Raw genomic sequence first — 112,119 nt, 5'->3', positions numbered from 1 at the left:
CAGCCAAAGGGATTTTTCACAACCTGGTAACCAAAAAGATGTTTTTATTAATGGGTTATAAAGCAGTAGTAGTAACTACTAATTTATTAACCATTAATAAATATAAATACACAAATAACAAATGCACCTTGCTTTATATTACTTATACCACTATATAACAATGCTATATTACTACCACTTATTATTATTGTATTTTTATTTTATTTTTATTTATTATTATTTTTTATGCTTTAGAGGTGCACAACACCATTGGGAGGCCTCTGGTCCTGACGGAATCCCTGCTGAAGCTCTCAGCCATATTCATGCCCTACTCCTCAAAATCAAGGTTCATTTATTTATCATTATCTTACAACACAGCGTTGTACAACAAAATGCAAGCTGCATGCAACAAACTTAAAACTGTTCACCTGCTCACCCTTAGCTCCACTGATGTAGACAGGGGTGTATATCTCCATCTCCATTTTTTCTAAAATCCACGATCAGCTCCTTGGTTCTGTTGATGTTGAGCAGTAGGTTGTTCTCTTGCACCAATCTGCAAGATTGTTGATTTCCTCCCAATATGAATTCTCATTGTTGTTTGTAATCCAGCCGATGATGGTAGTGTCATCTGCAAACTTCACAACAGAGTTCTCTCCATGTCAGGGATTGCACTTGTGTGTGTACAGCGTGAAGAGGAGGGGGCTGAGCACACAGCCCTGGGGGGTCAGGTGTTGAGCACTAGAGTGGAGGAGGTGTGACCGCCAATCCGAACTGTCTGTGGTCTGTTTGTGAGGAAGTCCAATATCCAGTTACATCAGTTGCTTCAGGGCAAGAAGCAAGACAAGCACTACATCCATCATGGAGCTGCAGTACGCAGACGACAACGCCTTGTTGTCCCTCTCTTAAGGGGACTTGCAACTGATCCTATATGCCTTTGCTAAGACATACAAACACCTAGGTCTGGCCCTAAACATCAAAAAGACCCAGGTCCTCCATCAGCCACCACCCAAGATGAACACTCCTGCCTCGCCCCCCACCATCTCTGTTGATGACACCAGTCTCAAAAATGTGGACCAATTCCCATATCATATTATGGGAGCCTACTCTCCTCAAAAGCCAACATCAATGAGGAAATTCACGACTGTCTCGGGTGTGCCAGCAGGGCTTTCGCATGGCTGAGAAAAAGGGTTTTTGAGACCTACGACCAAAACCAAAATTCTGGCCTACAAGGCGATAGTGCTGCCCACCCTACTGTATGGTTCAGAAACATGGATGACATACAGCAGGCTAAGTTCAGTTTGTCCATGAGGAGGCCAATCTACCCACCATCACTGCCACTACAGCACAACACCAGAAATGAGATTTTGAATGAGAAAGACGTGATCCGCCTGCCAAAGCATATTCTCTACTCCCAGCTTCAGACAGGTCGCTGTGTCCCAGGTAGTCAAAAGAAAAGATATAAAAGACAACATCAAGGTAAACATCAAAAACTGCCACACTGACCTCAACACCTGGGAGCACGTGGCATCCAACAAGGTGACCTGGAGAAAGCTAGTCCGTGAGGGTGCTGTGCTCTACAACAATATCCTCCACCATGCTGTGGAAGCCAAGTGCAGCCTCCAAATGTAGAAAACATCAACAAAAAAGGCCCAAACCACACCAACAACCTCTACCTCACACCTGTGCCCACACTGCCCCAAAATATGCGGGTCTAGGATTGGCCTCCTGGCCCACCTGAAGACCCACAAGGATCCAGTTGGAGGACAGTTATACTTGTCTATGAGTGACCACCAATGAGTATACTGCTCATACATTATTATATATATAAAACTGTATATACTTATGCATGTATGTATATTATACTAACTACTCATACCTATAGTAGAATTAATATACACATCATGGCTGCTGGAGTTTCTCAATTTCTTTTTCACAAATATTTGCACAATTCTATTATACACTAAGGTATTATAATGTATATATTATATGTAGCTTTTTAATGTCACCCCTCTGATTTCCTTAATTTCTTATTTTTATTTATTGCATTATTCAAATAGTTATCTGTTTTCCTTATTTCTTTGTCTCTTGTGCTGCTGTAACATGTGAGGACAGTGAGGAAGAAAGGCATGAGCAAGTTCAGAGGGAAAGACCTGAGAAATGTATTGTCATAATAAGGTTTAACAAAAAGGCTCAAGAAAACATGAAGAAAGTCAACCCATTAGTGCTAACAACAACTCTAGCTAAGTAAGATAGGGGAGATACTATATGCGAAGGTCCTTAATGATGGTAATCTATGGGTGAGAGGTGCGAATGAAGAACAACTTAAGAAAGCACTCAAATTAAAAGAGATAGGAAAAGATAAGGTGACAAGCTCAGGGAGGGTGGGAGCATGAAATGTGGGTGGATGTAAAGGAGTAATCACAAGGGTGCCAATGAGTGTAAGTATGGAGGAACTAAAGAGCAGTTTCAAAGGGGAAAGGAAAAATAGTGACTACACAAAGTGAAAACAACAAAAGGAGTGAAAAAGGATAGTGAAACAGTATTGCTTGAATTTCAAGAAGAGAGTGTGCCAAACACTGGGTTTTATGAGTTACCCGGAGTGTATGTGCCAGAGCCACATCATTTGAGGTGCTTTAACTGTCAAAGGTTTGGACACAGCCAAAAACTGTAAAGAGAAGAGGAGATGTGCTAGATGTGGGGGCCACCAAGAGTATGGAAAGTGTGAAACAAGGGTGCAACTAAAATGCTGGAACTGTGGAGGAGCGCATGTAGCTTATGGTAGGTGTGAGGTGATGAGACGGGAGAATAAAATCCAAAAAGTAAGAGTGGAAAGAAGGATCACTTATGCAGAAGCTGTAAGAGTGTCAGAGAACAGAACAATGCTACTAATGAACAAGGAGCAATGGGGGTACAAGAGCTACAACAAAGAACAAATAACAGGATTTACAGTATGTGGACAAAAGGGCTTTAGTAACATTCATTGCAGGAGTGATTAACAGTATGGCTAAAGTAAAATCTAAAAATGATCAAATTCAGCTGGTTGTCAAAGCAGCAGTAAATCATTTAGGACTGACATTGGAAGAGGTGAGGGAGAACCTCATGAATCAGTCAAGCCAGGAAGCACCATGGGTTGGTTAATACTAATTATGTTTGTTTGTGAGGTAATTAAGTAGGGCTAGCTCATCTAGGTTTTTTGCAGTAAACAGGATGGTGTATCGGTCAGGACACAGGAATGAAGATGAGGAGACGTAATTTCTTCTCTGAACTGTATTGTGTTCCAACAGTATTTATTATTGCAGGTCACACTCAATGTTGTCATCAGTCTGAAATAACAAATATATCACTATTATGCACTGGCATCTTGACAGCAACAGGACATAAACTACTGTGAAGCATGAATAAAGAAATATATACTGTATATACTGTCTATATATACTGTATATAGTAAAAAATTAAACCACTAAGACTAATTTCAAACATAAATATATCAATAAGCACTACAATGATGCAATGATAACAGAAACCGTAACCTCAAGTTACATACAAATGAGAATATTACTCTTCAGAGAAATAAACAAACTTCACATGCTGCATTCATCATTGACCACATGGAGCTGTTACTAACTTAGCTCTTCACAACAGCATGAACAGTACTAAACTTGAACATATCATGGATTGCAATAACTAGCTTAATACTTCCTCCAGTCAACTACAGCATATACTTATGAGATATAAACATAACGAAGCAACAGGCGCTTACTTTCCTATAATGTGGTGCACGCTAAACTTGAGCACTCACTCTTTCTGCACACTCTGGCAAAACACACTAGCGAGGTACATCATCTCCAATAGATGAGAGCAGGCATACGTCATTTTCCTGTCTTCAGAACGACCACGACCCTTTTTGGGTGAAAACAAGCGCTATAAAAATGCCAGCGCCAAATTGAAAAAACTAGTGGCACCATGCCTAAAACCTGCTGCTTCGCATTTTGCACATCAGACAAAAAAACAACAACCCAGTTTACAATTTCTTTTTTCCCCCTAAAGAGCGTAAAAGAAGAGCTCAGGCCATCCACAGAGAAGATGAAACTGGTAAACTGTAAGACCCGGCCATTCAATGGTGTACCTCTGTGGCAAACACTTCATCACAGGTTAGTTAATGATGTTACTGAGTAAATGGCATTGTGTGCCGGTTGTGCCTGTAAATTGAAGCGAATCAGAAAAGAGTCTTAGTGATGGTGTGAAAAAATATGGCCCTACCATAAAACTCATGCTTTTAGAATGGAGTTTGGTTCAACAGTCTGTCCACTCAGTAACTTCACATTGGGCAGACTACCAATAGCAAAAAATAAACTTAACAACATAAAAAGTGACAGATGTCAGAAACACATTACCTGGAGATCCAATACGGTATGTCAGGTTGGTCCACTTGGTTTGTTTCACTGAAAGGACACTCATCAACCCCTATCTCTTTATTTTTGTCTATATAACAACGTCGATCATTGATCTGCAATGACATAATTGCTTGCCTGACTGGCCATAGGATTTGGGCTCCTAATAGCTAAAAAGCAATATAGTATTCTTATTTTATGCTATTAAATTGGCCTTGAGAATATGCATTTACTGCCAGTCAAATTAGAGGGGCTGCTTTCACCCAAAAGGGGACAGGGGCTTGATGCAGGGTCAAAGTACCACGATGCGCTGTTCGCTCATCCATACCTAGAGAGTGTGAGTTTTTTAAAAGTTATAAGCACCCAGCAATGTCAGAGACTTTTATACAATGGTAATTCTCTTACAATGGAATGCCAGGAGCATACTGGCCAATGGCCAGCAATTGAAGCATTTCATTAAAGAAATGGCTGTAAAACCGGATGTAGTATGTGCTCTGGAAACCTGGTTAAAACCGACTTTAGATTTTGTGGTGCATAAATATACAGTGATAAGTAAAGATAGAAATCGTGGGGGAGGAGGTTGTGTTACATTCAACCACCAAGATATTCCATATAGGGTACTGGAAAAGGGAATTGATCAGGAATGCATAGTGGTGGAAGTGTGGGAAAGAGGGGAGGAGATGGTTAAAATTAACTACTACAATCCATGCAAAAGGTACACACAAAGTAATATGGTGTGCAGATTTTAATGGTGGTGGTGGGGTGTGGTTCGCATACAGACTCAAATGGAAAGGTAATTGAGGATTTGATGGATGACAGGGATTTGGTCTGTATGAATGATGGTAGAGTAACAAGGGTAAACATAACAGGTACTGAATCAGCATTTGATGTAACATTAGTGGCTAATCCCTTAGCTGGAGTTAATAATTGGTAAGTTTGGACAGCTACAACAGTAGTTAGCGATCACTACCCAGTCTCATGCCCGGTGGGAGAAAGAGTGGAAGTGAGACCAAGTGGTGGAATCCCAAAAGTGGGCCTTTTGGGAAAAGCAGATTGGGATAAATTCCAGAAGTTAAGTGAGGAAACAATGACAAGGATTGACATCTCTGGTGATATTGAAGAAATAAACAGCCAAGTACCTCAGCAATTATTATGACAGCAGATGGCTCTAGGAACAAAGGCCAGGACCATTGGCAAGAAGGCACTGACAAACTGACAAAGAGACAAGCGAAGCACACAGACTAAATACATTCAGGTGAGGAAAGATAACAAGACACAGGTGAAACTAATCAGGGCAGGGCCAACCATATAAACTGGCGGGAAAAAGCGAACAAAGACAGGAAGTAAAACTACAAGACACATGAGGGAAGGAGAGTCTTACAAAATAAAATGAAATAACACACATAAACCCTCAAACCAGGACAGTCAGGCTGTAAGAAACGGGAACAGAGCATTCAGAAAAGGTTAAACAACCCATGACATGCGACATTTGGTTCAGTATAAGAAGGCACAGCCAGTGGTGAGAAGAACAGTGCGCCAAGTGAAGTTGCACAAATTTGGAGAAATTTGTGCAACAAAATAGGAAGTACAACACCTGTGGGAGATGTATGGGGAATGATAAAGAGGATGGGAGGAGACAGAAGGGAATGGAAACATCCAGTTAATGACATCTGAGGAGGAAACGGCAGTCTCCAATAGGGATAAGGCAGAGATCATGGCCAAGTCATTTGCAAAGATACATAGTTCGGAAAATGTATCAGGAGAAGGAAGAGGAAGGGAAAGAACAATGATTCAGCACCCAGGTGTGTTAGACAGGAGGGAAGAAACAGATGATATAATTGATGAACCATTTTATTTGGCAGAGATGGTGAGACTAATCAATTAAGACCAACCTCTCCAGGGGAAGATCAGGTATGCTATGTTATGCTAAAGCATCTAGGGGAAGGAGCGCTCTCGAATTTGCTGCAACTTTAGAACAGAGTGTGGGAGGAGGGAAAATTACCAAGTGCATGGAAGGAAGAAGCAGTGATTCTGATAAGCAAACCTGGCAAGAATCCATCTAAACCCAGTAGTTATAGGCCAGTAGCACTAATATCAAATATATGCAAGATAATAGAAAGGATGATAACAGAAAGGTTATCATGAGCTTGAGAAGAGAGGAATGCTGGCAAGTTATCAGAGTGGTTTTAGGAAAGGAAGGAATACCATGGACTCAGTGATAAGGCTAAAGACTGAAATAAGAAAGGCCCAGGCAAATAAAGTCAGTAATTGCAGTGTTTTTTGACATAGAAAAAGCCTATGGCATGATGTGGAAGGAAGGCTTGTTAATTAAGCTGCACAAGATGGGTGTTGGTGGGAGAGTTTTTAACTGGATAAAGAATTTTCCCTTTGGAAGAAAAATCAAGGTACGGATTGGGTCAGTCAAAGCAGTACACAGAAATGGTACACCTGAAGGCAGTGTGATAAATAACTTTTTATCATTATGATCAACAACGTCTTCTCAAAAGGTACCTGTAGATATAGAAGGTCACTGTTTGTGGATGATAGGGCCTTGTGGAAAAGAGAAAGGAACATGGAGCATGCAATCAGGAAAGTGCAAGGAGCGATTGACGAGGAGAGAATATATACAACCCCTTCTGCCAAAATGATGGATGGTGACCTTTGACCCTGACTATCCCCTAATTATTTGTTGTAAAAGTTTCTTTAAATAGTCAGATTTTGGGATATTCTTCCTGTATCTCTGTGTTTTGTAATACTTATTCTGCACTTCTTAAATCCTACAAATAACCCCCAAACTAATACTGAAACTATTAAAAACCAACCATTTTAAACAATCCCTAAAGCTGAGCTGGTAAAAGGTCATGAGGTCAACCCCCAGATATTTTTGACCAACAAGTTTCCTGTAAAAGCTGGCAGGCCAAGCTTCATCAGCATCATGCAGGAAAGGAAGCTCATCTATGGACCAACACCACAGTACAGTTTTCTACAGCTGTTGACTATTTTCAAAAAACTTATGGCTAATCTCTCTGTTTCTTTCCAGGGAACAGGACCCGATCCAGTAGGCGACAATGGTGCAAAATGTGTTGTCGAAGGGCACAGATCCACCTTGGTTTAATGAGTGATCATGAGTAAGATCTTAGGTGTATGTAGCGGTCATGATTTTGTAATGCGTTGATGTTTTATCGTTTAAGATAGAAGTTGTTGATTTCTACGGCTGTATCATTCATTGTAATTTGTAATGTGTTGATGTTATGGGTTAGGGTATATATCATTGTGACGTGTTGACTTTTAATGGGATCATGGATGAAAACAAACCGTTAGGCCTTAGACTGTTACAGGCTTTATCAGACGAAGTAGACCAAAATCTTCAGTTTGAGTTAAACCAAAACCCTGTGTAGATGAGTTATTACAAAAAGCCTTCTCACAGGCAAGACGTCAAGATGTGATACAACTGGAGTTGAGGGGTGAGCATCTCCGTAGTAACATCTAAGTCATCTTACAGGCCGATGATGTCACAAATCTGTCTGGTTTTGAAAAACTCCTGCTTCGCGTCGTACAATCCAACTTGACCGTTATGTGAGACGGTGAACTAGTGATTGCACATGTGGTCCGTAAGCCTTGTGGTGCTGGTGAAAGAATGTTGGAAAAAATGTTAAACAACAAAATTATTAAAAAGAAAAAGCACTTTCTGTATGTCGTACAAAACCCTGACAATAAACTATGCTTCTGTAGTGTTTCACGATGTAAGGACCCAAAAGCAGAACACAGCGAGGTGGAGAACTGGATAGTAGTTTTAACAGCTTTTATTGTAAGTACTGGTCGCTGAGCGCTCTTCCAGAGCGAGCGGGTCAGGTGTAGTTCCGCTGAGGACAAGAGAGCAGTCTGCTGAGACAGACAGGGTTATTATTATTAGATATGACAACAACGAGTAACAATAAACTTAACTGCTTCAAGAAGACAGCCGTAGCGACGGTGTCGTATGGGAGTACGGAGACGCGCTGGTTGTTAGGTAGAGCCATGTAGATATACTGTGGAGACTGATTGGATGATGAACTTCAGGTGTGTCGGTGATCCGCAGCAGGAGGGAAAACCAGGGAGCCCCGCCCAGGCTGGTACACACACACACACACACACACACACACACACACACACACGCAACGAACAGAGGACTGACAAGGAACACAAGGATAGGGAGAGAGATGCGGCTAACTATGACAGTTTCGCCATCTGTTGGTTTATCTGATGCATCCCATTCTCACCGATACAGAAGCCGTTGAGCGTGGTAGAGAGATACAGAATGGTGTGGGTTTGACTGACCAGACCGCAGTGACCTTTAATGATATCCCAAAATTTGAACGGGCTTTCGACTGTAAAATTGTAGTATTTTATAGAAGCGACGACGATCAAAGCCTCTCTAAATTCCAGACCGATTACCCGAGACGAGATATGACGCTAATTTTGTTTCTATTCCAAAATCACTACTACAGCTCAAAGCCTTTTTAGGAACGCTGTACATGTGTGAGTACTGTTACACGGGCTACACCTACATGCTGAGTCACCGATGCAGAGCTCTTTGCTCCGTTTGCTTTGACCGACTGTAACCGAACATGTCGTTCACCTTTCTGTTTGCGCAAACACAAAGAGCCTACAGAGAGTCCTGGGGCTCAAAAACACGTAAGTAATTGCGAGCATTATAAAAAATGTAAAAAATGCATGAGGCTGTACTACACAGCAATGAACGGCGGCGGTAAACGACACAAATGCCAACTGATGAAATGTAAAATCTGTGGGGAGAAATGGTCCTCTGACTCTACAGACGAGACTGAGGTGCACCAATGTTACATACAAACGTTACCGCCCCGAAACAAAACATACAGACAAATTGGTGTTCTGTGATTTTGAAACATTCGTACAAAAACGTTGAATGGCATAATGCCGTTAAATTTCTCCTGCATTTCAGGAGACCTTTGTACAAAAACACGGTGTTTATCACACACAATGCCAAAGCATTTGACAGCTACCTCCTTCTTAACGCCGTGATCGAGCAGGGTTTAAAACTTTCCGTCATTTTACAGGTAAGTAAAATCATTTTATTTTCGGATGAACATTTCCAACAAAAATAGCCAACATGCCGAAAGCACTCGGTTTTGTCCGTTGAAGATTTTTCTCAAGCGTTACAACATTTCTCAACCTCTTTCACCCCGCAATGCTTTGTACAGCCGTAGGACGTGTGCTGTGAGGTTAAGGTACATGGCAGCATTGAATGAAACTGTACAGTACGTAGATGTGACATCCCTGTATCCCTACGTCAACTGCCGCTTTCCATTCCCTCTAGGACACCCCGAAATTATCTACAAAGATTTCAAAGAACTCAGTTTGGATAGTCTCACCAGCTTTCCCTCCTTGAAATTCATGTTTATCACGTCTTTGCCGCGAATGGGAAATGTACCATACAGGTTTTCAAATACTTACCTGCATCTGCATCATTTTTATACTTTTATGATAGCCATTATTGTATCCGTCTAGCAAATCCTGTAAGACTTCTATTTACCTACGGGTGTTTTTAGCTGTAAAATACCTCCACATTTGAGTTTTCAGCATACAATTAAATCTTTCAACCACAGACGCTTTTAGGTCACTGGCTGTTGCAAAATGATCAATACCTCGTTTCTTCATCAAAGCCTTAAAAGGTCTTGCTAAAGACCTCCACTGCTCTGCAGAGTCGATCAACTCCTCCAAAACTACCCGGATGAGATGGGTCGTAACACACTCATGAAACGTTTCTCTTTTTAAAAAAACAGCGAGACACAAATTTCTTTATACCAGTTTATTGTGATTAGTTTTCATCAAAATAGTACTAATTTGCGGGGACACAATGATTCTCAACCGACAAATGTGTTGCAGGAGTGCTGGGAGAATTGGAGGAATCAGAGAGAGAACATTGGTCGGGTAGGGAATGATATGCAAAAGAACTTTGAGTGTTTGATCTGAGGTGGTGGCTCCATGGATGCTTATTTGGCCTGAAATAGACTGGTATTTGTTTGAGGTAAAAAGGAAAGAAAAAGATGATTTGGTAAGGGACTGTTCGTTATTTATCGGTGGGGTGCGACTGTTTTTTTATCTTGAACCTCCCTGGAGCTACAAATGTTTTTCCTTGAGCATGAGTGACTGGGGGAAAATGCATGACCCTCCCACCACCATAAATAATCATATTTTATTATATTCACCACCAAATGTAGGTAGTATTGAAGAAAATAAAAAGCAAAGGCTGACTACCAGCCCAACTTTGTCCTCTCCTATAGTAGATACTCAAAAGTTAGGCTACCTATGACAATTCCAGCTCTGAAACAAAAAGACGCTAACTTAGTCCAGCCAATGCAACAAGCAAACAGCACAGAGGGAGTGAGAGTTTTCACAAAAACAAATTTATTTCTTAAACAAAATGCAAATCCTAATGTATCATAGAACCTGTGGTACTATACCATAGATTTATCACAAACTGCATTGTCTGAGGTGTATTAGCACAGATTTTATAATCACAATCTGAACATGAGGTTCACAAGCAGTAAAGCAATATACCGAGCAGTGTTTTTCATATATCTTTTATTCTACATAGTAAAAAACAAATCAAAGCTGTTTACATAGAAGCCTTAATGTGCTGTGCCAAAATTTTAAATGTACTCTTTGTCACAATTTCATCCTACATACAGCAACAAAGACGTGAAAAAACTACACAAACAAATGCTCACACATAATTTCCTCACTGCACTTCAACAGAGCAAGTTAAAAGACTGGATTACAGTCTTCCCCAGAGAAGAAGTGTAAACTTAGTGCTATGTACAATATATACACAGGAGAATAAATGTTAAAAAAGTATTTATGAAAATCCTGTTGAAAGGCATAAACTGTCCTGTGTGCAAAACAATGGACACCAGAGTTGGACAGTATGATAATTGGCTCTGTGCATAACTGTAGTCCACTGACTTCTGGTTTCTACGTTGGCTATATGAAGGAACACAAATTAAACTACATTTCACAACATAATAAATTAAGTTACTTATATTCTTACTTTGAAGTGACATAAGAATTTTGGATGAATCTGAAAATTCATTTAGAAAAAGCGATACTAAGGGAAGTGCACTGAAAGGGTATTGAACAATCCCTGTGTCATTTAAGATTTCTCCTAGAGAAGGTACAGTTGAGCAGAGTAACCTTTATAGAGGTTATAGGCTAAGATATCTGCCCTGGAATGGACTCAACTCAGGCATTTACTTTTAGCATCGGAGCTACACTTGTTACTTCACAATTATCTGGTCCTGTCAGATGAGCATCTGCATGAGCAGCTATCAGAAGTTAATTTGATCATATGTCGAAAGGAACCTCTATATTGTGTGAAAACTCAGTACCTTATGTAAGCTAAAGATATTGAAACCTGGAGGTCTATTATATTGATTAACCTCCAACGTGATTATATCCAGTATTTCTCTCCGTGAGTCTGGGAGGGGAGATGAGGTGTGACCTGGAAAATAACCTTTATTAGTTTTATCAAACGAGCAACCCAAATCATACCAGTCAAACATTTCCCAATCTGCTTTAGTGAATGGAATTGGATTTAGCATTGGTGAATGAGATGAGAATGGCAATTGTTAACATACTCAGACCAATTTCTACTACTGGCATCTACAATCTAGTGCATCTACTATCATTTGCATATCTAAGCAGTATCATAAAAACTACATTTTCTAAGTATGATGCTATCTTCTGATGTCCAGTGATAAGCTTTGTCTTCTTGCATGAAGTTTGTTTTGTGTTTAAGTGGTGCTATAGTTCAAGCACTCCGATTCATGTGTATGAATGCATCAACTGAGACCTTGCGCTCACTTTGTCATTCCTGTGGATAAGGGCACCTCTGCTGGTCAAAGAGGAGGAACATGGCTGCATGTTGGCACTGTCTAAGCCCTCTTTTGGATCTTTCCTGGACCCCGTGGCATAGATCCATTCTGGCTTTCCTTCCACCTTTAAGGCAGTTCTGTGTTTAGCAGCACTTGGTATGGACCATTCCATCTAGGAGATAAATAGAAGCAGAAAAAAACAAACAAAATCTCTTGGCTTTAAAAGGATGGACAGCTTCTTTTCCAGGTTCTAGTAGGTCTGTTTGTCAAAACGTTGGTTAGGGCTAGCACATAGTCATTCCTCTATCCATATCAGGGTAAATGTGGTGTCAGCAATGGGCTTGCACCTGTGGACATAGATATACCACTTCATGTGGACCTAGCCCAGTAATTTTGTTAGGTGTACTTCTGATAGAATGTAGCACTAAAGGCATAGCATCTGGCCATCTTAAACCTGATGTCTGCATAATTTTAGTCAACTTTTCCTTAATTGTGTCTCTTTCCACCTATCCTGAGCTCTGGGGATGATAAGGAACATACAACTTCCAATATATCCCTAACACGTTGCTCAGCTGCTGGCTGATTTTAGAAGTGAAAGGAGTTTCCCTATCACTATTAATTCCCTGTACAAGGCCGAATCTAAGAATTCTTTCAGACATTTCACCACTGTTGCGGCGTCTTATTTTCTTGTAGGTAGATCAGGAAATGGGAGAAAGGACAGAGGGAGATGGAGTGAGATGATTAATGGGGTAGGAAAGATGTAGCAGAATCTGAGACACACGCAAAGACGCTTGTAGGTAACGTGCTTTATTGTTTCCTTTTACACACAAGTTTTCACTCAGCATCAGCAGTTCCTCCTGACCGCCTCTGCTTGCCCAGCTACGGCGCTGGTTCAGCTGCTTCCTCGTCTGTGAGTCTGTGCATAGAAAGACCAGCATCCCTGGCTGGCTGTCATGGCTTGGGTGTGTGTCCCAGGGCCAGCATGCTACTGTGTATTTAGGGAGAGCATAATTAATTAACCAGTTTCAGCTGTGACAATTATCTCTCCCTGATGCTGCTCATCCGAGCCACTCCCCCACCTCTCCCTGTGCAGGTGACAGCTACCCATGCTCACCTCCACATACCCCCACCACCCGACTTAGGTCAGGGAGCCATCCAGCCTAACCTACTATGACGCAGCACTCGGCCCATGAGGCATTGGAAAAAACAAGCAGTGCCTAGCCGATCCAGGAGCTTGTCGACCCGAGGCATCGGATAGACATCAAATCATGACACATCATTCACTTTGCAGTAGTCCACACAGTACCGTATGGTCCCATCCTTCTTGCCTACAAGAACGATGGAGCTACACCAGGCACTGTTGGACTACCCCCATCTTCAGCATGGCCTTTAATTCTTCCTGAACCACTTTTCGTTTGTGCTTAGGCAACCGGTAGGGCCGTGAACGCACCGTCACTCCCAGGTGAGTCTCAATGTGATGCTCTATGAGGTTGGTGCGAACCAGCAGGGGGGAGAACACATCGCCAAGACGGCGTTACAACTTGGCAATGTCTGTTCTCTGGGACAGTGTGAGATGGTCGTCACAAGGGAGCGAGGCAGGATTGGTCGATTTTAAAACCTCAGGCCCCAATTCATCTCTCTCTTTCACTGTTGTCGCCAGAGAAACAGACTCTGCCTCTCTCCATGCTTTGAGGAGGTTGAGGTGGTAAATTTGCGTTACCCCTCCCCTGTCCGACCACACAATAGTAAACTCGCCGTGTGACCACAAAGGGTCCTTGCCACCTTGCGAGTAATTTGGTGCTGGAAGAAGGAAGCAATACAAGGACTTTATCTTCTGGTGTGAACTGTCCTAACCTAGTCCCTCTGTTGTACAGGCGTTGTTGATGTTCATGGGACTGGAGCAAATTCTCCCGTGACAACTGCCCCAAGTGTGTGGAGTTTTGCTCTCAGGTCTAGAATGTATTGAACCTCGTTCATGCTTGGGCTCGGACCCTCCTCCCAGTTTTCTCTAACTAGGTCCAGAAGCCCTTGTGGTTTTCTGCTGAACAGCGGGAGGAAATCCTGTGAGGCCTGGGGTACCTTCCACACTACAAACAACAGAGGATCTAGCCACCTATCCCAATTGCGCTCATCCTCGTGCACAAATTTATGGATCATGGACTTCAAGATTTTGTTCAGACGCTCAACAAGATTGTCGGTCTGAGGATGGTACACGCTGGTCCGAATTGACTTGATGCCCAATAATCTATAAAGTTTACTCAGTGTGCGTGACATAAACGAGGTGCCTTGGTCAGTCAGGATCTCTTTTGGGATCCTGACTCGGAAGATGACCTGAAACAGTGCCTGTGCCACGCTCTTTGCAGAGATGGTGCGCAGAGGCACTACCTCAGAATATCGCGTTGTGTAATCCACCAGAACTAACACAAAGCGATATCCCCATGTGCTCCGGTGAAATGGCTTGATGAGGTCCATACCAATACGTTCAATGGGACCTCCATTAGCGGCAAAGGGTGCAAAGGCGCTCTCGGGATGGCTGGCTGGTTAACCATCTGGCATTCAGGGCACCATTGGTGAACGTTTCCCTGAATCCCAAGGCAAGAGAATCGGGCCATTATCTGGTCTAGTGTTTTATTAAACCCCATATGCCCAGCCATCGGGTTATAATGCTCCGCCTGGAAAACAGCGGCTTTTCGGGATGAGCAACTGCGCAATCTCTTCCCCTGTCTGAGTGTCACGACTCACTTTGTATAGCCTGTCCTTAGTCAAAGCAAAGTGTGGATATGACTGTGCTGCATTAGGGTGCACCAAATGACCATCAATCTTTTTCACTTGGTCGAAGGCAAAGCGTAGAGTGTCGTCACAAGACTGCTCCAGTGGAAAATCTCCGTGGAGGGCAACACAGGAGCCTGCGGGGTCTCTCGCGAAGCTGCCACCGGTTCCCCCTCCCCATCTGCAGCGTCGAACGACCTCGTGTCACCGCTGAGCACAGCACACATATCCCATGTCCCTGTCGGCCATGATCGCACCCCCGGAGCTGATGTCTAATTTACACTGGCTTCACAGGGTATCTGTGAACATCCCCATGTACACACATAATATCAACCAACAAAGCCTCCACCAAAGTGAATAATGGACTGCGTACAGCCCGGATCCACCATTGCCTGGTGTATACCCCCTTGGATTCTTACCGGAACACTGTATGTCCCTCCTGTACCGGGGGAGGGTGTCAGCGTGCTGGCAACTCGAATCACCTGTTCGACCTCCATGAGTGGGCAGTCGCGGTGGCAGTGTCCGGGCTGCCCACACCTCCAGCACTCCTGACCCGGTGTCCGAGGATCCCCCTGCGAATCATGGGCAGCACCCGTAACAGTTGGACCCTGAGGTGGAGAGAGAGCAGAGAGAGGGTTAGAGCGCGGCAAGGGGGTAGAGCGAGAAGGTGTTAGTTGCTGCAACCTGATGCTCCTTCTCCACGGTGCCGGGGTTGGACGAGTGGCCGCCAGGAGTCGGTCCTCGGGCGTTTGGTCTTGGGGATGTACCACAAGGTAATCCTCTGCCAGAGTAACTGCAGCTGCCAGATCCGTGGGGTGGTGGCATTTTACCTCCAGTTGTCGCCTGTTCACCGCTGCTTGCTCCCGTTGCATCGCTATGATCTCCCCCAGCATTTGGGCCAGAACCGCCACCAGCTGCACTTGCTGTGGATCTGTCTTCTGCCAGGCCACGTTGGGCGGCAGTTGTAGCCGACTCGGCTACAGGGAGTTCCTTGGCAGAATACAGATGCCAACACACAGTCCCCAGGTAACAACTTTTTAGCCATTCTCCCACCTCTCCCTCTGCAGCTGACAACTAACCATGCCCACCCTCACAGGGGGATAAAAAGAAAGAAAAATGGAAGAAAAAAATGGAAGGATCAGGTTTGAATCCAGTCGCAGACTTCATTGAATTTTGTCAAATGTCATTCAATAATTGTCTTGGTGCTCTGTGTCACGGACACGAGTACTAACCACTCACCCACACCTACTCCCCATCAGCACCTCATCACCACTAGTATAAAGGCACACTACTCATCTCAGCCAGTTATCCGGTCTCGTTAATAATAAGGACTCTTCCCATAGATGAAAGACGCCTTTTGCATTACTTCCCTGTCCTACGCCAGTGTGCACCACTCCAGTGTTCCTTCGTCCAGTCGTGAGTTTTCCTGTCTCCAGGATGTGTTGCTCTGGTTCCCAATCTCCAACCCCATTCTACAAGGGACGGTATCAGTACTCCACTCGTTCTTCTATATTGCTCCATCACCCACCACTTACCTGCATACTGTGTGCTCATTGCTGTGTCCAATAAAACTACATCTGTCTCCACCTCGGTGTCTCCTGCGCTTCTGTCCGTAACACTATGAAATGGTATCAATGTGCTGAAACTCAATTCTAATTAATCTGTAATGTAATATGATTGTGATGTTTTTGATCAACTTTTAATGAACATCACATTACTTGTAAAATGGAAGTGACAGTTTCCAATCCCACCTCAAGCATGTTAGTAAATATGCAAAGGTCTTAAAAAGGGCTCCTTATAATTGTAATGAGGAAATATAGAGGGACTATGTACTTTAAAAACAATTTTTTAACAATGTATACTGCAGTGGTCATTTTCGCATGACATTTCTTGTGGCACACAGACACACACACAATTTTCGATATCGGTACCGGTACCGATACCTTGACTTCGATACCGGTTCCTGAACGATACTTTTTTCGATACCAACTTTATAAATCCATTTTAACAAAAGAAAATTACATTACACATTACGGTACAATTACTCACTTCAAAGGAGGAAGCTGATCAAAGACCTGTAAGCAGCTGGTAAAACTGTTTTTACACTGCACACTTTACCCAACCTGGATAAATGGACTAAAATTGAAAAAAATTAAGGAACATCTGTGTATTATTGGATTATATCAAATATAAATATATGTCAAAAGGAATATTAATAACAAACAGTATGGCAGCAATACACGATTGTAGTGTCTAGTCTGCCTAATCCAAAGAAGAAGAAGGGAATGACTGTGTGGGTGACGTTTGTGGTACTGGGAAATAGTGACCTCTTACTTTGTGATAAAGAGAAACTAGCCCAGGTCTGACAGCAATCCACAGTGTCAACTTCAGGAGTATTTCATGAGTAACGAATGAGGCCGATTTTTTAATATAAAAATGTACACATGATGCACAAGTCGATATGTCATGACTTTTTAAATGTAATATTAGTATCTCCTAGAAGTTTCCCTTTATACCGCTTTGTCTATGGCTACTAAAATTAGAACACAACAGGTAAGTTTCATTCATTCTTTATTTTTTTTCTTGTATTAATCACTCATACTCCAGCAATTATTTTGCAATATTTACACTTTGCTTTTCTTATCACGTTTTGATGCTCACTCTCCCATACCAGCACTTATGATCACCTCTTTCCCATCCCCTCAAAATAAAAGAAGACAATGTCACAGAAGGCCCATATCCACAGACATATGGAGGAGATATCACCTTCATTAGGGATGATAACTGGTGATGAGAAAGAAATCCACATTTAATGAACATACAAAACTGAAATGGTGAGTTACAGCTACTGTCCACTACATTGCTTATATGGAATATTTCAACACTTTTGAACCCTGCAATAACAAAATCATGGCCAAGTCAGACTCGAATTATAGCAATAGTAATACAACTAGCAATGCCATTTATTTAAATTTCTTGTTCATTGTTTAGAAATCAAAGCCATTCTTTTAATGACAAAAAGAAAAATTTAAATCAACATAAGTGACTTACTGATCATACAAAATCAGTGTTTTCCCAAGTCATTGTGCAGTGTTTGAGCCAAAAGAGCAAGAAAACTGCTACAACACAAGAGGAACTTGTGATTTTATAACATTTTACAATGTTTAAAATAATCATTTTCATCATGCCATCTGCACTTGAACAATTCTGCTGCTAAAAGATGGGTGGACATGAGACTAAGACCAAACTGTCCATCAACAAATCTGCTACGAAACCATCCAGGGTCACAAATGTTGAGAGCTCCAGCAGGCAGATAAAGGCTTAGTACAGAACAGTAGCAGGACAGATGATATGTAGAAAATGAACATATTCTTTACCTCACAGAAGAGCAAGTGTACAAGGGTTTGACTTGCTATTAAAATTCATTACATTTCACACTCAGATAAAAGTCTACGATCAAATTCCTTTTCCAAAGAAAAGATGACGCAAATCAGCTTAACTTCTGTACACAATGAAAAAAATACTGTCTTTGTAAACCAATTGTAACAAAATGACAAAGGGCATAATTAATACAACAGAAATGTACAAAATGAAAAAAGGCAATTTACTCTATATCAAGAAAAATTCTATTAAAAAGCAAACATGTAACTATATTTCATATTTAAAAAAGCATAATAAAGAAGTACAGGGAGTACCATCATCAATCATCATCAGTTAAAGGATGATGTGATTCCCATGGAGTACCTAAATAATACCCTAAACCGGGAGCATGTTGGTAGTATACATAGTACACAGATTCTCTCTCACGCACACACACACACACACACACAGACAGGGCCACAACATTGTAATAAAGGGTCATTTACAGACCCACCTCAGAGACTGGCCAGTGTGTTGATCAGTCAGGAAAGGTTGAGATAAGAAGAGGAGAGTTGTTATCAGTGTTGTTGTGATAAGAATGATGCTACTGATCTCCTACTGAGTCTTTACAAATCCCAGTGTCCTTGACTAGTTGTCAAGATTGACCCATACGTATTTGAATATTTGGGTTTTCCCCCCCTTCTCCTCAGTAGTACTGTGTGTTTGTGCAGACCAGGCCATGACCTCTGCTTCAGGTCTACCTCTTGTCCTCTCCATCCTCCCCCAACCTTCCAATCCTCTGCCCAATCTCCTTCTGGCTGTGAGACCAGTCCCAGGCTCTTGGTTCATTTGTCTTGGGTTTAAGCACTGACAGTAAAACTCATTCAACTAGAACTAAACACTTGAAGCAAATCCTCAGCACTTAATTCTAGGCAAAACCCAAAATGCTCATCTTCATCAGGTTTTTATGCACATCCTCACTTTTTGTCACTGTTGCCCCAGTGTTGACAGGATGCAACACATTTACATCCACTTAAACCATGTGAACCATCAAAAGGGACAAAAATAAGTAAATACTGGTACCTGTGTATCTAAGGTTAACTTGTACCACAGTGGCTCAATATTAAGACTCCAAATAGGCCCAAATGACTAGGCCTTAGTTTGGTCTTTTGTCATTTCACACACAATCATAAACATACAGAGCCTAGGTCATATAACAACTCATCAAGTCAAAGGTAAGAGGTAACGTATGGAATGACGTTAAATGGGTAAAAGTAACACAGGTGGATAACTCATAGTAACATTTTGATTTGTTCCGGTAGCTTGCAGGCTGAGGTATAGTTCATCAGTATCACCACAAGAGGGAGCAACAGCACTAAACTTCAACTACAAACAAGCAGGTGGTTTGAACAAAGCAGGCACACAGTCTGTCTCTCTTTCCCTTTTCTCTTCATCACTCTTGGTTTCTTGGTGGTTTTAGTGATAGCTTACCTATTAAGTACAATATAAGTTAATTTTACTATACTCCTATCCTACGCTACATTCAGACACCATCTTTCTCTCTTTCTGCTACATTATTCCTGCTCACCTCCCCCATCCCCTCCCCCACTGCTCAACTTCTTTCTCTCTTTGTCCTTTTTCTCCCAGTTTTCATTTAACTGCTCTAACATTTTACCATATTTTCCTGGTTACTTTTAGTACTCTTTCTCTCAGTAAAGTAAACGTGTTGTTGTCCTAAATATTTGTACCGATTCATTCTCACTTGTTGACATTTAGTACCTAGCTGTCTAGCAGCTAAAACCATGAGTGCCATCGTTCTTTCTGCTGGTTTCTTAGCCTCCTCCTCCTCTGCGTTGCTTATCTTTCTGTGCTGCAGCTTCCTCTAACTCCCTCCCCCTGCACCCCTTTCAAGTGCTGGCAGAGTGAGTGTGTCTCAGTCCAGGATCTCATCTTTTCCTCCTCTTGCTTGTGTTATATTCACAGTTCTCCCTTCCACCCTTCACTGCTCTCATACGGTTGTTTCCTCCGTCTCTGCTGCCCCAATGGCTTGTCCTTTCACTTTTCCATCAGTCCATCATCCTCTGTGATGCCCTGAGCTCGGAGCTCTTCCAGGACGTTGTCGAGGTGTCCGGGGTCAGGGAAGCCATGGCCCGTCAGGTTGGAGCCAAACTCTGTCTTATGGTGGACCTTGAAGATAGGGCAAAAATGTCTTCTTTTTCAGTGACAACAAATCTGATGTGCATATATCATAAACTACAGTCAATCAAATTACAGTAATTCTTGAGTTACAGTCTAATGGTATTGTGTATGTACCTCGTTCCAGATGACAGTGTCAGACTCTCCTGTAGTGCTTGAAGTACCAACTGAGAAGATCAACCTTCGGTCCCATGCTACCAGGAGCAGTCTCAGTACCTGACGGCAGGTTTGGGTAAAGGTAAGGACAGGTTTATTTGAAAAAAAAAGTACAAGCATCAAAATACAATTTGGACAGCACACAATAACAGTAATATGAACATTAACACAACATTAAGCTTGATATATATTAATTATACATTAACACAACATTAAGCTTGATATATATTAATTATATATAAATATACAGTATATCCTATACTATTATATGCATATAGACAGTTATAGACACATGCTATCCTATCCTATTAAAAATGTATCTGTATTAAGAGCAGATCTACATAAATTTATGGGTGTCTGTAACAGGACGGTGGATTGTGTTTACCTTGCGTCCTTTCTCACTGTCTGGGAGGTAGCAGTGTCGGGGAAAGCCTCTGGCAGTGAAGGGCTTCCCTGGGTTCGGATGCTCTGGTCCCTGAAAGGAGAGGGAGAGGATTAATATTAGTAGGCACTCAGGCTGATCAACCTAACTCTGACCGAGTAATACCTCATATGAGAATAAAACAGGCAGTACTGTCAGCCCAGTGCTTTTCGAGTACCTGAATGCCTGGTGCTATGTTGTAGATGATGCGTATGGTTTTGCAGTCAGGATGCCCTGGTAGAGAGTGAGGGATGACATGGTATTCCATCTTCCCTGCTGGCTGGTTGCCTGTCTTTACACCGTAGATGGTTTTACAGGTGGGACACTGAAGACTGCGAGGAGATGATTGCTTGATTATAGAGCTTATCTGCTAAAAAGTTGAGAGACAATGAACAGTAATGATCCCTCTGTCTCTAACCTACCTGCCGTCCTTGTTGCCATTATTATACATGGCCACCAGACACTGGAAATGGTACTGGTGTCCACACTGTGCTAGTCGCCCGACTGACTCCGCCCGAGACACAGGCCCCACTCCTGGACCCTTATATCCAGACGGACCCCCCAGCGGCTCCATACAGATGGTACAGTCCTAGGAAAGACAAGGAAGTGGAAAGAAAAAGAAAACCCATTATGAAAACCTTATCCCTCTGTATTGTTTAATGTGAAACCAACATTATGTGTCAGTTAGCACTATGAAAGTTGTAGAAATATAGATACAAATACTGCCCATACCTCCTCTGGTGGATTTTTTACTTTCTGCAGATACTTCTTTACAACCTCCTCTGGAGTTTTACCTGCAAACAGAAAGGAGAGGGAACAGAAGGAAGGGGGAGGAAAGGATGAAGGGCAAGAAAAGTCCAAGCTGTTAACCTGTGTGACACCTGTTATATATATATAATAATTTCTAAAACTGACAGCATGAATGTATCTCATTCAGTAGAAAAACTGATGATAGACAGAGAGACCCGCACTTTTATCAGGCACATGATGATGTACATGATTTAAAAATAGAGACATTTCAAGGGCAGATACCACAAAACTAATGCATTTGTGGAAATATAATTGTTTTTTCTGCGTTTCTGTGGTTGGTCTTGAGTGCTTACCCTTGCGAGCCTGTTTCTTGGTGGTCTTCCTGCAGCAGTGACCAAAGCCTGGCACAGGTTTGATGTCGCTCTTGCTGACAGGCGGAGGGTGCAGCACGAGTTTAGGAGGCCTGGTCAGACACACAGGCAGAGCAGCAGCACTCATCAGGATACCTGTGATCCCTGAAATACAGCAGAGAGAAATTGAGTCTGGTTAGAAGAGAAAGACCTTCTTCTCTGGTTTCTTGTGGAATTCCCCAAAGAAACTAATTTAATTTTCAACCTTTTCTATCTGTGACCAGTAGCAGCCTGTGGTTGGTGAGTGTGTGTGATTTACCGGCCAGTGCAGGGTGAACAGGACTGGATCCATTGAGGTTCTTCACTGGGACGGTAGGCACACTGCAAGAGAAGACACAAACTATTTTGTTCAGTGTATTTCCACACTTCCTCATAAGCCTACAGTGACTGTCAAATCCCATCAGGCACAAGAGGCTGGCAAATACATTGAGGTAACCTGGAGACTCCACCTAATAGATACTCACTTTGAAAAACAGATGACTGTCATTTTCACACTCAGAGGTCACAGTTACGAAAACCAAAAGACAAAAAAAGACAACATGCAAATGATACCGGCTAAATAAATAAGTGTCCTGTCAAATAATATCTGTTTCTTACAGATACAAAAGGGAAGAAAAAAAATTGTCAAGACACAAAAAGTGACTCAGTTCTTCCTGTGTTTCGTTTCCTCTTCCTGTTATGTATCTGTTCTTCTATGTCTACTTTTCCTCTGTATCTCCTTGTCTCAGTGTGTACTACTTCGTTCGGTTGCTAGAGAGTGTATGAATGACTACCCCGACTCTGTGTGAGTGTTTATAAGAGCTAATCCATGGAGTTTCCATCTGCTTAGTGAGCTCAAAGAGATGGACATCATACAGCTGCTTGCTGGGGATTACCTGCTTCGTCACAAAGCACCTCATCATCATTTCACACGTATCACACACACAGACTCAGATCATTCATTTTAATGGAATTGCATAGAGTCCAGTATATTTGATGGTTGTGATCTGCACATCTATTTAGAAATTTGAACTTTACTCTCAGAAATAAACTTGTGCAAAGTCTACTTCAGCTGACAGCTGTATGTGCCAACACAGCCATTCAGATGGGGTCAGTGACAGGTTAGTCCATTATAGACTACACTTATAGACCTGGAGGCTACTCAGGCCATAGAACAAAACACACACACACACACACACACACACACACACACACACACACACACTGTGGGCCGAGAGCGTGGCATTACAGTCTTCATGGCATAGGACTGTACTTTGTCTTCCAGTCGTAAAATGACTGCTGGAGGGGAGGAAATAAACACATGCTGAGGATGTCTGAAGGCTGTGTTCAAGCTCAAAGTGTCTGATCGATAGACTGTATACAAAAATGGATGACATAACAGCACATAATTTAGGTGAACCCAATAATATATTTATATATTTACTTCGGTTTGCTGCTGTTACGGACAGACTGGCAAGGGACACTCAGATGGAGATAGTTCTTTATTGGATTACAGCCAGATAGTATAGGTGTACAGGAATGGAGATGGGGAAGTCTGTAGGAGGGAAGACTCTCTGGTGTGGAGATCGCTGGAGAAGGAGATCGCTGGAGAAGGAGATCGCTGGAGAGGGAGATTGCTGGAGAGGGAGATTGCTGAAGAAGGGAATCGCTGGAGAAGGGAATAGGCGTAATGCCGAGTAGCATGGAGAGTCCTAGTTACAAACGAGGTCGAACCCTGACTGAGGTGAGTGCAGGGCTTTTATGCAGGCTGTGATTGGGAGCTAATGGGGAGCAGGAGTGTGATAGGCAGCAGGTGTGGATGATTTGCAGACTGTGGAGCCTGGCTTATCCGTGACAGTATCCCCCCCTCCACGGCCAGCTCCCGAGGGCCGAAAAACCCCGCCGACGTGGTGGTTGTCCTCCACCATGGGGAGCGGGTTGATCCGGGTGGATGACCCGGAACCTGGACAGGTGTGGAGCTAGGTGCCTCGGACGGACGACCTGGAGCCTGGACAGGTGTGGAGCTGGGTGCCTCTAACGGACGACCCGGAGCCTGAACAGGTGTGGAGCTGGGTGCCTCGGGGACTGGCCTGGCGCGGGGCTGAGGACCTCAGGTGGAGGACCCGGGGACTGGCCAGGCGCGGAGCTGAAGACCTCAGGTGGACGACCCGGGGATTGGCCTGGTGTGGAGCTGAGGACCTCAGGTGGACGACCCGGTGACTGGTCTGGCGCAGAGCTGAGGACCTCAGGTCAGGTGGACGACCCGGGGACTGGCCTTGTGTGGATTTCAACACATGAGGTTTGTGACAAAGATCAACGTCATCTCGAGGCCAGACGGAAAGTCGGCGGTGAAGGCTGTGAGCCCTTGGAGGCCTGAGGTGAAAGCGTGGAACCTCTGGAGGCCTGCGGTAAAAGCAGGGAACTTCTGGTGGCTTGAGGCGGAAGCGAAGGTGGGAACCCTCTGGATGCCTGAGGCGAAGGCGGGGACCCTCTGGAGGCCTGAGGTGAAGGTGAAGGCAGGAACCCTCTGGATGCCAGCGGTGAAGGCGGGAACCCTCTGGATGCCGGCGGTGAGGGCGGGAACCCCCTGGAGGCTGGCGGCGAAGGCAGGAGCCATATGGAGGCCGGCGAACCAGATCAGGGGAAGGCGACAGGGCTGCAGGACAGGAAGCCAGCGTCGGGACAGCAGGCAATGGGACAGCAGGACAGGGAGCCGGCGACGGGATGATTGGTAGAGGAGTGGGCTGGACCAGTGGTGTCTGGAAGTTCGGAACCTGCCGAGAAGGAAGGTACGGCTGCTGCTGTGACCCAGCCGCCGGTTCAGTGGCTTGCTGTGACCCAGCAATAGGTCCTGCGGCGTGCTGCGATCCAACCGGAAGAGGAGGTGGTTGCGATCCAGCATCGGCTAGGTATCGGTGCTCCCTGGACTCCCTGCTGGATCGCAGCCGGGAAAGGAAGCGACTGCGATCCAGCAGGAAGTCCGGGGGAGAGGAGCTGCTGCGGTCCGGCGGAGAGTCCGGGGATGAGGAGCTGCTGCGATTCAGCAGGGAGTGATGGCTGCTGCGCTGGAACTGGGGACGGCCGTGGTGCTGGAGTTGGGGACGGCCACGGCGCTGGAACTGGAGACAGCAGTGGAGCAGGTGAGCAGCTGGGCGGCGGAGCAGGGGAGCAGCTGGGCAGCGGAGCTCCGATGCAGGCAAATCGTGGGTTTGTAGACTGAAGACTGGCCAGTAGAGATGCAGGCTGACGAATTAATGACTGGAGTGCTGAACTCTTTCCTGAGGAGTGTTAAGAGACTGTGAAAAGATAGGGTGATGGCCCCAAGTCGCGACCATCTGGATGCTGCCCAGCTGAGCGCCGGTTCGTCGAGCAAGGAGACCAAAAAAGCCACTTTGGATCGCTCGTTGGGATACAGGTGTGGATGCATCTCGATGACCACGGAATACAGCAACAAAAATTCATCGCAGTCCTCTGCCGAGCCAGAGAAGGTCGTTAGTTGGGCAATCACGTGAGAATATATCGATGGTGAAGGAGTGACTGAGGAAGTGCCGAAAGTGAAGGTTGGAATGACTGGTGGTGGATGGGTGGAGAGAGTTTGTCAAAGAACCTCCAACCGGTCCTGGAAGGGGTCAGAGGGGCTCATGGCTGTAATCCCCTCGGTAGGTCCGACCTTCTGTTACGGACAGACTGGCAGGGGACACCGAGATGGAGATAGATAGTTCTTTATTGGATTACAGCCAGATAGTATAGGTGTACAGGTTTGGAGATGGGGAAGTCTGTAGGAGGGAAGACTCTCTGGTGTGGAGATCGCTGGAGAGGGAGATCGCTGGAGAAGGAGATCGCTGGAGAAGGGAATAGGCGTAATGCCGAGTAGCACGGGGAGTCCTAGTTACAAACGAGGTCGGACCCTGATTGAGGAGAGTGCAGGGCTTTTATGCAGGCTGTGATTGGGAGCTAATGGGGAGCAGGAGTGTGATAGGGAGCAGGTGTGGATGATTAGCAGACTGTGGAGCCTGGTGTATCCGTGACAGCTGCTGCCTGGTGCTAAAACGCTGTGGTAAGGGGGGCTACTCACGCACCTGTCATGGCACAGGACATGTTTATTGGAGCCATTGTTCTTTTTTAACGTTTCAGTTTGGAATGTCGATGCTCCAACAGCAAAAGCACTATTCCCAGTAGTGATGCGCGGATCGCAGTTATATCTGCGGGGCCTGCGGATAATCCGCGAATCGGGCAGGCCGGGTCATAAAAATGAAAATTCTGATTAATAGCAGATTGCTGCTTAAATGTCTGATATTTGCTGTAACTGCATTTTACTTCGTGCATGGAAATGTTTAAAAATGACTGACAGCAGCCTCCCTAATTATTAAAGTAAATCGTTAAAGAAAACACTTATACATCAATACAACACACAATAAAGAAATCACCAGGAAAGCTTGTGCTGCTTGACATCATTTCAATGGCAATATAGCCTACAGGGACTGGTAGAGGTGGAGACAAATGTACGTGCCAGTGCGGGAGAAAATAATTAGTTTGGGTTGGTGGCGGGTGGATGATTTATGTGTACATGCGGATTCAGATCATGTCAGTGCCGATCAGCACATCACCAATGCACACCCAGTTGGTGTTTGTTAAAAAATGTTTTTATATATTATTTTTTTAATCAAACCTGCTAAATTTCAGGCGCACCAGTGCAACCAATGAAAATGTTTAGTCGCACTTGACAGATTTTTGGTCGCACGTGCAACCCTGTAGCCCTGGCACATATAGTTTCTGTCATTTTTTTGTTATTTCATGCTATAAAAAGTGGGTGTGGCGTCATGATTGACAACTGTGATTGACAGCTGCTCTGTGTGACGTAGTCGCAGAGGCACCTGCAAACTTCTTTTTGGGTATTGTACGTGGAGTAGGAGCATTGAGAGGAGATGTAACTTTTCATAACTGTGATTGTCTGTTTCAAAACGACAAAATTTGTTGTTCTGCAGTAAACTGACCGACCTGAGAAATCTTTGCAGTTTTTTCAGTAAGATAAATTAGTGTTTTGTAAGCTAATCAGTAAGGTAATGTTATTAGCTATCTAGTTAAGCTGGGATATTTTGGCTTCATTTTTGTACAGTGGGAGTAAGTGGAGACATGTCGTCCATCTTTACAGTCTATGGTCTGACCACAGATCTGCTGTTAACTAAAATATGAGACATAGGAAACTGAAACATAGGACATAGAAATAGGAATGTGTCAGTGTTGCCATGTAAGTAAATGTAAAGATCAGCTATTTATCTATGGTGCAATGGAAGCTGTGATTCAAGAAGGAACACAATCACTCATACTAACAGACTAGTGTAGGCACTTTCCGAAGGGACTAGGAACCTTTGGAGGAACTCAGTGCGTTTCCACCGCAGGGACCAGGGTCAAAATTAAGTACCGGGGACATTTTTAACCCCCCAAAAGGTCCCTGCTTGGGGGGTAGTACTTTTCAGAAGTACCGGGACTTTCAGGGTACGGCTTGCTGTTCTGAACATGTCTTATTGGTCGGTGGAGCAGCTGTGGTTTGACCATCTGGATCGATGCGTTGCTGGGTCACAGGCCAGTCTTCTCTGGTGCAGCAGCTCAGCTACTGTGCTGTTGGAAGGCGATGACCAGTTGGTTGAAGGTAAATCACATACGGCCCACATGCTGCTTGTTAAATGCCATAACAGCTATCTGTTGTCATGCTATTGCTACCCTAACCAAAAACTAACGTTAGCTACATGCTAACACCAACTGCTAACATTAATGGTGTAGTGTTCCTTAAGACAAGAGTTGGCTAAATTGGTCGCACAAAATGATATCTTGTTAATGTTGTCGCAGTGAGACACAATGTTTTTCTGATGAAACGGACTGGTAAAGTGAACTGCAGGCTGCAGACCACTGTGTTTACTCTTGCAACCAACAGCAGCCCTCGTCCCATGCCTCCTGCTGAAGCACAAAAACGCTGTATTTTGCACATTTATATTTCTGCGGATAAATAAATACTTGTGGAACCAAATGTATAATGTATAGTGTAATGTATAGTGGCTTGTATCTGAAGACAAGTATATACTACTATATACTAACGCTTACGCTGGTGTTACCATATTCTAATATTTACAAAGCTCTGAGGAAGTAGTGGCTCTTAATTTCACCATTATACACCGGTAGACTCAGTATTTAAAACAGATGAGAGCGCATAGGTAAAAGTAAAGGTCCTTGTGCTGAATTGCTGGTGATGAGTAAGTTAAAACAATAGAGTTATGCAGCTGTGTGATGGGTGTAACCTAATGGATGTAATTTGCCTAATCTTCCCGGGTCTTTAGACTGCGGTGGAAACGCACACAACAATGGGCTAACGAATTGGTGGACTTTTTGGGGAAGACCTGGAATGATTAGGAAAGACGGCATTCATCCCAAGTTGGATGGAGCAGCTCTCATCTCTAGAAATCTGACAGAGTTTATTAATGGACCAAAATCCCGACAGCCCAGAGTTTTTTGTTTTTGTTTAGCCTAAATGAATCCACTCCGCCCAATCATATTAAAACTCACATTCCTCGAGGCGCTGGCCAAGGAGGTAGAGTTGCAGCCATCTTCGACTCAAGCCTATTAATCAACCCTAAACCTAAACTAAATTATAACTCAATTGAAAGCCTTGTTCTTAGTCTTTCACACCCAACCTGGAAAACACAACATTATTATAGTGTACCGCGCTCCTGGTCCTTACTCTGAATTTTTATATGAATTCTCAGAATTTTTATCAAGTTTAGTCCATAAAACATAAAGTAATTATTGTAGGTGATTTTAATATTCATGTGGACGTTGAAAATGAGTTAGTACTGCGTTCATCTCATTATTAGATTTGATTGGCTTTTGTTATAGTGTACATAAACCCACTCACTGTTTTAACCATACCCTCGACCTTGTTCTGGTATATGGCATTGAAATTGAACATTTAATAGTCTTTTCACAGAATCCTTCATTTTCAAACCATTATTTAATAACTTTTCAACTCCTATTACTGGACTACGCGCCATTAGGCAAAAACTCCTACTCTAGATGTCTATCCGACAGTGCTGTAGCTAAATTTAAGGAAGCGATTCCATCTGCATTTAATTCAATGCTATGTCTCAATATAACAGAGGACTCCTATGTTAATTTTAGCCCCTAATTGACCATCTTGTTAATAGTGCTGCAGGCTCACTGCGAACGACACTCGATTCTATCCCCCCTCTAAAAAAGAAGATAATAAAACAAAGAAGGGTATAAACCGCCAAAGGAAAAGGAAATGGAGTTCCAACAACCTAGAAGAATCTCGTTTAGTCTGGCAAGATAGTCATAAAACATATAGGAAAGCTCTCCGTAATGCCAGTGCAGCTTACTACTCATCATTAATTGAAGAAAATAAAAACAACCCCAGGTTTCTTTTCAGCACTGTAGCCAGGCTAGCCAGCTCCATTGAGCCATGTATTCCTATAGCCCTCAGTAGTAACAACTTCATGAGCTTCTTTAATGATAAAATTTTAACTATTAGAGAAAAAACTCATCTTGTCCTGCCCTTAACCGGTACCGATTTATCTTCAAACACAGGAACCTTAGAAACAACTGTAAAACCTGATATATATTTTGACTGCTTTGCTCCTATCGACCTTCTTCAACTAACTTCAACGATTAATTCATCTAAGCCATCAACCCGTTTCTTAGACCTCTTTTCAACTATTCAATTAAATTTTATTTATATAGCGCCAATTCTTAACAGAAGTTATCTCATTGCACCTTTTTGAGAAATTCTCGATCTCTGAATACCTGGAGGGAAACATACAGACCGGAAGTGAAGTTGCTGAGGTGAGAATCACAAAATAAAACAGGAAACACTGAAAAACATGAAACAAAGAAGAACATGAACTAGGGAGCAGAGTGGGACGTGACATAGTTAGCATCTTTTATTTGTTTATGTTGTTTGTTAGCTTTTTAGCTTGTAACTGGCAGTGGCTGACACAGCATTAGTGGTTGTGAAACATACAATAATATCTGCTATGGTGTTACAGTGATCACATTGTTATTACGTAGCATTATTAGATAGTGGAAGGAAGCTCCAGGGATTGTTTTACATCCAAAAACTGCACACTCTACCATGTTTGCTGTTAAAACGTTCACTACGCTGGCTAAGTGCAAACTCTTGCTCTCTGTACTGATAAGTCCACTCTGCCCTGGAGGTGCTTTCAGGTTTTTTTGCTGGTGGCATTGTGATTGGCTTTCGAATTTGTGATGTCCCAAATCTAGCTTGCCCGGAGTATGTTTCAATCTTAGATTTTAGTGAAGTGTACAGACAAAAAGTAGAGGATGTGAAAACACCTCTCTAGTGGCGAACATTGCACAGATACAAGTCAGTAAAGTCAAGGTCTGACATTTTAGGGGACATAAAAACATGTTTTTCTTATGCTTATGTTTGAGTAGAGGTGTACTTTTGTGTAGAGGTGTACTGTATTTTTGAGTAGAGGTGTACTTTAAGTGTTGTCCACATGACCTCTGTGTTATGAAACAGACTCTGTTAGGACTCACGGATGGACTTCCCCTAAACACCCTGTCTTCACAGGACCTCTGGGTCACAAAATAGGCCCTGCCAGGACTCGGGAGGTCACTAATGGAAAGTTGAATGACAATCTCTCAATTTACGACAGACCTAATTGGAGCCAACTAATCTGACATCCCCACATCCCAAGATGGGAGGGAAACTCACAAGGATGAACAAAGGAATGTTGAGAGCCAATTGGAGATGAACCTAAGCCAGTTTATTAATTTATGACCTGCAAACGCCTACAGATCAGCTGAAGCCTGCACAGAATGTGCTGAAGGCCGAACATGCAGCCAACTTTGAAAGCAAGGACTTTCTGAAGGAAAGTTGCTCAATGTCTGTGTTTTAAAACAACAAAAGTTAGAACAGCAGAAACTCCTTTCTGCACACCCAGCCACATGGTGTGTGAAGATGTTATCACCTTGCCACCTGCGGAGAGAGAGAGACAGTGCGGCCCATGCAGGAGAATCAACCTGCAGCTCCCTTACAGCTCAACTTGTTCCCTGGCCATCTGAACCACCAGATGAAACTTTACTTTTTCCTGTAATATTTGGGGTTGATGCTACAAATTACTAAAAGTAATTTAGCATTAGGTCAGGAGTAGGATATCTCCCTTCAATATAGGCTTAATCATGACATGGAATCGTGAAGTATTTTACTCATGCTTCCCAATAACCTCTCAGCTGCTGAACGGTGCATTATTAATGTGATTTTACTGATTAATGTAAAGGTTCTTCCACTGTCTCCTGTTTCCACAAATTAAGACATCTTACCATCATCTACGGCTTTACCTGGTACACACTGGTTTTCATTCAATCATAATAATCAATAATTGTTTTGGCTGTATTAAAAATTTCATTCATGCATTTATTAATCATTCATCTGTGAATTCATTGCATTTGTTCACATTTATTCATAGTTATTCATGGTTGCATTTCATTGCATTCATTTGTTGTTTAGTAATTATTAGTTATGTGTGTAGTTAGTTTAGTGTTTGTGTAATTTGTCTGTCTAGTTAGTTTAATAAGCCTTTCATTGGCATTGGCTCACAGGTGAGCATAACTCTGCTCCTTCCTCTTACCAAAATTAAGGTCATTCACTATAATACAGACACACATATCCACACAACTCGCCTTCGTCTCACACTCCTTTGTTAACACAGTCGATCTATTAAGTGTCTCAGTTATCACAGTGACTTTTGATTTCTGAAAGGAATAATTATCTCAGATACCTACTTTCCAATGTTGGTGCACACTTATAGTATACCTGTACATATGATATAGTTCCTACATTAGATCACACACATTACAAACAACCAATAGATTGTGGTAGAGTATTGAAAACTGCCAAGTCAAGTATCAAAAGTTGGCATTGAATGTCTAGTCAGATTCATAACCTTACTTTTAGACTGTATTTAATTTAGTCAAAGTTTAGTTTTATGCAGCTGCTTGTTTTTAGACATTTGGACAAAAGAAAGTTTTGTAGAAAACACTGTTTAATATCATGTTTATTTCTTGAAGTAAGGTATTGACAAAAGTATGGTTTTGGTCGTCAGTACCGAAACTCAAGTATTGTATCAGCACTAGTATCAGAAAATGTCAAATGATATCCAGCACTAATTGGGCATGATATTCACCTGACTGAAACATCAGTACAAAAGATGAGCTAAAAAGCCAAAGGTATAAGCCTATGTATATAAAAACGTAAGGGGCAAAGTCAGCTACGACTCCCAAGGAGCATTTTGGAAAGTAGAATGCAATTGCCAATTTTTTAATTTTGTTGCATGCACCGCTAATAGTGAGCAGAAGCTAAAGATCATGCTTTGTAGAAACTTAATAATACATTCAGCAGTTTATATCAGTTTACTTTTGGATTTTGTGTCAATTTTAAGCGAATTTGAAAGCTATGGCGTTTCTGTATGTGTTTTGTTCCCAATTGCAGGAATGAAGCCTTTTTGAATTCGCTACAGCTCAGATTTGCGCCTCTTATTGGCTTATTCTCCATAGCAATGGCGACAGAGGCTCATGGTCGCCTTAGGAAATGACAAAACCTGATTTCTCAGAAATCAAGTTGAAATAATTAAAACCGATGGCCATAACACAAACTTATAGTTTTGTTAAATTATCCAGGAGACTCCCATGTTTCTATGTCAAGGAACATTGAAGATATTGCTAAAAGAAAACTTTGAAATGGGAATTTATGGTGGGGAAAAATAACATTCCTTTCGGAACCAGCAGCACCTTGCACAACTATTAAAAAATAAAAATAGTTTAACTAATTAATTACAAAGTTACTTCTTTACATTACCACATATCTATACAGTATATTTATTATATAAATATATTAGTATATAGTATATTTATATTTATTATATTTACCAGTCTCTTGAACCCCTGTGACCTCAAACCCACCCCCCTACCCTGGCATTCCATCCTTCCCACCAGATCACACATTCCCTCAGCTTTGTCTCACACACTCCCTTCGTCCCTATGCTCCTCCTATTCCTCCGGGCCCAGATGGACATCAGCTGGACTGATTTAGACACCAGACAATAACATACTCCAACACATTTTCACACGCACATAAAGCTGCACCCATAACCTCACACACATTCCTATGGACACACACGCTGTTACTCACACACTAATGATGTTTCAAGCAGACTTCCTCTGCTTTAGTGAAAAATTATTTGAAGTGACAGAAAGGGGTAGACAGGTTTGCTTTTGTGGACAGAATGTGTGACATTTCCTAAAATCAAGCTTTCTTTTGTCAATAATGACAACAACAATGTTGTAAAATTAATGCATGAACTGCAGTCGGCCTCTGACACCACATGACACAGATGACTGTTGGGTCTAGCTGTCTGTCTAGCCTATTCTCAGTCATTGCTCCTTCAGGTTAACTTGCCTCCATACTTACTTTTCTATTATTATTATAAAAAGAAAGAATTCAAGATTACGAAGAAAAGAACAACAGTATCTAACTTGCCGCCCGGTCAACTAAGACAAAGGGAAATGATCAAGTTTGTGTTGTCTTAAGAACAAAGAATTTTTTTTAATACATTTTTTTATACACATACCTCAACTAGGGATGTCCCGATCAAGTTTTTTGGGCCCCAATCTGACTCCTTTAATATTGGTTATCTTTGATCCCATACTTTACCATATTTACCTACATGTTGATTAAATATGTATATGACACATTGGAATAACAGCTGTAAACTTCTTAATTTGGCACAAATTATTTTTCACAAGCTAACTGATCCAAATACTGAAGGCCCTGGTTCAAAACTATAAAGTTAACAAGCTTCAATGATTGATATGATATTGAGGAAAGTTTAACTGGGAGAATGCGACTCCTAAAATGGCTGCCATAAACCCATAAACCTATTTTATCATCCACCAGCCACACAAAGCAAAGACACCAGACAGTAGAGACAATTAGGCCTACTCTGAAAACTATTTGTCAAATCTGTCTGTCAAAGCATGTGTCACAACTGATATGTGTGTGCTTTCACCTTCTACTCTCATTCTTTTCATTCTTCTCATATATTCAAGGATAGCAGTTTTGTCCAAGGTTTTATTCTGCATATATTCCCTGAATGTATGAAAAAGAAACCCAAGATGTTCTCCCTATCTGTGGTTACAGCTCCCTCTATGGGCCACACATGATTAAAGTTAAGACTCCAGAGAGCTGTAGTCTGTCAACCTGTTAGTGGACTAAACAGGTGCCAACACATTCTCACTGCCCATTTCTGCTCCTCCGTTCTTATCAATTCAATTCAATTCAATTCAAGGGCTTTATTGGCATGGTAAACAGATTTTTACATTGCCAAAGCAAGTGTGAAATAAAAACATACATAAATAGATAAACATATCTCTCTCAAAATATAAAGACAGACTTCTCTTTCTCGCACCCCTTCCTGCTTAATTTGCTTTTCCTCAGTATGCTGTCTGTGCAGCCCCCTCCCCTCAACACACTGGTTTCTCCCCCCACTCATAACCCCTTTCACACATGCAGTCTATCCCTAAAATGTTCAGGAACATTTTCAGCATGGGGTCATGTGTAAATGGGAACAGGGATCGATATTCAGGGAAATCTGTACCTCCAATTTCCCACCTCAAGACCAAGTAACATTTCAGGGAAAATTCCAGTTCCGCCATCAGCCTTCCCCCATCTTCTTCTTCTGTTGAGTTTTATGGCAGTTGGCATCCACAAGTGTTGCATTACCGTCTGCTCAACTGTCCGTTGCCCCATCTATTCCAGCATTGCCATGGCATGTGTGAAAAGGTGCAAGACTGAAATGTTCCTGAATGAAGCTACATGTGTGAATAGTGAAAATCACTAGTGGTTCCTGAAAGGTTATCCCAGTAATTTACTGGGAACTATGTGTGAAGAAGGCTTCATTCCCTTTGTCTCGTTCCTACTGGAGAGAGAGACAGCACACATTCTTCACTGCATCTCCCCTTAAGATTGTCAATATTTACTTTCACTGTGTGAGAGAAAAGGACAATGTGTGTGTGTGTGTGTGTGTGTGTGTGTGTGCATTTGTTAAATGCCTTCACAGCCGGGCATCTCTGTATATGAGTGTGTGTCACCTCCCTCTCTCTCTCTGGTGTTGGCCTGATTTCTTGCACCACTGTGTCATAAATCTTTGAGTTTGCTGACTTATTTCTTTGTCTTGTACCCTCCACCCCATTCCCATATGCCCTTGTCTTGGGCGCTGTCTGAGTCTGAGACTGTCTACACACACATAAATCTACACACCCCTCCCCTCCTCAGAATTGTGACCGTCTGGGGGTAGCAACAATGCTGACTGGACTGGAGCAGTACCATTGTCTACCTCTCCCCCAAAAATATTCCCAATATGAATCTATGTATATGATGGGTTATTCTGTCACATCCACCCACCCCCAAAAAATCCACCCACCCTTATTAATGCTATGAGGGTAAGCTTGTAAGTGAGGCATCTTTACTAACTGGGAGAATTATGTTTAAAATAACCCAAAACTCTACAGGTTGCTAAAGGGAAGCATAGTCAGAGAGATGAGAACAGTGAGAATAAAAATTTTAAACAACAACAACATGGAAATACAGAAGAGCAAATGAGATAAAAGGAAAGAAATGGTAGAAAAAGAGCATAGAAAGGACTGAGCAGAGAGAGGGGGGAGGAGATGAGAGTAGAAAGAAGAGAAAACTAGCAGAGGCTCAGCATTGTGCTGCTAATGCGGCCCAGGCTTGAGTAATCCAACAAAAGTTACTGTGGAGACCAACAATGAGGCTCTGGGGCCCAGACTGCTGGGACGCGACGGGAGAGGAGGGGGCAGGGAACAAGCGACAGGGTTGAGGGAGGGGGGTACTGCCAAAAAATCTACATCTCTAAACCATCTGACCTTGCTTTCAGTTTGAAAGTGATTATCTGCAAGAATCCCATTTTTTAGTCTCTGGTGCTAAACAAAAACTGAAAATGCATCACTTCCTGTGCAGCTGTAGGTTTCTTCACAATAAGAGAAAACACACCTGTTGTTTAAACCAACAAATGGGTAAGCTTTAAAGAAATGGCTTTAATCGCTGTTCTATGACATAATGGAATCTGTGTGTGAAATGTCAATATGAAATCTATTTCTTCTTTCCGGTTGCAGTACTGAAGAATCACTGAAAAAAGTGGAGTTGTGACTGGAAGCTGATTAAAATCAGCCTCTGTGGGTTAATGAGCAATACTTTCCCCTCCTCGGTATGACTGTGAAGTACGTCGAAGCTGGAAACAACAGCAGTCAGCACATGCTGGGTTAAATTAAAGAGCCAAAAGGACTAGGAGTCTACAGTCATGCTAGCAGTTTTGTGAGACTGTACTTAGGCACAGTGGTGTTTTGAGCTAAATGCTGACACTAGCACGACAATGTGCTTAAGTGTTTAAAATGTTCACCATCTTAGTTTAGCATGTTAGCATGCTAACACTTGCTAATTTGCACTTGCTGATGGGAATGCCATTAGCCACAAGCCAGAGTGGACCCCTCACAGAGCCGCTCTCTGCTCAGACCTTTGCACCATGCATACTGTTGTATGCATAAAATAGCTTTAAAGAGAGGGAGGTACTGCTGACCCATGGCCTACACACTCGTTCACCTGTCCTCTCCCACAATCCCTCCCTCCTTCCCCCTCTGCTCTACAGATGCCACTTCACAGATGGACAATACATAGAGGGCTCGGTTGACTTTTGGCACACACCAATTGCGCGCGCACACACATACACATTGACAAAGACACATATTCCACAGGAATTCAAATAAACAGTTACAAGGTCAGTTTAACATTTTATAACTTCAGCTTGGCCTTGTTTCCATTTTTCATGAAGATTCTTTGAATTCTCATTAATCTACATTTATTGTTACTTAACATGCATTTGAACCAGAATTCACTGCCTGCTAGTACTGCTGACACATGAATGGAGGGTAGGTACTACTGGATCTCATTTATCTTAGATCGATTAACAGGCAGGAGAATTTTAAATATTGTCACCTTCATGCAATATCACTTTCACTTCTGTTCAGTGCATTTTGCTCAACACACCAAGTATTTAGCATTTTAATGCTAAACAGGTCTGAAACCCCAATGGAAGATGATGGGAAGCATAACACGTTCTGATGGGAGTTACAAGGGTTGTATGCATGCATGTGGGTATGTGTGTACATATTAGAGCTTAACCACTCATTGGCCTATCGCAGATATATTAGCGTATATGTTTTCCGATATACGCCGATATAAAACTGTTTTATTTTCAGTATATTAAGCAGAAAGAAAGGCCTGTGTTAATACATTTGTGTCACCACTAAGTTTATCCAGCAGAGTGTGCTGAAACACAGCCACCAGGGACTGGGGCCAGTTGGGCTTGTAATTAGAGGGCTCCGCACGTACTCATAGAACTGGAGTTACATCCAGGTAACTACTATTTCTATTTTGTACGTGCTTCGCCCTCTAACGGGCTTCGCTATTGGTTAACACCTGAGGCAAAGGCCGTAGGGATAAGATTAACCCAGGAGAGGTCCCCCCAGACAATGCAGCAAGCACCGAGCGAGCCACTGACCCAGTAGTCATATCCCTGAGATACGACTGTACAAATGTCGAGGTCGGGGACCAAGAGTGAGCTAGGAAAATGTCCTCCACTGAGACACCTCTGAACAATGCCATAGACGAAGCAATACCTCTGGTGGAATGCGCCCTAAGACCCTGAGGGGGCAGGTGACCCGCCACCTCATAACACCTGCAGATTGAATCACAGATCCAGTGAGCATGCCACTGATTCAACAAGGCTGCATGCACCCACAGTCCAACCGCCATGGCAGACTAACAAGTGGTCAGATCTCCTAAAAACCGCTGTACGCTCCACATAATTCCATTGTCTGCATGAGGAGGGGAAACGAAAGCCCCCAAGTGAATAACCCTCGATCTGAACGAAGAGGTGATGACCTTAGGTCTGAAAGCCAGGTTTGGTCAGTCTAACTTACTCTCTGTCGCCACTGACAGACAGACAGGAGAGGTGCACTGATATTGCGTGCAAATCTCCTGTTCTCTTAGCTGAGGTCAGAGCTAAGAGGAGTGCCGTCTTGATGGATAAAACCTCTCGGTCTGCCAAAGGTTCAAAGGGTGGGCCTGACAGGCCATCCAGCACTGTCTGGAGATCCCACTGAGGGACCAAGCAATGAGTGGGAGGTCTCAGCCTGTGAGCCCCCGTAGGAAGCGCTTCACCAAGGGGTGAGCTGGGGGCAGAAGAACGAGGAGCCCAAGAATCCCCGCCACAGGCCTGAGCGCGATGGGAAGGCAAAGGTGGCGGCCGGGGAGGTCCCGGACGGTCCGCGGTAGCAGTCCGTTTCACGCTGAAAATCAATGTGGGGCGGCGGACTCTCTGCTGCGGGCCCTGGGGCTGGGACCATGGCTGCTGTGTCAAACAGCCGAGGCAAACATGTGTGACACCAGAGGGTGACAAAAATCTGCAGAAGATCTGTACACAAGGTGGCTGAATGAAAAAGGGTGACGAGCTGCGTGGGCGCAGGGGTTATATAGGGGGAGGGCACTGGGTGCCTACTACCCCCTGATTGGGCGGTGAGTGGAAAGCTCTTTTTTCAGGGTGCTGAGGCGGTGCCTCGGAAGGTAAACCAATAGCGAAGCCCGTTAGAGGGTGAAGCACATACGAAATAGAACAGCCACCTCACTAATGGTTAAAACTATAAACCAGCACAAAAATGACAACTACTAACATAAACCACCATGTTCTGAACAGACACATTACAAACATTAACAAAAAACAACATTTGCATTTTGGAACATAAGGCAGCTGCAATACTCTCAGCACTGTACAGCACATGTAGTAGAGTGCAATATGCACAGGTGAGCATAGTGGAGTCAAAGCGGTGTGTTTGCGGTAAGTTGCTAACTACTTTGTGAAATACATTGCTGGAAAGTTAATAAACAATGAACCCATCCTTTTCCCCTTTCACTACACCTCTAATATAACCCTGTCCCTGACAACCGTCACATCACTCTTGCTAATCACAACAGTTTGTTGTGTTAGTGAGTTAGCTAGCCAGCTATAGTTTGTCAGTCAGTAACAGATTGAAAGGTTAGCGTTAGAGCATCTCTTCGTCATTCTGCAGCTCCGCAGACGACAGTGCGATGGTGGTTTGAGTGTTGACTTTGCGCTACGTTGTTACCTAGATGGTGAGATGCAATGCTGGAAAGTAAATAAATAACGTCCCCATATTGGAATCACAGGAGTCTGTTTTTCACAGGATACCTTGAACGTTTCCCCTGAACGTTTATTGCAGATGCGCTCTTTATCGCTTGACTCTGCAGCAGTGAACAGTGAGTTAATGTTTGTGACTGTTAAATTTACAGTGAAATATTGCTACAGATTACATGTTTTGATTAGCAAGAAAAATGCGTCTGTACAGACTTAATAAATGTTTATGATTGCAATAGGACTGCATGATATGGGAAAATATCCAGTATGAGATACCCTTTGGATATTGTGATGACAATACGAGATGCAACAAATGTTCAGTTTCAGTGTCTCAAATTGTGCATGCTGCAAGTATAATCACTGAAAATGACTGCTGTGTAATTAAATTATTTTCAACTTTAACACCTAATAAAGATAATAACAATATTCAGTCAATCCAGTATGCTATTATTTGCTTATTATTACTTGTTCTGATCTGTCAAATAAAGAAGTGTGCCACTAAATACTGGTCAACATTTAGATTAGATTAGATAGACCAACTGTTGTTGACTCTAAATCTGAATTTAGAAACAACCAAGCAAAGCAGGAGTTATATGAATCTTGGCTTTTCTGATCTTGCAGCTCCTTGTGATGTTTATGGTGGAAATTCATACTGCAATAAAGATACAAATATGGTAACTTATGCAGTCCTAGAGTGCACCATCATCTCCTTCATCTTCCTCAGACCATGTAAATAACTATAAAAGGCCTTTAGTGAAGCTACTGGTATTGTGTGTGTTTTCTTCCACAGTCAGAGGTTTTGTTGTGTGTATGTTTTATTTACTCACCCTGATGCTATGAGTGCTCTGGACTGGGCCATTGCAATCCTCTGCAGCGCTGGTCTGCTCAGCCCGGCTAAGCTTGATCTCTGCGGCAACGGGGCATGGCACACTGTTGCCGTGGACGACAGCGTGCGCTGCGGCTTCATCACCACCGGCGATGGAGAGGGCACAGGAGAAGGGGGTGTGGTCATGCTGTTGGCAGGGGTAATTAATGTGGCGGTTGGCACTGATTCGTTAACTGAAGATGAGGTGTGCTTTGCCGGAATGGACGGAGGGATCAAATTTGGGTTGGATGATGGAGGCTGAGGAGGCGGGAGGGATGGCGGAGGCGGCCTGTTGGAAGACGAAGAGATACCTAGAGAGGAGGTGCCAGCGGTGAGGGCGGCCAGCGACTGAGCAAAGAGCTGGGCGTTCCTTCGCGGAGAGGCAATGTTTTTGGAGATGGCGAGGCCGTGTGGCAGCGTCTGATAGTAATTGGAGTTGGAGTTTGAGTTCTGCTGCTGTCCTCGTCCCAAAGTGACTGATTTAGACAGACTCAGAGGTTTGGAGGTGGTGGGTGCTGAGTTCTTGGGCCGCTGCATGGTTAGTGAGCGTCTACCCAGAGTCTGAATCCCTGCTCCTCCTTCCCCTGCTCCTCCTGTATTGGTCTTCACACTAAGGACCAGCATGCACTGCTGGCAGGAACAAGGCTGGCCCAGTCCAGTAGCTGGCAAGCCCCCATTAGGGTAGACAGTGCTTCCAATCCCCATGCTGGTCCCCGACACCCCAACACCCAGCAGGGCTCCTGTTAGGCCTCCACCTCCTCCTTTGGGTACTGGGAGAGGACCAGACACTAAAGGGTAGGCCATGTCAGCACGTCTCTGAATCCTCCGACACCTCTGGCTCTGTCTGTTCACCTGCAGGTGGACAGAACAAAGCATTAGTTTTTTTGACATTTTTAGTTAACCCTCATTATGGGGTCATCACATTAGGAGGATGTTACAGCGTTAAAGCTAAATATCGCCAATTTGTTAAAAAAATTAAAACGTATGGAAGAAGTTTCAAGTTGATTTTGTCATTGATGTCCATGTAAAGAATTTAAACACACCTGTGTCATGTTCTGAAAATCAATGAGGTAGCAGAAGCCAAGTGGTGTCAGGTCGAGGCAGGGTTGCTGACAGTTGTGAGCGTTCTCGATGGCGATGGCCACTTCCATGTCGTAGGGCGTCCACGTACCCGCATCGTTTTCCCACTCCCACTGCCAGCCCTGACCCGGGGCCGAGCCTGGGTCATAAAAACTCCTCCGCACCGGACGGATGGTCCCTGAAATAGAAAGAGGGAGAAAAATAAAAAATATGCGTGAGTTAATTACTTTATCCCGTCGCTTTGTCCCAAAGTAATTAACTTACAGTAAGTACGTTTCTTCATATGGTTAACCAGGAGCTTCTCTACCAGATAAAAGACATAAGGTTTTAGAAGCAAAGCAAAGCTAGTAAGGTGGGGATGCTGTAAAATTTAAAGGTCCCATATTGTAGAAAGGGAGATTTCCATGTCTTTTTTTGATTATAAAGCAGGTCTAGGTGCTATATAAATACTGTGAAAGTATCAAAATGCTCTATCCACGGAGAAATGCACACAGCCCGTAGTCAGAAACTGTACCTTAAAACGAGATGTCAGGATTTCTGTAAGGTTGTGATGTCAACTATACAGTCACCGCCCTCAGCCATGTCCCCAGTACGGCCCCCCTGGACATGACCTGGACCTGCCGTCCAACCATTTTTGTTGGTGTTTTAACTTTATTAACACCACAACACCAAGCGGTCATTCCGTCGCTGAGCTGGCAAGCTACAAGACAGAAAAATGTCGAGGAAGCGCTGCACAATCGTTGGATGTCAGGAAGCCAATATAACATTGCACAACCTTCCCAAGTTTTCTGTTTTTTCCTCTTATGTCCTTTGGCTGCTCTGCCTCAACCCTCAGTGATTTACTGATGAACAGATAGCTTCACCAAAAAATATTTTCTCCATAAAATATGATCCATATCAGAGTCCTGGTCAGGGCCAGCTGTAAATCTCCTCGGTATGACAGTTGTGAGCCGACTGTCTGTCCCTCAGAGGCCAGACGCCACCGTTGTCGCAGCAAGGTATTAAGTCGATCAACCAATAGGTGTAAAGTTAACCACATGACACACAGCCCCCTCATTTGCATAATGAAGCTGAAATGCATAAAGAAATGTAAAAAGAAAAGACAAAAAAGTTTGGGGAAATACATGGGAGGAAAATGCAAAGAGAAAATAATATATGAATAAATAAATAAATAAAAATATATAAATGAACAAATTAATAAATAAAATGGAAAATGAAATGGCAAAGTAAATAAATAGGGGAATTAATACAAATATAAATAAATACAGAAGCAAATTGAAACAGAAATATTAATTTGTGTCACATTTTATAAATTATATAATGCATACATACATTACAATAGGGTCCTCGCAGAGATTGCTGCTCTGGCCCTAACAATAATAATAATAATAATAATAATCTCAAAAACAATAGGTTCCTTGCACTTTGGTGCTCGGGCCCTAATAATTAAAGGTGCGAGCAGCGTTGAACGGCCATCACCTCCACACGTGCCTCAGGAGGAGCGACAGCAGTGGTCTTGTGACTGACAACCGATGTTGCTGTATACTGTATCAAGTGTAGACCACACAATGTAAATTTCATGCAGATCAGATGATGTTTGCCACACTGCTTGCTTCCTGTTGCCAGTGGTGCTTCCTATTGACAGTAGGCGGCGCTATAATACTGACATGTAGAAGCCCTCAGGCCCCGACTCTTATCAAACGTGAACTTTTGGGCAATGTACACTCAAGTTACAATAACTTCCTGTTTCATGGTGAATAATGAGCCATCATGGTAATGGCTTTTGATGAAAACTCAGAAGCTTCACTATTAAGTATCATCTAGTTTGAGGTGGATCTGGTTAAACTGGTAATTTTTAAGTTTAACTTTGCTGATCGCCATGGCAAGGCTGTTTGAGGAAACCTAAAAAGCTTCACAATTTAGCATTGCAAAGGGTTTTTACATTGCACTGCCCAAATTTGAAGTTGATCCGATTAATTCTCTAGGAGGAGTTCGTTAACGTACAGCGCGTGTGAATGGCGAAAAATGGCACGTTAAATTCAAAATGGCTGACTTCCTGTTGAGTTTAGGGTATGACTCCAAGAGGCTTTTTTAAAGTCTAGAGATGATACATTTGCCTCCCAAATTTCGTACACCCAAGCCCCAAACTATACCAGAAATAAAAAAACACACCCATTCTGACACATGTGCAAAGTTTCGTGATTTTTCCACTATCCTTACCGGTTTTGAAGGCTAAAAGTCATTAGGGGGCGCTATAGAGCTGACATGCTATGCCCTAGCCCAAAACTGAACAAATTGAAATATTAACCAGTTAAAGTCTGGACGCAAAGTTTTGTGACCACAAACGTGTTTAAAAAATTGAAATTGACGCAGGAACTTCAGAATGGCTGACTTCCTGTTGGGAAACCTCTCTCAAAAGAAACTGAAATGTTCTTTATGATGAGAGCAATAATCCACCCAAATCTCATGATGATCAAAGCAACTTTTCCCCAACCGTGGCGTGCGTTTTGGGGCGCTATAGAGCCCCCTGACCACGCCCGAGCCCAATCACTTTGCGATTTTCGCCAGTTGTGACATGTGTGCAAAATTTAGAGTTTATAAGCATCCTAAGCCCCTCAAAAATGCATTTGTGGAGCAGAATAATAATAACAATAATAATAATAATAATCCCTACAAAAGCAATAGGTTCCTTGCACTTTCAGTGCCAGGGACTGTTCAGTCCCTTTCGTGCTTGGGCCCTAATAAGGCGATAATATATTAATATTGTGTTTCCTGCTTGTTCCACTGTCCCCAAGTGGCCCATAAATTCAATTTATACTTTAGATCAGGTACTATTTGACCAAAGAATAGATCATTGAAAAAACACAGACATAAAAAAACATACAAATCTTATAGAGTGTCATGTAAGCACAGGTTTCACAGTAAGTTACTGCATCGCATGTAAACATGTTCTTTAATTTCCTGTCGTAACCTGAGTTGTCCTAGAAACCTGGTTTGGTGTGTGCATGTAAACGTAGTCAGTGTTAATGCTTGCACTCCCTCCCTATTTCTTGTCACCACAATCCACTCCCTCCCCTGCATCTCAGGGGAGTCCCCCATCCAATCCATGCCCCTTTACCATGACCATGGGCTGGGCGGCGATGTGGGCATGTTTATTGGTGCTTTAGAACGTAACCGCTGTAAAACAATCAGAAAATAATGTTTTATTTCTCTGATTCACCGGCTTTCTCTCTACCACCGCTCCCTCTCTTCATTCACTCTCTCTCTCGCTCAACCATCACTGCTCTCTCTTTCTCTCTCTCTCTCTCAAACAAATGGACAGCGTGATGTCAGGTTGCGTTTCTCCTAAAGTTGATTCTGTTTTTTGTCTTTTCGCTGCGATTTTTCCAGCATCCCCTGCGGTCCCCACCATCGTAGCCTAAACGCACTACCCACATCCAAATAAACGGGAGGACTGCTGTTTTCGGCACAACGCCTGATTTGGTGTGAATTCAATGCCCTGGGGCATTGTGGGGGTTTCCTTCAGCAGGAGCAGCTGGAATGAGAGGAGCAACATGCTGCAGGAGCAGGAAAAAAGATGCCCTCAAAGTTTGAAAAACGCCCCTCAAAGAAACTGATGACAAGTCAGTCTTTTAATATCCCATGAAATAAAATATATTTCTCCCATTTTTACTAATATGTCGTACAATGCATTTATGTAAGCTTATTTATTATTATTTTTGATTTAATATTTCTCCCATTTTCATTTTTTTTTAAATCACACCCTTCTCTCAGTGGTTGCAGTCCAAGTGGCTTGAATTTAGTCATTTCAAAGAGGCTGAGACATTTGCTAACAGTGTGACATTTTTCTGTTAAACATTAATTTTCAAGTCGAGCCCCTCCTAACATTAGCCAAAGTCCCTTCCCAACTCCTGTTTCATGCTAAACTAAGAAGAAAAGTCTGATCTCAAAGCCAATTCATAAGATTATTCCATCTGCTATCATAAGCAACTCAGGTAAATTGCATATGTTGCTACCAGGGCACCTTCTGGTTCACACTGAATTCAATCAGTTCAACATTCATAAGAGATGAGGCAACAATACTATGCTTAATTTTTTACCCATAATATAAATATATTACGTATAATACATACACTTTCTGTACTGACTTCTGAATTGCAAGTGAAAACAAGTATGAGCGGATCTCTAAAGCTGAAAGGAACACAAAGTTAATCTACTGTCAAATTCCAATCTCCCTCTCAATCTACAGGAAGCCCTGTTTGTTACTGTCAAACACGGCTTTCACCCATGATTCTGCTCAGAGGCCCTAGGTGAGGAGAAAACTCCTCAAACCATAACTGACAGTGCCGGGAGAACCAGCATGATGGGTGAATTCATAAGGACACTGGGAGGGGATAGATGTCAGGCACGCAAAACTTCCCTTCATATATGACAGTTAAGACAGACTAGTAAATCTTGCTGCTTGCTGTTTTAAGTGGGGTCAAAATCAGGTGTCCTTCTCATAGACTCCAATGCCCCATCAGCATGCAAAACCCAAGAAGACTGTCTGAACCTGTCTGACAGCCCTAAAGCCCTGTGTGCAATGTAATCACATCCAGCCTGTTAATTTCAAAGTGGGAGAAATGGAGTTGGTAATATGTTGCAACTACTTCTGTAAATCTGTAAATCCTTCTACTTGGTATTGCTTTGGCATCTTTGATGAGGGCTGAGGTTCAATAGCATTTTATCAAATCTTACATGAAAACATGAGCAGCGTAAGATGCAATGAAATGTGTAATATGTATCTGAAGCACTGAATAACAGGCGTAGTCTACTCACTTTTGAACGCCCAAAAGATTTATCATGAGATGCATGAGTGTCAGAGCTTAGCAAACCCTGGTATTTTCCCAACCAAGAACTGGATCCTAAGGGGAAATGGCTATCAGAACCGAACTGTATCTTTGCCTGTTCTCTTTTCCCTTCTTTCTTTCTTCCCTTCATCTTCCACTTTACTGAACTTGTAACAACCAGCGACCCCCAAACCTAACACCACCTCCCCCCCTCTGACTCCAAGGTCTGGTCTGCTTCTTAAAACTGTGTGTGTCTCACAGCCATAACAGAGTAACTCACATCTGTTCAACAAAATCCAACAATGGCAGAGAAGCGAAAGTCAGAGAGAGTCAGAGAGAGAGAATACAGGCTCCCCAATTATCGCACTCCTCCTTCAACAACCACTCCCACTCCTTCTACACCCCCCACTGCACACATTCATATCTCTCGATCTCTCCCATGTCAAAGCCAAAACCGAAAGGCCCTTGGGACTTTTGCCTATTGACGAATCTAAACAAACGGGGGCGCTACAGAGGAGGACAACTAAAGTGAACTCTCTGCTCATTAGGCCTTGAAATATTCCATTCTTTTCACAGAATTAAGGTCTCTTTCTGGTTCTTCGTGTCAGGAGTGTGCAGCTGTTGTGTGTGTGTAGTGCTAGTGGATAAGGACTAAAGAATGCAGCTAACTCAGTGGTGCCATGATCATTTGCAGCTGCTCCACACCATCATACTGTTGAATCTCAACCCAACACAGCCACCACACACACACACACATACACACAATTTCTCTCTGTGTTCCACAATACTTTTAACTTTGAAAAGGAGCTGAACCAATACAAGAGTTTATAGAGCAAATCCACAGATTAAGAGTTTATCTGGCTTAGACATTAAATGACTGCATATTAGCATTTTCACTGCATCAGAAATGTATTTTAATCCAAACAATCATTAAAAGTATTGGTGGATATGGGTAAAAACCAAAATAGCACCTGATATAGTGATACTGCTTTCTCATATTGCCATATCAGCCTGGTCTTGCGTGCAACTAGGCTCGTAATCATAGATGCCATTTCCAATCAGAGGTCATTTGACCTACTTTACACAACACATAAGGTACATTTTTTAATGCATGTTAGGTTGTAATCATATTTAACCTGGATGTATAGTATTAAAAAGGCTTTTCCTGCCCAGAGAAAACTATCCAACCTCTATGCTGTGTTACTGCTGAGCACAGATGAGGAGGAAAAACTAATGCAGGTTTCTCAGTTTAAAGAAATGCGTTCTCCATAACACATGTGCATATTTTACCAGAGTCTATTGTGGTGACTTTTCACTCAAATGTTACTTAAAGGGATAGTTCAGGATTTTTGAAGTGGGGCTATATGAGGTACTAATCCATAGTCAGCTCCAGCTAGTCACCTACAGTAGATAAACTGGGGGGTAAACTGGGGGCGTGCTGACTGCTATCTACTGTAGGTAATACACTGCTATCTACTGTAGGTAATACACTGACTATCTACTGTAGGTAATACACTGCTATCTACTGTAGGTAATACACTGACTATCTACTGTAGGTAATACACTGCTATCTACTGTAGGTAATACACTGCTATCTACTGTAGGTAATACACTGACTATCTACTGTAGGTAATACACTGCTATCTACTGTAGGTAATACACTGACTATCTACTGTAGGTAATACACTGCTATCTACTGTAGGTAATACACTGCTATCTACTGTAGGTAATACACTGCTATCTACTGTAGGTAATACACTGACTATCTACTGTAGGTAATACACTGACTATCTACTGTAGGTAATACACTGACTATCTACTGTAGGTAATACACTGACTATCTACTGTAGGTAATACACTGCTATCTACTGTAGGTAATACACTGACTATCTACTGTAGGTAATACACTGCTATCTACTGTAGGTAATACACTGCTATCTACTGTAGGTAATACACTGCTATCTACTGTAGGTAATACACTGCTATCTACTGTAGGTAATACACTGACTATCTACTGTAGGTAATACACTGACTATCTACTGTAGGTAATACACTGACTATCTACTGTAGGTAATACACTGCTATCTACTGTAGGTAATACACTGCTATCTACTGTAGGTAATACACTGACTATCTACTGTAGGTAATACACTGCTATCTACTGTAGGTAATACACTGCTATCTACTGTAGGTAATACACTGACTATCTACTGTAGGTAATACACTGACTATCTACTGTAGGTAATACACTGCTATCTACTGTAGGTAATACACTGACTATCTACTGTAGGTAATACACTGCTATCTACTGTAGGTAATACACTGACTATCTACTGTAGGTAATACACTGCTATCTACTGTAGGTAATACACTGCTATCTACTGTAGGTAATACACTGACTATCTACTGTAGGTAATACACTGCTATCTACTGTAGGTAATACACTGACTATCTACTGTAGGTAATACACTGCTATCTACTGTAGGTAATACACTGACTATCTACTGTAGGTAATACACTGCTATCTACTGTAGGTAATACACTGACTATCTACTGTAGGTAATACACTGACTATCTACTGTAGGTAATACACTGACTATCTACTGTAGGTAATACACTGACTATCTACTGTAGGTAATACACTGCTATCTACTGTAGGTAATACACTGCTATCTACTGTAGGTAATACACTGACTATCTACTGTAGGTAATACACTGACTATCTACTGTAGGTAATACACTGCTATCTACTGTAGGTAATACACTGACTATCTACTGTAGGTAATACACTGACTATCTACTGTAGGTAATACACTGCTATCTACTGTAGGTAATACACTGACTATCTACTGTAGGTAATACACTGCTATCTACTGTAGGTAATACACTGACTATCTACTGTAGGTAATACACTGCTATCTACTGTAGGTAATACACTGCTATCTACTGTAGGTAATACACTGACTATCTACTGTAGGTAATACACTGACTATCTACTGTAGGTAATACACTGACTATCTACTGTAGGTAATACACTGCTATCTACTGTAGGTAATACACTGACTATCTACTGTAGGTAATACACTGCTATCTACTGTAGGTAATACACTGACTATCTACTGTAGGTAATACACTGCTATCTACTGTAGGTAATACACTGACTATGGATTAGTACCTCATACAGCCCCACTTCAAAAAACCTGAACTATCCCTTTACAGGCTCAATGCTGTAATCCAAATGTGAGCATAAAAAGTGGCACAGACTAAAACTAAAACAACCAAGTTATGAATGTTGGTCTGGTTATGTTATGGTTTTGTTACATAAGTGATGACTGTTAGCACAGCAGGAAAACATGCCAGTAAGTGCAACTATGACAAATTGTAAGACAAACAAAATGTGATTTTTTTTTTTACCCTATAACTCAGTTAACTTTACAGTTATGCATGTTAATGTAGGTTTATTCTAATTTAAAAATCGCAGGGCAGATCAACTGAATCTCAAATAATATTCTGAATTTCTTAAATGAGGGATCCAGACAGAAGCGATTGCACCTTTATCTCCTATAGAGCCACACTGTGAATACAGAGTGGTGTGTTTTGGGGTCAACGATGATTTAAGGCATGAAGGTTGTTGGAAAACCATAATCAGTAGCAAACAACACGCAGTAATGCACACCACTTTAATGTGCCATAATCCCATTTTATAGTCAGTTATAGCTTTCTCCGATATTAGGCTACAAGGGGAGTATTATGGCCCTGAACCCTCAATAAAAAGTCCAAACATAACATCCTTGCACAGTAATGTTACATCCTTTCCTTGTATCGCTCCCAGCACCCTCCCTGTCCTACCTGTGTCCTGTCTGAACTGGTGCATGGACTGGAGATCTATGATGTACGGCGAGAGCCGGCTGTCCACCTGGCCGAGGACAACGCTCCCTCCGCGGGGGTCGCTGCTCCGGATGGCTGCCTCTATCTGGTGGGAGACGGCGGGGCTGTAGGGCCGCCACCGGCCGTGTTCGTTCAGCCATTCCCACACCACCACGGCAGAGGCCAGAAGCATGTTGTTACTGTTGGCCCTGGAGAGGACATTAATGATGAAATACCAGGAAAACACTTATTTGTTAGCTAGAAGTATCGCCCCTCGGTGATGAGTGAGGGATTTGTTTGCCAAAATAAAGCCTGCCTGCTGGAAGCAGAGGCCAACCACACAGCAAACAAGGTGGCATTTTGCACACAACCGTCTTTTTATTTCGATATCAATTTTAATCTGGTCCTTTTTTTTTTAGTGTATGGGTGTCTTTCTCCCTCGTGATAAATGAATAAAGGTCGACTGTACCCCAAAGCTAAAACAAAGCCAGTTTTTGTTTAATCTTACATGGAGCCGCGACTCAGCTAGCGCCGGAAGGTGACACATTCTTCTGCGAAGATCCGAGCTCCTCGCATGGCCGAGAGAAGAAGGAAATCACAGTTCTCGCTCGACTGCCTTTGTTATAACACCGTGATACGATGTTTAAACAACCGTAAAGTTAACAGTCAATGAAGCGGCCTGAATAGTGTGGTTTATATTTGCTAGTCCTTGCTTCAGACACACCAACAGCTCCGGCGAGTCGTTTATTTCCAGCGACGACCTTTTACATTTTGTGGGATTCTTGCCTCAGTGGGGAAAATCTCCTCGGTGTGGAGAAAACGCGTTCTTGTAAAGCGTGAGCTGGATATATCTACGTCTAAATCCCGACCGAACCAGCCTCGGCAGGGTGTAGCAACAGCTAGCGTGTGTTTTTCTCCCGTAGTTTGGGGCGTAGCATACCGAAATGCTGAGAAAGTAGTGGCGCAACCTCAGTAGTAACGACTCTCCAGCCCGGGTCATATCAGAACAGGTTAAACTGGTCTGGATCCCGGGAACACAACACTGCAGATTTATACAAACAAATGTAACTAACAAACTGTCCAATGTGCATTTGGTCCCAAAGGCAATGCTTTTCTGTGTTATTATTCAGATTTTGTAGCGACTATATACACGTTGTGTCATATTTCAAGTGTTTACTACTTGCTGAGGAAAACACTGCTGTTATTCCGGTGCAGCCTGATGGTGCTGGCACTGTGTTTGAACACTTGGTTAGTCCACATGCACCAGTTTTATTTATCTACTCGATTATTAAGACTGCACAGAAAGGGTGGGACCTGAATCCAACAATCACCTTTTGATATGAACTTCTGGATCCACTCTCCTAGTCCGAGACACTTGGAACAAAATCCAGGATCGTCACGGACCTCTTCATGAATTAAATCCCCCCTTCCGTCCTCTCGGCTCCACCATGGCTCTTTCTCTCTCTCCCTCTGCCCCAAGTGGTCGCACAAAACAAAATCCCGCTTCTTTCTCTTTATAATGAAATGCAAAATCCAAACAGAGTGGGACTAGATTCCCTCCAACGTGTTAAAGGTTGGGGAGTTGTACGTCCATGATGCGTTGAAATAACCTCTGCCGTGTTTATCGTAATGCTATCCTTTCGCGTCCATCTTTACTTTGTTGTAGGAAAACTTGGTATGAGGCCACAGGGGGGACAGCAACCCTCCGGCCCCTGACCCTCAACACGCCCAGAAACCCTCATGGTGATGGAGGGCCGACAACCAATAGAAAGCGGGGCTCACAAAACATTTCAAGCCGGGGTCCCCTCGGTTGATCCAAGCACCGCGCAACACATTCAACTAATACTTAATAAGCCTTGGTTTGAGCTATTTGATATAGGCTACTAGTGACTTTTGTATATTTTCTCTGCCATCACTGTACACTTGTGTAAGTGACATATGATTAAATGCATGTACTAAATATGGTACTTATGTTGTAATACAATGAAACCTAATTTTCCCTGAGGTCTCTTTGAAATTCACTGACAGCTTCATGTTAACTTCGTCTTCACTGGACTGTGAAGACGGAAGAGTTTGCCACAGGCACTTGTCTTTTTGAAGATGGTCACATGCTGCCACCTGGTGGATAAATGGGAAACAGGTTATGAGTGTTACATGGGGCAGTTTTCGAGGGCGCGCATGCATGTTGTCAGTTAATGCTAATATTACAGGCGTACTTCTAACTTTATTACCTATCTATTGTTTGTTCAATAGGCTCCTACGTCTTTTTTTTTTGTTACCTGCTTATTCCTGTTTAGGGAAATGTTGGCTCACTGGGACACGTATCCCAGCGTGCGCTGCGGGGCGGAGTTTGACGTTTACCTGAACAATAAAATCAAAGTCGGGTCTGATTGTAGAGCACAGGAACGCCCACTGCTGTGGTTGGCTCATGAGGTTCAAGAACGCCCACTTTTCCTTCTTCTCTACTTTGTATACTTTTTGGCCATTTTCCTCTGAAACTGCAGATGTTATTTTGTGTAAAAGGTAAATAAATTACATAAATAATGTTTTTGATTTTTAAAACTTGCCAATTATTATCTTAAAGATCATCATCAATGTGAATGTAACGAGCGCAATCAGTAAATCAACCCAGGTTTTCCCAGTCTAGCCACGAGCGCGCTCACATAAAAGGGGTTAAAACCAGTGTTACAAAATCATTTGCTTTACACATAACATACAACAATAAAATACACTGTAATGTATGAATAAACAGGCAGGCATAGGGAATAAACCTAAACACAATGGATGATTGTAGAAAAGGTTTCAGTCGTAGTCAACTGGACACTGTTTTCAGAACAGAAACTCGTTCACCCTAAGGACAAGATGCCCACACAAAAACAGAGCAATGTAGTTTATTCAATTCAGTGCAGTGAGGAAAACTGCAAAGAACGGTACACAGGTGAGACCAAACAGTCACTTCACAAAAGACTTTATCAGCACAGACGACACGCTAACTCAGGATTACAGAGCGCCGTGTATTTGCATCTAAAAGCCACAAACCGCACATTTGAAGACAGCGAGGTGAAGATTCTAAGTAGAGAGAAGAGTTGGTTTGAACGGGGTGTCAAGGAAGCCATTTTTGTGAAAAAAGAAAACCCCTCTTTGAACAGAAATGGTGGTCTGCGATTCAACTTATTAATGTATTAACACCTTTGTCAAGCCAATCAGGTTCTTAACAGTGATGAGGGAGATGCAGCCAGAAAACAATAGGCCTGATTACTGATTACTGGGCCATCTTGGAAACTATTAGGTCAGTTTCAGGTGAAACTAGGCAGGGTAAACAGAAGACACTCAGGAAGACTCCTCCCTGAGGGCAGGGCCAGCATCTAGCCAACTCTGAGAAAAAGAAACCTTTTACAAGAAACCTGCTCCAGTTTGGCTGCTCAATGCCTGCGTTTCTAACATGACAGAAGTTAGAAAAGTCAGAACTGGACAAACACTGGCGAACTCTGCCACCGCGTCTCCAGCACACCCAAGTAGGGATGTGTGAAGATGTTATAATTCTGCTGCCTGCTAAGAAAGACAGCCGACTCAACCCGAGTCGGCTGTCTTGGGACCAAGCGCACCCGAGGATGCCCGAGAGCTCCAAGGAGCTCCGCACGAGAATCGACACGGACCATCCGCTGCCCCCCCCCCTTCCAGCGCAACATCTCCCCTGGCCATCTGAACCACCAGGTGAAACTTTACTGTTTCTGTTTTATTGAGGTTGATGCTATCGACTACTAAGAGTAATTATGAAGCGATAGGTCATAAGTAGGATCTCCCATCGCTATAGAAATTATATTGAATTGCTTCAAGTATTTCACTTGTGCTTTCCAACAACCTCTCAGCTGCTGAATGGTGCATTAAGGCGATTTAACAATAAAGTTTTCACCCACTTGGAGGTCTCCCGTGTTTCCACAAATTATTACATCTTGCCAAGATATCCTTGACTGCTTATCTGGTATACACTGGTCCTCCTTCAGTTATTATTTGTTCATCTCTCTATTCATTGCATTTATTCATTCATTCATTACTTATAGGCTAATAATAAGGTTTTTTTGTTGCCATTTCAGCAAAGAGTAATTCCAAGTGCACAAAATGAAAATCCTGCAATACAAAACTATACATATTCACTATACATAGAACAGCTACAGATATAAAAATACAACAGTGCTACTCACCCTATCCTGTCTTCTGAATTTGGCCACAAATTTTCATCCACATCACACCTTATGTCCTCTCTTGTAATACAGTTGGGAAAGGATCTTCTTGCATGTCTTATCCATCCCTGGCAATCTTCTGCAGATATGTCCAGACATCCAGCATCCATTGTGGACGGTGGTCATAACCTTTCCACCTCCACGAGGAAAATAATTCCTCTATGGGGTTGAGGAAAAAGAGGTGGAAGGAAAAGTAAAACCATTCTGGGACGGGCTGTAAACCACTCTGTGACTGGAAGAGAACGGTGAAGCGCTACATTGTCCCATACAATTGCAAAATGTTCTTGATTCTGCCTCACTTGCGCCAGGTGAGGAAAAAGGGCATGTCTTTCAAGGAATGAAAAAAAGGGGATAAGTGTCTTAATTAGGAGTTTATGCATTTTTATTTTTTATGTTAGGTTTTGAATGTAAGTTTAACAGTTTTAATAGTATGTAAACATGTGCAAAATGGAGTGTACATATACAGAGTTTTGGTGGTGGTTAAGTTTGAGTGAGAAAACAGTTCATGAAATTTGAAAGATGTGGTTAGTGAACGCATTTTGTGTAAAAGTGATCCACAGTTTAGTGCACATTGACTGTGTGAAGAGTTTTTAAAAATTGAACTCATATAGAGAAATGTGACTTAGCAATTGTAAAAAAAACTGTAAGATATGCGTCATGATGCGTCACATGATTCAAACTGTTCTTCATTTAAGCTACTGATATTCAGCGAGAGCTTAATGATTTTGGGATATCTGTAGCCTTTATGGCCTTGAAAACACAGCAGAACAATAAATTAATGCCTGAAAACCAAAACATCCAAATATTTTAACTGGTTTATTTACTAAAATGCCAATTTTTCTATTCACAGAATGTGTTGTCATGCAAAGCTTATAGCATTGAACATTTGTTAATACATCCATAACACAGTCCAAACTCTTCAACACTGTTCAGTCTACAGTTTGTACACAAGCTTACATTTGGCACATACATTCTCTTCATAACATACATTGACATATTCAGGATTCAGGACATTCCCCACTCCCTTGGATCAGATTATTATTGAACAACATAGCTTGAAAAGCACAGCTGTGATTAAGATCATTAATCAAGGCTGCATTCCTTTAAATGTGGCAGTTTCAGGGCCTTCATGAACGTTATTAGTAACAGCTGTGCTTTTCCTGCTAGGACAAGTTCAAACGTCTGCTATGAAAAAGGTCTATATCATTAGCTGCTGTTAGTGTTGTTGTTGTTGTTGTTTATGTATTGTTGGAAGTGGTTTTGTCTTTTTGGGTGCTGTCAGGAGCGTGGGTCTTGTTGGTGGTCTCCTTGTTTGGCTTTCCAGTGGATGATGCAAACAGCCAGCACCATAATCAGCAGCCCAAAACCCACAACCACACAGTACCAGTGGTGAAAGAGAAACCAAGAGGAACCTGGATATGAAACACAAAGAGAGACAATGAAGCTGAGGCTAAAATTACTATTACTTGATATTTTGAGAGCTGATTGTTGAAGCTGTATTTAATAAAATCACACTGTATCCACATATAATCACACTTTTCCTGAAAACAGCCTACAGTCTATATTTCACATACTGAGGGAGACATCTCCCGGCCCCAAAAGGTGACTTTTTGATTTGTTGTTTGGACTGTGCAGCAATTTGGGAACTTCTATCCATACTTTTTCCTATAAAATACAATCTGAACTTTCCACATAAAGAGAAGAGCATGCTGGCCAAAGCCTGGGGATGCCTGCTCGCTAGATGGCTACTACCACTGTCAGGCTCATAGAAGGAAAATTGCAGAATTTGAGGGAAGGCCATTATACTTCCTACAAGCATTTGCGCATGACAGAAGAGCTAGGTCTTCCTGACAGGCTTGATTGCCTTAATCACATTATGTAAATTTGCTTTGATTGTGATTGGTATGTAAAGTTGTCTGAACAAGTTGTGTCTGGGTAAAACTGAAAATTTGAACATATGTAAAAGGGCTTTCGGTGGTTGAAAAGATCTCTTTGTGTGCTACTTAAAGTTTTGCTTTAATAAAGTGACCACGATGCAAAATATATTCTCTTACCCTGAAGCATGGTTCCCCTCCCAACCATTAAACGTGTGTTCACTTTGGCAATACAGTAGTACAGCCCCAGGTCTCTCTCCTCAACACCAGTGATCCTCAGTGCCAGAGATCGGTTCATCAGCTCCACTGAGAAACGACGGCTGAGCTGAAACTCTGAGAAAACAGTTGTAGTCCGTTGAAGGCATATCAAATAATACTCACTGTTCTGTAATTAGAATTAGAATGTTTCCATATTTGTTCAAAGCAGCATTTGAAGTAGTGTGCTACCTTGGACTGGTCGTCCCTCTCTGAGGCTGGCACAGAGGACCACAGTGGGGGTGAGGTCTGTGTTGTGCTTAAGCCATGTTGTATCATAAAGGTAGGAGATATTACAGCCCAAAGTGACTGTTGAACCAAACTGGACATGTTGGACCTCAGCAGCAGCCACAAACAGCATCCAAAAACCAGCTATAGTGATAAACCCCAGAGTGGATAAAATGGACATCAGCTTTACCAATGTATGCTGAGTTTGATCTTACAAATATGTTTGATGCAGATTTAAAAAAAACATGAAACAATTCCGTTTCAAAGCTAACAAATTTTTGGCAACATTGCATTACATGACATTACATGTATTTAGCTGATGCTTTCATCCAAAGCGACTTACAATAAATGCATTCAACCATGTGGATACAATCCAAAAATTACAAAAATCATACAAGTACATCGACTTATGCTGAACTGTTTCAAGTGCTACATTTAGAAATAATAAGAGATGGAGAAAGAGGTTTTTTTTTTATAAGCCACGGTGCAGCCTCAACAGATGAGTTTTCAGTCTGCGCTGGAAGATGTGTACAGTTTCTGCTGTCTTGATGTCGATGGGGAGCTCGTTCCACCCTTGTGGAGCCAGAACAGCAACATTACAAAGCAGGGTTGGGGATATGCCTCCTGTGTCCTTGAAATTCCATTTTACTCCTGAGTCTGCAGTCATGCTAACCCATTTTGACTAAACATTACTGGTGCCTTTAGAAAAAAAAAAAAACATTTCCCACTTGAAATCATCATCTAACTCAGTAGATGGAAAACTTCTCACCATTGGCTAACACTAACATATTATCTTAATTGTGTTTTACCCTCCGTCCTCTGGCTCATTTCCCTTAAGTTTTAATCAAGCCCTAGTGTGTTGAAGAGCTCCAATCTGCATCTTAGATCATTTTTGACCTATCCCAAAATTGTATTTTTTTCTATTTCAATTTGGGTTTCATTCATTTTATGGTACCAAAACAGCTCTTGGTAAGGTTAGCATTGATGATGCAATGATTTACTACTAGCTGCTGGCTCCCCAAATTTGAATCCTCCTTGATACATAGGCTCTGCATCTGACACAGCGGACCACTCTATTTTAAACCACTGCCTTGAAAAACATTTTGGCATCAAAGATTCTGCTCTTGGTAGGTTGATACCGCACCGACAGAAGTTTTTTTGTGGCAGTTGGTGGATCGTCCTCCTCCAGAGCCCCCTATGATGGCTGTCTGGGGTCAATCTTAGGTCCCCTTTTTTTCTCTATCTCAGACAGTACTCAATTATCTCTCAGACTTAAATCTCATGAATCTATAATGAAAACGGAACCATCCTGCTGCTACAAACAACCTGTGATTGTGTCATTGTAATCATCACTCACTGTCTCATGTCTGTCTCTCCATCTGCCTAACTCAACCTTCATCTATTATAAGTGAAAAAGGCAATTTCCTCACCTATGAACCAAGGTTACTTTCTGCCTGTCTATCCAAAATGATGGTCTATTATAGAGTACATTTATTACTCACCAACAAGAATCGCTGTAATCCAAAAAGACTTCATCGTCTTGTATCTTTAGTTTGTCCTGTCCTTGATGGTTGTGATGCTATGGTCTAACAAACCACATAGACTTCCTTTTTAACTGCCAAGACACTGTTTCCACTGAAGGCCCACTTCTCTATTTTTACCCAGTCTCTTTACCTGTAACCTCTTTCGGTTTGGCTATGAGAAACATTTTCGATTTTACCAAGCTTCAAGCAGTAATAATTTGATTTTCATCTTTTACTGTATTTTTTTATTGTCTTCATTGTCTATGTAATTGGTTTTATATTGTTTCACTTTTGTTTTAAAGTCACTTTTCTTTATCATAAAATCTTTTTGTATGCATCAATCTCAATCTCCTATTGCCTTACTGTTTTTGATATTTCTACTGTCTTAGTCTTATAGACACTGGAAAGCACTCTATACTCATGTTAGCAGTACTAACATGAGTATAAGGTGCTATACAAATGCAGATGTACTGATCAGTTGAAGTTTGAATGCTGATTGTCTGTCAATGCATCCAGTGTAGGCTGACTTCAAGGGAAGTAAAAACCACAAATAACAGGTCATCTAAAGCCACATTTTCCCTGGCGTGAGGAGTCAAAAAGGGGTTTTATTAACAAATTAAAGAAACAATTTACAGAATATGCAACAAAAGTTCTGGGCCCTTAAAAGAGATAAGCTAAACATCAAAACTATGGCTATGATAACTTAACAAAAACTGAATAGAACTGAAGAGACAAAACTGACCTAACAAACTGACGGGGAACATATATAATGGCTGATCAGACCATTTTAGCTAAGTCATTAAACTGGACATTGATCATTACATCTCTGCAATACTTGACATAATTGTACAATATTCTGTGTTAATACTCCTGTGCAGTATACTCTTTTCAGTTTAAAATTCCCTGTTTATTGATATTGATATTTATTCATACCTCTATTACTGCTGTGCAATATCCTCCGTCTCATTATAATCTTAAAAAGCTACACTTAACAGTTCATGCACTATTACCTTATACTGTATCATTATCATCAACCGATAAACCCACTTGGTACTTAATTTATTTACTGACTTGTATTATAGTGTATTGTATTTTTTGCTTAGTATTTCTTTTCCTGTGTGCACTGACGTGATAGTGAGCTGCTGTTTCCCCTCGGGGATCAATAAAATACTTGTGATTCTGATTCTGAAAAAGAATGGCAGGGATTATGGGAAAAGGAGACCAAAGGAAGGCACTATTTTTCTCAACATCCTCACATTAAAAGAAACAGTTATTTTTCGGGAACCAGAAGAGATTCTGTTAAAATTTGCAGACTGAGGTTCGGACACTGCGGGTTAAATCAATACTTGCACATTATAGGAAAACATCTTACTGGATTAAATGAGTGTGGAAGTCCTGAAACAGTCAAGCATGGAATGTAGCAAATATAATACTGAAAGGAAAAGTTTTTTGTCAAGCCTTTTTTCATTAAATCTTTCTTTGGCCAAAATGAGAATCACCAGCTGATCACAAAAGCAGTTTTACAGTTCCCGCATGATTCAGGGTTATATGTGAAATATGAAGTGATTGTGTCAGTTAAAGAAGAATTTTGTAGGAGGAAAGCTTGGAGATGTAAGCTCGGTCAGGATAACAAGACGTGGGATGATTATCATTGACTGTGTATCAAAGCGTCAGAGAGATAAAGCCCTGAAGATCTGTGCATTTAGAGATCACAGCAGTGTGAACTGCTTCCCACTTGGAGCAGAAATAAAGAAGGGAGTAGTAAGCGGAGTGCCACTGACAGTAGAGGCAGAGTCATTACGGGAGGTTGAAGATGTGTGTGAGGCAAGAAGGCTGACAAGATTCAGAAAAGGGGAGAAGGAGGACAGTAACTCTGTGTGTTTGACGTTTGAGGGGGAGTTGCCGGAAAGAGTGTATGTAGATTATGTGTGTTACAGGGTGAGGCCGTATGAGAGAGCTCCTCTCAGGTGTTTCTGCTGTCAGGAATATGGACGTGTTGCTGCAGGATGTAGAGGAGGCAGGAGATGTGGGAAGGATGACTGTAAGTGGAGAAAGAGGAAGCAAAGTGCCTGCACTGCGAGGGAAATCACCATACGGGATCAGCACAGTGCCCAAAAAGAATTTAGAAAGTAAAAATGAATACGATCAGAGCAGAAAAGGGATTGTCATACGCTGAAGTGGCTAAGAGAATGGAGAGAAACGGTGGAATGGTGGCAGTGCAAAAGGAAAAGGAGCAGAAAGGAAACGGAGATGATCAGAGCATCAGTATGGACAAGAAACGATTTCTGGCATTTATTGCCATGGTTATAAACTGTGCGGCTGAAATAAAGTGGAAGTCGGAAAGGATTAAGATGGTGCTGGATGCTACAAGAAGGCTCTTGAATGTTGTGGACATATTTGGAGAAGATCTAGATGTTACACTGAGGGAAGGAGAAGCACCAACTCAGACGATGGGGTCTGGGTTATAGAATGGACTGTGGCATGGGATCACTTTGGGTGGACACTGTAAATAGTTCACACTGTGAAGCTGTCACAATCCAGTAGGTGGCGGTAATGCGCAATTATGGATGCCAACCGCCATAAAACCCAACAGAAGAAGAAAAAAAAAAAAAAAGCAACAGCAACTACACTTACACCTACAACTTCAACTTCAACTACAACAACACGGAGCTTACATGCTGGACAGAGAAGCATGAAGGGAACCCAAGCAGCTCTGCTGGTTAGTTTACGAAAGTAACAAGAGCAATGACGGCCACAGCTGTTGGTGTACAAAAACTGCTTCGCATTTACAACTATCGGATTGCGGAGATAGGGAGACGCAGGACGAAGCGTTCACCGGTGAAACGCTAGTTAGCTAGCATTAGCATGTTTGTTGACTCGCTACCTGTCAAACCAGCTGTCAATCTCATTAGCTCACACTTGTTATGCACCAGTTTAAACCGGGGGGGTGGGGGGGAGAAAAGAAGCGCCCCAACAAGCGTACAGTCGTTGTTGGCGTAGCGTTAAAGCAGTCTAATGAAACCACAACAATTGCTGTCATCTTCACTCAGATGTTGTTTTGGTTGCCATCTGACTAACTAGCATGCTAGCGTGATAAGTCAAGCTATCTCTGAGACGTATTTAATTTGAGTAACATGAGATAACTTAAGTAATATTCCTCACTTGAAGCCACGTAATTTCGGACAAGGGCTAAGAGACGGTTGTCAAACAACAGTATGTCTGTTTTAATCTCAAAGGTGTTGTTGTGTCGTGATTTGCCAAGAGAACAGCTTGGTGGAGGCTAGGCTAACGTTAGGTTTTGGGTGAGCAAAGTGTTTTGTGTTTAGACCTACCCAAACGTTTACTAAACACTTGTTTTCAACACTCACGCCAGCTTCAGTAGGTTGGTTTGGTGTATTGTGTTTTATCTCGCACTGGGTCAGTTTGCAAACTGTGGTCAAATTGCTTTAGTGGGTCCTTGGAAAGATCTTATGAGATCTTCCAGTAAAATAGGAAATGTTTCTTCATTATTATAGGTTCCTCAGTCAGCTCCATGCTGCTATAATTTGTGTATGTACAGTCAGTGCATTTACATATCAATAAAACAACAAAAACCTTGCTGTATGGAAGAAATGTGGTATTTTTGGGATACTAAATATCAATTATCATTCAGACTATAGACTGACATAGGGTTGGGTAATATGGATAAAATCCTGTATCATGCTAAATGTAGTTTATAGAAAAATATAGAAAAATCAATATATATTGTGATATAAATGTGTGATAATATAACACATTGGAATATCTGTTTTTCGCAGAATTGATATCTGACAAATCAAGGTATGTATGACCTATTGCAGTGTTCCTGTAATATCTGCTTTCTGTTGTAACTATTCGTTGCCCATTGCTCAGGAGACAAGTATGTGTACAGCACTGCTACATTCCTCATTGGGGGAAAGTGTTAATGAACCTCTGGTTGAATGAAACACAACAGACTGTTTGCCTGCACAATCTCTGTTTCAGGATGGCAGGAGTGTTTGACATAGACTTGGAGACTGAGGACATCAGTGATACAGAGGTCTGTATCCCCCAATCTTTAATTAGACTACAGCTGATCAGTTAATACCTCTAATACACAAGAATGAGAAAACAATTACTCTGTGTCATAGTTTATATCTGGTTTATACACATTTTGACCACATAATACTTCTCTGTGGTATACTTACACAAGCTGATACAAGTCAACCTTGGATACATTGCAATGAACACTTTAATTCTTAAATGTGGAACACATCTGTTTGTGTTTTTAAGGGGCATTTGGCTAAGGTGTACAATACTTTTAACATTTTGACTTACTATTATAACTTTGTTTAACCTGACTGGCTTGCTGTTTCCCATCTGTAGGATGATGTCTGTGACTTCACTGTGACAGAACCAGAGAAGTAAGTCAAATTTATCATTCAATCTTTAAAAAAAAAAAAAAAAAAAAAAAAAAAGCATGCTGATATAGTACAAAAATGTATTTCTACCAATATTGCTACTTTTCTGTGTCATGCCCATCCCAGTGTTCAGACAGAGGAGGTAGAGTTGACCAGTGAAAGTGTCAACAGAGACAGTGAGAGAGTTGGACCTGACTGCTTTGAACTTCTTACTGTGCTGGGGAAAGGAGCCTATGGCAAGGTGTGTATGTGTGGTTGTGCATCATGGTGTGCACGCTGGTGTATACATATACCATAGACCGTATAAGAGAAAGGGACGTAGCCACCGTGACATCACCCATTGGTTTGTGGACTACTGATCCGAAGCCTCGAGTTTGGCATTTTGGCCATTGCCATCTTGGATCTTTGGAACCAGAAGTGACCATATTTGGACGAGAGGGTGGAGCTAGCTAGCTTGGTTAGCAAGGTGCATCTGTAATTCACATTCAATTCATAGTTATAATATTAACTGGGATGCTAATTTTGGCTAGCGAAAAAACAGGCTTGAAACAAAATGTAGCCTACTTACCGGAAAAAAATTAACAGCTGACTCAGAGTGTTTTGTTAGTACAACCGAACGCTGAACAAGACATTTTTATGTGACCAAAATGTTACAATTAACTTTCATGAACTGAAAACACACTGAAAGGGTCAAAGTTCTTAGACGAAAACACCGACAGCACCCAAAAACAAGTTCACGGCTAATTAAATGCACACAGTGCAGTGGATACGCATCGCTTCTATCCTGATTGGCAGGTCGCCATGGTAACGACTTGTCAGTCAAAGGTAGCCACGCCCTAAAGCATACCCTGCTTTATCACCTATTTTACTCTAAATGGGACCATAATTTACAAAATGAACATCATGCTGTATTGAAGAAGGCTTGAAACTAGCGATTGAGACCATAAACTCATTAAGAAAGTGTTTCCCGAGGTAATAAGCCCACAGGGTCATTTTCTCAGACTTCTATACAATCAGACTTCTTTTTGCAACCAGTGGAGTCGCCCCCTGCTGGTCAGTAGAAAGAATGCAGGTTTAAGGCACTTCCGCATTGGCTTCACTTTTCAGACCCGGAGGTTGCAGCTTGATACACACCTTTGACACCTTTTTAAGGTGACATCTTTAAGGTACACTCCCTTGCTTTCCACAGACATTTTTCCTTGTGTTTTTATTTATAACTACTTAGAAAAGTAATCCCAGAAGACAGCATGAAGTAATATTTTCATTGTAAATGTGCTCTAAGATGTATTGATGTTTAATGTCAATTGAACAGAAGGAAAATAATTTATCAGCAATGTGGTATTTCTAATTTGTGGAGCAGCCAATATCGATACTTCACTGAGTAGGAGTGTCCTAATCATAATTTGCTACACCCCCGATTCCGGTAACATTATGCCATGAAAATAACTGTCAGATAATGTCTGACATATAAAAACAAAATATTAAAACAAAATGTTTTTTCTCTCTTTTTCAGGTTTTCCAGGTGAGGAAGGTTCAAGGTTCTCAGATGGGGAAAATATTTGCCATGAAGGTCCTAAAAAAGGTACATCATCACAGCCCACAGCTTCCTCCTACACAAATTGTAGGATAAACAGTACATGAAGTCGTTCCTTTCTTCCATTTATTCTTCATGCTTTTCTCTCCAAACAATCCTTTATCTGCCTCTCATTTCTTCCCTTCCTTCTGTTAGTCCTCCTTTCTCTCCTACCGCCTCTCTTTTTTTTTGGTCCTCTTTCAACACTACTGTTCTCACGTCTTGTTCATTTATACTTAGGCTAAGATAGTGTGCAATGCTAAAGACACGGCCCATACACAAGCAGAACGGGAGATCCTTGAGACAGTGAGACACCCGTTCATCGTGGATCTGCTCTATGCCTTCCAGACTGGGGGAAAACTCTACCTCATACTGGAGTGTCTGAGTGGTAAGACAGAGGCACTGAAGAATGAACTGATGGAAGTGAATGATAAAATCATAGGAGGAGAAATAGATGCCATGGACCAACTTTAGTGCATATACACACACCTTATCACATCCCTTAATTTTTAGCATTTATGGGCATGAGGTTGATTGAAGGGATAGAGGGGGAAGAGGTGGAGGGAGAAAAAGATGGATGAATGGGGCGATTAATGAATGGCTGGGAGGAATATTCTCTAATGCCACTAACCTCACTAACCCATCTGTACTGTTGTTTATCACCAGGAGGGGAATTGTTCATGCAGCTGGAGAAGGAAGGCATATTTATGGAGGACACTGCTTGGTAAGGATGCTCACTCTTTGCTAAGTGTTTGTATATAAGCTGTAATTTCCAGTTTGCACAGCTTTAGCGTGGTTATGATATTGAACGGTTTCATTGGAAATTATAACTATTTTTTTAAATTTAGGTCATGGACAAAAATATTTTCTGTGTATGTGTAGTTTCTATCTAGGAGAGATCACATTGGCCCTAGGTCACCTCCATTCTAACGGGATTATTTACCGAGACCTCAAACCTGAAAACATCATGCTCAGTCACCAAGGTAACGCTTCATATGTTTGTCTACATATGTTAATAAATGTGATCAGTACCGAATATTTAGATCAAACAGTTGATATTTAAGAATGTCATAAATAAAGTTTTTACTGTCTCAAAGTGTTGAATGATCATATATATATCTGGGTGGGTTCGGGGTAAGATTTCAGAATTAATTTGCAATTGTTTTTTAGCACAAACCGATTGACCGAATCACTTGTAAAACATCCAATCAGTAATATGTGATCTTATAGCTGAATGTAGCTCTTGAAGTTACAGTGAAACGGAAGTTAGAGCGTCTTTAGCTTCAGTAATGTGACATATATCCTAGTGAAATGGAAGGTGGGGCTTAGTTACGAGAGGAATTTAAATAAAATCCTACAGTTTTGATTGGATCACTCAAAAGTGGGCGTGGGCGTGTTGTAGAGAGATAAGGAGCTGCAGAGGACTGTTTGCCTCCACACACACTTCCCTCATGCTTTGTTGTTTATCAGTAAAATAAATTAGACCTCACCCATTCTTTGGAAAATGTAAACAAAGTTTATTGCCAGCTGAAATCCAGACACACACCTGATGATATTGCTCTGCTAGCTATCCACTAGCTAACAGTCAAGTGTGGTTTCATATTTATTTATTTTATTTATATAGTGCCAATTCATAACAGACGTTATCTCATTGCACTTTTCCTATAGAGCAGGTCTAGACCGTAGTCTTTATAATATTATACTAACTATATGAACTGTCCCTTTAAGTGCCCTAATGAATGTGAGCACTGTGTGGTTTGTTTGTGTTGTTTCCTGTTCCCTGTTTTGCATCGTGGTTGAAACGTAATTTTGTGATAGTGTAATTTCCTCTTACTTTTAATTTAAATTTAGCTTTACACATTAACCATGGATAGTATTGCTTCAATGTTTTTTCTTTTTAAAGGACACATCAAGCTAACTGACTTTGGCCTCTGTAAGGAATCAATTCATGATGGAACCGTCACACACACCTTCTGTGGGACGATAGAGTACATGTGGGTAACACTCTGCTCAGTCTAACATAAACACACATCTACAGTTGACACACACACTGTCACACTCTTACTCCCTAGATTTTTAACCCCTTTGTGTCCACATGTAAAACTTGTTGCTGCAATTTTTTTCTCCATCAACCATTCTATAGGAATAAGAATGTGTTATGCTCATGTTGATCCAGGATTGTCTACTGTATTATAACATACAAGAAATTGTAACATCATTTTTAAATTTGGGAACATAAATGCAGAATTGTGTAATGCAATTTGTAAACTTTTGCATAATTCATACATTGTAGTTCAGTACATTTAGCAAACAAATACATTTAATTTAGAGTTTTAATAAGTATTTTTTATCATTAGAAATATTAACTGCGATTCAGCTATTTTGCCCTGCCCACACACATCCTCACACTATTTTTTACTAAATTTCCTTGTTTGTGTATGTCTTCTTCTCTGCCAGGGCTCCAGAGATCCTGACCAGGTCAGGTCACAACAGAGCAGTAGACTGGTGGAGCCTGGGGGCCCTCATGTACGATATGATGACCGGATCAGTAAGTAGAACTGTGTGAGAGAATAGTTATTAATTATGAGGAAACAGTCAGGAGATGGTGATGGGCTGTAGTAGTTTTCCTTTTGTTCCCTTTAAACTGATGTGGGATAAGAACTTGCTCTAAATCTCCCCATATACCCATGTCCAAAACACCTCTAAAGGGAGGCACCCTGCAAGGAGGCAGTCTTACTGGGTTCCCAGATCACCCCAATTTGCTCCTCTTATTATGAAAGAGTAGCTGCTGGAGCCTGAGGTCTTCACACCCCCCAGTTAGAATCTAATTTGAGCAGTTTGTATCAGTGATCTCATTCTTTTGGTCTGTACCCAAAGCTTTTGACAGTAGATGAGGGTTGGAAAGTGTTCTTTGACCTGTGAGTCAAAAGAAAAACTTTTCATGACCCACCAGCTCTTATTACTGAGACCAGCCTGGGTGATGTCGTACCTTCCCCTCCCGATTCTTCTAATTGTTTTCCAGAACTTCTTTGGAGCCCAAGATAAGTCATATCTTATAGCCTTAATTTATGAATATACAGGCTAGAGAGTGTTTAAGGACAGTTTTTACCATAATTCACTGTCAGGTGGGTAGGGTACTATGAGCTCTGTAATATGATGGTGCCTGACCATTAAGAGCTTTGTAGGTGAGGAGAAGGATTTAAAATTATTATTGAATCAACTGGAGAGTCTTATTCTGGCAGCCTGATAATAAGGAATTGCAATAATCCAGCCTAGAAGTAGCAAATGCATGGACTAGTTTTTCCGCATCATTTTGAGTCAGGATATGCCTGATTTTTGCAATGTTACGTAGGTGAAAAAAGGCTGTCTTTGAAGTTTGTTTATGTGGGAGGTAAAGGACATATCCTGATCAAAGATAACTCAGAGGTTCCTTACGGTTGTGCTGGAAGCCAGGGCAATGCCATTTAGAGTAACTATATCTTTAGATAATGTGTCTCGAAGGGCTTTGGGGCCAAGTACAATAACTTCAGTTTTGTCAGAGTTTAACATCAGAAAATTGCAGGTCATCCAGTGTCCTTAAGGCATGCTTGAAGTTTAGTTAACTGGTTAGTTTCATCTGGCTTGATCGATATATATAATTGGGTATCATCTGCATAACAATGAAAGTTTAAGGAGTGTTTCCTAATAATATTGTCTAAAGGAAGCATATATAAGGTGAATAGAATTGGTCCAAGCACAGAACCTTGTGGAACTCCGTGACTAACTTTGGCGTGCATGAAGGATTCATCATAATATGTACAAACTGAGATCGATCTGATAGACAGGATTCAAACCAGCTTAGTGCAGTTCCTTTAATGCCAATTAAATGTTCCAGTCTCTGTAATAGTCCTTTGTCTGATGCAATTAGAAGGTTATTTATAAGTTTCACCAGTGCTGTCTCTGTGCTATGATGCACTCTAAATCCTGACTGAAAATCCTCAAATAAACTATTTTTATGTAGAAAGTTACACAAAAAATTGGCGAATGCTTTCTCAAGTGGCTCTGAGCTCTGTTAAAGGGCCAAATTGAAATGTACATGTGAACTGTGTAGGATAAATGGTGGTTAGGAAGAGGATAGTTAGTTGCATGCAAGACCCTGTGTCTGTGTGAACATCACTAACATCAACTTAGCATGTGGCTACCAAAATAAACAAAGGTAGCATATAACCAGTTATACGTCTAGTGGTTACGTTACCAGTCAGTAAAGGAAGAGAAGGTGGCTTTGCGTTCCACTGGATTAGCCAGGCATGTTGGTTCCGATTGAAGAAAGTCCTTGTTGTGCAGTCCGTCTGTGCAGATGGAGGAAAAGGTCGCTCTGTCTATTGTTCTCCTCAAAGTTAGTTCTTAAAGTTAGCTGGCAGACTTTGTGTAGTAGCCGTTGGCGCTAACTAAGTATTGCTGCAGAAATCCAACACAGGCCCTTGCGTTGCTGCTGTAAGAGAGAGTTTGGTTCAGCTGTGTGTCTGTTCCAAGCAGATTACCTGGTGGTGACAGCTGCTGCTGAGCAGCAGTGCTGTAGACGAAGCCAGGAGGAAAAGAAAGAGAATAATGGCTGCTGACCCATTTATTAACCTGGTGACATCACGGGTCACATGTCAGACTGACCAATGGTCGCTGGAAGTTGGGTCCATGGGGGGAGTTCACAACTGCGCCCGAATACCTGGAGGATTGTGGGAGACTGAAATCAAATTCTCTCCTTTGTTTACCTAACAAAAGAGCATGTGGTTTCCTAATAATAAAGTTCAGTTAAAGTCCCACAAATGAATTAATTCAAATGGTGGAGTGCCAGTGGTTCCAACATTCCCCCTTTTGGTCTCAGGATTACACTCGATGTGTGATCCTGAGAGCACAATTGTCCATGTGTAGTCCATAATTGGAAAGAGTCCATTTGTGATTTCATAAAGGTGTAACATCTGTTCAGTTCATTAATGAACTGGGCTTTGGTCAACACTATATATCTTGGCTAAGCAAAACAAGTTACAAAAACAAAATCCAGGTTAACATGACAAATAGCATTGTATAAAATACATAACCCATGTTTCTCAGTTACTCTTGCGGTTAGTGAGAACAGGAAGGTTAGTTATGTAAATTAGGTAAGGTGAGATAGAAAGAGAGAGTGGCACTTGGAATGAATAGGACAGGTGTATGACCAGCTGTCTGTCATAATGGGGTGTCTCCTAAGCTAGTGTTTTAAACTAGTGATCTCACTAACAAAATACTACCAAGGAGCTGATCCAAGTGTACTTGCAAAATATTTTACTGCAAGAAGAGTAAGGTATCCTGAGCTAACATCTGTCGTACTGTCAGTACGGAGGTGGACTGTGTGTTAGTTATGACTATGAGAAGCGAACTCTGGCGCTCTTGTGCCTTAAGTTTCTCTTAACTTGTGCCTCCGGGCTTGTGCTTCTGGGGTAGCCAGAGACAGAGAAGCATTCAGAGGCGCTGTCACTGTCTGACGGATTATGACCATGTTCTGAACTGTGATCTGTGAGATGCTGCGGTCATCATCTGAACAGTCTCTTGGCTGGTCATACTGCTGGGCCAGAATTTCTGAGTATTGCCTTCTACAGCTTCTACTGTGTGAGTGCATATCCAGACGCAGTTGGTGGACATGGCGGTTACTCTCTGTGTCCGTGTGTTGCTTTTTGTCACCCCCCCCCCCTTGAGCTGTTATGATGGTGATGTTTTGAGACAGTAGGGCTCTGTGATGCTTTGGTGGTTTTCCCCACAGCTTTGAAACAACAATTTCCTAGGCCACCTGTGTCATTTTCTTTGCTCCTGCATTGAGGGGTTACCTTGATGTGTCCTAAGTACAACGTGAGTGTGTACACGTGGATGAAGATTGCGCAAGAACAAGGACTTGAAGGTGAAGCTTTCTTTTAAGCCTGGTGCATTCTTCCCCTGTAAGTATGCATTCCTCAAACGCTTGTAGTACTCTGGGATGCTCACCACGTGAACGTTTAATTTGGAGGGCTGGAACCATTGCTGTGATCTCGTCAGCAGTAGAAGAGAATTCTTCTATTAGTGCATGACGGAGCTCTTTGTTGTCATTTCTGATTGGGAGGTTGAGACTGAATAAACTTATGGACAGCTTTATAGCTGGTCTTCCACACAAGTTTAACTTTCTCCCTTTGGCTTGCTTGGGGCAAGTCAATTAGATGGTGATCTAATTCCCTAAAGTAATCGTCTATGTGTTGATCACAGTTGTCTGGATCAAAATGTTCAATATCCTTAGCTATCAACTAAAGCACTTCAAGGCGGGGACACTGAGCTAATTTCCAGTGAAGATGAGACTAAGCTAGCATTATTGTAGACGTGTGGATCATGCGCTACACTTCTCTCTGGTTGAGAGGCAGGGGCTGATTAGCTCTGAAATGTTCTAGTCCCCCGTTTGGAGGGATGAGCACTGGTGAAGTTGTTGTGCATCAGTGGCTGAAAAGAACATGGGGCAGAATATCTCATAGAGGAAAAACTACATATCTCCTCATTATCAGTCTCAGTGGAGAGGGAGTTAACCTCTCTTTAAAGGAGGAGTGTGAATCAGAGTAACCAGAATCACATAGGCTGAATGACAGTGTGGTGGGGAAAGACGTTCTGATCTAAGCTTCAACAATTGATGAATGTCATTCAGGCCTTCATAAAATCATATTGTGAACATTGCTGTCCATGCTGGCAATTATTTGTCAACTAGGAAAGCTACCACCTTTTGACCTGCAGGCCGTCATTGTTGTTTGTTATGTCAGCGGACAATTATGTTGTTGCTGCCGCTGGCTGACAGATTACACTCCATTCGAACAGGTTTCCCGGCCCTCGCTGTTACGTTTAAGTGGTGCACCGGCGCACTGAAATGGAGCGGACCCAGTAACACACAAGCACCGGCAGTCAGAAATGAGACAGTGCGCTTACACAGCACGTCAAAACCTTGACGTTGCCGATGAGAAACCAGTAGTTTTGATCTCCTTTAGTGTAACTACTGACTCCCTCTTGTGATTCTCCACCAGCCTCCATTCACAGCTGAAAACAGAAAGAAGACCATTGATAAGATCTTGAAGTGTAAACTCAATCTGCCCCCATACTTGACCATCGATGCAAGGGACCTCATCAAGAAGGTCTGTAACTCACACACAAAAACACAGACACAGATGATGTCCAAATGTAGCTTCAGATTAATTTTTTATAATTTTGTTTCAATTCTAGTTTCACATGATTGGCAGAGAAACATTTTCTACATTGTTTGATCACCCACAGGCAATATTAGTAGATAAGTAGATAGCAATGGTTCCTTTTTTACTGATGGAAATAACCATCAGTCATTTTTATTCTCAAATGATCTGTGACCCCACAAAGTGGCCCGATGCACACGTTTTCTCACAGTCCAAAAGTATGAGATGCTTAAACCACTTCAAAAAAATAGCAGAATCAAATTGGCCACATTCTTGAGTGAATAAAAGCACTTCATCTATTTGGATTTATGTATCATTTATCAGTGTCTGTGAGGGTTCCGCCCTCAATGAAACCACTCTGGCAGTGTTTGATATGTTGGTTGAATTGCTTTTCCTAATTCATAACCACCATTAATGAGTTTTATGAGTTAGGAAAAATGTGCTCATTCTCATTTTGCCATGATTTGGTAATCTTTGACCACAAAATAAAAGCAATATGAAGGCTAAGAATTCTGAATGTGAGTCTGCAGAAGGTCGCCACAGCTTGTCTTACTGCAAGGTTAACTACAAGAAATGCGATCCTCTTTGATATTCCAACCCAAATGTAATCTATTATGTTGTAGGACAGGGCACGTTACATTATCCTGGATTGTTTGTTGTTGAAAACCATGTAAAAATAACAAGGCCATGCTAGCCTTTTGCTTTTAGGGCCCAATCAGACAGAGCGCGATTTGCAGGTTGCACATCAGGTCGACACAAACAACTCGCACTTCATCCATCATTTGTTTTGTACGGACAACTTTTTAGCTGACTGCTTATCAACTCCTTGATCATACTCCTCTACATGTAAGACTTGTTACTTTGTAATTAAATGTTACAATGATAATTGTAGTTTTAATTAATGAAAACAACTTACCCCAAATCACAAGTTGGCCTACCGCACTAATTTGCCTCCAGGCCTGCTGTTTTCTGTTCAAATCCTGGTAACTATGGTTGGTAAAATCATATAGCTCCAGTATCCAGTAACAGCCACCACTAGTTTGTCCTCCTCTCTTGTCATCTGATTGGACAATGGGGGAAAAAACGCAAGTTTTTTCAAATTGAGGAGTTCAGAGCACTCCTGCAAAAACACTCCGTGTGTCTAAAATGTGAGGCGCCCAGGGCACATTCACAGCGCACAGAACGCTTACTGCCTATAGAAAACAACTCGAAAAAGATGCCTCTCACTGCAAAAAACGCGGCCTGTCTGATCCTGTCTACCTTAAGCTCCCTCCCCTCAATCACAATCAGCCAGGTTTTCTACACGTGAACAAGATGTAGATCAGTGGGTCTTAATCGCTTTCGTTCTGTTGGGTGTAATTAGCAACACAGTTTGTAATTCTGTAACTAATTAGGTTTACATCAGTTGACAAAACCATCTCACCACAAGGTCCACAGTATCACACGATCTTCCTCAGTAGATGGAATACGAATGAAAGCTCCAGAACAGCCACACACATCTTATATTGAGATCTTGTCAACTACTGTTTCCAAGGTCAAGAATGAACTTTCAACCTCTACATTTTCATCTTCATTTGAAATGACACCAAAACTGCTTACAAATAATCTGCAGAGCCTCAAAATTAAAAGCTACATAAGGTTTAAAATCATCAAAAAAGAATAATCAGAAATGTCAAACTTAATTTGACATTTTACTTTTTCTTTCTCTTTCATTTGACATGTGAAATATTATTATTGCCAAATTTGAACAGATGGCATATGTGTATGCCGATATTTGGTCTTGTATGTCACCAATATTATAACAAATATTGGTATTATTAACATGAAAATAGTAGTCCTTCCATATGACTCAAAATCAGTTAGTTTAATTAATCTGTCCCCACTGACTGTATTGTGATCTAATGAAAGTATGTACTGTATCTGTCCCTCTCTATTTTAATTTCGTTGTTTTCTTGGTATGATTGCTCATTAGAATATTAGCAACAATTCATTAGAAATATTATGAAAACAGATTTATTCTGTAAATTCAAACAAGTGATTGATTATTTCAATCATCAGTCTTTATATTGACATGCACCACACACTTTTTTTCAGCTGTTGAAGAAGAATCCAGCCCAAAGACTTGGCTCCAGTAAAGCAGACTGTGCTGATATCCAGGTAACTAACTGCGGTAACTTTTTCACTTTCTACCTGGTGTTAACATGGTTTCCCTATAACTGGCCAAGCTAAAAATACATCAAATCCATGTGTTAAGGCACTCACGATGTCAATTCAAAACAACCTCCACCGGTGGAGTACTGTATATTATCAAGTATAAAAGCAATGTAAAAATATAGCTGCAAGCGGCAATTCCGGGGTTCAAACCAACACAGACCAATAGAAGTTTAAAGATTTTGATCTGGACCTGGTCAAATGTGGCCTAGACATGAAAAAAGCAGTGAAATCTACCTTTTTTGCACGTTCACAAATAGAATGAAGAAAACAAACAATTTCTGATTCATAGTCTGATTCGTAGACCTCACTGTAGTGCCCCCTAGTGGTCGATTTAAAGGAAACTTTCAGGGCATGTTTCAGGTTCTTATGTGGACATATGCTGGAAGTTTTGTGATGATTGGACAAACAATGCCTGATTTATAGTCTGATTTGTGTTATGCCACGCCCAGTTTTTTGCATTTGTAGTGCCCACTAGCGGCTCAAGAAATCCCACCATGAGCAAGCGCTTGGCGACAGTGGCAAGAAAAAACTTCCTTTTAACAGGCAGAAACATTGGGCAGAATCAGACTCAATGGTGGGTGGCTATCCGCCGCTGCCATGTTTTGAGCAAGAGAGGTTGAGAGAGAGAGGTTTTGAGAGAGAGAGAAGGGGGTGGGGGAGAGGGGGAGAGGGACGCACAATGCACATTCCACCTAGACTTTTAAAATAGCAATAATGTAATGGTAGTGTTAATATTAATAAAGTGTCAAAATGTCAAAAATGTGTTTTTCAAAAAAAATTTAATCTAGGAAAAATCTAGTTTAAACTAGACTAGCAGAGGCCAAGAGGGTTTTTTGTAAAGCACATTGAGCTGGATTTGTGAGAGAAATTTCAAGTCATTTGGACTTATGGTGTTAGTAGGGTAGCCTGTTCAAAATGGCATTTTTGGGCTTTAATTACAGCACCATCATGTGGCTGATTGGGCTCATTTCTGTGGAAGCGCATGCAAATTATTTGCAGTTACTGGGCCAAGTTTCATGTTTCTAGCTCATTCCAGCTCACAGCAATTTGAGCTGCGGCATAAGACAAATAATAATAATAAGACAACACAAACACAATAGGGTTTCAGCCCCTTTGGGCCTTGAACTCCTAAAAATTCACATACACAATAGGAGCCATACAAGCAAATCAAACAGGTAGCAGGCCGGCCAGGAAGTGGCATGCTTGTCATAGATGCACTGCCATTTTAAAGATTGACAATATACAGTTTTGAGAGGACAATGGCAGGTATGGCACTACTTTTAGGTGAGGAAAAGGTGCCCACAAAGTGGAAAAGTTCACTTTTGAATGGTATGATTGAAATGCTGCTGAATTTTAAGCAAAACCAAAGCTTGTAAACAAAAGACACATCAACTCACAATTCCCTTGGTGTTCAGGGATTAATTTTCATGTCAGCTGGAAATTGGGCCCATAGAGAATATATAAATTAGCCCTTTTGTTCCACTGCAGAAACATCTGTTCTTCAAGCACATCGACTGGGAAGACCTGCTGAACAAGAGAGTGGAGCCGCCATACAAGCCACAGCTGGTAGGTCATCAGTTGTCATTTTGTGCCCATTATGTTATCGAACAGCCTGTTAAACTTGTTATTCTGGGTTAGTAGAGTTAATTCAGCAAACTCTGCTCTCATTCTTTCATTAATTCTTTTCTTTTCAACTGCCCCCTACTTCTTTCATGTTCCCAAACCTCTTACTGTCTTTGTGTTACATTCTTACATACCTTCATATCTAGAGACACTCTAATAAAACTCATCTTTTTCTCTCAGTCACTCTTTTTTTTCTTTAACTTTCTGGCTGCCTCTGTCTTCCCATCTGTCTGTCTAGCAGTCGGACGAGGATGTGAGCCAGTTTGACACCAGATTTACCAGACAGACACCAGTGGACAGTCCAGACGATACTTCACTCAGCCACAGTGCAGAGCTCGCCTTCGCCTTCGCTGTGAGATACTATTCCTTATCATTATGTCTTTTTTTGGTCTAACACAATCTATTTGTTCTAGTGGTATAACCTATTTAAGTTCACTGCTGTCCTCTCTTTTAACATTGTAATAAATAAAAAAACACCTGTATTAATGAGGAAGCCAGTCACATGGTAACATTATCCATCTATGACTAACTGTCGTGAAGGAATGATCATTTTCCAACAGGGTTTCACCTACGTGGCTCCATCAGTCCTAGAGAGTCTAAAAGAAGGCTTCTCATTCGAACCCCGAACACGACCTGTACGCCGACACAACAGCAGCCCACGCACACCCATCAGGTAACACACACACACATAAAGATATATTTTGTTTACTTTTGTTTAACTTGACATTCTGTGAGTTTATTTATGTCTTAATTTGGCTGGTGTGTGGTTATAGGAAATAGTCCTTACTGAAAGCAGTAGAGGAACTCCAAATCTATAAACTATTTTTAATCTGTTGACATTTTTTATATTCCACCCTTTTTTACAACAGCAAATCACACAAAACCAGACAAAAACATAAAATGGAACCTATTAAGCCACAAACATTCATTATCACCAGGTCTAACAACAAGTACATATTAGAAAAAAACAAGGCATAAAAAATATTACATCATAGTTGTAGCGACTTCTTGTAACTGCCATAAGCCGCTGAGACAGGGAACACAATGCAAGTACCATCTATAATTTTAAAATAGTAATAATGTAATGGTATTGATAATGTTAATATTAATAAATTAATAATGACAATAATATGAACAGAGCCAATAACAACAACTGTAGTAGCAGTTGTCGAGCAGGAACACGGGGGCAGCAGGTGGCCCACAATCACAGATCCAGTCTCTGCAGCTCCAGAGGCAGAAATACCTGCTGAAAGTGACAGAAGGAGAGAAACGGGAAATCACAAAACTAAGATATGATGGTGCCTGACCATTAAGAGCTTTGTAGGTGAGGAGAAGGATTTTAAATTCTATTCTGGATTTTGCAGGGAGCCAGTGCAGAGAAGCTAATATTGGAGAAATATGATCTCTTTTCCTAGTTCTTGTCAGTACACGTGCCGCAGCATTCTGGATCGACTGGACAGTCTTAAGGGACTTATTCATGTATTAACATGTACAAACTGAGATCAATCTGATAGGATTTAAACCAGCTAAGTGCGGTTCCTTTAATGCCAATTGAATGTTCCAGTCTCTGTAATAGGATGTGATGGTCAACGGTGTTGAATGCAGCACTAAGATCTAACAAGACAAGTACAGAGACAAGTCCATTGTCTGATCTGCAATTAAAAGGTCAGAAAACAAAAATGAAATCCAGTACACGGAGTTGATATGTGCAAAGATGAACGTGGATGCTGTGAGATTTGTGGTCAACAGAAAATGTGAGAACTCAAAGTCATCCCCTCTCTCCTCTCACAATGCAGGTGAACAGGTGAAAAAACAGACAATTACTTCCGTTCCAACCCACGTGACATTAAATCATACATAATAGAGATGAGCAATTAACAAACACATACATGACTACAGTAGTTCTAATGCCATTACTAACCTTCCCTTTCTTTCTAAGATCCTTGAGAAAGCAGTTGCCAATCAGTTTTGTGACTTTCTAAATAACAATAGTTTATTTGAGGATTTTGAGCACTGGTGAAAATTACAAATGACCTTTTAATTGCATCAGACAATGGACTTGTCTTGTTAGATCTTAGTGCTGCGTTCGACACCATTGACCATCACATCCTATTACAGAGACTGGAACATATAATTACCATTAAAGGAGCCACACTAAGCTGGTTTAAATCCTATCTGTCAGATCGATCTCAGTTTGTACATATTAACGGAGAGTCCTCAGTGTACGCCAAAGTTAGTCACAGAGTTCCACAAGGATCTGTGCTTGGACCAATTCTATTCATCTTATATATGTTTCCTCTAGGCAATACTCCATAAACTTTCATTTTTATGCAGATGATACCCAATTATATATATCGATCAAGCCAGATGAAACTAACCAGTTAACTAAACTTCAAGCATGCCTTAAGGACACTGGATGACCTGCAATTTTCTGATGTTAAACTCAAACAAAACTGAAGTTATTGTACTTGGCCCCAAAGCCATTTGAGACACATTATGTAAAGATATAGTTACTCTAAATGGCATTACCCTGGCTTCCAGCACAACCGTAAGGAACCTCTGAGTTATCTTTGATCAGGATATGTTCTTTACCTCCCACATAAACAAACTTCAAAGACAGCCTTTTTTCACCTACGTAACATTGCAAAAATCAGGCACATCCTGACTCAAAATGATGCGGAAAAACTAGTCCATGCATTTGCTACTTCTCGGCTGGATTATTGCAAGTCCTTTTCTATCAGGCTGCCAGAATAAGTCCCTTAAGACTCTCCAGTTGATCCAGAATGCTGCGGCACGTGTACTGACAAAAACTAGGAAAAGAGATCATATTTCTCCAATATTAGCTTCTCTGCACTGGCTCCCTGCAAAATCCAGAATAGAATTTATAATCCTTCTCCTCACCTACAAAGCTCTTAATGGTCAGGTACCATCATATCTTAAAGAGCTCATAATACCTTATTATCCTAGCACACTGCACTCCCAGAATGCAGGGTTACTTGTGGCTCCTAGAGTGTCCAAAAGTAGATTGGGAGCCAGAGCCTTCAGTTATCAAGCTCCTCTCCTGTGGAATCACATCCCAATGTGGGTTCGGGAAGCAGACACCATCTCCACATTTAAGAGTAGGTTTAAGACTTTCTTCTTTGATAAAGCTTATAGTTAGGATTGGCTTGGGTGAGACCTGAACCATCCCTTAGTTATGCTGCTTTAGGCCTAGACTGCTGGGAGACTTCCCATGATGCACCTCTTTCCTCTCTCCTCCTCTCCCTCTCCATCTGTATGCATTTTTGATACTGACATTATTATTCCTATAGTTGTCATTCCTATTATTATTAATTTATTAATAATACTATAATTACAATACTACTATTTTAAAAAATAAATAAATTCTAGGTGGTATTTGCATTGTGCATCCCTCTCCCCCACCCCAACTCCCCCTCCCCCAAAACCTCTCTCTCAACCTCTCTGTCTCTCTCAAAATCTAATACGGCGGTGGCGGATGGCCGCCCACCATTGACTCTGGTTCTTTCCAAGGTTTCTGCCTCTTAAAGGAAGTTTTTTCTTGCCACTGTCGCCAAATCCTTGCTCATGGTGGGATTTGTTGGGTCTCTGTAAATAATATTATAAAGAGTACGGTCTACACCTGCTCTATAGGAAAAGTGGAATGAGGTAACTTCTGTTATGAATTGGTGCTATATAAATAAATTGAATTGAAATTGAATTACGTTGTTCACATATACAAAGTATTGACATTGTGTGGAAACTGGAAAATTAACTGTCTCTAAGAATAGGTATTATAAGCAAATGTATTGATAATTTAGTACACACTTCTCACCAACTCTCAGCTACAAACTTCTCCCATCTTTCAAGATGTTATTTCTGTTTGCAATATATCCCTCCAAAATAAGGTTATGATTGAAAAACATTCTGAATTTATTTAGATTCAAGGAATCCACCCCAGCAGCTTTTAAGAAATATTTCCCTAACAAAATAATACAGTTAATATAACTGTTTGTTTCTGTAACATCACCCAGTACAGCAGAGAAAAAGCTTGGCTGTAAGCACAGCTTCATTTTAAAACACATCATTTTAACTTCCCTCCAAAAGGAACATGACATGACTTTCACAAAACAAATGAACCTGTAACTCTGTTTCTATAGAGCAAAAACAGCATTTGTTTGACTCAGTAATGGCCAAAATCATTTTCCTGGTTGGCAAAAAATTCTAAATGACAAGTATAAATGTATATACTGTTGTTTTATATATTAACCCAAAAACTTGATTCCATGGTATAGGCCAATCAAATACAGTGGTGTGAAAAAATGTTTGCCCACTTCTTGATTTCTTATTTTTTTGCATGTTTGTCACACTTAAATGTTTCAGATCATCAAACAAATTTAAATATTAGTCAAAGATAACACAAGTAAACACAAAATGCAGTTTTTAAATGAAAGTTATTATTAAGGGAAAACAAAATCCAAACCTACATGGCCCTGTGTGAAAAAGTGATTGCCCCCCCTGTTAAAACATAACTTAACTGTGGTTTATCACACCTGAGTTCAATTTCTCTAGCCACAACCACACCTGATTACTGCCACACCTGTTCTCAATCAAGAAATCACTTAAATAGGACCTGCCTGACAAAGTGAAGTAGACCAAAAGATCTTCAAAAGCTAGACTTCATGCCGAGATCCAAAAAAATTCAGGAACAAATGAGAAATAAAGTAATTGAGATATCAGTCTGGAAAATGTTACAAAGCCTTTTCTAAAGCTTTGGGACTCCAGCGAACCACAGTGAGAGCCATTATCCACAAATGGCGAAAACATGGAACAGTGGTGAACCTTCCCAGGAGGGGCCGGCCGACCAAAATTACCCCAAGAGCACAGCGACGACTCATCCAAGAGGTCACAAAAGACCCCACAACAACATCCAAACTGCAGGCCTCACTTGCCTCAGTTAAGGTCAGTGTTCATGACTCCACCATAAGAAAGAGACTGGGCAAAAATGGCCTGCATGGCAGAGTTCCAAGACGAAAACTACTGCTGAACAAAAAGAACATTAAGGCTCATCTCATTTTTGCCAGAAAACATCTTGATGATCCCCAACACTTTTGGGAAAATACTCTGTGGACTGATGAGACTGATGAAGTTGAACTTTTTGGAAGGTGTGTGTCCCATTACATCTGGTGTAAAAGTAACACTGATTTTCAGAAAAAGAACATCATACCAACAGTAAAATATGGTGGTGGTAGTGTGATGGTCTGGGAACTATGAATTCTGCTGTCTACCAAAAACTCCTGAAGGAGAATGTCTGGCCATCTGTTCGTGACCTCAAGCTGAAGCGAACTTGGGTTCTGCAGCAGGACAATGATCCAAAACACGCCAGCAAGTCCACCTCTGAATGGCTGAAGAAGAATATAATGAAGACTTTGGAGTGGCCTAGTCAAAGTCCTGACCTGAATCCTATTGAGATGCTGTGACATGACCTTTAAAAAGGCAGTTCATGCTCGAAAACCCTCCAATGTGGCTGAATTATAACAATTCTGCAAAGTTGAGTGGGCCATAATTCCTCCACAGCGCAGTAAAAGACTCATTGCAAGTTATCGCAAACGCTTGATTGCAGTTGTTGCTGCTAAGGGTGGCCCAACCAGTTTTTAGGTTTAGGGGGCAATCACTATTTCACACAGGGCCATGTAGGTTTGGATTTTGTTTTCCCTTAATAATGTAGAAAAGGTTTCAGTTGTAGTCATCTGGACACTGTTTTCAGAATCAAGACATTTCGGCTCCCATCCAGAAGACATTCTCAATTGTGAATTGAGAATGAGTTGAGAACACAATTGAGAATGTCTTCCGGAATGTCTTCCGGATGGGAGCCGAAATGTCTTGATTCTGAAAACAGTGTCCAGATGACTACGACTGAAACCTTTTCTACGTTAGAACACCCCTGGACGAATGAGGGACTACACCGTCTTATTCCCTTAATAATAACAACCTTCATTTAATAACTGCATTTTGTGTTTACTTGTGTTATCTTTGACTAATATTTAAATTAGTTTCATCTGAAATATTTAAGTGTGACAAACATGCAAAAAAATAAGAAATCAAGAAGGGGGCAAACACTTTTTCACACCACTGTATGTCCTCCCATTTCTTAAGTACTATATGGAGTGTATCTTAAAGACCTAGAAGATAAATAAAAATGATAACTTTATTTATCTTCTTTCTTTTGAACTTCATCTTATATTTCTTATAACTTCTTCATGTATTTCTTTTAGTCCTCTGAAATTTTCCCCAGCTGGACCCTTCAAATCCAGCATGGACAGAGAGCCAGACCTTTTCTCTCCCACCTCTGCACCAGCACCTCCAGTTCCTGTGCCACTGGAAAATGGAGCTGCCAGTCAGCCAATCAGGACGCCTGCGAGGAACAAGAAGCAGAAGGGACATCGCAGATGAGGAGGAAATCTTCAAAGAGCCAGCCTATGCTCCATGACCTTGGTCAGATTAACATTTTTATAGTATACAGTAAGTGTTGAGGCACAGAGCTGAAGTGTTATGTTTTTGCTGGTATCATGCTTTTTTTTAAGTGGTTTAACTCCTGAAACTTCACTGAAAAGCCAAAATCAAAGTGGAAGTTCTCAGTTTGGGCTTCTATTCTCTCACATTCATCTTTTAAAAACAAATACAGTAGTACTTGGGACTTACTGTTCAGGACTTCCTGTTTGTCATACAACTATCTTCAGGTAGATCACTCTACAGATTCAGTGGATCAACATAGAATTTCCATGCTTTTACTTTGTCAAGACATATTGAAGAATTTCAGTTTTATAATTTGTCCTGAGATGGTCACTTTATTGCATAAAGCTTTAATTTACAGCTTCCATATGTTTGCACTTATAGTTCACACTGGCACTAATATATTGGAAACAATGACATATGTAACAACATTTTCTACAAATAGCACTTAAAAGAGGGCAACCATTGATTTTTCTTCACCAACTTCACTGAATCCATTGTGAGGACTCAAGATCAGATAAATGATGGATTGATTGGTAACAATGTTTCATTTTGTATGTACATGCCTGGGAAATTACAGCAAAAGGAAGCTGCAATATAAAATATTTTGGGTTTAATTAGTTCAGCAGCTTTTAATTAGTTCATCAGAGTTTGTGCAAAGAGGTCAGCTATCACAGGCTGACGTTTTAATTATAGAACTGATGAAGGATCACTTGATTGAAGTCCTGATTCTTTTCCATTAAGGTTGAACTGCGAAACTGACCTTAAGCCGCCAGGTTATCGAGTAACTTTTGACTACACAAGCTTAAAGTAGTAAGATTTGTTTATGTGTTGGGGTGGGACTGGTGGATTTAGAAATCTCCTGAATGAAATGCTACATCACACACAGAAGATAATGTATAAATATCAGATTTGATCTTCAGTGATGTAAATATGGTGATATTCATCATTGTTTCTCATTTCTCTGTTTCTTATCAGAGAATCTTCATGTCTACTGCCAAAGCTTTTAACACATCCCATCCTCACATTGTACAAACTGACCAATCACACTATAATAGATTGCACTTGACAAGAGCGATATACTTTATTTATTAATTTAGGTGAATAAGGAGGTTGTAATCCATCATCCTTCATCAAAATAGCCCCTGTATAGTAATCAAAATATTACCATATGTTACCATATGTTCACATACATCCTTATATTTAGTACAATCTTCAAGTGGTGCTCTCAGAAAACAAATTATAACATTGTATAAAAAGAGTATTTTGTGTTACTGAACAAACCTATTTTTACACATGAAACCTAGGTCAAATAGTATTTAAAAAATATATTAAAATCCTAGATATTTTGAAGTGTGTGATTGTCATTACCTGACATACATATGAGGGGTTAAGTCACTGCAGGCATGCTCAGTCAAACACTAATTCAGCACTTGGATGGATCACAGAAAGGTTGTGAGGTTCATTTGATGCCAAAATTCTTTCAGCTTTTTTTTCTTCTTAGAATAAATGTTTCATAGGTTGAGGTAAATTTAACCAAATCCTGGCCCAAGTCACTGTATCTTTTATTATTACAGTACAATAAAAAAACAGTTAAGCATTCATAGTCTTATGGCACAAAAACACAGGCAGCAGAGACAAATTTATTTTGAGAAGGGATTGTAAGTGCAAATATTAGAAATTAATTTAGGGTAACAAAATATCACAAATATTAAATACTTGGGTAAACAATCTATGAACTATTCAGCTTTCAATCATTGCCTCCAATCCAGTGATGTATATACAATTAGAGGTAATGGAGATGGACTAGTATTGTTTGGAGTAAAGATGGGGCAAAGTGAGAATGTTCCTGCAGTGGAAACGCCCCACAAATTGATGTAAATAACCTGGCTGAAGAAGTTAAGGTGCTTATGTTTGTTGGCTAAATCGTCCATTAGCTTCAGTGCCTCAACATGTTGCCTGTATGTCATGGTCATTACTGGGGAATAAAGAATGTACCAGGTGTAAACTATTGTTTCCATTATATAGAGACCCAAAGTGGTCAGTATTACATAAATAGATAATACATAATGAAATAAATAATCATATGAATATATGCAGACAAAATATGTAATAGAACCGAGAAAAAATTGTGAATTGTGAAAAAATCAAATAAACTTTTTGCTACGCTAGCAGCAGGGTTCTAGGGATGGCAACGTCAGTCTGTCGATGGTTGGTCGTCCACCACTTTGGTCCAGACTGAAATATCTTAACAATTTTTGAATGACTTGAAATTACATTTTATACAGACATTCATGGTGCCCAGAGGATGAACCCTAATTATTTTCATGACCCTCTGACTTCACCTTAAGCGCCACCAGCAGATCAAAGTTTTCACCTATCCAGTGAAATATCTCTACATCTATGTTATGGATTGTCACAAAATTCTGTACAGACATTCATGGTTTTCAGAGGATGAACCATACTGACTTTGTCGATTGCCTGACTGAAGCTCTAGAGCCACATTTGTGATTTTGAGTGCAATATCTGCACAGCTATTGGATGGATTGCCATGACATTTGTTACACTCATTCATGTCCCCCTCAGAATAAATTGTAATCACTTCAGTGATCCCTTAACTTTTCATCTAGCGCCATCATCAAGTGAAACTTTCACTTTGACCAAAACTAATGACATTCTCGTCAGCCTCAGCTGTACTTTGTGTTTGGTGCTAACTAGCAAATTTTAGCATGCTAACACGCTAAATTAAGATATGTGATAAACATTATAAGCTACCTGCAAAACATCAGCATGTTAGCATGCTTACTTTAGCATTTAGCTCAGACTACTACTGTGCCGAAGTACAGCGTCACTGAGCCGCTAGAATGGCTGTATACAAATTACAACCAAAAAACTATAAAATAACATTTGATAATAATGAACAAGGTTTTAAGCATTTATAAAGTGATTCAGATTATTTTATTTCACAATTTTATGGTCATGTATTTTGTCTGTATGCATTCATATGATTATTTCATAAAGTCTTGTTTATTTATTTAATATTGAACACACTGGGTCTTCATAAAATCTAGCTGCCTTTCTTTTTTTTTTTTCCAAAAGGAAGATTCCTGTCATCATGCATCTATTTGCAGCCCTGCTCACAGCATTGGGAAACAGGTTCGACACATAATGTCTTCCTACCTTCCTCCACCAGCCATCCTTCATTTGATACAGAGTCTTTACATGTTTGATGCTGAGCTGTGAACAAACTGTGTTACCACTGTGTGAATTACACTGAAATATCAACTGTGGTACATCATGAATTGAAAACAAGGTATTTGTAATGCAAGATAAAAGTACACAGGGCTCTGTTTTTATTATTATTTTTGTTTGTCTTACCTCCAAGTTGCCACACTCTTGTCGTGATATTTGCAGTTGGACAGCTGGAACAACTATTAATTATGTTCAGTTTTGTATATTTATTTACATAATTAATTATAGAGTGATATGTACAGTGCTGTGTCTCCTACACCTCCGGAGATAATGAGAATTTTACAAATTTATATTCTAAGAATTTAATTCAGAAAAACTGGATTGATTGGATTACATTTTTATTTTTGGGATCATTGCTCATTTTTTTCTTTTTTTGTCATGTTTTCCTTCTGCTAACTGATGAATGTGTTAAGAATAAAAAAACATTAATTGTTGAATTGTTGTATTGAGAATTTTATTTATCCAGGTTTCATTTAAATTTTAAAATGGAAGCATTTCTGATGGATGGATGAATAATTCCCCAAGTCCAAAGAACATTAAAGCTCATTATGATTTCTCATAAGGAATAAAGATTTCTTTTCCTCCAGATGAACTGAAACACTATGTAGATCACCTGCTTAAGTGCTTAATAAGCATGGAAAAGATGCATACTCCTATGGAATTACAGGAGAGCCATAAAAAAGAATAAGAAAATAAATGTGGAAATATAAAGAGAAATAAATAAAAGAATAAATAAGTAAATAAAATGTGAAAATATGGCTCCACAACCCCACAACCACAACGTACTCCCTCACCAGAATTCTAATCAGGACACCTGTTGCCAATTACACACCTGATCTCCATCTGCATCACCTCAGCCCCAGTACAAAAACACCCCACTCACCTCAGTCAGTGTCCGGTCTTATTTTAACAAGGACACTACTCGCTGCCCTGCAAGACAACGTTTTGGGCTCTCACCTTTGAAAAGAGTGCTTTTTCCTCTCCTGAGCTCCCGTCTCCCGTGTGTGTGTGTGTGTGCCTCCAGCCTCTGATCCCTAACCCCGCTAAGCAAAGGACAGTATCAGTAGTCATTATCCATCATTCTAGTCACTGCTTGTTTTCATGTACAATAAAACCATCTGTGTCTCCATCTTGGTATCTCCAGCCTACTCTGTCCGTAACAGTATAAAACATGGACGTAGTGTCCATGACGTCACCCATAGGGTCCTAAAGCGCCGTTTTGAAGCTCAAAGTGGGCCGTTGCCAACTTGGCAGTGCGTCACTCGGCCCAACTCCCGGATTACCAAAAATGGGCAAAGGGGTGGAGCTAAGGTGCCTGGTTGCTCAAATACACCCACCTAGCTCAAAGTTACCAAGCTAGTTACGGCAAAGAAGCTAGATTTATGCCACTCTGCATCGCTAGCCGGCTAAAACCCTGTGGTATGCGGTTGGCAGTTTACGATTGGTACCCAGTCATCGTACCAGCTTACTCTTGAAGTAAGTTAACCTGAAATTTACTTAATACATGTCTAATGAACAATTTGAAGAAAATCAGTTAACCTGAATATAGATTTTCACAACTTTAGTTGCGAGTCATTTATTTGGCTGTCACTTGTTTATAAAGTTACTTTTAATAAGTTAATGTTGATAAGATAACATTAAGTTACCTACACGTGATTGCATAGTCATAATTATTATTGCCGCTTTTTTTAGCCTATTAAGGACCAAACCAGAAATTCGAAAATCTGCATTTTGATTCTCAGTGCGGATGCGTTGCTGCATAATGGCTTACAGATAGATTGTAATTCCCCACACTGCGATTTTGATTTTGATTTGTGTACTGCTATTGACTGCGCTGTGCGAGATATGATCGGTGAGAAAGAAAGGCACTTTTAATTTGTTACAAGATGTTTATTTCTTTCAGTCCTTGTTGAGGTCATGGCCACCCGCGGTGCCTCCACCACGCCTGCTACACACAGCATTAACTCTCAATACCAGTCTTGGCTACTTGACTTTACAGCTGATTTTACATTGTCTGTCTTCAAAGGACAACAACAAAACATTTTAAAGACTGTCATCTATATTTTGAAGTGTTGCTCCCTTGTTCCACTTTCTCATACAGATGTGACATAATAGTATTAACATGAAAAAAGTGAGCCACCCTTTATAGTTAACTATATATTTTTTATTATCTTAAGCATTTATTACTCATTTATTTTCCTCCCATAATCACAGTGTGGATCATTGGCGAGATAGCTGCAGAGACCTTGGGAAGCAACCTCAAGCAACCCCCATGCTGGGCTTCGGTGTCTGTTGGTTTGGCTGGGGTGGATTGCGGTGGAAAGGCCTTCTCGCCTTCTTCTCCCAGTCCCTGCGAGCCCTGACCGTCATGGCTAATGCTGAGTTTATTTTTTATGTTCATTATGGTTGTTAAAAAAATTACATCTGTAGCCATAACACTGGTGCCTCACCTCTGCTCTTCCTCAATCGCACCCTTTTTTCCCTTTTCACCCTACCACCCCATGGACTCTGCAGCTCTCCGGGCATAGCTGTTACCTCTTGCACAGCCCCAGTTTGTTGATTTTACATTTATAGTTTTAAATATTGTCCACCTTTTTGTGTTTTGTCCTTTTTATTTAAAAAAAAAAAACATGGTTCGCATTTGAATAAATTCTATTTATATTTGCACTCTCTTTGTCTTTATTACTGACTGAAAATGTTAGATTTCACATTTTAATCTGACTTACATGCACACTGAGTAGCACCCCCCCTAGGAGGTAACATTTATTTGCAATGTTGCAAACTCAGAGGTCTTCCTCATGCAAATACACAGGTATTGTGAGGCTTATATAGTGAAACATAATCAGCTGATTGAATGCACCTGTGGCAAAGGTGCATTCAATCAGCCATTTTTTTTTTGCTTGTAGCCACAAGAAACACAAGAAAAAACAATACCTGTGCAATACCCACAAGATGTTCTCAGAGATCGTAAATGAATGACACCTCTTTGGGGACTTCAAAACTATTCAGTGTGCAGATAATTGTTTTCAGAGTATAGTTTCTCTGTGAATGTTCCACATTTGTCTTAAAGAAATGTACAAACAAAACCAGCACATAACATTATCTTTTTTAATCTATCTTTTGCTAAATATTTTACTTTCTGCTAAGATCTATGCAAAATATTAACCTACAAATACCATCTTAATAATTTCATTTATAAATATTAACTGATCCATTTTATATAATAAAACCACCACACAAGCAACAGTTTAAGTAATTAAAATCATATCTTGCATTCATGAAAACATCAATACTAAAGGCTGCAAAAAAAAGTTGTTTTGTATGACTTGGGTTCACTTGACATAAATGAAATGTGTAACAGTAATTATAATAATAGAAACTATGGATAATCACCCAGTGTCATTATTTGGCAAAATCTTAAAAAAGTCATGTCTTAAAAGCTATGCCTTCAACCTTTAGCGTGGAGTACACATCACATTGGCCTAGGCTCGTAACTTTCCTCAAGCGTCAACCCAGCCCATATGCCATGACAAAAACGGGAAAAGACACAAAATGCCAATAAATGCAAGTTATTTATTGTAGTAAAGAAAATAAACTGAACTGCGTGTTGTAATTCCGTTATTATCAGGCTGCCTGAATAAGTCCCTTAAGACTCTTCAGTTGATCCAGAATGCTGCGGCATGTGTACTGACAAGAACTAGGAAAAGAGATCATATTTCTCCAATATTAGCTTCTCTGCACTGGCTCTCTGTAAAATCCAGAGTAGAGTTTAAAATCCTTCTCCTCACCTACAAAGCTCTTAATGGTCAGGCACTATCGTAGCTTAAAGAGCTCACAATACCGTATTACCCGACTAGAACACTGCACTCCCAGAATGCAGGGTTACTTGTGGTTCCTAGAGTCTCCAAAAGTAGAATGGGAGCCAGAGCCTTCAGTTATCAAGCTCCTCTCCTGTGGAATCAGGTCCCAGTTTGGGTTCGGGAGGCAGACACCATCTCCACATTTAAGAGTAGGCTTAAGACTTTCCTCTTTGATAAAGCTTACAGTTAGAGTTGTCTTGTGGGGGGTCCTGAACCATCCCTCAGTTATGCTGCTATAGGCCTAGACTGCAGGGAGACTTCCCATGATGCACCTCTTTCCTCTCTCCCTCTCCCTCTGTATGCACTTTTATCCCATTACTGCAAGTTACTAACTCGACATCTTCTCTCTCCCGTAGTTATGTGCTTTCTCTCCTCTCTCCTTCTGTCGCTTTCAGCAAGTATTTCTATCTCTGGAGCTGCAAAAAGGATCTGTGGTTGTGGGCCACCTGCTGCCCCCTGTTCCTGCTCAACAACCGCTACTACAGTTGTTGTTACTGGCTTTGTTACTATTATTGTAATTATTATTCCTATGACTATCATTCCTATTATTATTATTATTACTTTATTATTATTATTATTATTACCACTACCATTACATAATTACTATATTAAAAGTCTAGGTGGAATTTGCATTGTACTTCCCTCTCCCCCACCCCCTTCTCTCTTCTCTTTCTTTCTACAGCAGACCGCCGTGGTCGGCTCCCTCTCAGTGTGGTCTGCTCACCAGCAGACACCCACCTGAACTCTCCTCCTGGCTTCGCTGTGTAATCTGCTTGGAGCAGAAACACGCATCAGAACCGAAGTCTCCGGATTTACCAAAACGCTGCGAAGGCGTCTTAGATCTCTGCAACAAAGCTTAGCACAAACGGCTGCCGTACACAAAGCCTGCCAGCTAACTTCCCATGCTACAACAGGAGCACAAAACAGACGGAGCGACCGGCTTCCTCCAGTCTCTACAAGCGGACACTGCACAGCAAAAGACGCTTCCACAGCGGAACCACAATTCTTCCCAGCTTGGCTCGTCTACAACAGATCCGACTGCCAGCTAACAGCAGCACGAAAGCCACCTCTTTTTCCTTCCCACGAAGGGGTAACGTAACAACTGGGCATAGCATAGTAACAGTGTATATAGCTAAGCAAAGGACTGTTTAACTTTTGTACATGTGACGTTACTGATATGTTCATTGAGGTTTTGTTGTGACATGTTTCTGTTTGGTAACCACATGCTAAGTTGATGTTAGTTATGTTATGCTCCGCACAGACAGAGTCTTTGCTTGCTAACTAACTCCTTCTAACTTTGCACCGTTTTCCTAAACAGATCACACACATACACCTCTAGTTTGGCCCTTAAAGACAACCACACCCGTCGGAGAGAAACTTTAAAGCTCCTGCTGTGCATGCTTGCTTGTTCTGACCATGTGGCTCGTGCACATGAGACATATGGAGGCAGAACAAAGAAATATACACACATTTTTTTGCTTGACGTCACCTTAGATCCAAGCAGTCATCTTGGACACACACACACACACACACACACACACACACCCCTTTGTTCTGTAGTTTAGTATTTAGAGTTAGACTGTGTTTTTGCTTGGTTCATCTTTTAAATAAATGCTTGTGTATAATTATGCTGGTTTCTTTAATGTTTCACAAGAGTGAGTAATTTGCCACCCTCTTCTATGTTGAACTCCAAACTTCAACCTACTAGCTATTAATGGTAATTTTGGTTATAGTTATTAATTTAATTATTAATCAGAGTTCCAAATTGTTAGTGACTCAATTCTTCTTCAAGAAGAGTGGTGCCTCCGAGGACTTTATTTTTTAAAGTTATTATTTATGATTATCCTTGCTAATCTTGATGGCTAAATCAAATTGATTGCACCTACACAGTTTGGTGGCCTTTTAACCATTATGAATCCCTACAATAGACAAACTTAGACCACTCTGAAAAGTAGATTTATTGTTTATTGTCCATCTTCTTGGAAAAGTAGTGGGATCTCTTCTGCTTCAACTTCATCAGCGATCAAGAACACATATGCTTCAGCCATAGTTATAGGAACGTGGCTTGCAAACTACAGGTAGCCTACAGACGGATCTAACAGGATGTTAATATTTCTGTGACTTCCTGTATATTCTTTGAAGGTTGCTGGAAATTGTCCAACTTGACTGCAGCTTTTTGTCACCCCCTACTGCTGCAGCCTGATTTTATCCTCTTTCTAGGTGAGGCGCAGTTCATCTCGAACGAGTCTATTGATCTGTACCGGATGCCCGATCCATTCTGCACATGCGCAAAAGTGGTTCTGTCAGTCAAAGAAGGTTACTGCCTGTGCCTGTTCAAAACTACTTGTGATGTGAATGACTGATCATAAAACAATCCTATTCACACTCAAGATCAATGGAAATGTAATAGTTTGGTCCGTGTATCATCGGACAATCCGTACTTAATTTGTAATTTTTTTGTTTGTTTAAATTCTGTGTTCATTCAGTACAATTGTCATTGTGAAAGTTATTGTAAATATACATCACAGTGTAAAATAAAAAAATAATTAATTAATAATAATTATTTTGAAATCACAGTGTCAACTTGGACTACTATAATATTGTGTTTTTTTTAACCAAACCAACCAGAGTTTAAAAAAGTTTACCAAAGTTAAAAAAAAACCTCATTGGCTATCTCTTTATACATCCATGGGCTGTCTTAAAATGTTTTTTGTTTTTATTTAAATATTTATTTATTTTGTTTTATTTTTTCTCTCTTCTTTATTGAACAAATATAGATTACAAACTCAAGAAGGGAACAGTAGCTTGCATACCTACCTACCAAACAAATATATATATATATATATATCTATATATATCTATATATATATATATATATATATATCTATATATATCTATATATATATAGATATATATAGAGAGAGAGAGAGAGAGAGATATATATATATAATGAAGCCAGAAGAATAAACCGGCTGTTCGCAACTCAACCTGCGAAAGTGTACGCTCAATGGCAGGGTAATAACAGCAGAGCAGACCCACCAAGGCTGGAAACGGAGCAGTACTGGAAAAGTATATGGGAAAGGGAGGCATCACACAACAGCGATGCACAGTGGCTGGCAGCCCTGAGAAAGGACCACAGCAACCTCCTGAACAGAATCCAGTCACCATCACAGCGGCAGACATCCAAGAAAGAGTCTCAGGTATGAAGAACTGGACAGCACCGGGCCTGACAGGATCCACACCTACTGGCTAAAGAAGCTCACTGCACTCCATGAGCGCCTAGCAGCACAAATGAACCAGCTGCTAAGAGATGGGACGCACCCTGAATGGCTTACCAAGGGCGCACAATCCTGATCCTGAAGGATCCCGCAAAGGGTACAGTCCCATCCAACTATCGGCCAATAACCTGTCTCTCCACAACATGGAAGCTCATGTCAGGCATCATCGCGGCTAAGTTAAGTGGACACATGGATCAATACATGAGCAAAGCACAGAAGGGCATTGGCAGAGGAACCAGAGGAGCCAAACACCAACTCCTGGTTGACAGAACAGTCACCCAAGACTGCAGGGCCCGACACACCAACCTGTGCACTGCCTGGATTGATTACAAGAAAGCATATGACTCAATGCCGCACACATGGATCACTGAATGCTTAGAGATGTACAACATCAACAGGACTCTAAGGGACTTCATTGCGAACTCGATGAGGCTGTGGAAAACCACCCTTGAGGCCAATGGTAAGCCACTTGCACAAGTATCCATCAAATGTGGCATATACCAAGGAGATGCTCTGTCCCCACTGCTGTTCTGCATAGGTCTGAACCCCCTCAGCCAAATAATCAACAAGACTGGCTATGGATACCGACTCAGGAACGGGGCCACCATCAGTCACCTCCTCTACATGGATGACATCAAGCTATACGCTAAGAGCGAGCGGGACATCGACTCACTGATCCACACCACCAGGATCTACAGCTCTGACATTGGGATGTCATTCGGGCTTGAGAAGTGCAGTCGAATGGTGACAAAGAGAGGGAAGGTAGTCCACACAGAAGGGGTCTCACTCCCAGAAGGAACAATAGCAGACATTGAGGATGGTTACAAGTACCTTGGAATACCACAGGCAAATGGCAACCTCGAAGAGGCAACAAGGAAGACGGCAACGGCCAAATACCTCCAACGAGTAAGGCAAGTCCTAAGAAGTCAGCTCAATGGCAAGAACAAAGCCCAGGCAATAAACAGCTACGCCCTGCCAGTGATCAGATACCCTGCGGGAATAATAAGATGGCCAAAGGAGGAGATACAGACCACAGACGTTAAGACGCCGAAAGCTCCTCACCATGCATGGAGGGTTCCATCCCAAATCCAGCACCCTGAGACTGTACGCTAGCCGTAAGGAAGGCGGCCGTGGACTAGTGAGTGTGAGAGCCACTATCCAGGATGAAACATCCAAGATCCACAAGTACATCCAAGATAAGGCCCCAACAGATGACGTGCTCAGGGAATGTCTCAGGCAATGGGGAACAGAGGAAGACGTGCTGGAGGAAGGACCATCATGGGAGGACAAACCCCTACATGGGATGTACCACCGAACATAACTGAAGTGGCTGATATCAAGAAGTCCTACCAATGGCTAGAGCGGGCTGGATTGAAGGACAGCACAGAGGCACTCATCATGGCTGCACAGGAGCAGGCCCTGAGCACCAGAGCAATAGAGGCCCAGATCTACCGCACCAGACAAGACCCAAGGTGTAGGCTGTGCAAAGAGGCCCCTGAGACAATCCAGCACATAACTGCAGGGTGTAAGATGCTGGCAGGAAAAGCATACATGGAGCGCCATAACCAAGTAGCTGGCATAGTGTACAGGAACATCTGCACTGAGTATGGACTGGAAACCCCGAGGTCAAAGTGGGAAACACCTCCAAAGGTGGTAGAGAATGACCGAGCCAAGATCCTGTGGGACTTCCAGATCCAGACTGACAGAATGGTAATGGCGAACCAGCCTGACATCGTGGTGGTGGACAAACAACAGAGGAAAGCCGTTGTGGTTGATGTGGCGATACCAAGCGATGGCAACATCAGGAAAAAGGAACATGAGAAACTAGAGAAGTACCAAGGGCTCAGAGAAGAGCTGGAGAAGGCCTGGAAGGTGAAGGCAACAGTGGTGCCCGTGGTCATTGGAGCACTCGGGCAGTGACCCCCAAACTGGAGGAGTGGCTACAGCAGATCCCTGGAAGAACACCAGACATCTCGGCCCAGAAGAGCGCAGTACTGGGAACAGCAAAAATACTGCGCAGAACCCTCAAGCTCCCAGGCCTCTGGTAGAGGACCCGAGCTCGAAGGATGAGACCACCATACAGGGTGGGTGAAGGACAAAGTTTTATATATATATATATATATATATATATATATATATATATATATATATATATATATATATATATATATATATATATATATATAGAGAGAGAGAGAGAGAGATAGAGATATATATATATAGATATATATATATATATATATATATATATATATATATATATATATATATATATATATAGAGAGAGAGATAGAGATATATATATATAGAGAGAGAGATAGAGATATATATATATAGAGAGAGAGATAGAGATATATAAAGATATATATAGATAGATATATAGAGATATATAGAGATATATAGAGAGAGAGAGAGAGAGAGAGAGAGATACACATACTGTATACACACCTTTAGTTGTTTATTGTACTATAGTTACGGTATATATATACACACATATGCTTGTATAACAAAAGGTAAAGGGAAAAGATAATAAAAACAAATGAACACTTTTGGGGCGTTGACAACATGACAAAATGTAAACTTAAGGAATTGGAGCAACAAGGACTATAAATTGTTGCTGACTTGGACATGACTGACATGATGATTATTCAGTAAGAGACGGATTATTCTTAGATAAGATCCTTATGCATGATAAATAGCTTTTAAATTAATTTTAAAAGCAAATTAAGGAGAGTTTACTGTTTTTCCATTTGCAGTTATGTATAGGGTATTTACCCATAATGATGATTATGTTTACCATATCATGGTATTATTATATTTGACATTTTCAGATCTACTTCAAATTTAAACCTTTTCCATAGGGTTTCAGCAGCTGGATAAACACTGTGCATTATTCTAAACTGAATGTCCTTTATTTTAGGTGAAATTGGTCACTTAAGATACTTACAATATTCAACATTTAACATTGTTCCGTTATCAACTATTCTTACTTTTGATGGTGTTTCGAAATCAGAGAATAACTTATATTTTAAAACATTACCAATTACTTTGTTGTTACATTTTCTTTCACCAATGTGCACTTCGCCTATCTTCAATTCAGGCAACTTAATAGACACATTTGAATATGTAAGAGTATTTTGTATCATGTGTTTTAAAGGAAGTGAATGGCTTTGCAAATGCGACTTAATACTCTGAAGGAGCATTGTAAATCAAACTTTTCAATAAATGAATTGAGCTCTATGAAATGGCCATGTTCATCCATCAAGTCAACAACATGAAATACTTTTTTCTTATGCCACTCTTGTTTAAATAAGGTCTTCCTAGTTCTATTAAATGTTAAAGTGCTTTACAAAAAAGAAATAAAACCAGACAAGGAAGATAAAATGAGAATAAGGCCAAAGAACATGAGCAAGGAGGAAGTTAAAACAATAAAATTAATAAGATCAAATAAATACGAATAAACAGTAAAAACTATAAAAGACATATCAAACATTTCCAAAAGCTTTCACAAAGATAAAAGTTTTAAGAAGAGATTTAAAAGAGGCTAGAGACTTAGTGTGTCTGAGTTTAGTTGCCAGAGAGTTCCATAGTATGGGGGCACTAATAGCAAAAAGCCCAATCACAAACTGTGACCTGGGAGCAACCAACAGGGCTCCATCAGCAAATCTCAATGGTTGAGAGGGCACATACCAAGTCAATAAGTCAGAGACGTAATTAGTGATAAAGCCATTTAAGGTCTTAAAAGTGAGCAATACAATTTTAAAATCTATTCTAAATCTAACAGGGAGCCAGTGTAGGGAGGCCAGCACAGGGGTAATGTAATCGTGCCTCTTTGTCCCCGCAATGAGTTGAACAGCAGCGTTTTGTACCAGCTGGAGACGGTGAAGGGAGCCCTGGCTGATACCCGAATGAAGTGCATTGCAATAAACAAGCTGAGAATAGATAAAAGCATGTACAACTTTTGTAAATCAGTAATTGATAAAAAATGACCTAATTTTAGAGATGATCTTTGGCTGGAAGAAACATGACCGAAAAACATTTTTGACTTGATCATCGAAACCAAGGTTAGCATCAAATATTACCCGAAGATTCCTTGTAGCCTGCTTAATATTGTTTGACAGACCGCAGGTCAGCAGCAAAAGAGCTGATGGAATTTGGGGGAACGAACAAAGTGACCTCAGACTTACCATCGTTGAATTTAACAAAGTTTTGGGGCATCCAGGATTTAATATCAGAGAGGCAGGTGGTGAGATTAGCTAGGCTGCTAGGATCTGTGGGTTTTAACGGCACGTATATCTGAGTGTCATCTGCATAAAAATGGTAATGTACATCATGATTTTGAATAACCAGGCCAAGTGGCAGCATATATAACAGAGAAGAAGAAGGGTCCAAGAACAGAGCCTTGACACCACAACTCAAATGAGCCGGCGAGGAAGTAGAGTTACCCAGAGCAAGGGTAATATATACTATATTCAGGTTGTGGACTTCTATGAGGTATGTGGTCAAACCATGAATCAGAGGCTATATTAAAGTCTCCACCCAGTATCACTTTATCTGTGGTATAGGTTATTTTCCATTCGTTCACAAGTTTACCAGGCTTCGCAAACATTAACAACTCTGTTATTATATCCATACAAAGTATAATATTACCTCCACTTCCACCATTAACCAGTGACCTTCTGTATCTTTTTACAATGCCTGGAAATCTGTTAAATAGTACCATTATTCCAACAGAGTTTGAAGTTCCTTGTGCAAAAAAAGGCATAATCTCCCCATTGTTATGACTTTGGAAAATTCAGTCAGTCAGTCTCTTGTACAAAACAAATATACAACCAACACATTTTTGCTCCTTACAAAACAAAAAGATAGCTTACGCTAAAAACTTTTTTTCAACCCCCAGGCATTTAAAGATAAGAAAGAAAATGACATTAAGTAGTATTATAATTGTATCAATCAGCACTTGACTTCACTCTGCTAGCAGGAATAAACACGTTGTTCTTAATAACAAAACCACACCAGCTTACTGGAAGTAAATCTATGGCTTAAAACTTCTTCTACAACAGTTCTATCAGTTTAACTGCTATTTAGTATATATGTAACAAAAACTTTGTATACTTTAGCAAAGTGCCTGAGTATTACCTTACTGCAGATATCAGTTAAGGGTCAATTCTGCATCTATCAATGAGTGCATAGCCTTCTTTAAGAAAGGCCTTTTTTCCATTTATTCTGGCTTCTTGCACCACAGCCTGGCACAGGCTTCGTGGTCTTCCTTTGAAAAATCCTCCTCGAACTGAATATTCACCTCCCTTGATGTCTTTCATATCTCGATTTCTTACTCCATCGTTTCAAGATCTTCATCACAGGCATCCTGAAGAGCCATCAGGTTGTAGTCATGGTCCAGTAGCCTGTTAGTTGCTTGGCTAGCACCAGCCATCGTGCTCGCGTTTGAATAAGCAAATATCAATTTCCGGCTGACAACAAAGTCAAACTTTCATGGGGTTCGCACAATAGGTGAGTTTCTTTGTCTAAATGAACAGTTGTAGGACAAAGTCAGACTTTTTTGAGCCTGGAAAAGTGCTGCTGTTTACTCTGCCATCTCGGATCCCCCTCGTCAAATAAAATGTTCACACATACACGGTACAAATCTGGCAGGAATAAGTATGTGCATGTGCAGAACTGATTGGGCAGCCGGTGTCTGCACAGATTGGGCACCGACGTGACACTGAAGTGTCACATTTTTTTTATAACTTCAGTAAATTCCCTATTACATAACAGTGAACTATTAAATTTCCATTGATTAAAAATCATTTTGTAATCTTGATTCAAAAGATATAGGCTAGTTTTAGTATTTTGAACAGGCACATTAGTGGTAACCTTCTTAGGGTCAGGACCTATTTTGCACATGTGCAGAATGGATCGGGCAGCTGGTACGGATCGGGCACTGACAGGTAGTCAGTTATTGTAGATTCTAACATGCAGTATTATATTCATGACAGTAAAATTACATATGCATTTCTCTGTCATTGTTATTGTCATAGTTAGCCTATGTCCTTTTGTTGTTGTAGGTTATCTTTATGATTATTTTGTTCACTTAATAATAGGAATAGGATTTGTTTACTATCTATTCACCTGGTCACCAGTAGACATGTTACCCCATTTCACACATAGCTCTGTTGCTGGCAGATGTTTTTTTGTTGTTGAATATATTTTCATGCAGAGATGCAGCTGCTGGCACTATGTTCTGTCTGCATGTGAAGCAGCCTTACATTTGACTTTTATTTGTAGTTTAACATCATTGCTAAATCTGTTTAACTGTATACATTTTTGCAAAACTTTGTATGTGATGTTGGGATTTACAGTTGTTAAAGGGGCACCAAACTGTGTAGGTGCACTCAATAAATTATGGCTTCAGAAACATAATTATCAAAGATGATCATAAATAATAACTTTAATAAATAAAGTCCTTTGGGACACCACCCTTCAACATTGAAAGGATAGCTAGTTGATTCAGTCTCATAAAATACACCAAACTATTAACTTGATAAATAATTAAATTAATAACTATTATCAAAATTACCATTAATAGCTAGAAGGTTGAAGGATTTGGAGTTCAACATAGAAGTTGGCAAATAATTCACTCTTGTGCAACATTCAAGAGACTAGCATAATTATACACAAGCATTTATTAAAAGAAACAAAGCAAAAACACACAATATGAAGTCTAACTCTAGTTTAGTGCATTTAAAGAACAAAAGGGCGTGTATGATCCAAAATGGCTGCTTGGGTCCAAAATGGCATCAAACAAAAGAAAGGAAAATCAAAATGGCGACAAGGCCATGTATGTTAAAGAGTGTGGCTCTGTTAAAGGGCCAAATTGAAGTGTACGTGTGAACTGTGTAGGATAAACGGTGTTAGGTTAGAAAGAGGATAGTTACTTAGTTGCATCCAAGACCCTGTGTCTGTGTGAAACATCACTAACATCAACTTAGCATGCGGCTACCAATATAACCTAACAGTGAAAACACATCACAATAAAACTCAATGAACCAAATCAATACAGATACATTCACAAAAGTAACACAGTCCTGTGCTTAGACATGTACTCTGCTATGCTATGTTATGCCCAGTTACATGTCCAGTGGTTACGTTACCAGTCCGTAAAGGAAGAAAGTTGCTTTGAAGCACTCCTTGTTATGTAGCGGTTCTGTTGGATTAGCCAGGCAGGGAAGAATGTTGGTTTCGATTTGAAGAAAGTCCTTGTTGTGCAGTCCATCTATGCAGATGGAGAACCCGGTCACTCTGTCTGTCTGTTCTCCTCAGTTACTTCTTAAAGTTAGCTTGCAGACTTTGCGAAGTAGCCGTTGGCGCTAACTATTGTTGCAGAAATCTTACGCAGGCCCTCACGTTGCTGCTTGGTTCTGTTGTGTCTGCTCCAAGCAGGTTACACGGTGCTGGTGGCAGCTACTGCTGAGCAGCAGTGCTGTAGACGAAGCCAGGAGGGGGGAAAAGAGAACAATGGCCGCTGGCCTTTAATATTGACCCGGTGACACCACGGGTCACAGGCCAGACTAACCAATGGTAGCCGGAAGCTGGGTCCATGGGGGGAGTTCACACCTCTGGGGATTGTGGAAGACTGAGTTTGATGGCTCTTTGTTTACAGAACAAAAGAGCATGCAGTCTCCTAATAAAAGTTCAGTTAAAATCCCACAAATTAATTCATTCAAATGGTGGAGTGCCAGTGGTCCCAACAGCGACAGTGCATAATCAGATTATTGCAGTCCTAATATGTAGTGTCTTTGTATCTCAGACTGTAAATAAACCATGTATGAAATGAGCTGCTCTAGCACCTCGTTCTTTTGAACGTCTCTCAGAAAGGAACAGAGCCATCCCATCCCATCCCATCCCAAAGAGCCGTAATTCAGCCGTAGTAGTAATAATCACTACTAATGGTGTTGGCAGGACTGAGAATAGTTATGAAATATAAAACACCTAACAGGCAGAAATATGATTTTACAGGAATTTCTAATGAGGCTTTTGCATAACTCGGATAAATTTATTTGTCACCGCACTGTCATCTGTCATTGCGGCTTCTGTCATCTGTCAATGAGCAGTCATCTGTCTGTGCTCACTTAGCGGTTCAGTTGATGTGATGTATCTAACGTTGCGTAGAGGATACACTTCGCCAGATCGTCGCCAGCTTGGTATCAGCTCTCTCGACCGCTTAGTATTGTGTACTGAGTGGCTAAGACCCTACTGAACACAGCGGCTGCTGCTACTGCTACTACTGCTGTTACACCAAGGCCAGTCAAAGTACGTTTTGTCCTTTGAAGCTTCCCATCTGTGCATCTATATCATTACTAAACCAGATCAGAGCAGCAGGCCCATGCGTGTAAGTGCCATGACACCTACCTGCTAACAGCTAGCATCCCAGCAAACAATTTTCGGTTTGGGGAACCCTGAGGGTTATTTTGGAAAGTTTTCTTAATGTTCCCGAACATTAGTACTGTTCACAGAACGTTCTGCGATTGTTCATTGTTTTCCTTACGTTCCCAGAACGTTCCGTGAAGCTGGTTTGCCAGTAATGTTACTGTTTACTAGCTCACCTTACCTTAAAATACATATGACCCCATACAGCTTTGACTGTGACGAATGTATTCATCAGCTCAGCTATCCATTCATTCCTCGTCTTTATCGCTGTCTACTGGGGTGGCAACAGGGTCATCTGACTGCAGCAGTCGTCCCTTTCCCGGTGTCAACTTCTTCCAGCTCCCCCCGGGACAACTTCCAAGCAGAGTTGAGATGCGCTTCAGTGTTGTCCCGTCTTCTTCTGTTTCAGTGAATATGCTTTCAATCAGTATCCCTAGCACTGCTAGTGCAATTACTACACTACTACCAATAACACTATACATAGTCTTCCGGATGGGAGCCGAAACGTCTTGATTCTGAAAACAGTGTCCAGATGACTACGACTGAAACCTTTTCTACGATAGAACACTCCTGGACGAATGAGGGACTACACCGTACTATACATAGCAGTATTTTTTTTTCAGGCACCTTATCAATATCATACTAATAAGAGCAATCAGAATAACAGGCAAACAGTAGTACATAATTAAGTAACAAAGATTTAATAAAATCTGAATTTAATGAAGTAATGGTGATAATACAGTAAATATAAAATCAAACATTTTAAACAATCATATGGCGTAATAATAGTGTAATTGTTTGTGGAGGTGGGTATGGGTAGCTTTAAGCTGCAGAGGGAGAGGTGGGGGAGTTGCTCAGGTGAGCAGCATCGAGGAGAGATAATTGGCACAGCTGAACCCAGTTAACTAATTATTCTCTCCTTAAATACAGTAGCATGCTGGACAAGGGGAAGAAGAGAGGCGGTTGGAGAGCGGACGGAAGAAGAAAGAGCGTATGGACAGAAAAGAAAGCAAGAACAACCAAAAATAAAGAACATACACTGAAACCCTGGTGTCAGCGTGGTATCTCAGGGCCAAGAGGAACTCTCGGTAGCACGATTACGCTACATTGTTATTCAGTGTTATTATACTATAAACACAGCACCATTTTTGGGGCAAACTGTCACTACTGTTCATTACAGCAACACCCAAAAAAAATCTAAATTAGTTTATATTATGCCTCAAAACCAGATCTCATTAAGTACAGTTTGTGGCTTGTTGCCTTAAGGAGTGTCCACTGAACTTCAAAGTTTACTAAGCATTTAGATTTAGTAAGTATTCATCAGTTACCATAACAGTCTATAAAGGAGCTTATATTTATGTTTAATTTAACTTAGCAGTCATCCGTATCTCACACATCTGACGACCACCAACAGGTTTTTGATCTACAGATGTAAACCAATTCCAAAGTTGAACCTTTCTGCCATCAGTGCTTAAGATTCTCTAGAAATGCTGGGATTGTGCTGTAAAGATGTACAGTAGATATCAGCAGAAGACACATATTTATAGACAGGTTGTTGACAGAGTCACTAAAATGGGAGAGTACCTCACTAGGAAATAAGTAAGGATCTCGCACAAAGTGAAACATCTACTTCATCAAAATACTGTGCATCATCATCATCATCTCTCTCTCTCTCTCTGTCTCTCTCTCTCTCTCTCTCTGTGTGTTTCCTCCTCATGGACTGAAGGAAGAACTGAAGTAGGGCAAGTTGGCCCAAACATGGCGCTCACACCAAAATAGTGATGTCACAGCCACACTGCGGTGATCGAACAAACAACAATTAACAGCAGCTCTTAAAAACGGGTTTCACGAACAATCAGCACCATATGTAATAAAAGACAGGAAAAAGAGACGATTGTTTGAATGTTAGGTGTTTGCCATATAAACAAAACAATATGTTTTCTTTAAATTAGACAACTATTTAGTTTAGCACTTTTCTCTAGTTGAAGCCACAGTCAGCCTCTTTGAGTTTACCCATAGCCAGTAAATTCCACCAGACCCACAAGCACAAGAACAAAGCAAAATCAGTCACAATAGCATAATTAAGTGTACATACCATTACTGAGAACTGGTGTAAACCTATGTAGCCCAATGTAGTGTAACAGGTTGGTTTGGTTTGTGAGGATATAGAAGAAAAAGGAGCAACGCGCAAGTGAAGTGTTGAGGTGTCGAGATGCAGTGACATGCAACAAAGAGTGAAGTCCTGCTTTGTGGACACAGGACACAAACTGCTGCATCGGCTCTGATTACTGTTGCTCATTGCAGCCCAGCGCTGTTTGTCAGGTGTGAAATTATTGAGCCCCAAAGGTCCCGAAAGCTATTTCTTTAATCTTTTTGCACAAAAGTTTGTTTTGTTGTGGGACAAGTTGCAAGTTTATCCTTCTTATTAGTACATGTTGACCTTGTGTAAATCCCAGCATAGCTTTCCAACAATTCCATTTTCACACCACTTCTAATCAACACTTATTTTAACTGTTACAATTTGTTTAAATCCAAATTGAATTAGTCTGAATTAATTGAATATTTTTAAAATCTTTTAAATCAGTCTTCTGCCTGCCACCGAAAGCTTTCTGATTATTGCATGCAGTGGATGTAAAAAAAAAACAAAAAAACATTTACCAAGAAACATATTCATACAGAGTGGCTCTAAGCTGCATAACTGACATTTGGACTGTCAGTGGCAATGGCAATGGAAGATGAGGCTGAGCAATGGCAAATCCTTTTATCACCAAAGGCGATACTAAACAAAATATTTTAGAAAAAAATAGAACCGATTCCTCTCACTTACATTACAGGTGCCCCGTAAAAACCAGGGAGAGCGCCTCCTACTCGCCATTGCTCAGCCTCATCACCAGCTTTGTGTTTCATGTGTGTTGTCTTGGTCTGTGCTACACTGGGCTCCCACACTGACAGGAGTTATGAACAAGAACGTTTTCAGGGCCTCTGACAAAAATACAGACAAAGTAACAGTTACACACACACACACCTATCTCCACGATAGGTGGACAACCTGCTCTACCACTAAGCCACAGTCGCCCTTCAGACATGGCACCAGCTTTATTGTTTATACCAAACGCATATCATCATAAATTTCATATTTTAAACATTTTAGTTAATTCAGACACACAACATATGCCAGCACTTATACATTGTGCAAAAAAATGACAAAATGTGCAAGGCTGTACTACTGTGCCATGAATGGTAGACACAAGTGTCAGACTGCGAAAAGTAAAATTTGCGGCAATAAATTGATCTCTAACTCTGAGACAGAGTTTCATCAGTGCTATCCATCTGACACTGTACATCAGGAAAGTACATCATGACTATCATGCAAACCAAGTGATTTTGCTGGAGGCTGATAAAATCAAACCAAACCCTACTAAAAGGCAAGTGTCTAATTTATGTCTGAACTCCTTTTGGGGAAAGTTTGCACAGAGATGCAACCAAACACAAACCAAACTAGTCACAGACCCAGAAGAATTCTTTAATCTCATATTTTCTGAAAAATATAAAGTCAAGTACTTCTCCTTCATCAATGACAAAGTGGCTTTGGTACAGTGGTCTTACAGAGACTGTTGTATCCCGCCACCAAACAAGGAAGATAACGTTTATATAGCTGATGTCACAAAAGAGGGATTTGACGGATGAGTTAGGGGGAGATAGCATCAAAGAATTTGTGGCTGTGGGTCCAAAAAGTTATGCTTACCAAACTCAAAACAACAAGTTTGTTTTACGCTTAAAAAGGCATTACGCAGATGCACCAATTCTGTGAAAGGGTCAACTTTTATAGCGTCAAAGACCCGGTTCAGGATTATGTGCAAAACTCTGGTGAGTCACATTGAAATCTCTCAGCACAGTATTGTGCGAGATAAGAAAGGCTTCCTTCTAAAAAAACGCATCATTCCAAAAAAAGTTCAGAGTTGTATATGATAAGAGACAGCTGCTGAGTCTAGGACAAACATTGCCTTTTGATTATTGAGGAAAAAATGTTTTCATCCGAAGAAATTGACCCCAGACTGAAAGTGCCTTTTTCTTGTCCAGTCACAGTACCGAGTGGCTGTGGCAAGACTTATTTTGTAAAGTCTGTTTGGGAAAACTGTAATCATGTGATGGATATACTGCCTGATAACCTTGCTTACTACTTTTGGCTCTGTGTACTGGCAGTTATCTCTCTCTCAACAGCATGCCTCCACTCACCCCAGTATCCGAGCTGTCCAATCTGAGATCTGAACTCCAGTCCATCCAGAGCATCCTGGATGATGTCCGAGGACTGCCGCTGGAGGACATCATCCGTGCTACAACGCAACGTTCCTTCCAGCTCTGAGAGTCCTGCAGAAAGTGTCACTCCTGGCCGATCCACTATCCTTTCACTTGTGCATCTGTTGTGAAGAAGAGGAGAAGGATCTCCCTTCCTCTGTTCACACCAGATGGGGATGATGACCCTACCCCGGTTTCAAACTACTTTACTCCACTTGAGATGCTAACTGAGCTAGCAGGTACACTCTCGCCAACAGCTCTGGAGCAGCTTGTCTCAGTCCGCTCCAACATGACCCCGTTATCCCATGGAAAATGTCGCAGACAGCTCCCTGCTGTGTCCAACTCTGACTGCACTGCTCCTAGCCTTCAGCCATCGACTCACCTACCCAATGGCGCACTTGACACACCTGTGGCCAGCAGTGACATCATCTCAAGTATCCCTCCGTCTATCCAGGTGAAACTCCTCCAATCAACTCTATTATCCCTGATGTGTCTAATCAGCTATCGCTATCATCCAAACTCACTGTCTATAATGGGTGCTTATTATTTGCAACATTGTCAGAAATGTTGAACTCCCAGGCGCTATCACTTATTGTCTTCCTGGTAGCAAAGTTGCGGACATTATCGAACTGTCATTGGTACCCACTGTTTTAATAAAATATGCCAGACTATCCTTGATGACACTGCCCCTATCAAAATGAAATGAGCAAAACACAATGCCCTCTCCTGGCTTAATGACTATATAAGAGACTTAAAGCGGCAAAGTAAGAGAGCTGAGCATAAATGGAGGAAAGACAAACTCAAGGTATCTTTTTGATATCCTCAAAAGTTTGATGTTAACCTATCAGTGTACAATTGAAGAAGCAAGTAAACTCTTATTTTTCCAATTTGATTGCTAGTAGCAGTTACACCAGGGTGTTATTTAAGGCAATCAACTCAGTGATCAGTCCACGTCCTAGCCAGCATATCGAAGCATCCACTGAGATTTGTGAGCAGTTTCTCCATTTCTTAAGTAAAATAGATATTAGGCTCCATATCACACCAGTGTCCAGTATCCTCCTCACCTGTTCTGACCCATCTGCCAGTTTCTCTCACCTCAAGCAAATTTCAATGTTAGAATTAGAGGAGATACTCTCCCATTTAAATCCCCCCACTTGTCAATTAGACATAATCCCCACCAGATTTTTGAAAGAGGATTTCTGACTATTGGCTGACAAATCCTCGCTATTGTCATCTGTTCACTGTCTACTGGCTCTGTCACATCCAGTTTAAAAAATGCAGTAGTTTGACCTCTCCTGAAGAAGACTTGACCACCTTGTTTTAAACAATTTTAGAACAATTTCAAATTTACCTTTTTTATCTAAAATTTTAGAAAAGTCTGTTGCCTCCCAACTAATCTCACACATGAATCACAGTAATATTTGTGAGCAATATCAATCAGGTTTCTGTGTCCATCACAGCTCAGAAACAGCTCTAATTAACGTTACCAATGATTTACTGCTCGCCGCTGATTCTGGGACCTGTTCTATTTTAATTCTGCTCGACTTGAGGTGTGCATTTAATACAGTCGACCACGATTCCTTATTAATTGCCTTGAGACCTGGGTTGGTATTAAAGACACTCTTGCCTGATTTTGCTCCTACCTCTCTGACAGATCATTCTCTGTTGTAATGGTAGAATTTTCATCTCCAGCCTCATGTGGTGTACCCCAGGGGTCAGTTCTGGGTCCTATACTTATTTCTATTTATATGCTTCCTTTGGGTCAAATAATCAGCAGGCATAATATTAATTTCAATTTTAATGCGGATGATACTCAACTGTATGTTCCGCTAACTGGTACTGACATGGAAAAGCTTTATCACATTATGGCTTGTGTCTCTGACATTAAATGCTGGATGTCACAAAACTTCTTCTGGCTCAATGAGTCCAAATCTGAGGTCCTTTTATTCGACCCCCAAAACCTGTCCAGTGACTTGAAAACAATCTTGGGAACCTGTCCTCATTCTGCTCACAATTTGGGTGTGATCTTTGACTCTGAGCTCGGTTTTGACACTCAAATCACCAAGGTAACAGCAATCATGCTTCCTCCAACTTTGGAACATTGCAAACATTAATGTTTTTATCTCATACAGACCTTTTTATCTCATCAGACCTTAAAAAAGTCATTGATACTTTCATGTCGTAACATCTGGATTATTGTAATTGCCATCTCCCGTTTTCATCTCATTCAGAACTCGGCTGCCAGACTTCTGACAACCTCAAAGACAAGACCATATCACACCCATCCTTGCAACATTACACTGGCTACCTGTGAAGTTTAGAATTGATTTTAAACTTTTATTAAATACCTTTAAAGCTCTATGTGGCCTTGCTCCAATTTACATTACAGATTTACTCGTGCCTTATGAGCCAAATTGCTGCCTGCGCTCCTCAACTGTCCTTTAACTGTTCCACAGCCTACCGCATTACAAAAGGAAACAAGTGTTTTCTGTTCCACAGCTGTGGAACTCCCTACCTGAGGAACTTAGTTTTGCTGACTCAGTACCTTCTTTTAAATCACTCCTCAAAACTTACTTTTATGGGAAGGCTTTTTTATAGTAAATCTATTGCATGTCTAGTTTTTATGCCTCATAGTTTACTTGCATTTACCTGTTTTATTGCACACTCTGTTGTTTTATCAGGTATTATGTTCGTTTTGTAGTCTTTGTTTTTACTGTGTGTACTATTTTATTTTGTTCTGTAAAGCACTTTGCAACTGTGTTTTGAAAAGTGCTATACAAATAAAGTTTATTATTTATTATCGTGTTTTTTTGCCTGCAACTAATGCTTGTTTTCTATGCCTCATGATCATTGCCTGCACACCTGCCAGCCTGCTGGCCTACCCGCCTCACTGTCAGCCACACTCACAGCACCTCTAGCTCTTGCTCTCAACTTTTTACAATAAAATCCTGTTTTGTTCATCTACCTTTCGAGTATGTGTTCTGTGTGTTCCCTCGTTAATCTTAACAAAGAGATGATATTGCAGTTTCATGTCATGACAGACCTTTTGGTGATGAATCCACAGATCCAAGCACTGCCTATTGATAGAATACAGTGAAATGAATGAAATCTGTCATATAATTTGTTCAATCTGAGTAGAGTGTTCCCGTCTGAAACACAGACAGAGTTATGTGCTGAATGTGGTAGCTGCTTTGTGTCATCTGACTTTGGTTTATTTTCTTAATGACATATTGAAATGAAACGATATTTGAGGGAAAAACATGCTTTTTTAATTTTTTTTTTTTTACAATACTCTGTGGAGAAACTTAGAGTGCATTTTGTAATGAATAACAAAATACTTTGTATTTTACACAGGGAGTTGCACAGGAAGCCCATCTCAGATGAGGTAAAATAATGTGTAGTAGTCCCTTCTGACCAGCTGGGTGCACTACACAGCCACTGCAGTTATAGCTTGGAGGCGACAGCACAGGAAAAAGATTATTGAACATGTGTTCTCAAGTAACAGTATATGCCAAATATTGAATCTAAACTAGTTTTTAAGTAACTTTAAAGTAAAAGAGGAAGATGTGCTCCTTCCTATCTGCTGTCTACCTGTCTTTTCTCTCTTTTTTTACTTTTCTCTTGCAATTATCTAACCATTCTTTCTCAATTCTCAAACATTCCTCTTCCTTTTGTGCCTTCCTTTCTCTCTGTTCCTTTCTTTCCTCAGTCACAGAGAATGTGCTTTCCTCCCGGGAGTATCTCCCTCAAGCAGTAAGGCCTGTCCTTACTTGCTTGGTGTTATAGACATCCAGCCACCTGTTGCTTCATCCGCTGTATCATACCATGTCCATGATTTTGCTGTGGTCCACCCCCTCCATCAGAAAAAAAGTGCATCAGTTAGTCTGCATGACCTTTTAAATGCAGTAAAAGTACAGCGTTTGTTAGATGTATAGATATGTTACCCTTCAGTTTTTCCACTCTAGCAGGGAATCTTTACTTGAATGCAGGTTTCCCTTGCATGAAAAGTGCTTAACCAAGAACAAACAATAACATAGTTAAAACATTTATTTTAACATTTCATAGTAGCATTATGTGGTTAAATTGTTCTGTCACTGGATAAATAAAGTTAATTGAAGTGAATTTCACATTATACACAAGAGTAGTGGAGATGTATTTATTTATTTTTTAACAAATGGTTATTTTAGATTATATTAAATTAATATTCAAGTATATTTAAGTTTTCAAGTTAAGTCCCTATTACTTAATACTCAGCTTGGAAGGTTTCAGAACCCTAACTGGTCTTAAACTGGCTGTATAATAAAATAAAATATGGAGACACAATGGCTAAAGTGACTAAAGTTTTGTTCTATTGTAGTAGACATGAAAAAATATAATTGACATGGGTTAAACATTTTGATTTGGCCTCATTTCTATATGGGAAAAGTGCAAGAAAAAAATGGATTCTGCTGAAAACTCCAGGTTGAAGGTATTTACTAACCCCAAATACTGGATCAACAACATAACATTTATCCTATCAAGTGAAGAAGCCGCCCCTATATTTGCACTTTTATTGAAAACAGTTTTTGGAAATATTCGCTTTCTTGCTGTGCATTAGATGAGTAGATTGTAGACTGTCCTCACCAGAAAAATGTCTATATAGGTCATCTGTGCAAGCAGCTTATTACAACCTATGTTTATGTTTATTGTAGGATGCAACCTCTAGTGGTCGTGGTAATTATGACAGGAGCAAACAACAAACAAAGGACTTTCACCCAGGAGACCTGGATTCGTGTCCCATGTCAAACCAAAAGACTTGACGTGTTGACGTATTTTAAGTTTGAAGTTACATAACGTTATGTACGTGACTTACGTAACATACTTATTTTAACCCAAACCATGATCTTTACCTAAGCCTAACCAAGTAGTTTTTTTTTTTACGTAAACCTAACCAAACTACGACCGTTTTACAACGTTAACCATGCTACGTGACTTATGTCATGTGATTTACGTAACATATGCCTGTCCACAGGGGCACTAATTTAGGAAATGCTCCTGTGGGTCGTATTAGAGGGTAAGAACAAATGACCTCTGTGGTTGATGAGGACTTGTTGGTAGATTGATACCACTCTCATATCTGTCCTAAATACAAAGTCAGCAGACAGTTAGCTTAGCTTAGAATAAAGATTGGAAACGGGGTAAACAGCTTGCCTGGCTCTGTCTGAAGGTAACAAAATCCGCCTCACCTCTAAATAAGACGGTGTAGTCCCTCATTCGTCCAGGAGTGTTCTATCGTAGAAAAGGTTTCAGTCGTAGTCATCTGGACACTGTTTTCAGAATCAAGACGTTTCGGCTCCCATCCAGAAGTCATTCTCAATTGTGAAAAAATTGGACGGGAACTGGAAATTTAAGCTACTCTGAGTTACATAAGCCCTGCCCTCAGGAAGGAATCTGCCTGAGTGTCTGTTAATAGCTAGTTTCACCTGAAACTGACCTAATAGTTTCCATGATGGCCCAGTAATCAGTAATCAGGCCTATTGTTTTCTGGCTGCATCTACTTCATCACTGTTAAGTGCCTGATTATCACATGCTAATCAGGCACTCCGAAACGTCTTGATTCTGAAAACAGTGTCCAGGTGACTACGACTGAAACCTTTTCTACGACTCACCTCTAAAGCTCACTAATTGAGACTAAAGAGAGACGCGCTGGGCTTTCAATTAACTCCAATGTAAAACCACAAGGAGCAATATTAGACGATCAGAGCAACTGCTCCTGCCGTCCAGTCACTCCAATATTAACTTAACCGCCACCCAAAAGTATTTTCCTCACTATTAATTCCCATGTTAAGGTTTTCTTTCAATAATATTCTCAACATTTCTCAAAACTAAAACACAAAAGTGTCCTTGATAATTCAACAATACGATAGGTAAATATTGCGGCTATCAGTTTAGATCACACATGATTGGGGCACTTTTGCTTTTGTAGCCTGTGATCTTTTTGATCACCTTTTGTTGGTGTTGAGGTTTCTCTCCAGTCTCTCCTGATGTCAGGTTCACAGCTTTTTTGGCTCTGAATAGAGCCCTCACCTCTCCATTCATCCAGGCTCTCTGGTTGGGGAATTATTTTATTGTCTTTGTGATCACCACTACATGAACATATTTGCTGATGTATGATGTCACTGATGATTTATATTCCTCAAAATTGATGTGGTTCTCCTGGGTGGTGGCATCTCTGAACAATTCAATTCAATTTTATTTATATTGCGCCAATTCATAACAGAAGTTATCTCATTGCACTTTTCCTATAGAGCAGGTCTAGACCGTACTCTTTCTAATATTATTTACTGAGACCCAACAAATCCCACCATGAGCAAGCACTTGGCAACAGTGGCAAGGAAAAACTTCCTTTTAAGAGGCAGAAACCTCGAGCAGAACCACCGCCCACTCAATGGTGGGCGGCCATCCGCCGCTGCCATGTTAGGTTGAGCATGAGCATGAGCCAGTCTGTGCTCTCAAAACAATCCTGTAGAGCTGCTGTAACTTAATCTGTCCACACTTTGATGGTTTGACCCTTTTTTCAGCTGGGTGTAAGCAGGCAGGAGAAGCAGGGAAATATCAGAAATGTTCGTGTACACATGGTCCAGTGTATTTGTTCCCCCAGGTGGGGATGTGGACATGCTGGTGGAATTTAGGTCAAATAGTTCTGAGGTCTGTTTGATTAAAATCACCAGCTACAATAAAAACCCTATCCGGTAACACAGGGGGTTCTGAGCTCACGAGACGGTGCGTGATTGAACATGACAGCGCGTTGCTGCTAGAAGTCAGCAAACTTTTCTTGATATTTTTTTCTTTCTTTCTTTGTTTATTTGTTTGTTCACTTCACCTCCCACAAATACAATAAACTGGATTACAATTTGGACCTGGATCACCTAGAAGACTACATTGACGAATGCTACAATAGACTCTGCATCATGGGACGCTCTCAAAAAGCTAAAAAGCCACGCATATCGGGCTCACCTGCTTCATCCAACGCATCTTCTTCACCCACATTTCTGCACCCCCCGTGCTGTTCCGAGGTAAGCGACATACTTACATCCATAGACA

General features: G+C 41.1%; 2 protein-coding genes and 1 long non-coding RNA gene across 9 annotated transcripts; 1 reads left to right on the top strand and 2 right to left on the bottom strand.

Moving 5' to 3' along the window:
* Nucleotides 1–17,585: 17,585 nt before the first annotated feature.
* Nucleotides 17,586–51,979, bottom strand: LOC122873244 (E3 ubiquitin-protein ligase DTX1-like). 2 transcript variants are annotated; one of them, XM_044189687.1, is made up of 12 exons: nucleotides 51,594–51,979; nucleotides 50,245–50,471; nucleotides 41,530–41,744; nucleotides 40,449–41,338; nucleotides 22,584–22,645; nucleotides 22,268–22,429; nucleotides 21,897–21,958; nucleotides 21,587–21,753; nucleotides 21,343–21,496; nucleotides 21,129–21,218; nucleotides 20,705–20,803; nucleotides 17,586–20,578 (listed from the first exon to the last, which is right to left on the bottom strand). In XM_044189687.1, exons 2-12 carry the CDS (start codon nucleotides 50,453–50,455, stop codon nucleotides 20,447–20,449), a joined length of 2,244 nt encoding a protein of 747 aa, XP_044045622.1. In that variant the 5' UTR covers nucleotides 50,456–50,471; nucleotides 51,594–51,979; the 3' UTR covers nucleotides 17,586–20,446. The 2 variants fall into 2 exon arrangements, with proteins under 2 accessions (XP_044045622.1, XP_044045621.1); XM_044189686.1 differs by lacking the exon at nucleotides 51,594–51,979 and adding an exon at nucleotides 50,771–51,538.
* An 8,983-nt stretch (nucleotides 51,980–60,962) lies between these two features.
* Nucleotides 60,963–85,612, top strand: LOC122873242 (ribosomal protein S6 kinase beta-2-like). Of its 6 annotated transcripts, none has more exons than XR_006377386.1 (18): nucleotides 60,963–61,102; nucleotides 62,181–62,202; nucleotides 62,386–62,440; nucleotides 62,767–62,804; nucleotides 62,928–63,042; nucleotides 64,315–64,383; nucleotides 64,615–64,762; nucleotides 65,041–65,098; nucleotides 65,257–65,357; nucleotides 66,278–66,368; nucleotides 66,832–66,922; nucleotides 71,415–71,522; nucleotides 73,671–73,733; nucleotides 75,279–75,356; nucleotides 75,655–75,765; nucleotides 75,974–76,086; nucleotides 81,686–81,932; nucleotides 85,023–85,612. XR_006377386.1 is itself a non-coding variant. In XM_044189683.1 (18 exons), exons 3-17 carry the CDS (start codon nucleotides 62,387–62,389, stop codon nucleotides 81,861–81,863), a joined length of 1,419 nt encoding a protein of 472 aa, XP_044045618.1. In that variant the 5' UTR covers nucleotides 60,964–61,102; nucleotides 62,181–62,202; nucleotide 62,386; the 3' UTR covers nucleotides 81,864–81,905; nucleotides 85,023–85,612. The 6 variants fall into 6 exon arrangements, 4 of the variants coding, with proteins under 4 accessions (XP_044045619.1, XP_044045618.1, XP_044045616.1 ...); XR_006377385.1 differs by having other exon boundaries at nucleotides 60,964–61,102; nucleotides 75,652–75,765; XM_044189683.1 differs by having other exon boundaries at nucleotides 60,964–61,102; nucleotides 75,652–75,765; nucleotides 81,686–81,905.
* Nucleotides 85,613–108,248: 22,636 nt separating this feature from the next.
* Nucleotides 108,249–110,328, bottom strand: LOC122873241. Its single transcript, XR_006377384.1, has 3 exons — nucleotides 110,262–110,328; nucleotides 108,981–109,046; nucleotides 108,249–108,890 (listed from the first exon to the last, which is right to left on the bottom strand). It is a non-coding gene; the product is annotated as an uncharacterized LOC122873241 (long non-coding RNA).
* Nucleotides 110,329–112,119: the final 1,791 nt, after the last annotated feature.

This window comes from Siniperca chuatsi, linkage group LG3, assembly GCF_020085105.1.
Source record: "Siniperca chuatsi isolate FFG_IHB_CAS linkage group LG3, ASM2008510v1, whole genome shotgun sequence".
Taxonomy (NCBI): Eukaryota; Metazoa; Chordata; class Actinopteri; order Centrarchiformes; family Sinipercidae; genus Siniperca; species Siniperca chuatsi.
Note: the sequence above shows the minus strand (reverse complement) of the source record. Positions and strands in the feature narration are given on the sequence as shown.

What these genes read in the sequence shown, in the direction of transcription:
- LOC122873244 (XM_044189686.1), bottom strand. An exon ending in AGAGCACTCATAGCATCAGG is followed by an intron (nt 22,646 to 40,448) that starts GTGAGTAAATAA and finishes CTTCTCTTGCAG; the next exon opens with TGTGCCTACCGTCCCAGTGA. An exon ending in ACAGTGAGAAAGGACGCAAG is followed by an intron (nt 20,804 to 21,128) that starts GTAAACACAATC and finishes ACCTGCCGTCAG; the next exon opens with GTACTGAGACTGCTCCTGGT.
- LOC122873242 (XM_044189683.1), top strand. Translation starts at nt 62,387, where the DNA reads ATGGCAGGAGTGTTTGACATAGACTTGGAGACTGAGGACATCAGTGAT. An exon ending in ACTGTGACAGAACCAGAGAA is followed by an intron (nt 62,805 to 62,927) that starts GTAAGTCAAATT and finishes TGCCCATCCCAG; the next exon opens with TGTTCAGACAGAGGAGGTAG. An exon ending in CGCCATACAAGCCACAGCTG is followed by an intron (nt 75,357 to 75,651) that starts GTAGGTCATCAG and finishes CTGTCTGTCTAG; the next exon opens with CAGTCGGACGAGGATGTGAG.